Source organism: Hibiscus syriacus, unplaced genomic scaffold, assembly GCF_006381635.1.
Source record: "Hibiscus syriacus cultivar Baekdansim isolate YM2019G1 unplaced genomic scaffold, ASM638163v2 tig00111807_pilon, whole genome shotgun sequence".
Taxonomy (NCBI): Eukaryota; Viridiplantae; Streptophyta; class Magnoliopsida; order Malvales; family Malvaceae; genus Hibiscus; species Hibiscus syriacus.
Genome location: NW_024063185.1, coordinates 248,567 through 392,745, shown reverse-complemented (window position 1 = coordinate 392,745; position 144,179 = coordinate 248,567). Strand labels below are relative to the sequence as shown.

Here is a 144,179-nt window from a genome sequence, read left to right as displayed (position 1 = left end):
AAGTGAAAGGCGGCCAACTTGGGTTTCTTCAAAGATTTCTAGGTTTGATTTCTAGCGAACGACGGTCGATATCAAGTTGATAACAGTCGGGGTTTGGTCGGGACGGGTCGCCGGTTCGATTGATGGAAACCATGCACACTGACGACGGTCGGACGGCGGCGAATTGAAGCGGGAAATAAAATCAGCAAGGGGAAAGGGGCTAGGGATTTAGGGGGGAATTTGGGGATTTTGGTTCCTACCAATCGGGGGGAGAAATTTTAACTGGGTAATAAAAAATAGGCAAATTCAAGTCTAAGCCCTGAATTTTCTGTACTTTCTAAAATTATCCAAAAGTTTCAATAACCTATAATTTTACCCCTAAATTTGGGTGTGACAGTTTTTCCCTCAACAAGGTTAGGATCTTAGACCTTACTCAAGGATTTAGGATTAGGAGATGTATAAAAGTGATATTCCAAATGAATTAATTTATGATTTAATCTTAAACTATACTCGTTTTATTCACTTTGATTCTTATTTTCTTTTGTACCGCTTTGATACTTGAACTACCATTTCCTTTCAAGTTTATAATTAAAAAGAAAACTGTTAATAAGATCATGGCAAGTATGTTGTTATTAGACGACTATAATTCTTTTTAGATAACATAAGACGAAAGCAATAATTATTCCGTATTCAACATAAGATAAAACAAATCATACTAAAACGTTGCAGAAAACAATGGTGAGGCTAATTCTTGGATGTCGCAACTAGTGTTCTCGAGAAAAAGTCAACTAGTTCCAACGATTGAGGTTTTTCCTTTGAAAAGATTATGAAATGTTGGGAGTCGTCACCAATCATTTTTAAGGTGAGATTGGAACATCTAAAAATCGGGTAATTTTAATAAAATATTTTATTTTATCAAAAATACCAAATTTTATCTGTGAAAATAAGAAATCAGATTCAGGAGTTAATTACGCTTGGGAAATGATTAGCACCACCACAACGCCTAGAAATTGACACCTAGTTGATTACCCTATATTTAAAAATTGGAAAATTTGAGTTTTTATTTAATTTAAAAATCATTATGTATGCAAGGTTATGAAGAGGATGTCGGTTTACCAAGACCAATAACAACCACCCTCGGACATTTATGTGAAAGCTTTGTTATTGATTTCAATAGACAAACATTGCATCAATTTTAAAAACAAGATGCAATGCTTTTGAAAAAGAGAGGCTAATTTGTCACATGGATTAACAACAAAAAAGATAAAATTGTCATTAATGATCGAAATCGTGTTGTGTATGATATTTCTCGTGGTGATACAGTTATAAGCAAAGTTGACACTTTTGATAGCCATATCTATGTGAAGACTAAGTTATCTTATACATCCAAGCTTGAGCAAGGCTTGAATTTATTTGACAATCATTATTAAAGAATATTCCTTTAAGGAATTTCGTGGAAGAAGTGGATAATACGTTCTCAAAGTGAAGACTTTGTTCGATGTTATGAAGAACTTTTTTTTGGTTAAGTTTGTGTGTTTCATCAAATTTGAGATTTTGTTTCAAACATCTTTGTAACATTTTTAAAATTCATGTCAAGGTGAAGATTTTTGAATTTTGACCGAGTTTGATCTGACTCAAATTGATTGAGGATAGTAGGAAACCTAATTTGATTGAAAACATGAAGTTTATTCTATTTTATGTTGATTGGGGGTAAGAAATATAGTTTGAGAAGATTTCTTGTTATGCAAGTTTATTTTATAATCAAGTAACTATCTATATAAATAGATACTATAGATTAAGATTAGGTGAGAAATTACTTCTCTAAATTCTCTTGTATTTTTTTCATATTAATGAAAATTCTCCTCTTTTACCTATGAAATAATATATTAGTGTCTATTTTATTGTATAATCATTATGTTTGATTTTATCTTCTAACAATTTTCATTAACAACGTCTTCATGTCAAACCCTAAATTATGGGCAAATTCTTCCAACATTGTTTTTCCCTCAACAAGGTTAGGATCTTAGACCTTACTCAAGGGTTTAGGATTAGGAGATGTATAAAAAGTGATATTCCAGATGAATTAATTTATGATTTAATCTTAAACTATACTCATTTTATTCGCTTTGATTCTTATTTTCTTTTGTTCCGCTTTGATACTTGAACTACGGCAAAATCAACGAGATAATGCTCTCAATTTTTTTTCACGAAATAATGTTCCCGTCAGATTAATTGTTGAGATAGGGTGAACTCTACCCATGCAGATCGCCAGATGCTCCGGGCGACGTAGGTGTGTTGATGTCAAGGTCGCCATGCACGCCGTTCTGCATACGGGAGGTCGCCATGCACTCCCACTGCGGTGGTCTTTGGAAACCAACTCCCAGCAGAAATATGTTTGTTCTGCTCATTATTTTATTCTACCAGAGGGGCCAAGTTTGCTTTTAGGTAATCAATTAATCCTGGTACTTGTACAATTGTTCCATCCAGCCAATCAGCAAATCTGGAACCACATTGTCATGACAAATGTGCATATTCACAGTTATCACCCTGCGAAAGAAAACAAAAGAAATGTGAAAGAATCAACTATGCGAATTGAAATCTACCTAGAACGGGCATGCATGGCGACCTACATGTCGCTGGGAGTGCATGGCGACCTACCTAACGGTGTGCATGGCGACCTTAACATCAACACAACACCTACATCGCCCGGAGCACCTGGCGACCTACATGGGGACTGTAGAGATCACCCTATCTCAGTAATTAATCTGACGAGATCATTATTTTGTGAAAAAAAAATTGAGAGCATTATCTCATTGATTTTTCCCTTGAACTACCATTTCCTTTCAAGTTTATAATTAAAAAGAAAACTGTTAATAAGATCATGGCATGTATGTTGTTATTAGACGACAATAATTCTTTTTAGATAACATAACACGAAAGCAATAATTATTCCGTTTTCAACATAAAATAAAACAAATCATACTAAAACGTTGCAGAAAACAATGGTGAGGCTAATTCTTGGAGCAATCGGTGGGCTTAAACGACACGGTCTTCTTTTCAGTATCATATCCAACCAAGAAATTCATCTGAGCCAAGTTACCGTAGATTGCGAAATCCGGAATCGGAGCGAAAGTAAAGCAAGCAGTTGTTTCCGAGACCATGGCGAAGGTGTTCAATGCCTGCAATTTTACATCTGCCCCTATGAAATGAACTGTAATATCTGGCACTGCAAAATCAGTTGTAGCGTCGTAACATAAGTTCAGACCCTCGGGACCTTTAACCTTTGTCGCATTGATCATGCTAGACACCGATGATTCGAGTTGGGAGTAAAAATCGTCCGGTAAAAGTGTCATTGTTGTTCCGGAATCGATAATGATGTTTCCTTCATCTGTTCCGAAAGGCTTACTCGTGAAGTTTATTCTGTTGTTTCCGACACTGATTGCTTCAAGGGTAAGGAAGTAGAAAGTTGGAGGGTCAAGTTTTGTCAATGGAGTAGAAACAGTTCCGTTTCCGGAGACAATGGCATCCGAACCGAAGTTCATCTTGCTCGAATTTCCGGCATCGGTAAGAGGCAACAAGCAGTAGGAGAATTTTCCGGCAATGCTAGTTCCCAATTGGGAAATCAACGAAACTTCACCGCCTCCAAGGCCAATGATTCCCATGTCGTTCTCATCGAAAGTTCCACCGTTATGGTGTCCACATCCAATAACAACATTGGGAATGACAACACGAAGATCCGAGGTTGAACCAAGTGTGAGTGTATCAGCCGCAAGATCACCATCTGAGAAAGATCCATCACCATAAGAGACTGAATACTGGCAAGAATTGTTACTCGAACAAGACGATCCTTCAAGGTTTGCACATTGACTTGTGCTGCAAGAAATCGTTTTATATGTAGATGATGCAGTGGGGTCGAAAAGAGGGGCGTTTTGCTCGAAACACTGAGAACAAGGCTTGCATTGAGTCCAAATGAGATCACTCCCGGTATCAGCAATGGCAACAATATCAAACGCCGGAGTTCCGATCGATATATTCAGGAGGTATTCACCCGAATCTGCAATAACATTGGCTTGAGCTTCCAGTTTCGATGCAGTAGTCAGCTTCAGACGATGAACACGACCGAAGGAACGGCGCAAGGCATTGGTTACACGGTTATACGTGGTGTCTAAATGATTGTATAAGGGAGACTTTGGTGAATCACGGTGGATGAATTCAATGCTGAAACCACTGTTCTGAGCTTGAATAAGGCAAAGATTAGAGACACTAACAATGGCGAAAACAAAGGTGAAAATTGAAACAATGGCTGCCATTGTTTGGTGAATAAGGAGGAGAAGAAGAAGAGAGGAGTAATGGTTCGGTTGTTTAGAATTATGGTGAATTTATAGACGAACTGAGACAAAAACAAAGCTAAAATTCATTGAATTTAGTATAATTATACACTTAAAATTTGGATTATATATGAAAGTTTGATTTTAATTGAGAGCTATATATATGTGTTTTTTCTTTAATGAGAGCTATATATATCTGGAAGATTATATTATTTGGTAGGTCAAACGAAGACATAGGAAAAATCGCTTACAGAGGAGGAGAAAATCACAAGAAATGCCGGCTTTTGACAATTTTGAAGAAAAGATGGGACGAGAAAAGACATGAACAAAGAGCAAAAAAACAACCCAATAAAACAAAGGCAACATCCATTGTATGGTTTATATCTATGCATGACTTGAATCCCATGAACTGCAACAAAAGAAAATGAATCTCAAACGAAACTCGGAGCATGCCTAGGATACTTAAAATGTTGAACACATATGAACATAAACATTATATAACTGAAACTCCACAACTAAATTTATAAAGCCATACTGGGATATTACACGTGTCGTCACATAAATTAATACTCCCTCCGTCCTATAATTTGTGTCTTATTAACTATGCAGGTAGGTTTAAAGTAATCCCATAATTTGTGTCTTAATATAAGATAATATTGAATGTGTGTATGATATGAAACTTTATTTTAAATAATAAATAAAAAATTAAAGAATTGTCTATTGTTTTATCATTAGATTATGATTAGAGAAGACTTTAAGTTAAAGAATACTTGATAAATTGAAAATAAGATTTAGAAAATAGATAAAAATATGGTTAACTTTGATTCAAAATTATATAAATTAATAAGGGAGATGGAAGAGTGATAAAAAATTAGAACTTTTATAGAATTAAAAAATAAAAACCCTAATTATAAATATAGAAATTAAAAACCCCAATTATCAATATAAAATTTGGGAGCCTTTAGCGGTCTCTCAGGATAGTCCCCTAAGAGTCAGGCCTCTGAGCAAGCTAAAATATTAAAGGAAAGATTGCAAAAATATAAATCTTTAATGAAGAATGAACTTAAAATGATAGAGAAATTAGGGTAAGAGGAAATAAAGATGAATATGCGAGTTAATTAAATTAATCGAGTTGATCGGTCATATTTTATCATTCAATTTTAAAAAAAAACAATCTTTAGTCAAGTAAGATATATAAAATTCAATTCGAAATGAATTAATTTTTTTAACTGAACTGGGTTTTATTTACCATTATAATAGTCTATATCTCTACGCTAATTTCTCTTCTATGGTTCCAAACCCATGAAAAAGAAAAGGTACTATCTTCCTACACCATGAGTCATAGAACGATGAAGTAGAAAATGAGATACCTTTAAAAGCATCTTGTAAATTTAAAGAGCGGAGATTTAAATTTGATTCGATCAAAATTTATTCAATATTTGATTTTAACTGATTTCATTCGAATTTTAGCTCAACTTGAGAGATTAACGAGTCGAACAATGTATAACTCGACTCGATAAATTGCGAGTAGCTAGTTTATTTTTTTAGATATTAATTGCTTTATTTTTAGGATCAATTACGTATTGTTTAAAATTTTTTCTTTTTAAGAATGGTTGTAATATGTTAGTTTAGTTTATTTGTGGATTGTTACTTTAGAGTTTAGATTTTGGAATTATTATTTTTTGTTAATTTATTAAATTATGTTTATATTAAGCTTTATGAAGTATTATTAGATAATACATATATTAGGGGAAGAAAGGTAATTTTTTTTTTACAATCTTAACTAGTAATGAGTTTTTTAACGAACAAGAGTCGAGAAAATTTTATCAAACTTATCAAATATTGAGTCGAATAAAGTATAAGTCAAATAGTTTTCAAATTGAATCAAACTATTTAACTCGTGATCAACTCGCTCGATAAACATCTCTACTTGTAAGCCTACAGTAAGGGATTTGGTGCATGCCCACATGTATGAAGTTGTGACATCTACATCATGTGTGCCTACAAGGAAAACTTTCAAAATTAAGACCATTCAAACAGACATGCACCTACATTGAAAAGTATGACAATAGTTGTACAAAGAAATTCTAGGGCATGAAAAGTCAATAATCATATTATGCAGCTTTGCTACTTGGATGGGTGAGTGACTGTCAAATACAAGTTGTTGGAAATAGAAATAATGTGTAATACCTGAAATTTTGGCTAGTGACCAAATGTAAGTTTTGAAAGTTTAGCGACCAAAGTATAAACTTTGTAAAAGTTTAGGGACCAAAAATGTATTTTTTAAAAGTTCTATATTTTGGCCCATGAATAGTTTATTATGAAATTGATGTTTTCGTGAGAATCATAATTTTGATTCGGAATTTGTATTAAAAGCTATAAAACAATAAATTTCGATGAGAATTCAGATAATCAGATCGAATGAAATTCGAGAAATTTTGAAGGATGATAGAAAAAAGTTAGAAATATTATTTTCATAATTTAGATCGGTGAAATTTAACATGGATCAATGGAATTAAGGTTAATTTTCCATGTTAAGCCAAAATTGTGAAATTTGGTGACTAAATTGTAATTTTAGAAAATTGCAAGGGCAAAGGTGGAAAGCCAATTTTGTTTGTTCACCTTTGAATTTAGAATATTAAAATGGAAGATATTATGATGGCATTTGGAAATTATCATATTTCATTAAGGGTAAAATGATATTTTCACATTAAATGAATTTTAAATTCATTTATATTAGAAATAAGCCAAGTGTATTATGAGATAATTATAGAAAAATCAAGAATTTACTCTCTTCATCTTCCTCGAGCCGTGAACCACCATTGTTAGGTAAGAAAGCTTTTCAATTTTATTTATAAAACTCATATGATTGATTTTTGGATTCAGGTATTAGATAGAGAATTAATCTACTTGAAAATCTCTATCATTTGGTATAATTGATTCATGGAAAACATGCTTGGATGATGAATTTCATGATTAGGGTTCATGAAGAAAATATTGAATTATGATGAATTAAAGGTTGATTTTTATGTTATTGGTGTTGTAGATTAATTTCCAAGCTTATGTGATGATCAAAATCATCTAAAAATTGGGTATATGTTTTGACCATACCTAGGGTTATTTAAGATTGGTTGAATTTGGATTGAATTGATGATGGGATGATTGGAATTGTATGAAATTGATTCTAGGAGCTTGAATTCATGCTTGAAATTGAATGAAAACCTTGCCCTGTTGCTATATGTAGGTTTGGCCAAGATGAAATAAATAGAGGAAATATTCAAAAATTTCCTATGGTCTATATTTGATATTAGAATGATTCTACATGATTTGGAGATTGATTTGGATCAATTTAGAACTTTAAGAAAGTAGAAGGACCATTTTGTAAGTTTTGATAATTTTAGGGGTTGATATATAAATGTTCAATTATTGATGTACTATGTTGGAAATTATTATTTGAATGCTGAATTTTAAGTTAGAATGTTGATTTGGGGCCAAATTGGAAATTTGATAAAGTTTGGTGGCTAGTTCAAAAAGATTGGAAAGTTTGGTGTTTGAATGACAAGCTTGCAAATGTGAATGTATTAGATTGAATATATTATTTCAATGCTGGAAAATTTTAGTATTGGATTTGAATTGAGTAAAATGGTGAAGGATCATTTTGAATAGATTAGCAAAGTTGGTATGAATTCTAAAAGAATTCATAAATGGTGATTGAATTGTAAAGTTTGTGAAATTGAGTGGCTTGGTGATGAAAATGAATATATAAGGAATTGAAGTGTCATTTTGAAAATGTTGAAGTGCTATGGAATTAAGAAATGATATTTATATCAAACAAGTATCTAATATATTTTATGAATTTTTATTACTAGATTTTGATTATGTTAGTATAATACTAACATATACTTTTAATTTTGTGTTGTGTACAAGATGTTGTGTAGAATATGATAAATCTTGTGATCAAAGCGAATCGAAAGCGAAGGATAAAGTATGAGAATAAAAGTTATTGATGTTAAAGGTTCGATAGTGAAGCAAATAAGGTGAGTGCATTTTTATTTATTTAATTATAACTGATTGAGGAATACTTGTAATGATTCAACCGTGGAAGATTTTTAAAGAAAGGTTTGAATCAAATTATGGAATATTTCCATAATATTTGTTGAAATGTTTTACAATTTAATTTAGGGTATGAACTACCAAACATACTAATTTTCAATCAATGATAGCTAAATATATTACTTATTGGATATATTAGATATACAAATGATATGATTTTATCGTAAAGCTCATTGTATGTTGTATGGAGAGTTGTAGGTACAATTGACATGCCATGAGATGGAGTGAACATTGTTTACTGTTACAGATATTGTACATTTGTGTACATCACGTGTGGCACCTATGGTGTAATTTATATGGGCACTTCCGAGTGCGGGTTACTGTTACTGATATATAGGCACTTATGAGTGCATATTGCGCGCACTCGACTGACTCACATACCTTGCTTTCTCTTTAGATATAAATTGGGCTATGAATATGAAATGTGAAAGTACTTATTATGAGAACTGAATATGTGATCATATGGAAATGAAATATTATCGATTAGTGTGATTTAGCATTAGTTGTTATGATTTTATAAAAATGTGAGGTATTAGTTTTACAAGTTTACTGATGAGGAAATGACTTATTTAAGTCGATTTGAAAGTTCAAACTATTTATTTTGATAAATTATATTGTTTTGATTTATTAAGTTATTTTCATACTTTATATCATCTTGTTTTATTTATAATGTCTCATTATGTTATACTTAGAGTGTGATTCTTTTCATGCATAGGTAAAGAAAAGGATAAGCATACGGAGTGAGGAGTATTGCAAGTATCATTTTGAGTATTCAGATCTACCTCCAGTAATTAGTATGAGCATCCTCTGATGTCTCTTTTGACTTATTAGTGGCATGTATATTATGTGTTTTGGTTATACTGTTTAATTATCATAGATATAAACGGGTTTTTATAATATAAATTATACAGATTTAGTATAAATATTATTAGGTAAAAATATTATTTAGCATGAATAGTAGTTTATTAATTATATTTTAAATGTTATCGCAATAGATTTTAAATTAGATAATTTTTAGGCAGTGATGATTGGAGCAAAGAATTCTTCTCTGAAAATTAATTCAATTATATACTTGCCTCGACGAGATGTCCAAATAGATTAAGCATTTCCACTTTGTCTTCATAACAAACACCATTTGATTGCTAATACTTTTTTAACGATGACAATTAGATTTCATTAATAAACATAATAGAAGGAACTAAAATTAAAACGAACCTAAAGAGAAAATTAAGGACAATAATAAAAAAAACTCATACATAAAACAAAAATATCAAACCCAACGAAACCAAGAAAAATGAAACTTCTATTGAAAATGACGTCTAACATCAAAAGAACCAAGTAACCTTCATAAAAATCTGTCTCTATCGAATGAGACATTTTATGAATTAATAAAAGAGTGGTGAGTGGGACCAAATAATTTGACAGACTGCTTTGATACACAATTCTGATTGTATCGACAAACAACCGTATACTAAAGAGGGGATCTGACAATACGTGATACCAACAAACCAATAGAAAATAAATATTGTGAGGGTCTTTGTGCGAGCATTATCACGATTGCAGAAGTATGTGAAAAACATACTTAAAAAATATCAGGAATGTGTTACAAGAGAAGAGAAAAGTGTGTCACAATGATAGAGATTCTTATTTAAAACTGAAAAACTCAAGAAAAAAAGGAGCATAGTATAAAAAATAACAAGAAAAATAATAATCACTAGCGGTCCACAAACAATATTAAGATTGATGCTGCCATCGATTAAAAAAATAAAGTAAAAAGGAAGACGACATAAAAATATTGAGTGAAAAACCTAGGAACTGGGATAAATTACCATTTCATTGCTAATGCTAAAACCTGGAGATACAAATATTCAAATGTGCTATATTAACAACAATAAATTGAACCCCAAAGTGACATACTAGTATGGATAGTAAAAGGAAATGTTGTTCTTCTTAAAGATCTTAGATTCAAACAGGTGCGTCTGTAGGATGCGTGCGATATCAATTGGTTAATAAAATTTTGAATATATATTAATTTATAATCATCTCAAACTATTTAAAAGAAACAACAACAATAAACTATAATTGACATACAATTCATCTGATCAAGCCATAACCAATGCTTATTGTATTTCTCTATCAAGTTCTAAGTGGCTTCATTGGTAAAAGAAAATGATGTTCTTCTTAGAGATTTTGGGTTCAAATTGTTGTATTTGCATGGTATATATATATATATATATATATATATATATATATATATATATTAATATTATATGTTTTTATGATTAACTAAAAAATTTATTATTGAATAAGATTTCAGATTAAACCCATGATAAAAATATATTCTATTCAATATGTAAGAATTGAGTGTACTAAATTATATGGATTATGGGTAACGAGATCCATGAATATATAGGAGTATAATTTTAGATGGGTGAATATACCATAATCGGTTATTAAAAAGAAAAAAAGGAATATACCATAATCGGTTGAGTGCATATGCCTCTGTTAGATTTTGAAGTTGGGACAAGTTCAAGTCAAATAACACTGTAGCAGACAGCATAAATTCAGATTTTTTCTCCTCGCACTTTAATTGGGCATGAATTGTATTTAAAATAGGTTTAATATAAAACAATTGTCAAAGAATACATAAAATTAACTTTAGAAATTAACTTTAGGTGTTTAAAGTATCTTTCGTAAAAAATAAGTGTCTAACGTTTTTTCGATTACACTTTTAAGTATCTAACATTTTTGATGTTATATTTTTGTGTCTGGATTGTAATGGTCGTTAAATTTGACCATTAAGTGACACATGTTAAACATATAAAATTTTATTTTTTTAAAAAATACTTCAAATTAAATTTTATTTTTTTAAAACTCAATATTTTCTGAAATTATAAAAAAATCCCAAAATTTTGAAAATCCCTAATTTCAATCCTTAGCACCGTCGGCTGCCACCAACATCATGAATCAGCCAAATACCCAACATTTTTCGATTCGTCAACCACCCAACGTCTGAAATCCCTTGTTTTCGTGACCGATCAAACACTTAGTGGTTGTGTGAATACAAGATTTCATGGTATGATGAAAAGGGGTTCTCCATGATGTAGTCGTCGATTGGTCGCTGCAATTAGAGGTTGGAGCAAGGGTTTCAACCGTTGAGTGTTCAATCGGTCTCATGTCGTTGTAATTTCGACCAGTTGTCAGTGGTCGACGGTGACAAAAGGATTAAAATTAGGTTTTTAAGGAAGTTTGGGATTTTTTTTATAATTTCAAGAAAAATGAGCTTTTTTAAAAATAATTTTTTAAAGTGCTTTTTTAATAAAAATAAAATTTTTTAAATTATATAAAATTGAAATTTGTCACTTAATAACCGAATTTAACGATTAGTACAGTTCATACATTTAAAAATATAACGTCAGAAATATCAGACACCTAAAAGTGAAATAGAAAAGATGTTAGACGTCTGTTTTTAACGAAACAAATACTTTAAGCACCTAAAGTGAATATACTTTGATCACTTATTTTTACACTAAGCTTTTAAAACATTTTATATTTTAATATAGTGGTTATTTATATTATATAATCATTTATATTTTTCACTCATATTCATAATTATTTAAAAAAAAAGGTGAAGTATACAAATGTCCCTTAACTATAAGAATTTGCTTTGTTGAGTCTATTGACTATTAAATATTATAAAATGGTGCATTGCTTATAGGACGTTGCTTTGTTGAGTCTCCAACTATTAAAAGTTACAAAATGATTGCTCGACTATTCATATGGTCTAAATTTGTCATTTTCCGTTAAAAAAATTAACGACAATTCGAGCTTAACGTTAACGTGTTGACTGTGATATGATAAAATCTAATTTTATAATCTTAAACGACTATCATATCTCAATCAACGTTTTAATGTCTGGTTCAAACAACCGTCAATTTTTTTAAGGAAAAAGGAAGAGTTTGAAACATATGAATAGGCGAACAACAATTTTGTAACGTTTAATAGTTGAATGACTTAACAAAGCAATGTCTTATAGTCATAGAATCATTTTGTAACTTTTAATAATTAAGGAATTTAAAAAAGCAATATTCTAGAATCGGGGACACTTTGTATATTTTACCCATAAAAATTTCATGAATGTTTAATATTGTATTGTCTGTGCGTTTTTATAGAAAAATAATGATTTATTTCCTTCTTTTAATAACTCAATAAAACCCAAAACCTAATAGAAACTTTGGAAATTTTGCAATCCAAAACAGTAGTGGCTTAAAAAGTTAAAAGAGGGGCCCTTTAAGATCCAAACCATGAGGCAAACACTACAAAGATCTATCCTTTTTTTTTCCTTTTCCTTCCTTCTTCCTCTCGCTTGTTGCAGACAATCTCTTGATTCTTGATTCCTGCAGTACAGATGTTTACTTTGAACCTCATACCCCCCTCTCCCCTCACTTTCCCCAAATTCACTCATCAATTTTATCCCATCAAAAGGATCCAAAACTTTACTCACTCTCCTTTTTTTCTCAACAAATCCCCCAAAGTTTGCAACTTGAACAAAATCCATGGCTGCCCTTTGGGCAAGATCCAAGCTTTAAGCACCAAAACATCTCATTTCTGGAACATCCTTGTAAACCCATCTGGGAAACTAGGATCCAATGTCCCCAAAGCAGCTGCATCATCTGAACCGAATCCAGAAGGAGAAACTGAGTATGTTGAAGCATCAGTCAAGTCAAAGGCCAAAACTTTACGGCTCGCGCTTGTGTTCGGTTTTTGGTACTTTCAGAACATTGTCTTTAACATTTACAATAAGAAAGCACTGAATGTCTTCCCATTTCCTTGGCTGCTTGCTTCTTTTCAACTCTTTGCCGGTTCGATCTGGATGTTGGTTCTCTGGTCTTTAAAGTTACAACCTTGTCCCAAAATCACAAAGCCTTTCATTAACGCACTCCTCGGGCCGGCATTGTTTCACACAATTGGCCACATCTCGGCTTGTGTTTCGTTCTCCAAAGTTGCCGTTTCCTTCACTCATGTTATCAAATCATCTGAGCCTGTGTTTTCCGTTGTTTTCTCGTCGTTCCTCGGTGAGACATACCCTTTGAAAGTGTGGCTTTCAATTGTACCCATTGTTATGGGATGTTCTCTAGCCGCCATAACCGAGGTTTCCTTCAATTTTGAAGGCTTATGGGGCGCATTGGTTAGCAATGTGGGATTCGTGTTGAGAAACATTTATTCCAAAAGAAGCTTGCAGAACTTCAAAGAAGTGAATGGACTGAATCTTTATGGTTGGATCAGCATAATCTCTCTGTTTTATCTGTTCCCGGTGGCGGTTCTTGTTGAAGGGCCCCAATGGGTTCAAGGATATCAGAATGCAATCCAATCAGTGGGGAAAGCCTCAACTTTTTACACATGGGTTCTGATTTCTGGGATATTTTATCATTTGTACAATCAATCTTCTTATCAGGCACTTGATGAGATTAGCCCCTTGACATTCTCGGTTGGGAACACGATGAAGAGAGTTGTGGTTATAGTTTCGACGGTCTTGGTGTTTAGGAATCCGGTTCGGCCTTTGAATGCACTTGGTTCTGGGATTGCCATTCTGGGAACTTTCTTGTATTCTCAAGCAACAACTAAGCAGAAGAGCTCTGCCGTTGGTGAAGACAAAAGCTAAGGCTTTGGTAATCTCTTCAAAGTTGAAACTTTTTTGTTGCAGATATATCAACTTTTGGGGTTTTTTTTTTCATTACAGTATGCCTGTTGCAGACATATCAACTTTTGGTTTTTTTTATTACAGTATGCTTGTTGCAGATATATCGGTTGTCATAATCTGTTCTTACCAATCAATTGTATCCTGAAAGTATAATTAAGTCATAATAACGATCGCTAATCTTTTAAGGAACTGGTAATTTTGGATGGTTTGTTTAATCAATATATCATGATACTTTGTTTTTTTGCCCTAAAAGCAAGGCCATCGTCATGCTAACTCCACCAACCCTGTCAACAATGTAAATATGTGGCCGATTGGTACCTAACAGGGTTGTAATCTGGTTGAATTGAATTCGAGTATTGTTGAGTTGAGCTTGACACGGAAAATTTTAAAATAAAATTTAACCCGACTCGAAAATTTATTAGCTTAAAATTATCAAGTTCGACTTGAACTTGAAATAAAAGATTGAAGCTTGACTAGACTCGAAAGCTCACGAGTTTAAAATTTTCAAAGTACCACTTTAAATCAAAAACTGAAGTTTGAATCGAACTCGAACCTTAAGTACAATAAAGCATTATATTGTATTTTCTTAGAAAATACAATATAAATATTAATATTATTAATAATTTAATTTAAAAAACTAAATTTAATATATTATTTTCCTATGTAGCTCTCTAGTTTATCAAGTTGAATATCAAGTAGTTCGTTTCGAACACGTTAAGAATTCAAATCGAGTTCAAACTCGAGTCAAATTTATTCAATTTGAGTGTTGATCGAACTTTGAGCAAGCCAATCTCAAATAACTCAAAATTTGTCTCGTCTCATTTGGGACTACAATACCTAACATAAATAATTCGGAGTAGGGATGGACCGAGAGAATGATAATTTCAAGTTATATAAAATTTAATAAATTAATTTTTATAACATATAATTATGTGTTAGTCTCTGCATTACATATTAATTTTGTTTTTTGAATAAATTAATTGTATTTATATCTAAAGAAATAACAAGTCGCTACAAAGAAACAAATATCTTCACCAACAGAGTTAAAAATCGCTTATATATTCCTACTAATATTTTCGAGCAATCTTCTATTTGAGGGATGAAGGTAATAAGAGAATTGCCCCTCAAATGCCAAGCACTTCAGCTTTGACACATGAAGTGAGAACCAAATAGGAATATGCCGTTGATGTTAGAATCAGACCATAAATAAATATGAAAATTAACTAGGATCTAATCATGTCAAATCATCAAGAATAAAATACTAGAAGCGGAAGCGTACCTGAATTAATTGATAGGATGCAATCCTTGAATCTTTCTTTGGTTGTGATCTTCCAAGAAGATAGAGTTCCCTTGAGTATAAACTCTCTAAAGAGAATAATAGTAAATACGAGAATATCTATTTCTTGGGACCATAAACCCTTTATATAGTTGATTTAAGAATCAATTATTGTCTGTACTTATAACTCTGCCCCTCATCGAATTATAAATACAACTTTAATAGTATCTACACTTTTATTTCCATGACACTTTTAATACCTTATGACTTTATAACAAAATTGATCACTTGATTTACGTCATATTTTATGATAACAATATACATTATAAATATGTGCCCATAATTATGAACTTTAATCCAACAATATCCCATTTGGCAACATATGTTTCCTGATAAATGCATAATCTTATGAGCTCAAAACTTGTTATCATACAATAGGTATTCTATAACAATCTCGTCCATTAATTATATCCATATAGGATCAAAGTAGCCTTTGTCATATCTATTATGTCTAGACCCATCAATGGTCATGTATACAAACACAAACAAATGACATAGATCAATCATGGAGCGTAGCATGAAAATTACATGCAATGTAAACCGCACATGTCTATTTCTAACTGGTCCACTTTAAACATTGGTGAGATCAAATTTTACCAAAACCAAAGTATGGATTAACCAAAATAAACTTTATTTATGCAGAAAATAACTTTAAAATAAATGTCCTTAAACTAGAGTAATTGAAATTGTGTTTATAATAAACGAGCATGAAATACAAACTCCTACTAAAACCTAATATTCTTAAATGATATTACACCCACATGAGTTGTGTGCTTATGAAAAACCTTGGGTGACAGTTCCTTAGTAAGCACGCGGTTATGAGTTTGTACCAATATGCTCTGTAAACACATAATCACTCTGAATTTTCTATAACAACCAGAAACATGATGTTTATATTCTTAGACTTAAGGTGTTTCTGTTATATATGGAATAAAGGACTTCAACTTAGTTTTCACAAAATAACTCATGCGGTGTTTCTTATTAATCCATAATTAGTAGTTCATGTGACAATTTTGCATCCATATTCCAATAAATTAGAGTCCATAAACTTAATGATCTCTTAGTTACTAAACCTCTGATATGTGAGCATGTAACATTTTTGTTCTTAAATGTATTGTATGAATCAATTTAGTTGCTATCCAATAATACATACCCAAATTGCTTAAATATCTACTTAATATCCTAAAATCATATGCTATGTCTGAATGCGTATAAACTCGAATTACCCTAAACTCCTCATTTAATTTGAAGCATGAGGAACTTTTAATATTCCCTTAGTTTCAAAATCATCCTTACGGCACTGATTAAGATTAAACTTGTTTCCTTTAGCAATAAGGGTATTATTTGTTTTACTCCCACTGAATTTATCTCAAAACCAAACGAGATAATCTTTTGGTGAAATTTGTTGTATAATTTGCATATCATTAATTTCGTATCATCAGACACAATTTTCTAACTACACCATATAAAATATTTCACCAATGTTACCATTGAGAAACACAATTTTGAAATCCAACTTATGTAACTCAAAATCAAATATGAGAAACAAGTATCATAATTATCCTGAAAGCCTTTCAATGAAACCAAAGAGAAAGACTCTACAAAATTAATGCCTTGTTTATGAGTATAACTTTTAGATAAAATACGTTTCTTATGTCTGTCAACATCACCTTTTTCATCATTTTGGTTTTAAATATCCATTCTAAACCAATTAATTTTGCACCTTCAGGTATTGAGATAAGTTCTCAAACTTTATTTTCTTGTATAGAACTTATACTCTTCTTCCATGACATTAATCCACTTATGAGAGTCAGAACTTTTATGATATAATGAAAGTTGATTAGATTATCCTCCATCATTCCACTATCATCCTTATTTCTTGGAGAAATACAACATCGTAATCTAAATATTATTTCTCTCATCTCATGGGTCTTCTTAATGACACTTGCTATGAAGTTGTTGAGTTTGTTCTTCTGAAATGATTTCTCATCTTAAATGGAGAGTTGTTCAAAATAACCTTATTGAGATTCTAGATTCACTTCTTGATTAATGGTATGTATAAACACATGGATATCATCAAAAATGATAATGAGAATTGAGTTGCTTACATCCTCAAAAAAAACATGATAAATCTCATATTAAAAATATTTCTAATTATGAGATCATAAAACTTAAAATCCCTAAGTCATGTATAATAACCAAAGTAGTTGCTTATTGTTTTATAATTTAAGTTCTCCTCATATGTCCAACTTATTACAAAAGAGAACAACCCTTTATAATATATTATTGTCTCTTTTGAGTTGTACCCTTAATAACTATATTCTGGTTTTATTTTTGGCCTTATCTTTATATTCACTTTTCAAGTGAGTACTTTCAAACTTATTATGATTCAACCTTTCTTCCTCTTGCACATAATAAGAAAAAAACTTATTTAGAGTTTATCTCTCCATTTGAGATGATTAATTTTTATATAAAGGAATACTAAAATCACAAGAACAAGTAATTCTTCAGAAAAAACTTATTTAGAGTTTATCTCTCATTTGAGATGATTAATTTTTATATAAAGGAATACTGAAATCACAAGAACAAGTAATTCTTCAGAAAAACTTGATCTTAAGTGTCTTAAGTCTTGAAATATATCCATAATGTACTCTTTTACATTTCCTTTACCCTTATACTCTATCGACATCAAATAAGTGAAAAATGATGTTGTAGACACAAAATTTTGTCCCTTTATAATATATAGTATATTAAACATATATTATATATATTATATATTTTATTACTTATTTTGGGTTTAATTACATATTTCAGGCCTAGAAAATGAGTCCCAGTACACGTAAACCCAACTGCCCAACAATAGTGGATCTAAGCAGCCCCAACAGGTGACCCGGACCTGCGACCAAACCATACCCGAACCGACCCGCTGGAGCCCAAACCGGTCCACTTGCGCAATTCCTCAACCCGAACTGATGCTAGGGTTCTAGAAGATTTTTCCTTTGGCGCCGCTTGTCCCTCCGAGGACCCCTCGTTACTCACGCATCTCCCTCCGGTCATCTCGCTCAACACAACATCGTGGATTCATCAGCATCAACAACCAACAAATTTCAGTCCCTTTAGGAGTCAAAAACCCGAATAAATCGGGACTAAAAATAGTATCTTTTAGACTATAAATAAGATGCTTGTAATCAACAATTACACACACACAGTATATCATGATTACACTAGCAAATACGAGAAATCGAAGCAAACACTTGTAACCTTCCAAAGCAAAGAAATAAAAAGGTAATATTTCTTTTACCTTCGATTTGTTTGATTTTCACTTGCATGTGTGGCTTGGGGTGTTCTTAGTTCTTTTTTGATTGATTCGAAACGAGAGGCCAATGACAAAGAGGGGGAGGATTTTTCAAACTTTCGTTTGTAGATCTACTCTCCCCGAGGCTTGATCTCAAAAAACTACTTTGATTTTCGGAAGCTAGAGGGGAAGGGCTTGTAAAAAAAGCAAAACTTTTTTCTTTCATCGCCGATGACCAGCAGGGCCGGCGAGGCGACGCAGGGTGGCCGTTTTCTGGGTTCTTGAAGAAGCCGGCCGTGTTCATCCTTTGGGATGAATGAACCAGAGAAAATAACAAATGGGGGAGGGGGTCTCGGCTTGGAGAAGAGAGAAATGAAGAATTAAAAAAAATTAACTTATATATACGACCCGTGTGTCAATCCTCTCACGCAAAAGATCCACGTGTTTTCTTACTGAAAGAGGGAAAATTTGGTTTTAGTCCTCATGAGTTACAATTCACTTATTTTGATCCCAAAATCAATTTTAAACGTAAATTCCTATTAAATTTGGCCCCTTAATTTCGATTTTTTCTAATTTAACCCCTATTGTTAATTATTATTATTATATATTTTTTCATATCTATTTATATATATATATATATATAATCATTTTTTCATATTTTTAGTGTTTTTATTCTTCTTTTACTATTTATGTTTTGTTTTTTAAATCCTATATATATATATATATATATATATATATATATATATATATATATATATATATATATATATATATATATATATATATATTTGTTTTGTCTCTGACCAAAGTACCCCACTTTAGGTGAAGTGATGGGGGTAGTTTTAATATTTATTATGTATATTTGTTTTATTACTTATTTTGTTATATATATATATATTTTATTTATTTATTATTTATTTATTATCCTTATACTCTTTTGTCTTTATTCTTTCTTTCTTTTATTACTTTTTATTAGTATTTTTTAGCATTATTATTATTTTTCTATTCTACTTATTTTTATAAATTTTTACTTTTATTTTATTTATTTATTTATTTATTTTTTCTTTTATTTTTATTTTTATTCTTTATCTTCATCTTATTCTTTTTCTCCTTTATATTTGTTTTATGTATTTGTTTTTTTTCTTCTTATTGTGTATATATTATTATTATTTCATTTTATTTATTTTATTTATCTTATTCATTTTTTTTACTCTTTTTTATTTTCTTATCTCTTTTTATTTTCTTTACTTCATTGGTTTTTTTTACTTTCTTTGTTTTATTTATTTTCATTCTTTCCTATCTAACGCGTTTCTCGACTTTTTAAGGGTACACTTTCAATTCGATCAGAGGTAAGTAATTTGGGATCATATTTTACCTTTTAATTTAAACTTTTGATTTTCTTAATTTAAGACAATTGTAAATTATGGAGTACCGAAAGGGCAGTTCAAGGGTGCTAACCCTTCCTTGACTATAACGACTCCTGAATCCGACATATCTTTGGTAAAATGCATATCAGGTAAGAAATAAAAGTGTACGATCAACCCGTTTTATTCTTAAAATAAATGATCGGTGGCGACTACAAATCATTTTTCCGAAGTCAAACCCCAATTCCGAGCCTAATCGAAAGACGACTGCGACAGCTTGGCGACTCCGCTGGGGACAGGTAAGTGAGTCAGGCCAGAATTAATTTTTGGTTGTCTTTTTATGCGAAAATAGTAAATTTTAATTAATTTATTTGATTCCAATTATTTACATTTGATTATTTTTCAAATAAATAGTTGTATAGACATTTTTTCAATGATTTCAGATTTTTGAAAAGTTTCTATCTCTAGCTCTATACCCGAGCTCTGAACCCTTTTTAAGTAGAGGTGAAAGTGACACCTTCGTGAGAATTTATTCTCCGCACAGGCCTAGCAAGTAACCTTCAGGATTCATATACCTTATGTCTTCGTCTGAATTTATTCACTGCATAGGCATAAGGGAATGTGTGCTCTCGAATTTAACTTAGTTCACATAAGCTTGTAATGGTCTTAGGACTAAGGGTCTGATAATCCCAAGGGGAACTAGCAAGGAAAACTCAGGTACCCCCTTTTTAGAACCTAAACCGGGAGACTATTGGGAATTAGAGCCCACCCCAAAACCTCATTTTAAACCCTAGGTTGCTTTAATATTATTTCCTTTTTTATTTCCTATTCAAAGAATACGAACTAGAAATTTATGCAGTTATGATTGGCTCAAAATTAACATGTGGGATAGAGATCATGTCCGGGTAGGAATAATAAGTATGTGGGGTAGATATCATGTGGGGTAGGACTTTTATTTTCATGATTGTTTTCTTTACCTCACTAACTCTTTTCATTTTTGTTCTCTTTCATTTTATTTTCACAATTTGCATCATTTCAAAGAGGTATTGATCCACCAAAAACGTGTTCGTTAAACGTAAATAATCTACATTAATGGACAAAGGGGTTATAATACAAGAGATGAAAAGATCAGAAGTCCAGTTATGGTCAGAAAAGATTCAGAATTGACCCGATTTACATCAAGCACATCGAAAGGTAACGGGTTGGCAAAGGTTGTAGGGGCAAGATGAGAAAAGGTTATTGACCTGAAGAGTCTCTTCAAAGAAAACAAGATGGCGAAACCCTAGCTGAGCTGGAGGTAATTATGGAAAAATTCAAGAAACAAGAAGCAAGCTTCGGATAGTTCCCATCGATGGAGGGCTCAAATGGCGCTTTCGTTAGGAACATGCTCAGCAAAGAGTGAAAGCCAGAGATGCATTCATTCGAGACTTCTTGGGGCAAGTACAAAAACAACCCATCACTTGCATGGTTTAGCCAAAGAAGCCGGAGTGGTTTGAGAGGGTATTCAACTGGTGATAGACGAAGGTAGAAGACTAGTCAACCTATTTCGAGTCTTGAAGACTTAGTCAGAATATATTTTTAAAGTGTTTTTTATCTCTTAAGAAATAACACTTGTGTCCCCAATAAGGATTATTTATAATAATAGACACATTTTCGGATCAATGCCTTGAACATTGAATGCATCATGCACTCATGCATATTTCGCATTATTTTTCTCTTTTTTATTATTACATTCACATGTCTCCTAAAAAATGGGAACATTTTGATCCTATTCCTATAGGGAGCTTTACAAACAACCTTTTGACACCCATGTAGTGTCACCATATCCGATAGAACCCATGAAGCCCCCATACCCCAAGTGGTATGATGAGAATGCCCATTACGAATATCATGGTGATTTCCCAGGGCACACTATTGAGAACTGTTAAGCATTCAAGAGAATCATTAAGAATATGCGTAACCAAAACTGAATCGACTTCAATAACTTGGGGGCATCCAAGTGAGGAAGATCATTTCATCATTTAGGGCATTTTGTTTGAATTTGTTTTTTTTTTCATTTTTTCTTAAGTTTTTGTAAGGACATTTAAATAAATTTATGTTACTTTAAAGATGGCGAGCAATGAATCACATTTGCAAACTTGCAATTCTTTGATTATCAACTGAATTTAAAAAACTCTCTAAATGATTCAGAATTACAGATCTTTGACAAAGTAAAAAAACAAGGACTTTACCCTGAAAAGCCCGAACACCATACCTTTCTCTTACAAATAACCAATATAGCCTTCCCTCTTCATAAAGCTTGGTATTTAGATGTGCATAGGTGCATACAACATGGGGCGTCTTTTGTATATGACAATTACTATACTTTTTGTTTAAGAATTTCAGTGATGATCATGATCTTCACAGATAGAATAGTCGGGTAGGTAAATCTAGGTTAGGTCAGTTGCTTGGAAATTGAACTCTAAAGATGAGATTCCTTGACTTTCAACAACACCTAGACTATAACAGGTTCTTCTTGACAAACTTAAGAAATTGGATCCATATACCCAAATTATAATTATATATATACAATAAAGCTTGAGTTGTCCCTCTAGAGCAATTGGTTAGATGCCTCGGCTTTATGGATAAGATTCAGCTAGCCTGATAAAGGAGATTATAATATACAATAAAGCTTGAGTTGTCTCTCTAGAGCAATTGGTTAAATGCCCCGGCTTTATGGATAATATTCAGCTAGCATGATAAAGGTGATTATAATATTAAGCTGTCCCTCTAGAGCAATTGGTTAAACACCCCGATTTTATGGATCCAGCTAGCCAGACAATGGCAAATTAAATAAGAAGCTTCGGTAAAAATGGACTAAGGGAGTTAAGGAACACCTGTTATAGTCAATTTCACACGAGCATTCAAGAATTTTATTTTTAGACCGATATTTCTGTAATGCCTTTGTCAGAGGAGCCTACGAAGCTTGAACAAATGGAAGATTACGGAGGATCGAAATAAAAGGTCTAGTAATTGATCATGCTAGTTGCGTCATTTTGTCTACATCCAATTAAAATGACAAGCCAATAGGGGCATGTTGCAGTGTCTAAAAGAATAGACGAAAAATGACATTTTAGTGGCTGAAACCTTAGAAAATCGAAAGCCAACCTAAAACCGACTCATCAATTTTGGACATTTGTCAAAGAGCTATAGCTCTGAAAATGGTAAAGAGCTATTGATTCTGTTGATATTTTTTGAACTCATGTTTATGATTTGATTTGATTGCGACCCTAGATTGAGGAGCAATGTTTTACAAAAATTTTATATTCTCATATCTTTTTCCCTCCTAAAATAAGAGAAATGAGGAAAACATCTTCAAACAGGACAGTCTCAAATATGAAAGGTCTTTAAAGCCAAAGCTCGAGAAGAAAATGAGGCACGATCAATTTCAATACCAGATTGGCAGACAAAGCACGAGACTCATCCAAGAAATAAAACATAACTCATTCATGTTGCATGAATCTTAGACATACTTGAGAGCATCACAGCTATCATTTTAGCATACACGATTTTTGTAGATTTTAGAATCAAGTTTTGACTTCAGGATGAAGGATACTCGATTCAAAAGTTCCTTTAAAGAACGATAGTGATTGCTTAACTTAGCAGTGAGAATCTATCAACATGAAACATCGAAAGATTGACAGATCTCAAAATCAATTTCAGATAGGTTCGAGAACCAATTCAGAACAAATCCAGTTCAGCTCAACTCAACAATGAGTAGCAGGTTTCCATTTATTATTTTCAATCCAGATTTCAATTCCACAACGGAAGATATCCGGCTGTAAGAATTTATTAGTAGGCTTTCCCATAAAAGGGGAGTCATTCAAAGATCATCTCACCTAGTTCAGACCCGCTCAGGGGAACCACCTGAGAATTATGACTAGCTTAGACCTGTGAGGGGAAGCGATTTTTTTTATTTACAGTATAACTCGAGGCTAGAAGGGTTATCTGCGAACAAAAGACCTTCGAGTTCGATTACACTCAGCTCAAAGGCACATCATTTACAACATATCTTAAGTCGAGAAGGGTTATCTGCCAACCAAAGACCTTCGAGTTCGATTACACTCAACTCAAAGGCACATCATTTGTAGCATAACTCAAGGCTAGAAGGGTTATCTACCAACAAAAGACCTTCGAGTTCGATTACACTAAGCTCAAAGGCACATCATTTACATTATAGCTTAAGTCGATAAGGGCTATCTGCCAACCAAATACCTTTGATTTCAATTACACTCAGCTTAAAGGCACATCATTTGCAGCATAACTCAAGCCTAGAAGGGTTATCTACCAACAAAAGACCTTCGAGTTCAATTACACTCAGCTCAAAGGCGCATCATTTACAGCATAGCTCAAGGCAAGAAGAGTTATCTGCCAGCAAGAGACCTTTGAGTTCGATTACACTCATCTCAAAGGCATATTATGTACATCATAACTCAAGGCTAGAAAGGTTATCTGTCAACAAAGACCTTCGAGTTCGATTACACTCAGCTCAAAGGCACATCATTTGCAGCATAGCTTAAGTCAAGAAGGGTTATCTTCCAACCAAAGACCTTCAAGTTTGATTACATTCAGCTCAAATGCACATCATTTGCAGCATAACTCAAGGCTAGAAGGGTTATCTGCCAACCAAAGACCTTCGAGTTCGATTACACTCAGCTCAAAGGCACATCATTTGCAGCATAGCTTAAGTCGAGAAGGGTTATCTGCCAATCAAAGACATTCGAGTTCGATTACATTCAGCTCAAAGGCACTTCATTTGCAGCATAACTCAAGGCTATAAGGGTTATCTGCTAACAAAAGACCTTCGAGTTCGATTACACTCATCTCAAAGACGCATCATTTGCAGCATAGCTCAAGGAAAGAAGGGCTATCTGCCAACAAAAGGCCTTCGAGTTTGATTACACTCAGCTCAAAGGCACATCATTTACAGCATAACTCAAGGCAAAAAGGGTTATCTGCCAACCAAGACCTTCGAGTTTAATTACACTCAACTCAAAGGCACATCAGTTTTATAGCATAACTCAAGGCGATAAGGGTTATCTGTCATCAAAGACCTTCAATTTTGATTACATTCAACTCAGAGGCAAATCAAATTTACAGTATAGCTCAAGGCAAGAAGAGTTATCTCTCAATAAAATTGTCGACTTTGATTCCATTCAGCTCGATGACACATCAATCATACTACTTTCCGATTGCAGTCGAGAAGAAGACCTGGGTTAGCCGAGCCTTAGTGACAAGAAACCATTTTCAAGCAATATAGCTTAAGTCGAGAAAAGCTAGCTATCAATAGAAGCTGTCAAGTTCGATTCCATTCAGCTCGATGTCACATCAAGAAACTATTTTCCAGTACAATTTTTAAAACCAATGTCTTTAAACCGAGAAGAAGACCGATGTAGACTATAATTTAGCAACGAGAAGTTGCATCCCGATTCAAATCTTGAACTACGGCTTCAATTCCATATCATTTCAAGATGAACTCGACTTCGTGACGGAGGAGTCATCTGCAATTCGACAGGGAGTTATTCTTGATTGAAATATTGAAATTAATTTTCAACTCCACCGAACGAAAATTTGTGTCTTTTTATCTTTGTCCTATTTTTCGTTTCACGAAAAAGGATAAAGAGGGGCAGCTGTAGACATAATATTTCGTCCCTCCATAATATATAGTATATTAAACATATATTATATATTTTATTACATATTTTTTGTTTTATTATATATTTCAGGCCTAAAAAACGAGGCCTAGTATACGTAAACCCAACTGCCAAACAACAGTGGATCCAAGCATACCCAACATGTGACCCGGACCCGTGAACCGAACCATACCCGAACCGACCCGCTGGAGCCCGAACCAGTCCACTTGCGCAAGTCCTCAACCCGAACTGATGCTAGAGTTCCAAAAGTTTTTCCTTTTGGAACCGCTTGTCCTTCCGAGGAGCCCTCGCCACTCATGCATCTCCCTCCGGTCATCTCGCTCAGCACAACATCGTGGATTCATCAGCATCAACAACCAACAAATTTCAGTCCCTTTAAGAGTCAAAAACCCGAATAAATCAATACTAAAAATAGCCTCTTTTAGACTACAAATAAGATGTTTGTAATCAACACTTACACACACAGAGTATATCACGATTACACTAGCAAATACGAGAAATCGAAGCAAACACTTGTAACCTTCGAAAGCAAAGAAATAAAAAGGCAATATTTATTTTACCTTCGGTTTGTTTGATTTCACTTGCATGCGTGGCTTGGGGTGTTCTTAGTTCTTTTTTTATTGGTTCGAAACGAGAGGCCAATGACAAAGAAGGGAGGATTTTTCGAACTTTCGTTCGTAGATCTACTCTCCCCGAGGCTTGATATCAAAAAACTACTTTGATTTTCTGAAGCTAGAGGGGAAAGGCTTGTAAAAAATCAAAACTTTTTTCTTTTCGCCGTCGATGACCAACGGGGCCGGTGAGGTGGCGTAGGGTGGTTATTTTTAGGGTTCTTGAAGAACTCGTCCGTGTTCATCCTTTGGGATTAACGAGACAGAGAAAATAACAAATGGGGGAGGGGGTCTCGGCTTGGAGAAGAGAGAAATGAAATTTTTTTAAAAAAATTAACTTATATACGCGACCCGCCGACACGAGTGCGACCCGTATGTCGACATGCTCCACGCAAAGGATCCGCGTGTTTTCTTACTGAAAGAGGGCAAATTCGGCTTTAGTCCTCCTGAGTTACAATTCACTTATTTTGATCCTAAAATCGATTTTAAACGCGAATTCCTATTAAATTTAGCCCCTTAATTTTGATTTTCTTCTAATTTAACCCCTATTGTTAATTATTATTATATATTTTTTTCATATCCATTATATATATATATTTTGTATCATTTTTTTCATATTTTTTAGTGTTTTATTCTTCTTTTACTATTTATTTGTTTGTTTTTTAAATCTTATATTATATTATATATATATTACGTGGGACCTCTATTTTTGTTTTATCTCTAACCAAAGTCCCCCCACTTTCGGTGAAGTGATAGGGGTAGTTTTAATATTTATTATGAATATTTGTTTTATTACTTATTTTGTTTTATATATATTTTATATATATTTTAATTTTTTTATTATCCTTATACTCTTTTGTCTTTATTCTTTCTTTCTTTTATTACTTTTTATTAGTATTTTTAGCATTATTATTATTATTTTTCTATTCTACTTATTTTTATACATTTTTAATTTTATTTTATTTATTTATTTATTTCTTTTATTTTTATTTTTATTCTTTATCTTCATCTTATTCTTTTTCTCCTTTATATTTGTTTTATGTATTTATTTTTTTATTTTCTTCTAATTTTTATTTATTTATTGTGTATATATTATTATTATTTCATTTTATTTATTTTATTTATCTTATTCATTTTTTACTCTTTTTATTTTTTGTATCTCTTTTTATTTTCTTTACTTCATTGGGGTTATTTTTTTACTTTCTTTGTTTTATTTATTTTCATTCTTTCCTATCTAACGCGTTTCTCAAATTTTTAAGGGTACACTTTCAAATCGATCAGAGGTAAATAATTTGGGATCGTATTTTTACCATTTAATCTAAACTTTCGATTTTCTTAATTTAAGACAACTGGAAATTATGTAGTACCGAAAGGGCAGTTCAAGTTATTCTTAAAATAAATGATCGGTGGCGACTCCAAATCATTTTTCCTAAGTCGAAGCCCAATTCCGAGCCTAATCGAAAGACGGTCGTGAAAGATGTCATTTTAGCCTTAGTGGTTTTGGGGAAATATTTCTCAATTTCGTCAAGGAAACTATTGGCCTAAGTAATCTTTCAGATTATGTGCCCCTAAAGGCTTCTAAAATATTGTGTTTCATGACCATTAAACTTATGCAATTTGAACAAATTTTTACCTCTCAAAATCCAATTAAGGATGTTATCGCCCATGAGAGGTTGAAATTATTCTTTCCTTAGTGCAAAGTCTATGTTCATACAACCAAAACTTATGTAAGTGCATTTTTCTCATTCCTTGAGTTTTTTCTTAAGCATGAGAAGAAAATGTGTAATAGCAGATATTATGGTAGTAATAAATAAAAAATTAGCTGAACAAAACATAAATAAAATTGAAGCTCACCTCCTAAGTAAACAAATAAATTTAAAATTATGGCTAATTCTCATCTCAAGATTCCAAACAATACATTGATATCAGGTATTTGGATAGTAATATTAACAGTAAAAGGTACTCTTGTTGTAGTAATCAAACATTGACAATAAGCTATATCGAACGAAAGACTAATCTTTGGACTAATGTAATGCTCACATAAAATACCTTATAATTGTCACATGTTATTACCACATGTGTCGCTTGAAATTCGGCCAAATATTAACTTTCATTTGGGTCCATTAATAAATGCATGAATAACAAGAAACACATAATTATCTTGATATTCTAAATAAAATCAGTCTACACAAAAGAGGTCACTTTGGTGACATTGTGTTTCAACTAATCTATCAAATATCAGACCTAGCCACAATATGAATTAATTTGTTTCAGAATATATATTCTATTAACCAACAGTCAAAGCTGAAAAAAACTTGAATTGAATATATATACATATATTGCATTAAATTATAAATAAATACATATAATATTGTCAACCAATCAATTTCTCTTAATTTTATTTTTTAATTAAATTAAAAGATAACCAAAATAATAATAAATTTGAATACACTTAAACCTTATCTCAATATATCATATACTCCATTAATATTTTGTTTTTAGACAAAATATTCACCTTAAGTGATATCAGATGTGGTAATCAAAACACTGATAATAAGAACATGTCAGGTAAAAATCTTCCTTTGGGCCGATTTATTACTTATACATCAAACTAAAAATTATCACATGTTTATTACCAAATTTGTACATGAGATTATGTCATCTGTTAATCTTCCTTTGAGTTGGTCAATACTAGCATATCCTAAGCTACATGCACATAACCTTTCATATTTTGAAATAAAATATTTTTCATAATTGAGATCACTTTAATGACTTATTGTTTTAATTAAGTCATCTTAGAATTAGCATCCAAATTTATTATTTTCATAACAATCAAAGGTCAAAAAACTGAATTTTTTTTATTGCACTACATTATCCAAAATAACCCAAAATAAGGTTGCATAAATGGTGCTATCAAAAATAAAAATAAAAAATCAAGTCTTTAATTATTTCTGAAGAATTCCTTAAACATGCATTTAATTCATGACTTCATAAATCACCAAAAAAAATAGACTGAATTCAAAATAATCAAATATTTAATCAAATGTCAACAGTGCATAATAATTAATTATATATTTAATCAAGCTGAATCGAATAAATCAATATCAAATATATATTCTATAATTCATATTAGTCAAAAAACAATTTGAATGTTCTAATCACTGCATAGTTTCCGAAATAACCCATAATAAGGTAGTCTAAATGACGTTATTAGAAACCAAAAGCCTAAATCTTTGACTATCTCTCAAGAATTCCTTAACCATGGATTAAAAATTAAACTAAAATATGGTACAATAAACCAAAAGTGTATCGATAAACACTTGAAAAAATATTAGACTTCAAACATGCCCATAATTTACCCAAACTAATCTAAACATATCAAACCTTAAAACTTAATCCTTAATAAGCATAAATATGCAATATTCTGGAAAATTCAATACTTCATATGTTAGCATACGTTACAACAATAACAAATGCAAAGCCAATGAGACAATAACAAATGCAAAGCCAATGAGACAATAACCAATGGCGCATGATTATCGATTATATATAAAAATAAAACTAATTCTTACTAATGGGCTAGAGTCTTTCACGTAAATTATAGAAAATCATTGTTAAGAATTATAAATTCTTCTTTGTTGTGAATCCATACGAAATCCCAAAATTACTGCTTTCGAAAAAAAAAATCGTTTACACAAGTAGTCCAGTAACAATAAACAACAATATCACAACACCAATTACAAATGCTTTTATCCCCTTTTTAAAGTAAATGATTGTCGATTCTTAAAAAAAATTACAAATCGACAAAAAAAAAACAAACAAACTAATTCTTGCATGTTTAATCACATGGGAATAAAAAATTCACCAATACCATATGGGTTATCTCTACATAATCAAGCAAAGAATAATATAGGAATCGACATGATTAGCCAATATCATCGTATACTTAATCATGTGAAATCATCAAGAATAAATCATGATTTAATCATGTGAAATCATCAAGAATAAGATACTAGATGTGTAAGCGTACCTGAATTAATTGATAAGTTGAAATCTTTAAATCTTTCTTTGGTTGTGATCTTCCAATAAGATAGAGTTCCCTTGAGTATAAACTCTATGACCGGGATAAGATTAAATACGAGAATATCTATTTCTTGGGGACCATAACCCCTTTATATAGCTGATTTAAGAATCAATTATTGTTTGTACTTATAACTTTGCCCCTCATTGAATTATAAATACAACTTTAATAGTATCTACACTTTTATTTCAATGACACTTTTAATACCTTATGACTTTATAACATAATTGGTCACTTTTATGATAACAATATACATTATAAATATGTGTACATAATTATGGACTTTAATCCAACAATTGAACCTCTCATTATTCATCTTTATATTTGACCAGATTATTAATGTTGTTTTAATAGATTCAAACTCTTCATTTTTCCAACATGTAGTTAATGTTGTTTTAAATATAAATATATTTTATATTTATTTAAGATTAGTTAGATTCAAAATACAAGATTTAAATTTTATTATATATGTATATTTAGAAATGAAAAATAATATGTTCATATTTTCATTTCTTAAAATATTTATGATATTTTAATTTAATATTTCATTATTTTTTACAATTTCAAGTACAAACAATTTAATAGGTTGTTTATTATATATATTATAAATTAATATAAATTAAATTAAATTTATATGTGAGAGTGAAGTGGAGTTGCTTCAAGGAGACTAGTGGAGCATAGTTCTCTAAGCTATTGCAGAACCAAAAGATATCCACGGCTATATGAAAATAACCATGAGAACCAAATTTTTGTCTCGGAGATATTTGTGTGAGGTATGTCATCGTTTACACAAACGTCAGACAGTTCAAGGACATCACGTCTACTAGACAGCCAGTAAAGTAAATATATTTTCACAATGGAAGGTTCAAAGTGGGACACCTATCTATCCTATGTAAATATCGAACGTAGAATCTATCACCACATCGAATCATTAATGTTTGAAATCATTTCATTCATGTGGGGGATTGTTGGAAAATAATAAATTAATGCTCTTTATAATAAGTTGTGTCACTTGGTGAATAGACTTATTAATAATAAGTTATGTCACTTTGTGAATAGACTTACATTTTAGTTTAAAGTTGCATCCATTCAATTATACCTATTACTTTTCAACAAATTTATTCATTAAAAGGTCATAACCTTTTGATTAATTTCCTCTCCTCTATATATAGGCTAGATATGACACAAATCTTAGTGACATTTTTCACAACTCTGAATAGGAAATGACTTAGAAATTCCTTCCAGATTCGTTCTGTCCGATAATAGAGAAAGGCAGGATTGTGTTCAATTGATCACTTTGGTTGTGCTTACTATTGTGATCGTTTGTTGTTGTATACTGGGAGACCGACGTCTAACGTTACTCAAAGCACCGACGATAGGAAGAATTTGTCTTAAAGAAACTGTTAATACATGCCTCAACAAAATTCTCCTTTTATTTGTCTGAGTCTACTCATTCAATTTTATATCTACAAACGAGTAACCAATTTCATTTCTCTACTTTAATTCTTTATTTATTTTTCTTCATTCGATTTACATAACAATATTTGTTTATTATTATTATTTTATGTCTCGGATTAACATTTTATCTAACAAAAATGTGATATAAATGAATTTAAATAAATACGAAATTAAAAGATAAGTGCAATCGAATTGAGTTATTGAAATGGAATAAAATTTTGAATTTAGTGATACTTTTAAAAAATAGTTGAATATTTAAAATGGAACCACAAGAATAGTTAAGTACACAATTTATCCTTGTTTTTCTTATTGAACTGTTTAAAAAGTAAAATGTATCGAAAAATATTTTAGAGAACAATATAATTTAGGGTCAACCGAGCATCTAAGCCCTTTTATAAAATCTCTAAAGCGAATAAATCAACACAGTTTCTTCTCATGCAAATGGGGAGCCCAAATTTGAGGTGGAAGAGCGGCCAATTGTTTCATACATTTAGAACATATATGTATCAAACATAGTTGTTGAACACAAAACAAATTCTCATCCGAAATTAATAAGAATACAGTTCATTTAAAAAGACAATTCTAATTATATTATTTGAATTGAAGACTTCACTTCAACAGCCAATGCATAACTTACATAAGATATTGGAGGCTCAAAATCAATCATAAAGCTCAAACCGCAGCACTTGGAAGGCACAAAAATGACCCGAAAAGGAGAGAGAAAACCAAACCACTCATTCCTGAAGAAAAAAAAGCCATGACTTACAAAAAATATTATGGTAACCAAATAAGAAAACCCCAAAACTTGAAACTTGCTACTTTTCTGTTATGAATTAGGATGAGAAAATAGAAGAAATTAGAGATTTCAGATTTAGAAAGACATATATACAGAAAATGTTCTTCATTCATAAGATAACCCTTAAAGGATTGGTACAAATTATATATATACCGTACCAGCTATCATAACAAATCTAACAAAATAACCGTCCTAAGCTGACTCACCCTCCAAACTTCTCTCCTAAATTATAATAACCACTCAAGCCCATGTCTAGGCCCACCTGTAACTTATATTGGTTTAAGTCACAGTAAGCCCACTAACCTTCCCCAGCCTAAGTCTTCAACCCGTCTCTTACTCTTCATTTCATTTTTACTTCAATTCCCAATTCCTCAGATAGGAACTCAATCCCTAGCCCCCATGTCAATCCCTAAATTCCTTTGATCCTTCCCCAATTTCTGATGTTGCTTCCCAATTCTTCTCTTCATCATTTCCCCCAAATCAACACGATCAAACCCTAACTTTCCTATCATCATAACAATACCCTCTTCTCCAGACGATTCTTTTCCCCAAGGATCAAACTGAGGAAATTGTTGTCTCAATACAGTATAATCTTCCCAAGTTGCTTCTGTTGCTCCCATATTTGTCCACTGAATGAGCAGTTGAATGACTGCTCGATTCTGTCTTGTAATAACTCGCTGATCCAAAACGAGGGCTGGGTAAATCTTCAGTTGTCCATCCGACGCGACCTCTGGAGGATTGATCGAGATAAGTCCTTTTTTCCCGAATTTCTTCTAAAGTAAACTCACATGGAAAACTGGATGTATCTTCGAATTTGCTGGCAAATCAAGTTTATAAGCAACTTGACCAATTATGTCTTTTATCTTGTAGGGTCCAAAATAACGAGCAGCAAGCTTCAAGTTTCTTCTTAGGGCCAATGATGTTTGTCTGTATGGTTGGAGCTTCAGGTAAACTTCATCCCCAATTTGAAACTCCCTGTCTGTTCGATGTTTATCACTTATCTGCTTCATTCTGTTAGTAGCTTTAAGTAATTACTCTAGTAGTAATGAATTTAACTGCTCCCTGTTTTGCATGACATTATACACTGCCTCCACCCTAGAATCTGTAGTCCATGTCACATTAGGAGCTTTATACCCATATAAAGCTTCAAATGGTGTCATTTGTAGAGCAGAGTTATAATTAGTGTTGTACCACCATTCAGCCTAAGCTAACCATTTAGACCAAGTCTTCGGTTTAAAGAAACACATACACCTTAAATACTGTTCCAAACACTGATTCAACCTCTCTGTCTAGCCATCTGTCTCCGGATGATAGGCAGTACTAAATAATGTAGTTGAACCCAATTGCTTCATTAATTCCTGCCAAAACAGACTAGTAAAAGACTTGTCCCTATCAGAAATAGCCACCTTAGGAGGACCATGTAACTTGTAAACCTGTTCAAGATAAACTCTAGCAACTTCCACTACTGTACAGGGATGAGATAGTGGTATAAAATGAGCATATTTAGTGAATTTATCAATCACCACCAAAAATGCAATTATATTTTGTTGAAGATGGCAAACCCTCAATAAAGTCCATTGTAATCACTTCCCAAGCATTGTTTGGGACTGCAATAGGCTGTAACAACCCTGGCTTAGAAATATGTTCTATTTTAGTCCTTTGACACACATCACACTGCTGTATATGCTCTTGAATTTGCATTTTCATCATTGGCCAGAAAAAATATGACTTAATTTTCTGATAAGTAGCTTGAATACCTGAGTGACCTCCTTGTGGTGAGTCATGCAAAGCCACAATTATATTCTGCCTCAAATCCCCTTTTTTGCCCACATATATTCTATTTTTGAAATATAATACTCCTTTCAATAATTCCCAGTCCTGTAGCTCATCTGGCTTAATAACCATAATAGGAATTTTCTCTTGGGCTATAACATCTTCCTCATACTTTTTTCAATATCCTGTACCCAAGTAGGAGTTATAACAGTAACTCCTATTTGAATAAATTCACCAGAATCCAGTTGTTGTCTAGATAGTGCATCTGCAGCTTTGTTAGACTTACCCTTCCTATACTAAATAATATAATCCAACCCCAATAACTTTGTAAGTACCTTCTTCTGGATAGTTGTAATTAACTTCTGATCAAGTAAATGTTTTAAGGACTCATGGTCTGTTTTAATGACAAACGAACCACTCTCCAAATAATGCCTCCAATGAGAAATTGTCATCAAAATGGCCAAATACACCTTCTCATAAATTGAAAGATCTGCATGCTTAGGCCCCAAAGCTTTACTCAAATAGGCTATAGGTCTCCCTGCTTGAGAAAGAACAGCTCCAATCCCTTTAGAACTAGCTTCAGTTTCTAAAAAAAAATTCTGGTCAAAATTAGGCAAAGCCAACACTGAAGCATTACACATAACTTCCTTATGGCTTCTTCAGACCAAGAAAACCCATCCTTTTTCAACATATTAGTTAAGGGCTTACTCAGTTCTCCATATCCTCTTATGAATTTCCTGTAGTATCCAGTTAATCCCAAAAATCCTCTTAAAGCTTTCAGATTCTTAGGCAAAGGCCACTGTTGCATAGCTTTAACTTTGTTAGGATCTGTTGCCACTCCCTCAGCTGATATTAAGTGTCCTAAATATTCCACTTACTGTTGTCCAAAGAAGCACTTACTCTTTTTAGCATATAACCTGCTTTTCAACAAAACCTCCAACACAGTTCTTAGGTGTTGTTTATGCTCTGCCAAGCTAGGACTGTAAATCAATATATCATCAAAAAATACAAGAACAAACTTCCTTAAATATGCTCCATACAAATCATTCATTAAAGCTTGAAAAGTAGCTGGAGCATTAGTAAGACCAAAAGGCATTACTTTAAACTCATAGTTTCCTTGATGAGTCCTAAAAGTAGTTTTATGAATATCTTCCTCCTTAATTCTAATCTGCCAATATCCAGACCTCAAATCAATTTTTAAAAAGAAGACAACCTCATTCAACTCATCTAGCAAATCATCCACTATAGGAATCGGAATAGGAAACTTATTTTTAACTATAGCAGAATTAAGTGCCCTATAGTCCACACAAAATCTCTAAGTTCCATCTTTCTTTTTAATAAGTAAACATGGAGAAGCAAAAGGACTTTTACTCACCTGAATAATAGATGAGGACAACATTTCAGTAATCTGTGTTTCTCTACTTCAGTCTTATGATGATGAGCAAATCTATAAGCTCTAAGGTTTACTGGTTGTGTCCCCTGCTTAAGGACAATTGCATGATCATGTTTCCTACTAGGAGGCATTCCCTTTGGTTCTTCAAAAACCTCTTTAAACTCTTCCAGTAGTTATTGTAATGGTAAAGGAACTACATTGTCTTCCACTTCAGCACTTAGTAAATAAATCTCCCCACTTAATTCAGTGTCTTTTTCTGCTAACTTTTGTAATTTCTCACCCGAGATTGATATGATTAATGGCAGCTTTTGAGACCCCTTTATAACTATAGTTTCCCCATCTTTCTCAAAATTGATGGTTTTAGTTTTAAAATCAATCATTATAGGGCTAAATACTTCCATCCAATCTACCCCCAATATGATATCACTACCTCCCAGAGATAACACTCTGAAATCATGCTGGAAATCATAGCCCTGCATCTTCCAACTCACCTTGTTGCTTCTAGCCGTACTGAACAGTTTCTCCCCATTAGCTACTGTAATAACTAATGGCTAGGTATGAACCAAGTCAACCCCTTCCTTGGCCCATTGAGGAGTTACAAAACTATGAGTGTTGCCACTGTCAATTAGTACATTAATAGGTTTTCCCTTGATAAAACCTTGAATCCTCAAAGTAGTATATCTCATATTCCCTGTAATAGCATTGATAGACAATTCCAGGGCTTCTTTAGCTTGATATGGCACCTCTCTATTCTCTTCTTCTGTTAAATCCTGTTCAGTAGAATCTGTAGGTTCCTCTTCCTCCATACAATTCAGTTGTCTAACTTTGCACTGATGCCCTAAAAACAAATTTTTCTCCACATTTAAAACACAAATTGTTGGCTCTTCTATAATCCAACAGATTCTGTTTTGGGTTGGTATTATGAGGAACTGACTTAGGTAATAAACTCCTATTACCACTGTTCTGTTGACTGTTTGAAGGAGTATAAGAAAAAATTCTACTAGGAGATTTGTACTTCTTTCCTTCAATCTCATTAGCTAACCGATATAGTTTAGCTTGCCTATAAGCTTCAGATAGGTTCTTAGGCTCCAACACTTTCACCTTATGTTTTAATTCCTCCTTAAGACCACTAATGAAGCTAGAAACAAAATAATCCTCCCCTAAATACAGATGTTGTTGTAGCAAATAGGGTCTTAACTCCTCAAACTTTTCTTGTTACTCTTCTACATTACCCTTCTGCATTAACTTATTAAATTCTTCAATGATATCTGAATAGTTTCTGTCACAAAATCTATGACACAAATCAGCCTCAAATTCATGCCAAGTCACTCTATCAGCCTCAAATTCATGCCAAGTCACTCTATGCTTCTGTATAATATAACCATCAAACCAAGTCTCAGCCTTCCCCATCAAATACATTGCAGCCACATCCAGTTTTTGCTCCTCAGGAACTCCCACAAGATTAAAATATTTTTGACATTTTCGAACCCAACCTCTGGGATTACTGCCATCAAACATCTGTAAATCCAATTTAGGTTGAGGTAGCATAGGCCCAGAACTCCCAAACAAACCCTTATTGTCTACTTTAAACTCACTAGCACTGCCCATAATATTTTCTTCTTGCACTTTTGAATTAAAAGGTAGAGGACTAGAAAACTCCACAGGTTTAGCAGCTAATATCCCCAGTTCATTCGGTTTAAAAGTATACTTCTCATGCTCACTCAAAATCGTAACTAAACATGGTTTCTTACCTTTACCTTTGTTTTGCTTTTCAGCTGCTGATGGTTGAATCCTTGCTGACTGAGGTGAGTCTTTTTCCTTAGGCCCAGAACTCCCAACAAACCCTTATTGTCTACTTTAAACTCACTAGCACTGCCCATAATATTTTCTTCTTGCACTTTTGAATTAAAGGTAGAGGACTAGAAAACTCCACAGGTTTAGCAGCTAATATCCCCAGTTCATTCGGTTTAAAAGTATACTTCTCATGCACTCAAATCGTAACTAAACATGGTTTCTTACCTTTACCTTTGTTTTGCTTTTCAGCTGCTGATGGTTGAATCCTTGCTGACTGAGGTGAGTCTTTTTCCTCAGCTGCCTGATTGGCCAACTGTAGGATTCTCTGTAAATAGCCCCTGTTCTCAATCATCCCATCCTCCAAGGTTTGTATCCTTCCCTCCAGCTCTGCTTTATGCTCAACCCACCAAGATGGTAAGGTCTCTTCATTCACTTCTGTTGCTTGTTCCGTTACCTCAATGGTTTCCTTTTTTTGCATCTTTCTTGTCTTCCCCAGCGTGAAAAGAATAGATTTTTGGATCTCCAAACTTAGCTCTGATTACCAATTTGTTATGAATTAGGATGAGAAAATAGAAGAAATTAGAGATTTCAGATTTAGAAAGACTTAGATACAGAAAATGTTCTTCATTCATAAGATAACCCTTAAAGGATTGGTACAAATTATATATATACCGTACTAGCTGTCATAACAAATCTAACAAAATAACTGTCCTATGCTGACTCACCCTCCAAACTTCTCCAAAATTATAATAACCACTCAAGCCCACGTCTAGGTCCACCTGTAACTTATATTAGTTTAAGTCACAGTAAGCCCACTAACCTTCCCCAGCCAATATCTTCAACCCGTCTCTTACTCTTCATTTCATTTTTACTTCAATTCCTAATTCCTCATATAGGAACTCAATCCCTATCCCCCATGTCAATCCCTAAATTCCTTCGATCATTCCCCAATTTCTAATGTTGCTTCCCAATTCTTCCCTTCATCATTTCCCCCAAATCAACACGATCAAACCCTAACTTTCCTGCTATCATAATATTTTCGTTCTTTTCGAACTAAATTTTGTTTCTTTTTTATTCGGAGTCACTAGAGGTCGAGCTCAAACTCGAACTAGAACTCAAGTCATGAGATTTTGCCTTCTTACCTTCAAGGTTCAGACTTGATTTTTCAGATGCTTCTTCATATTCATTTTTTGGTTCACTAACAGCATTCTCCCTATTTTCTTGAATACCGGAGACTGCGTTACTAAATTCAATCTCTTTCGCCGAAACTGCATCATTTTGCTCTATCTCAGATGGTCCATTCCGTAAGTCTGAAGAGAGTTGGAAAGCAGTATGGATATCCTCCAGCGATTTTTCCTCGACAACAGTTAATTTTGGATGGGTATCTGCATGATCCTGCTGGTTCTTAATTATATTTGGAAGAATTACTTCCTCAATGTCGACTCCTTCATGAAGTTGCTTGAAAGTCGAATAGATATTTTCCATTGATCTTGCTTCAAGAACAGGAAGCTCAACATCAGTCTCGATCTTCATGACCTCGGACAACAGTGCAGATTCAGTATAGGCAACACGATCTCCCTTAGATAAATCAATTTTCTCGACATTAAAATCCCCAGCGGTATCAAATTCAAAGAGGATTCCTTCATCAATCTCTTTAATATTGTAATCCTCTTCACTGATATTTTCCCCAATGACAAAAGTGGCATATACTTCAGCTACATGATTAAAGTGCCCGGATACCTCTTGAGGGCTGCCCTCTCTTTCCATTTCATTTGGAACCGACGTTTCAAGTCTTCTTGATCTGATGGCACGCATGTTCAGGACTCTCGGATGGAGAAGAAGCGGACTCCAAAATCATGGAAGAGTAATGTGTTGAAATTTTGTCCTCAGATTCAGGAACTTTATGCACGTTAAGATCATTGTTGCCAATGTCTACTTCCTGTACAGACTCAATTGCAATTATACACGGTTTTTGTATCAGGGTTGCCATAGTTTGTTTCATGCATTGATTATAATTAGGGTATGTAAATACCATAAAAACTGATAGATCATGTGAAATACAGGGAATTAGTACTACGTTCTATCAAGCGCTAGAGGGAAATGATGATAAACGAAAGGAAGCAAACAAATTGAACTCCTGAAAAATTCAGATATCCAAGGAAAGTCAAATAAATAAAGCATTAGAAGGCTAAATGCCACACTATTTAACTCTACATGCTATAAGAACTTCATATTGGGTAAATCAATCGCTCAACCCGTGAATCTAATATCTGTAACTATATGATTACCATATATCCATGTTTAATTAGCCACATTCAACATGATTATTTGACTAAAAAATAAAAATAATATCACTGCTTTCAACTATTATTTCCTTTGCTGATACATTTACACAGCAAATGAATCGAATAGGAAAAAGAAGATAGAATGAAAAACCAAACAGGATGAATTATCATTTTACTCATACCAACTTCTGAACTCGCACAAAAAATTCACAATAGAACTTGATCTAATGAGATCAAAATAAGCATCTGGTACTTGATAAATGGAAGAAACAAATATACGAAAACAAAACATGCAAATAATAGATACGGTTACTCTTCAAGGAAATATGACAATTAATCCATAGAAGAAATTTAAACAAATATAAGAAATGCTTGCATTACTTACCTCCAGCTTAACATGTTCATCAATGAATGGTTCAAGAGAATTATCGAACCCCGACAGTTGATTTTCCAATTCTGGTAAAGGGAACTCTCTAGGAATCGTAGCTTGATAATTAGAGTTCAAAGAAATTCCCTCCAAATTTGTATCAGAGTCAAGACCACTATCAATCTTTGATTCTAAACATGTTGGTTCGAATTTATCTATTTCAGATTCATTCCTATTCACCTCCCTGAGGTTAGCCTCTGAAGGGCTAGTTTGTGAAACTTGAGTCATGGTGGCCATCAACATCAAGACTTGCATCAAAGTTCGACAAATGCATTTGATCGCATTCAGTCTGGATGATTTCCTCTTTGGGAAAACACCAGGCCATACTAAGTCATGCTCTGATGAACTTGACGAAAGAATTTAATCTCGCTCAAGCTGAGTGTCTTCCTTATCAATAGCATGCCTATCTCCTGGTTCGGCCTTTGAAGATTCACGGTTCCCTAGATGCTGTTGGTCATCTGGTGAAGAAACCATAATCTTATCATTCCTTGTTCAACAGCAAGAGTCATCTCTGCACCAAGGCAAAGTAAGTCCACTTGATTCTGGATCAAACCTTCTTTTTTATTCGGGACACCGTGCTCTGATCCCTCGTTAGAAGATGATGGCATAACATCCCTTAAAACTTATTCAACCACAGATTCAGGCACCATTGACACATTATAATTAGCAAAAGTGGTAGAAACCGATATTGAACCAGCATGTGTAACACCGGGCTCATTAATCCCTCGAAGATCCCTTGTTTTTTGTTCATTTTCCAGTAAATCCGAGAATGCTGCATGCATCTTTTGAAAACTAAAACAACCTGCTCAGTTGTTCAACATGCCCTTCAGGTTCCTTATCAGTAATCAACCAACATTGAGGATGCACCCATTTCAGATGTACCAGCTTGTCCATCGGAAGAGACAGATGAAAGCAAGGGGATCTTCTCAACTGATGGACTTGAATCATAAACAGCTCACTATGCTCATCAATCACCTTAGTTGTAAAATAGAAAATGAATTTCACTTGGATTGAGTTCCACATGAATCGTTGCTCCAGCTCAAAAAATTGATTATGTTTCCTTTTGATTTTCTCCACCTCCCAACTCAATCGCAACAACATCACAATGAACATCTATATTCTCAGGTTGGCCAAAATGAGGCATTGGTTCGATTTCAATTCCATTGAGCTCCAGATGAGCAGATGCCCCAGGTTCAGGAAAATTTGATTCTATTTCCAGCTGACTTTCTCCATCTCCCAAAGTGGTCTCAACCGCAGCATGGTGTAACATCTCTATTCTCAACTTGTTCAACATTCGCAGGCTTAATTCTCTAGACGACGATAGGCTCGCTTGTTCATCATGGGAAGAAGCTGAACTTCATTTACAATCAGTTCAGTTTCTTGAGAATATCTTGCCCACAGACTTGCTGTCTTCCTCATCCACAACTGAACTCACTATTCAGTATCAGGAACAGAACTCAACATCGACCACTAACTTCACTCAACTTCCTTGGAATGAGCAACTGACTCACTGATTCAGTATCAGGAACAGAACTCAACATCGACCTCACTAACTTCACTCAACTTCCTTGGAATGAGGAAGGGCTAGATCCTTTAGTCTCTGGGACACAAATACGGTTTCCACTTAAGCTATTTCCGAGTAACACCCCAAAAATGATGGTCCACTTGAAGCTTTCATGTCTCTTAAGAAAGCTCCTCTTTGGGAAACTGTTTCCCTTTGATTAAAACTAAACCTCTTGGAAACTATCTCCTTTAAGATCGGATTTTCCTCGCCTGAGTCATAAGGAAGATCAAAAGAGTTTCTTCTTGGTTGAAAAATAGTGGGAGCTGACACTGGCATGGAAGGTAACCCTAGGTCATCATAGGAATCATGAGGAAATTCAAACGGATTTTGTCTAGCTACGGAAATAGGGGTGATGTTGAAGGGAATATCAACATCTAAGCCTATTAGACTCATCTCAATCATCAATCCTATGCCTTTACGTGCCCTTCTCCTCGCAATAAGATTATGCAATTGTTAGTTTCTTTCGAGTTCTGAAGTCCCCAAATCCATGAGATTCTTCTTATCATCCTCTGTCCACTTAATTGCATATTTTCTTTCATCCTCTTTATCTCCCTTTTCTCCTTATCTTTCTGCCTCATCATCATCACTATATTCCTCCCCCTGGTTTTCTAACTCACCGGACTCCACACACTTTCATTATTATACTACCATGAGACTCTCTGAGGAGGCATCTGAATCGTCATCAGACAACGAGCCAATTGAGGAGCTTTTGAGCCCAAAAGTGGATGCAACTCATCAAACATCGGAATTATATCAGCCATTGAAGCATCAGGAGAACTCTCAGCACCATCAGAACCAGAATCAGCAATTCATCATCGTCATCAACCCATCACTGTCATTCTCATCATCCACAGGGCATTTCCAAGAGAAAACTGGGGAAGAATTGGATTCCTCACTCTTTGTTTATTGTGATCTTCTTTGAGTTTATGGTTCACTTCAAGATTCCTTTCTCTAGCCGCATCTACCAAAACATGATCATCATCTGACTCCTCCACCATACTCAAAAGCCCTTCACTCCCTAGAATCTTCTCCTTGATTCCCTTATTCTTCTCCATCAATGTATCATTCGATGATTCCTCAACCTCGTCAACTCCATCATGAATATCCCTAGAACTTAAATCATCATTCACCAGCAGCTTATACGAACTAAAATCATCTTTCTCTTCACCAACCTCATTATCCACCAAATTAACTTTCTCCTCAGCATTCTCGACTTTACCCCACATCTTCCCAACATGTCTTTCCACAACAAAATCATCATCACCAACATCTCTCTCCACAACAGTATGATCCTCTGTAGCCCCGGTTTTCAATTCTAAAACTTCATGGCTACCTTTCTCTTCATCGATTTCGTATGTGTGTGATCCAAAACTCAAAAGTGTGCCAAGTAAAACAGCAGCAGACCAAAACAGGGGATGCAGTAACCAAAGCAGAAACAACGAAGAAAGATGTATACAGAAGAATAAAAAAACAAATCAAACAACCAAAAATGGATGATTCCAAATCTATCTATATACATAGTTTAACTGTATCAACATGAATTACTAACACCAAGTTCCAATCTCTGAAGTCCCATACCTCCTATATATGAATGTATTCTTCTCAATTTTAACTGTTAAAGAAAAGAATCAATTAAAAACAAAACAAGCAATTGGATCCAAAAGGAAAAGCATACAAAACTTGTGTGAACTCACCTCGAAGGTAGAATTAAATGAAAAAATAGAGCAATCAGATGAAGATCAACCCAATAGTTGAAAACAACAACTAAGAGTTGAGTGTAAAACTGGGGAAAAAAGAATCAAAAGAAGAAAATTTTAAGCAAAGTTGAATCACATAAAATTTAAACTTTCAAGCAAAAAAAGACCCCAACAATACCTGGAAAATTCTAGAAACCCCGAGGCTTTTAAAACTGGGAAATCGAAACTCAATGGAATCTTGTAAATGGTTTAAATGCAAAGAATTCAATAATTAAAGAGGCAATCCAGTTCTTTATTTTTGCTTTTTTTTATTGACTCGGCAAAACAGCTATGAAGTCGTAAGGGAGGCTTTTTTTCTTTCTTTCTTTTCCTCTTTTGTTTATTCAATTGTTTTGCAGGGAATGAAAAGAAAATGGGGTGGCACAAAAAGAAGATCGAGAAAAAGAGACCGATTGAATACCCGAAGGAAGATAGTTCCTATCATAATGACAAATGAATTAAGGGTAAAGTATAGTAATGGTCACTGAACATTTCTGAAGCTTGAATTTAAGTCCCCTAACTTTTATTGTATATCCCTCAACATTTAGCAATATGGTGCGTTAAACCACCATGTGATGGCAGTTAATATAGTTTGTAGTATGAAAATAGGGTAATTATAATGGTGATTGAACTTTTCAGGCACTTGAATTTAGGTCCCCCAACTTTTAAAACTTACAAAACAATCCTCAATTTTATTCTAAACACCAAATTCCAAAGTAATTCAATTTCATTTTAAACACCAAATTCCAAAGTAATTCAATTACATTCTAAACCCCAAATTCTAAAATACTTTAATTTAAGGTTTAGAATATAATTGAATTATTTTAGAATTTAGGGTTTAAAATGAAATTGATATGTTTTGAAATTTTGAGCATGAATTTACTATTTAATAGTATTTACTTCAATATAAATTTGAGGTTTGTTTAACTATTTATATCAATTTTGAATAACAATATGCATTGATTAAACATCCCGAATAGCAAAATGGAAAAAATTTCATAAGAAAATGTAATATTGTTTCTATTATCATTTGCATCAATTTACATTCAAATGTTACCATATCTGGTATATGGTTTGACAACCAGCATATTGACTAAGCCACTATGCATATACAAAATGACCATATATCGTGTATATGGTTTTGGCAACCATACCATATTGACTAAGTCACTATGTCATTACAAAAAATGACACAAAAGATGACAGGTACATCTATCAACACAAAAAATGGCAGTTAACATCCATCAACATATTGAAGCTCTTGTCAACATCCATCTACATTTTTGGTTTGAAACTAGAAATTGATTCTTGTGAATCCTGCATCACTGTATTTTCAGAGGGAGAAGGTGATTGCAACATCCATCTAACATGATATGGAGTTGGTTGTTGTTGAGGTGTGGGATTTTTCCTCTGCAACCCTTTCAATCTTCTTCCTTTGATCAAATGTGATATAGACTTGGTTTCTATTGAGGTGGTGGGAAGTGCACTTGGGTGTTGCTGCAGAAGGCCTCCTAAACTGTAAATATCAATATGTGATAATTATTAGTTAAAGGAAATAATAGAGATTGTGGAGAATTAAATACTGACTGGTAATTTTGGTACTCTGGAAACAGTGAAAGGTGGAGCAGTTGAAGATAATGGAAACCCTGGAGGTGGACCAATTGAGGCTGCTGGATGTGTTGTTGCTGAAGGAAGTGGTGTGTTAAGCCTAGAATTACCTCTGACATTACCTCTACATGTCCTTATGTTGTGGCCTGCTTTACCATATTTCTTGCACTTAATTTCTAGGGTCCTTTGCCCCCTACTAGGACCACTTTGTTATTCATCAGCATCCTTTTTTCTTTGTTTTTTAGGCCTACCAGGTGGCCTCCTTTGAATTGGAGGAAGTATTGGCTCCATTGATGGGACTGGTTCCCACTGATTGACTCCTCGGAAAGGGTAGATAAAGTTAGAATACAACTGGATTTTAGTCGACCTATGGTAGCGATTGTCAACATAGTTCTCTAGTCTTTTTTGAATCAATAACATCACTGAGACAGCATGTGCACATGGGATCCCTGTTGAGAAACATAAATATCCAACACCATCAAACATCATGTACACAGTATGACCCTAACATAAATATCAAATACCATCAAAACATCCAATAAAAAGACATAAATTGTAAGAAACCAACTAAACAACAACTCAATTTTAGATCCATTTCAGTACAACAAGTAAATTCTAACATAACAACTAAACATCAAATAAACAGACATAATATCTAATAATATTGAATTCACAACAACTAAATAGAAAATAAATAACAAATAAATAGCAACTAAAATAATAACTAAACATCTAATAAACAGACATAATATCCAATAATATTGAATTCACAACAACTAAATAGCAACTAAATAACAAATAAACAGCAACTAAACATCCAATAAATAGACATAATATCCAATAATATTAAATTCACAGCAACTAAATAGCAAATAAATAACAAATAAACATCAACTAAAATAACAACTAAAACATCCAATAAACAGACATAATATCCAATAATATTGAATTGAATTCACAACAACTAAATAACAACTAAATAACAAATAAAATAGCAATTAAACATCCAATAAACAGACATAATATCCAATAATATTGAATTCACAGCAACTAAATAGCAAATAAATAACAAATAAATATCAACTAAAATATCAAATAAACAACAAATAAACAGCAAGTAATTAAAGTCTAAAAAGCATAAAGTAATACCTGCAAGACCCCATTTCCTACAAGAGCAATCTCTAACTTCTAGATCCATAACATGTTGGTCAAATGGAACAAATGCAACTTCATATCTTAGACCCTCAGCATGTGATGGCCAACACCTAACAGCTTGCCAATTAATGTGTCCACCTTCTTTTGAATTTTAGGACATAGTAAACCAGAAGACTTCTTGTTGAGTTAATCGATCGATGGAATCACCCAAAAGGGGGATTAATTGGCAATAAAAATATTGGTGGAAGCTTTTGCAGAAAATTGAAAGTAATTGCACAGCGATTTACAGTGGTTCGACTTTATCAACCAAAATCTATGTCCACTACCTTAGCTATCCACACTAAGGATTTTCCAACAAATTCACTAATTTGTTCTTTCTTTTGAGGCCAAAGAGATAACCTTACAACTCCCTCAAGAATATACCCCAAATCTTGAGAACACTCTTTTCTCAAAGAGAAGATTACAAATTTGCAAACTTACAAGAAAAAACCTCACTAGGAAAATATGTTTGCATAATTCTAGAACAAAGAAAGAACACTCAAGAATAAATACAATTGAGCACAATAAGTGTTCTTGAAAGCAAAATGAATATTGAATGAAAAATAGGCTTTAAAATGCTCAAACTTGAGGTTTGATGCTTTCTCTTTGATTCTCTCTTGATTCTAGTTGCTTGATGTTTCTTGTTATTGATCAATGGCTTCTAAGCTTGTTTAAATACACCTTAAAATGATTCTAAACATTGGGGATGATTAGTGGAATCAATAGAGCCGTTATTGTGTGAAAACAATTAATAAAACTGGTTGGAAGCATCAGTGCATCGATGCATGACCATAGTGCATCGGTGCATCGGTTTAAAATTCAAATATTTTTGTCCGTTGGAACACTTAGTGCATCGGTGCACCAAGTGTGCATCGATTCATAAAATGCATTCGATGTTTGAAAATAGCCTGAGTGCATCGGTGCATTGCTTGTGCATCGATGCATGAAATGCATTCGATGTTTTAATAAAACCCAAGTTCATCGATGCACAGAGAGTGCATCGATGCATGAAATGCATTTGATGTTCAATTTATTCAATGGTGCATCGATGCATGGATTGATGCATCGGTGCATGCCTTTGAAAAATTGATTTAAGGCTTGATTTTGGTTCAAAATACTTTGTGAAAATTGTTTCAAAAATAGTTTAAGTACAAATCACAATTTTACACATTTAGTAAGGATTAAAATTGATCTTGAAAGACTTGGAGTAATAATTTGATATCCGATTAATTAATTTGAATATACCTTAGAAAATCATTTGTAAAATCTTAAAATTCATTTAACTTAATTTGTTATATCGAAATATCAAAATGTTTTCAATAATCTCCCCCTTTTTGATATAACAAAACACTTGAGTAATTTTAAGATTTTCTTTGAAAAACTATTTTGAAAATCAAGTTTGAAATTACTCCCCCTTACTATAACATTTCTCCCCCTTTAAATCATTTTACACTTCTCCCCCTTTTTGTTAAATCAAAAAGACTCTAAAATAACTTTACACAAGGTTTTGAAAAACTTAGCCAATTTATATTTAGAAACTTAAAGATTAAGCTGTTAAGATCAAAGATCAAAAGAGAGATTAGCCATTAGTTTCATAATCAATATTCATTATAAAATGTGAAATGACATAATTGGTTATAATGCAACTAATAAGTAAATGATGCAAAAATTAAACGAAACCAAATAAGTTCAAACAACCAATGATTCAACTCCAAAAACAACAAAAATGTTTAATCAATCCAAGTTTTAAGTTTAATTCCAAATATAATCAAACTAAAATAAGTCTAATCATCCATAGAAGGATCGGGAGGCAGAGGAGGAAATCGGGCTTGCATCTCAAGAGAGAGAGCATCCATGCGTGCAAGCATCTCCCTTTGAAACTCCATCTGACGAGCTTCCAAAGTGTCTAAGCGTTGATTTACTGCTTCGTGAGTAGCAGTCAAGTGGGATTCGATGGAAGCATACCGTAAAAAAAATGTCTCCAAAAACGAACGAAAATATGAAGGCATTTGATCTTCTTGTGGAGATGGTTCCGGTGCAGGCTCATCATCGAGTACGTGATCATCGATGTCTTGAATAAGATGTTGAAATTCAGGATCATCGTCAGAAGCCGGAGCCGGAGGAGGAGGAGGAGCACGAGAAGAACTAGGAGCAGCTCGTGAGGAACTAGCTCCCGGAGTTTTGAAGATGAAAAGCACGAAGAAACCGATGATTTTTCGATGATTTTGAGCAAGAGGAGGATTTAGAGTGAGAGAGGGATGAACGGTGGGAGAGTTTTTAGTTTTAGGGTTTGAGAAAATAAGAAAATGAGGCATTTTAACCCAAAACCCGACGGATGCATTGATGCATGACCTTGTGCATCGATGCACATTCAAGGCGTGCATCGGTGAATCAACATGATAAATCGATGCACATTCAAAGGGATGCATCGATGCACTGTTAAGTGTACCGATGCATAAAGCACAGAAATGTCAAAAATCCGTTTTAAACACTTAAAATGCTAAATTAATTAGATTTAGTGGTATTGGCAAACCATATATTGAAGATTAATCATGATCAATCAATCAAATTAATCCTTTAAATTTCATTTAAACATAAAATTAATTTTCATCAAGCAGCATAAACTCCCCCTAACTAATAGCAAAGAATGCAATAAAAAATTATTATTATAAGCATTTTTCATGTATTCTTAAAAGTGCTAAAATTATTTTAAACACTAAGTGAAGATAGGTTGGTCAAACCTAATTCTCTCCTAAGTGTCCAAAATCTTTCCTTGTCTAAAGGTTTTGTAAAGATATCCGCTAATTAATGCAAAGTATCAACAAATTCTAGAACTACATCTTCCTTAGTGACATGGTTTTTAATGAAGTGATGTCTTGTTTCAATGTGCTTAGTTCTAGAGTGTTGGATGGAACTTTTAGTGAGACAAATAGCACTAGTATTGTCACACTTGATAGGAATAGTACCTACTTCAATTCCATAATCAAAAAGTTGTTGTTTCATCCATAAAACTTGTGCACAACAACTACCGGCTGAAATGTATTCCGCTTCAGTGGTAGATAATGCAACATAATTTTGTTTCTTTGAAAACCAAGAAATCAACATATTTCCAAGGAATTGGCAAGTACCGGCTGTGCTTTCCTATCTAATTTGCATCCTCCATAATCCGCATCAGAAAAGGCATGCAAGCTAAAGCTAGAGTCTCTAGGACACCAAAGTCCTAAACTAGGAGTGTCCTTAAGGTATCTAAAGATTCTCTTAACAACTAGTAAATGTGATTCCTTAGGGAATTATTAAAATCTAGCACATAAGAAAACACTAAACATAATGTCCGGTCTACTTGCAGTTAGATACAGTAAAGATCCAATCATTGACCTATATAATTTAACATCTACACATTTACCTTCTTCATCTAAGTCAAGCTTTGTTGAAGAGCTCATTAGAGTGTCATGAGGCTTGCCATTTTCCAGTCCAAATTTCTTGAGCATATCTTTGACGTACTTAGATTGATTGATGAAGATACCATCTTTTCTTTACTTGATTTGGAGTCCCAAGAAAAATGAGAGCTCCCCCATCATGCTCATTTCGAATTCGCTTTGCATTAGCTTAAAAAATTCTTGGCAAAGAACATCATTAGTAGAACCAAATATTATATCATCTACATAAATTTGAACTACTAATAAATATTTACCTTTATGTTTTAAAAATAATTTAGTGCCAACTTTCCCTTTTGAAAAACCTTTTTCAATTAAAAAGTTTGACAATCTTTCATACCAAGCTCTAGGAGCTTGTTTTAAACCATAAAGTGCTTTTGTCAATTTAAGAACATGATCCGGAAATTTTGAATCTTCAAAACCTGGAGGTTGTTCCACATAGACTTATTCCTTTATAAAACCATTTAAAAATGCACTTTTAACATCCATTTGATATAATTTAAATTCATGAAAACATGCAAATACTAACAACATTCTAATTGCTTCCATCCTAGCTACGGGAGCGTATATTTCATCATAGTCTATGCCCTCTTCTTGAGTATACCCTTAAGCAACAAGTCTAGCCTTGTTTCTCACTATATTACCACTCTCATCAAGCTTATTCCTATATACTCATCTAATACCTACAGTAGATTTATTACTAGGCCTTTTAACTAATGTCCATACTTTACTTCTCTCAAATTGATTTAACTCTTCTTGCATAGCCATAATCCAATGTTCATATTTTAATGCTTCTTTGATGTTCTTAGGCTCTATGCATGAAATAAATGCAACATAATTACAAATATTTCTAAGAGAAGATCGAGTAGTTACCCCTTTGGATGGATCACCTATAATTTCACCATCCTTGACATAGTTGTACTCTCTTGGGGTAAGAAACTTCCCTTTCTTCAATGGTTGGATTCTCTAAAGGATCATGAGATTCCTCATCTTTCGTTTCCTCCTTTGATGATGATGATTCTCCAACGTCATGTCTAACGTCATTTGCTTGTACAATACCTACATCATCATTAACACAAGAATCCTTCCTCGGAAGGGGATTATCATCGAAAACAACATGTATAGACTCTTCTACAAATAAAGTTCTTTTATTAAATACACGATAAGCTTTAGAATGTAAGGAATAACCCATAAAAATTCCTTCATCACTTTTAGCATCAAATTTGCCAAGATTTTCTTTACCGTTGTTTAAAACAAAACATTTACATCCAAAAGGATGAAAATAACTAATGTTAGGATTTTTATTTTTGAAAATTTCATATGGAGTTTTCTTTAAAAATGGCCTAATCATTACTCGATTAATAATATAACAAGCGGTATTTGTGGCTTCCGCTCAAAAATATTTTGGCAAATTATTTTCACAAATCATGGTTCTAGCCATTTCTTCTAAAGTTCGATTTTTCCTCTCAACAACTCCATTTTGTTGAGGGGTTCTAGGTGCTGAAAAATTGTGGCTAATACCATTAGAATTACAAAACTCATTAAATCCAAGATTTTCAAATTCAGTGCCATGATCACTTCTAACACTAGTGATAGAGTAACCTTTTTCGTTTTGGATTACTTTTGAAAATGTGATGAAATTTTCTAATGCTTCATCTTTAGTACTTAAGAATAGAACCCAAGTATATCTAGAATAGTCATCTATCAAGACAAATGCATATTGTTTTCCACCCAAGCTAGTAGTTATAGTTGGCCCAAAAAGATCTATATGGATAAATTGTAATACTCTACTAGTTGATACATCATTAATGGATTTAAAAGAAACTCGCTTTTGTTTTCCTTTAGCACAAGCATCACAGATTTTATCATTATCAAATTTTAGTTTAGGCAACCATCGAACTAAATCACCTTGAATTAGCCATTGCAAAACACTCATACTAGCATGTCCTAGTCTCCTATGCCATAACCAACTATCATGCTCATCCTTAGCAACTAGGCATAAATTAGTCACATTAATAAAATCTAAATGCACCATGTAAATGTTTCCTATCCTATGACCAACAAGCATAATCCGATTAGATGCAATGTCAATGACTTTACAACCATTAATTTCAAACATGACATTGAATCCCTTATCACATAATTGACTAATACTCAAAAGATTATGCTTTAAACCATTCACATATAACACATTTTTAATTTGTATGGAAGAGATATTACCTATAGTACCAATACCTTCAATGTGACCTTTTGAATTATCACCAAAAGTCACTTCTCCTCCATTTTTGATGTTAAACTCTATGAACCGGCTTTTGTCTCCGGTCATGTGTCTCGAGCATCCACTATCAAGGTACCATGAATTTGGATTTGTTTCCCGTGCCTTGTAGCAATGCTCCTTTTCCTACAAACATAGATTAATTTCTAATTTTTGGTACCCAAATTCTTTTGGGTCCATATTCATTAGTTTCTAAAATCCTTGTCCCCTTAGGTGTCCATTTATGAAGGATATTTTTATCTTTAGTAGTAATGAGTTCTTTAGGAACCCATATACTTCTAATGATTTTACCATTTGAAGTTCTTTGAGGACTTCTATGATTTTAGTTTCTAAAACTTTTCTTAACAAAGTAGGATTTTGAATTCTCACCCTTTTCAAAACTTTTTGTACCAACCTTATTAAAAGAAGTTTTAAGATCATCAATCTTCTTTTGATGATCATCATGAACTTTTGAAAGTAAGTTATGCAAATCAGTATTTTTCTTTTCAAAATCATTAATTTTGATTTGCAATTCTTTGATCTTACTTTCAAGCTCATTGTTGGTCTTGGATAAAAGACTATTTTCGTTTTTCAATTTTGAAATATCATTTTTTTATTTTGAAAATAGAGTCTTATAATCCGAAGCCAAATCAATATAATCCTCTAATAACTCGTCATAAGATAATTCATCCGAATCGAATGAGTTAGAGGTTACCTTAGAATCTTCCCCGGTAGCCATTAAGCACAAGTTTGCAACTTCTTGTTCCTCTTTATCGGAACCTTCTTCATCCCTCCATGTAGCTACATGAGCCTTGTGCTTCTTTTTGGATTGACCCTTTTTCTTCAATTGTGGGTAATCATATTTGACATGCCCCGGTTTTTTGCATTCATATCAAATGATCGAGTCTTTCTCCTTCGATTCAGTTTTGAAGCCTTCATGAGGTTTGAATTTTCTTCCTCGGTTGGGCATCATCAACTTTCTGAATCGTTTGGCAAATAATGCCATTTCCTCATCATCATCATCGTCACTCGAATCACTCTCATCTTTTGTGGATTTGAGAGCAACTCCAATGTTTTTCTTCTCCTTCTTCTCCTTTGGTGTCTCGTCAATCTTATCGAGGTCCACTTCATCTTCAAGTATCATTTCATGAGTGAGAAGGGAACCGATTAGTTCTTCAAGAGTTAAGGACGTTAGGTCCTTAGACTCGATGATTGTCGTCTTCTTTGATTACCATGATTTTGGAAGGGAGTATACTAACTTCCTCACAAGCTTTTCATTTGAAATGATCTCTCCATATGATTTAAGACCATTGACAATCGTTGAAAATCTATTCGTCATAGCTTTGATATCTTCATTTAGTTTCATCCTGAAATTTTCATAGCTATGCGTTAGAATACTAATTTTAGATTTATTTACCTCATCGGTACCTTCATGAGTGACTTGAAGTTTGTCGCATATTTCCTTGGTGGTTGTACAAGATGAAACTCTTCCGTATTCATCTGGTCCAAGAGCACAAAATATGATATGGATGGCTTTAAAGTTGAGCTGGAACATTCTTGTCTCTCCTTCACTCCACAATCTTGGATGAGAAAGAGGCTTGATGTATCCTTCTTCTACGGCATTCCATGCTCCCATGTCACTTGCTTGAATGAAGTACATCATCCTATTTTTCCAATAGGCATAGTTAGCTCCATTGAAGAAAGGAGGCTTATTGACGGGCATCGAATCGAGACCGGAGTCATAATTTGAAGCGGAGGTCATTGATGACTTGATAATCGATGTAACTCTTCCCGAATCGACTCAAGAGGCGATTAAACCTTCAAATGAGTAAGGCTCTAATACCAATTGTTGAGTTAATCGATCGATGGAATCGGCCAAGAGGGGGTGAATTGGTAATAAAAATTTTGGTGGAAGCTTTTGCAGAAAATTGAAAGTAATTGCACAGCGATTTATAGTGGTTCGACTTTATCAACCAAAGTCTACGTCCACAACCTTAGCTATCCACACTAAGGATTTTCCAACAAATTCACTAATTTGTTCTTTCTTTTGAGGCCAAAGAGATAACCTTACAACTCCCTCAAGAATATACCCCAATTCTTGAGAACACTCTTTTCTCAAAGAGAAGATTACAAATTTACAAACTTACAAGAAAAACCCTCACTAGGCAAATATGTTTGCATAATTCTAGAACAAAGAAAGAACACTCGAGAATAAATACAATTGAGCACAATAAGTGTTCTTGAAAGCAAAATGAATATTGAATGAAAAATAGGCTTTAAAATGCTCAAACTTGAGGTTTGATGCTTTCTCTTTGATTATCTCTTGATTCTAGTTGCTTGATGTTTCTTGTTATTAAACAATGGCTTCTAAGCTTGTTTAAATACACCTTCAAATGATTCTAAACGTTGGGGATGATTAGTGGAGTCAATAGAGCCGTTATTGTGTGAAAACAATTAATAAAACTAGTTGGGAGCGTCGGTGCATCGATGCATGACCATAGTGCATCGGTACATCAGTGTAAAATTCAAATATTTTGACCGTTGGAACACTTAGTGCATCGGTGCACCAAGTGTGCATCGATGCATAAAATGCATTCGATGTTTGAAAATAGCCTGAGTGCATCGGTGCATTGCTTGTGCATCGATGCATAAAATGCATTCGATGTTTTAATAAAACCCAAGTACACGATGCATAGAGAGTGCATCAATGCATGAAATGCATTCGATGTTCAATTTATTAAATGGTGCATCGATGCATGGATTAATGCATCGGTGCATGCCTTTGAAAAATTGATTTAAGGCTTGATTTTGGTTCAAAATACTTTGTTAAAATTGTTTCAAAAATAGTTTAAGTACAAATCACAATTTTACACATTTAGTAAGGATTAAAATTGATCTTGAAAGACTTGGAGTAATAATTTGATATCCAATTAATTAATTCGAATATACCTTAGAAAATCATTTGTAAAATCTTAAAATTCATTTAGCTTAATTTGTTATATCGAAATATCAAAATGTTTTCAACACTTCTGAATATCTTCTCCCTTTCTAGAAGTTCTATTCATCATCTTCGCACGAATAATCTCCATCATGGTCAAGATAGGCTTGTCTCTTGCCTCCAGAATCATCTTGTAATATAAAAGGGTCAAAATACATTAGTAAAATGAAAATAACATTGAATTTACAGTAAATAAATTTTGAAATTATATATACCTTATTGAAATATTCTGAAAAATTGTTTAATAAGAGGTCACATTTTGACCTTGTGGAAAAATGAGATTTAGACCACATGGCAGCATCCTTTGACTTTAACCAGTTATAAGCATCATCTGACATCCCTCTTATTTTTGACATGGCTCTATCAAAATCCCTCATAGTAGTTTCCCTTGCAGCTTTCCACAAAGAATCTTTCAATGCTTTTACTTTATAGCCCTCTACATTCTTAAAATTTGAGTATAAATGCCTAACACAAGTTCTATGTTCAGCATTAGGATACAACTTCAAAATTGAGTCAACAAGTCCCTGCCACATTTCAAAACTAGTACAACCAATAAATATCAAGAGCCATAAATAGAAAATAAACAAGTACAATCAATAAATAGCAAATAAATGATAAGAGCAACGTAAGGAGGAGTGGCAACAAGGGGAATTGGGGATGGTAGTTTGTTTGGCTAAGAAAGTTCATTCATGAGTGCCATTTGATATTTATGTTTTATATTTTTCACGTTATTGTTAGAGGGACATTATTGAGGCACTGATGATGATTTGTTTGGAGATATTGTTTGCCTCTACCTGCGAGCCAGATGCTTTGTAGGTTAATCTGATTTTCAGCTTTTTCATCATATGAAAATACATACGACACTGCTTGCATTGCAAGGCGTGACATATCAACCTCATTTTCTTTTAGAAATCAGTTTCAGCTGAGACTTGTGCAATATATTTTGTTGGAACAATGATGTAAACCTTCTTTTTATAGATGGTTTTGAATACAAAAAAATATGGCTTCTTCCTAAAAAAAGAAAATAAATGATAAACTTTTACCTTTTGTGTATCAGACATAAATATGACATGATGAGAGTTGAATATGTCCAAGTCTTCTCCCAATAATTACAGGAACCATTACCAAATATCACGATTTTCAGATTGCACAACTGCCACTGCTATGAGATAAATGCAATCATTTGCATCAATTCCCACAGCAGCTAATATGTAACCCTGGTAATAACCCTTCAGAAAACATCCATCAAGAGAAATGAAGGGTCTATAGTGATTCTTAAACCCTAGTTTGCAACCCTGCAAACACATGTACAACCTAACGAAGAGTCTGTTGTATAACTTGTATATTGTGGTTGTACCAGGATTTGAGTGTCTCATTTCTCCTAGGTATTCATATATGTTGCTATATTGTTCTGTAAAACAACCTAAGACCTTTTCTATAGCCAATTTTCTAGCCCTAGAACATTTTACTAAACACACATAAGTTCCATAAGCTTATCTAATATCTTACTGCAGTGAGACAATTGAATACGTGAGGTCAGTCTTAAATTTTACAAAAAAACGTTTTGGCATTCCACTTGGCAGATATCAACCTTTGATTTCTTATGCCTTTTTGAAAATTATGTTCATTATTAATTGTCTTAATCTACCATGTGTCATCATTAGGATCCTTAGGGTTCAACTTAGATGCCCATAATACCCAAGAACAACTCCCTTTACTACACACAACTTGCACTCTTCGGTTATCATTCTTCTTAAATGACATGCTAAACCTTACAACCCTTCCATACTGCCTAATTGCATCTCTTAAGATTTCTTTAGTAGCAAATATGAGGTTTTTCTTTGAACTAGAGCATGATATATCTTTCTCAGTATTAAACTCAGGAAATCTTTGTTTTTACTACTTTCAGTGCTATCATAAGAATAAGCACTATGCAATGACTCTACATCATTATCACTGTCATAAGAAACATAAACTAGTGCAGTATGATTAGGCATAAATCCTAGGTTCTCTTGTACACTACTAGTCACAAATATTATATCATCTTCTTCAACTATATCATACACATCATTTTCAATATCCACAATTCAGACATTTCATGCTTAGATGGCCAATAATCAGAACCTTCAGATTCTGATGTTTCATTATGAACAGTTTCTGACCAGTAGAAGTAAAATGAAAAAAAAACGTAAGTTAAACTAAAAAAGAAAATAAAACAATATGCATAATAGGACTAAGATGTGTAAAAGGAAAAGAAACATAAGTTCAATTCACAATGAGAATAAAAAAGTATGCATAGTATTTTATTCATGAAAAGTTCTAACACAATATGGACCACAACTAGGGGTGTGCAACCAAACATAGGAGGAGATCCACCATAGCTGAAAGTATTTTCTTGTATAACATTGTTTTTTCCATTACTCCTGATGTGCAAAACTTGATTTAAGGCGTGTTGATTTTTTTTTTAAATATTTTTAACCTGGTACAAATGTTACCTATTCTTCGATATTTGAACAAAGAGAATGAATATTAAGCCCTCTTTATGTCTATTCAGGGTAACAAGTTTTCATGATTCAAACTAGTAAACTCTAATATCATGTTCAGCTATATGATCAATCATCCCAAAAACACAAACTAGTTGGGTGATCAACTATATTAAGTTCTAACATGATATATACGGGGATTTTCACAGTCTAATATAAGCCTTTTTTCTCAAAAATAGCACATCCGCATCACGGGATCAAGCAACACCACCACGTATTTAGCAGACTTCATCGTACCATGAACTTGTCTAGAATAAAATTTATAGTTCAAACCTATACTAGCTTTGTTTGGATTTTTTTAAAGATGGTAAGCAGTTGGGGCTGAAATATACTCTTCGGTGTTGATATCCTGGCTTATATCCAAAAATTTGGATCGAATAATATCCGATATCTGATAATGCACACCCCTAACCACAACTCCCTAAAAGTTCTAACAACCAAACAACAAACATGAAAAAAAATGTTTCACATTTAAGTCCCAACAACCAATATTTATAGCATCCATGTTTACAATATTTTATTCAAACTCAGTACCCAATACACATGCAATACAATCTGAAAAAAAAATAAGAAATTAGAACTCAATATTCAATACCATCAAACGCCATTTACACATGTATACCCCACCTATAAATCCAAAATCATAAATGCCTAACACATGAACTTAAATCTATAAATTTTCAGAATAGTAACAATCAATTTTCACATGAACTTGGCATCATTTACACATGCATGCCCCACCATCATGAAAGAAATGATATCAAGGCATTTCAAGCTTTCAACTTAATCGATTCCCATGACTATTCCCCACCTTTAAAATTCTTTAATCATGACGTTTTCACTGGAGTTAATTCAAGTAAATATGTCAAAAAAAATTGTACCATATTTGTCACCCTGCAAAGATTAATAGATTTTAACCAGTTATCTCGTAAATTGCCCTATCAAATATTATATCATAATTGCTTACCAAACATTATTATTGATAATTTTATGTTTTAGTTAAGGAGCTCCCGCATGCTTATATTGATTAGAAAATAATGAGTTCACTCAGTCCTCCACTAGAGTGGCATTGAAGATTCTTTCGTACAAACAAAATATATTATAGGTGTTAGTCATGTACTGATTATGTGACTCCAACGCCAGAATGAAGAAGCTACAACAAATGAAATTAAATATCACACCTGGATTGGTGTCTGACCGATTAAGATAAGACCCAGTTCTTCTTATATTTCTTTGGCTCACTATGAATCCTTATTAGTAAAGGCTAAAGAATTTGTTGTGGGATGAAAACATTTTTTTAAACATGAAAAAGGGTAATAACATTATTTTATTTTTCAGGCAGGGCCTCTCATTTTGGATTTTAGCATGATGGTGGTCTCGATTGAGGGGGTCAACGTGTCTCCTAAAGCAAGGGAGAGTTGAGATCAGAACACAACCCACAATTGACGAATTTGACCAAACTTTGGGCATGGGAACCTTAGTGAAAATACTCCATACAAATTCTTATAAAAATAAATTTATTTTTAACTATTACACATGCATACTCCACCATTCAATCAAAAAAATCACTGAATACAACTCAATCAAAACATCAAAAAAATAAAATAAAAAAAATCACCGAATACAACTCAATCAAAACATCAGAAATATTTTTACTAAAAAATTTCATGTTAACCAAGATTTAAACTTAAATCTATAAATTTTCAAAATAAAAAATATTATACGGCATTTGTAATCTAAACATCAAAGAAACTTTGAAATACATCAAGAAGAAAAACTTATCGTTCACTATAGTTGAACAAGCCTTCGATCGACTCATTTTCTCCCTCTTTTTTAATCCACCAATAATCAATACTCTTAAAAATAATCCTAATCCGAAAAAACCCAAAATAAACCTAATATGTGATTTTTGGAAAAATAATTCATTGACTTATCGGTGATTTGAGTTTAAAACTCATTTATCTTTTCCCAAATGTTATACGGTGCCGTTTCAGTAATATTCTTTTAATTTTTTGGGTAAACTACACATTTCATCACTCAACTTTCTTATCTCTCCTATTTCAGTCACTCAAGTTTTAAAAGTTGAGGGACCTAAATTCAAGTGTCTGAAAAGTTCAGTGACCATTTATATAATTTACCCTAATTTTCATAGCTGCAAACGGTATCAAACTGCCATGTCATCTTCTTCTAACAGCGGTTTAACGAAGGGGACCATATTGCAAACGGATTAAATGTTGGGGGATTGTATTGCAAGTTTTAAAAGTTTGGGGACCTAAATGCAAGCTTCAAAAATGTTCAGTGACCATTACTATACTTTACCCATGAATTAATTGTAGATCGATTATAATGTAATATTTGTTTTAAATATTTTTAATTATTTGATAGTTGTTATAATTATTTATATTTGAGCTCGTTATTTCTAAAAATAATAACGATTCTTTTAATTAATCCGTGTGATAATTGAGTTTATTTAAATGTATAAATAAAAAATATTTATATAAAATGACTTAATATATAAATATAAAATGTTTTAAAAGGTTTAATGGACTGTTTTCACCTAAATTATAATGTTTCTAAATAGCGATTTAATTTGTTTAGAATCCCTGTTTTTCTATAATGATATTTAATTTGTTTAGAATCCCTGTTTTTCTAAAATTTAATTCATTAGTATTTTATCCTAAATGTTAATATTCTTTTAAGAAGAAGAAAAATTAATTAATCAAAGCACGTCATATAACACTTATCGCTTAAAAATATACTTGACTTTCATAGAAAATGATAAATGACACTCTCAAGTCATCAAGATTTTGAACATTAACTATTTTTTACTCTTATTTTCAACATTAAAATTAAAATAAATTCAATTTAATCACTTAACTTTGAATACTACATTAAACTTTTCAATCAGCTTACCGTTATTTCTTTAACTTTTTGGTGAAATGACATTTTGATTAATTTATGAACTACCACATAGGTATTAATTAATATTTTATTACTATTATTATTATCTATATTAATTTATTAATATTATTTTTTATTAATTACCTGGAAACGAAGAAATGAAGCTTTGGATGTTTGCGGGTGCAAGTGAATGATTCCTACTGCAAAAATCTGGAAAAAGAAATATGAAGACAAAACAAGCATGAGAGCATAAAGCCGTAAAGTAATGGATACACGCCTTTAAGTCTAATCCCTTATTTACTCCAACCTTTGTCATTTGCATCCAAGAAGACAAAGTACATCGACACCAAAATGCAACGAAACCAAGAGGTGATTAGGGAATGTCAAATGAGTGATGTTTTTGGGTTATAGGGAGGACGGAAGTTTCTATTTAATATTTGTATCAACACGGATGGTAATGCTAAATCCGTGGAGTTTCGGGTATATTTTGGTTAAATGAATATTTAGAATATTGAGACAAATTTGGTGAAAAAATTTTGGAGTCATCGACCTCCAACGACAATGGTCGGTAGTAGTCAAAATGGCAGCCAGTGTGGTGGTCAAAATCCGTGTTCATTTATGGTTTGGAGAGAAATAATAAAGAAGAAGAAGATAAAAGAAAATAGGAGAAGATGAGAAAAAAGTAGTTTTTTTTTCATTTAAAATAAAACGACTTGTACTAGTTTAAATTGCTTTTTTATATATAACCACTGTATCCGATCTATTGATAGACTAATTCGAATCGGATACTGTAGAGGCAAACGCAACCTTCCGAATCCAGTTTGCTCTATTCGCAATCGTCAAGATTCGAACCCCTATACTGTTGATTGAGAGAAAATTTTCAGGGAGAACTCAATCACAAATTTCTAAGAATAATCAATGACTCAATTTTTCTTTAAAATTCAAATCAATTTATTTTTTCCCTTCCAAGATTGTCAATCCAAAGAGATAGAGGCAAATTATGTTTTGTTTTCCCTTTGACTACGAAACGGTTTCTAAAACATTATGTTTCGCTATAAAACTCAAGTAATGTGAACTAAAGAGTATATGTAGTAACTGAATGGACCATGACTGAGGCCCATACCAGCAAACCAAAATACTGCTAAACTCAAAACCTCTAGTTAGCTGATAAATGCTTATAACAACAATCTGATCTATTAGATGCATTTTATATTGGGCTAATGGATTTTCTTGATGAAAAGGCCATTATCATCTTTTGGCTTCCTAAGACAATAGATTTTATTAAACCAAGTTATCGGCTGCTATTATAAAGTAACGTTTTTGTTACCTTCGATGTCTTGGCCTTATCATTCATAGTGAGTGCAAGTTGTTGAGTTGTGGTGTATGCTCTTAAGTTATCGGGGCCTCTTGTAAAGGTTCTTCGAATAGTTATTGGAGAGAAAAAAACTCCCCATGGGTACATTTATAAAGCTATGGATAGAGCTAAGGAGACTATTTCGAAGAGTTTTGCAATGAAGAATGAGCACTACAAACGAGCTTTTGAACATATCGATAGAAGATGGGATTGCCAACTTCATCGACCTTTGCATGCTGATGGTTATTTTTTAAACTCAGATCTTCATTATGATAATCCCGAGACATCAAGTGAAGAAGTTATGAAGGGTTTATTTGATTGCATTGTAAGGTTGAATTCAAATATTGAAATTCAAGACAAGATCATTGGAGAACTAGAGATATATCAAAATGCTCAAGGTCTTTTCGGCTTACCAATGACCATTAGACTAAGGAAGAAACAATCTCCAGGTATTAAATTTAAAAGTTATTGGAAGTTATAATATTATCTTATATTTAAAAGTTTTTGAATTCACTAGACACCAACTTAAATTTAAGTTTTTAAAGCTTATACGATGTTTGGCTTTTGTTTTAACAGCGGATTGGTGGTTTATATTTGGAGCATCGGCTCTCAATCTCCAAAAGGAATTCTTAGTCTCACTTGTAGTGCCACCAGTTGGAAGAGGAAATAGAGTGTTTTTCAAACTAGTAAGAAACTCTTTTTTGTATATTTTTTGTCACATGTCATAACATTTAGTGTTTAATTACTTAATAACATGTATAAAAATTTGCTTTTTACAGCTTCATACAAAAATAGAAACAAATTGACACAAAGTCGATTGAATGATTTCTCTTGGAGGATGTTGACAAAAGTAATGAGTGGTTACTTGGAAGAATAAAAGATGACACTGACAATGAAGATAATTTTGTGTTTGATGATGATGATTTGACATGGAGTCAAGCTAGTAGAGCTATTGGAGCACACGATCCAATCTATTTGACTGAAGCATCAAGGATTATAAATGAAAGTTCTGAATCTTCCTCCAAATTAGGCAAAGGAAAAGGTGTAGCTTCTAACTCTACTCCTAGATCAGCTCCCACTCCGACTTCGGCTTCGATGGATAATGATGATGAGATATTAGAGGATATTGGTGAAAATGAAGACTAAGATGGCAATGATGGAGATAGTTACGAGGATGATGATGATTTGGAGTGGTGATGTATTGATGTAGTTGTTTGCTACTTTGTTAAAGTGTCACAACTCAAAACATGTTTGTGTGTTGCTTGTTGTTAGTTGACAGTGCAATTATATTGAATATTTAGATTTTTTAAAGAACTATAATATTATTTATCATGTTATTTTGAGTACAAAATATAGTTTACACTTGACTTATATCATATAAAACAAATAGTGAGTCCTCACATAAAAAAAGCATGTTACGCCTAGGCTCCAAAGACCTTTTGTGCCTCAGTGCGCCTTACGCCCTTAAAATCCAATCATATAATATAAAGAGCTTTCTTGTTTTCTTTTTTTTTCATTTTGAACTCTTAGAATATCTTTGAATGGTAATTTTACTTTATTTTTACTATGGTTTTCTTTGCTGCCTGACTCCTATCCCTTCTAAATTCTTGTAACTAAAAGGGTTTATTGCAGGCTTTGTGAAGCTTGTTAAGCAGCAAGATTAGAAACGATGCTTTTGATGGGAAGATACTGATTGAGAAGTTGTCTAAACTTTACTTCTCATTTCCATTAGTGTTATATAATTATATTAACACTCTTGAGTCTTGACTACTGGAATCTAGTCAATTTTTATATTCATAACTGAAGAAGAGAATTTTTTTCTGTTTATCTTGTTTTTGTTTAGATAGGCATTTTCTATGTATAAACATGTAGATTTGATTGAGAATATATCGTGTATCTTTTCCCTCGTGAAGACCTTGCATATACTTTTTTATGATGTAAGCTGATGTGGCTTTTTTAGATTTATCATGTTGCGGTTCCCTTATTGCAGCCACATGTTTTTGTTATTTTCTTACTGTCTGGGAGTAGCTATGCATGAATTCAGTACTGCAATTTGCATGACTGCACAACCGTTCTGCTTAGAAAGTAGAAACTGTTGCATAAATTCATCCTAACTAGTTTTCTGTTATTGAAGCTATTGTTCTGGTTGGATTCTTAACATTTGTTTCTTTGTTTTTAATTTGTCTTCTTTCACTTGTATCACTTGCCTTTGTTCCTTGACACTTCACGAATTTTGTTCTATTTGTGAATCGTCTGTTTTTTGGGCAAATTTTTACATACCTGTGCTGTCTTTAGCTGTTTTACTTTGGACCTATGGCTGTTCATCTTAGATTGTCATCAATTGCTTCATCACTATTCTATTGTTTTCCTCTAGGCAGTAACTTTTAACTATTCAGACAGAATGGCTGATATGAAGTGGGTGCTCATGTTTAATTTTTCTCTTCAATGATCATCTTCATTGAAATTTAGGAGTGGTGTGGATTGCTTTCTTGTGTAGTACTGTTGAAATTAGTTTGGACATCATCTCCAACTAATCTTGGCTTGTTTGATGCATTTTTTTTAGTGCAGCCATTGATGGTAGAATGGGATAATTGATGAAAGAGTTTCAGTATCATTTTATTTTTCTTTTTTCATTCTAGGATTGTGTTAGATTCCTTTGTCTGTGGTTTCTTCAGTTTTAGTTCACAAGGTATTTATCATTTTTTTTGGGACATTTGGTACCATGATTTGGAGGTTTTACAATGTGAATAATCTTATTGGATTTTTTTCTTTTAATCTCCAAGTAAGCTTTGATTGTAAATTTAAGCCGTTTTCTGTTACTTGTGGGATATGAAGTATTACTTTATCAAATGCCAAACTCATATCATTTAAATTTAAAGTATAATAAATTTATGTAAATTTCAGCGGCTCTGATTTTCCTTTTCAGTGATCTAACCATCTTTGCACAGCTCTTAGATTGATTACTTTTGGAATTTCTTGGGGATATTGATGTTATTGGATGTTTATTTTGCTGAAGACCTGTTATTGACATTATTGTTGATTTTTGAATTACTTTGAGTCTGTTCAATTGATTTGTCTCCAACCAAATGTCTTATAATCATATATTTTGCATGCCCAACATATGGCCACGTATGTAGTAATGTAATCCTTTGAAGTGTGTGCTTCAAAACTCTTGAACAAATTTTTACTCTCAGGGGTAAGCAGTCTGAGTTCTGATAGTTCCTTGTTTGGTATAGATTAAAGCTATCGCATATGAACCTCTCTCAGCATAATTTTCTCTCTAAGTAGATAGCTTCAGTGAGAAGGAATAATTCTTGCATGAAAATTTGCAGCCACACCCCCTCCCCCCAAAAAAAACACCATCTCATTTTTGCTGAATATACCTTTTATTTCTTATATAGTGTTAGCATGAATTTTGTTAACATTGATTCAGATTTGTTCTCGATGGTGTATTACTCACCGGAAGAAGGCAAAACAAATTTTTGAAACATGAGATAAATTATTCAGCCCTTCCCAGAAAGACAGGCGGGTTTCTTTTCTCTATTTGGCTAATGACATATTGCAAAATAGCATGCGGAAAGGAGGTGAGTTTGTGAATGAATTCTGGAAAGTTCTTCCTGCAGCCCTCAAACATGTGTATGACAATGGTGATGAGAAAGGAAAGAAAGCAGTAACCAGACTGGTAACATATTATTCAACTTTGACTAGTTACTTCGTTGCATGTGTCAGATGGATTAGCTACTCGAGGTTTTGACTACTGGTCTGATGGTTTGATTAAATTTTTTTTCTTTAATGGTTGCTTTATCACTTTCGTAAGAAAAACTTTCGTTGCATTTATATGATAATGTTCAGGTTAACATATGGGAAGAGAGAAAAGTTTTTGGTTCTCGAGAAAGATAAAATACTCGGTAAGAATCTACCTCCTCCGTCTGTGAACAATGGAAAAAACTCGAATCCTATCAAGATAATGAAGAGGGATGCTCATGCAGTGAGAATATTAAGAATTTAATTATTCAATTCTCATCCTATCTTTCCACTTTATTCTAGCCATTTTGTTTGTATTATTTTATGGCTAGACATTTCTTTGGCTTATTTGTTTGTGATTTTTTGTTTCTTTTCCTGGTCATCTTACCTTCAGAAATTAGCTGTTGGAGGTCTTCCAGAAAAAATACTCACTGCATATCAATCCGTACTCGATGACAATTCAAATGAGGATACTGCTTTAAACAAATGCAGTGTTGCAGTACAAAACTTTATTACAATTAGGGAGGATGTTCGAAGTAGTTTAGCTCAAGGTATGAGTTCTGCTATGGGATTAAATGTTCTATGCTTACATTTTATTAAGATTTCATTTACCAATGACACAAGAAGAGTACACCATATTTCCCCTCTCTTTGTATGTACAGGTTTGTGTATTCCCGGATTAATACTATTACTGACATAGAGCTCTGCAGTTGTAATAAAGTATTTTCCAGTATATCCTTGTTGATACTTCACCATGGAAAAGAGAATGTTCAACCTGTAAAAATCTTGAATAAAATGAAAAGTAATTATGATTTACTATTCGATGTGTCAACTGTCAAATACTTTTATTTTAGATATATGAAAATAGAAATAAATTGATGAGTCTAAATAGTTACCTGACATTCTTAATCTTGGGCAGAGGTCTATATAGAAACTAGGTTGAGACAGGTTACTAAGGTTTCGAAAACCAATTTGGCTTTATTCCAGGCAGGTCTACTACGGAGGCGATTCATCTACTTCGACGGCTTATGGAGAAATATAGGGGAAAAAATAGAGATCTTCACATGGCGTTCATTGACCTTGAGAATGTGTACGATAGCGTACCGCGCGATACGATCTGGAAGACCTTGGAAACGAGACGGATCCCAACTGCTTATATCCGGGCGATTCGTGATATGTACTTTAGATCTACTACATACGTCAGGACTACAGTTGGCGACACCGAGGCATTCCCGGTGAAAATAGGACTCCACCAGGGGTCGGCTCTTAGCCCTTACATCTTCGCCTTGATTATGGATGACATCTATTGTGCGACTCCAGACGGTGTTCCATGGTGTATGCTTTTCGCTGACGACATTGTCCTAATTGCTGAAACAAAAAATGAACTGAATAGAAGACTTGCTACCTGGAAGACTGTTTTGGAAGAAAAATGTCTAAGGATCAATATTGAAAAGACAAAGTATTTATGTTCAAACTTCAGTGGGAACCAAAACGATGAAGATGTAAAAGTATGCATCGAAGGACACGTTCTCCCCTAAAAGGATTGTTTCAAGTACCTAGGGTCTATGATGCATAAAGATGGGGGTGTAGATGATGACGTTACACACCGTATAAAGGCGGGATGGCTAAAGTGGAGGGCTGCTACTGGGGTTTTGTGTGACAAGAAGATGTTTCTAAAACTCAAGGGAAAATTTTATAGAATGGCAATAAGACCAGCGCTGCTATATGGATCAAAATGTTGGGCAATCAAGAAGGATCACTTAAGGAGGATGGAGGCCGCAGAAATGAGAATGCTCCGATGGACATGTGGTAGGACTCTGTGGGACATGACACCAAACTCTGCTATTAGGATGTCCTTGGGGGAAGTGCATGTATCTGAAAAATTAAGGGAGGGAAGACTACGGTGGTTTGGGCATGTCCTTAGGCGACAACCGTCGGATGCGGTCAGGAGGGTAAAGTCAATTTCAGTCGACGGTGCCAGAAGTAGAAGACGACCAAAGAGGAAGTGGGTAGACTGCTTGAGATCTGATTTGAAGGATTTATCCCTTACCGAGGACATGACCTCTGATAGGAAAGTATGGAGACTTAAGACCAGGGTAGCCGAGTAGTATGGGTCAACAACCATAGGGTGTAGCATCTCTGTCTTCTTTTTAATTGTCTTTGTTGTAATTTCCATTGCCTTAGTTTAGGTTTTAATCCATTTTGACTTTATTCCTTCTCGTAGCTTGCTAGCGCTGACATGCGTGTATCTTTCTCATCATGTTTCCTCTTTTTAAATTAATCCAGGACTTACGTTTTCTGTTTATATGCAGATTTTTAGGCATAGTTTATTGCAGGGATTACTTCCCATTACAGGCGCGCATATGAATGACTGCATATGAAGACTGTTCAACTATGTATGTATTTATTTATTTATTTATACATGCATTGTATTTAATTTGTATTTTTTAATTTTCTGAATTGCCAGAGGTCTTCCACGGAAGCTGCTCTCAACCTGGTGTTGGGGGTTGCCTATTAACCTACCTCCCCTTATCCCATTGCATATGGGAATAGGGTTTTGTTGTTGTTGTTGTTGTTGTTGTGTTTGAACCAGATTCTAAGTTGTGAGTATATGTTTCTCTCAATTGAATTTATTTTTTTATTGATAAAATATTGCCTATTTATAGATTACAAAGAGAGTCTATTCTAGGAAATATACAAAATCAAAAAATCATGGTAAAATCCCTAAAAGTCAGCATCTATGAATTAGGGAATTAAATTTCTTAATTTTCAGTAATTTGTTCCAATTTATAGCCTACAACCTACACTCCCCCTTAAGCTGGTGAGTATATATTGTAGAGTCTCAGCTTGGATGTAATTTCATCAAATGTAACTCTTGGAAGGGCCTTGGTGAGAACATCAGCTTGCTGATCTTTAGTAGAGACAAATTTGAGTTTAGAAACTCCATTGTTCACCTTCTCAGAGATGAAGTGTCTATCTATCTCAACATGTTTAGTTCTTTCATGATGCACAGGGTTTTTGGCTATACAAAATGGTTGATTTGCTATCAGTTTGTAGCTCAAATTGTTTGGAATCACTGAGTCCCAATTCTGTTACGAGTCTTTGTAGCCATATTCCTTCATAGATTCCTAGTGCAATTGTCTTGTATTCTACCTCAACACTACTCTTGGCTACAAACGGTTACTTTTTGCTCCTCCAAGTTTCCTCACACAAATTAGCAATAACAACTTGTTGACCTTCCATATGTCAGTTCCTTGTCCATCTTGAATCAGTGAGAACTTTAACTGTTTTGTCTTCATTTTTCTTGAAAAATAAACCATGTACAGGAGTAAACTTGAGGTATCTCAAAATTTTATTCACTGCCTCAAGATGTTCTTCTCTAGGATCACACATGTGTTGGCTCACAATACTAACTAAGAAAGCTATATCAGGTCTTGTAAGAGACAAATAAATGAGTTTCCCAACCAACCTTTAATACTTCTCCTTGTTGACTGGACTGCCTGTCTCTTTCCTTCTTAGCATGAGGTTGGTTTCCATAGGAGTATCTGTTGGTTTGCACCTTAGCATCCCAGTTTCCGAGAGTAAATCAAGGATATATTTCCTTTGATTGATAACCAGACCAGCCTTTGTTCTAGCTACTTCTATCCCTAGGAAATATTTGAGATTGCCAAGATCCTTTGTTTCAAGTTTCTTATTTCATCATTTTCATTTTCAGTAATCATAATGTCATCAACATAAACAATTAAAATAGCTTTCTTACCACTTTGTATTACCTTTACGAACAAGGTATGGTCCTCTTGGCATTGTTTATAGACATTTTTTATAATGACTTTTGTAAATCTGTCAAACCATGCCCTTTGGGATTGCTTCAGACCGTAGAGAGATTTCTTCAACTTGCAAACCTTTTTATGATCATATTTTTCTTCCATTCTCGATGGAACTTGCATTTACACTGCTTCTTCAAGTATTCCATTTAGGAAGTCATTTTTTATATCGAATTGATGAAGTATCCAGTCCTCATTTACTGCTAATGATAGCAAGACCCTCACTGTTTTTCACTGTAAAAACCCATTTACCTCCTTTTATAAACACTTAGCTCCCTTTTTCACTGTAAAAACTGGGGCAAAAGTCTCTTGGTAGTTTATTAGGATTGTGTGAATCCCATAGCCACTAGTCTAGCTTTGTACCTTTCAATGCTTCCATCTGAGTTGTATTTCACTGTAAAAACCCATTTACATCCAACTGGTTTCTTTCCTTGTGGTAACTCTGTTAATATACATGTCTCATTGCTCTCTAATGCATTGATTTCCTCTTCAACAACCTTCTTCCACCTTGGATCTTCTAAAGCTTCCTCTATAGTTTTAGGAATAACAACTTTGTCAAGTTGGGCAGTTAATGCCCTAAATGAAGGCTTCAAGTTTCCATAGGCTACAAATCTTTGAACTGGGTGATTAGTAGACTTTCTCACACCCTTTCTTTGAGAAATAGATAGATCAACATTGTCAGAAAAAGGAATAGGAGCTTCAGTTTGTGATGATCCTTTACCTTGTGAATCTTCTGAGGCTATTAGACTTGAGTCTAGCATTTGGCATATTCCAGGTTGTATTGCAGCTCCTATGGATGGCCTTTACCTCCTTTTATAAACACTTAGCTCCCTTTTTTTCAAGTTGAATAGGTTCGTTCCTTTTGGTAGTTACTGGTGAGCTTGGAGGAGGTAAGAAAGACTGCTAGTCTAGGAAAAATGAGGGTTGCTATTATAGAAAAGTGGGCTATTGTTCTGGAAAAAATGAGGGATGTTGTTCTGGAAAAGAAGATTATTGTTCTAGAAAAAATGAGGTATGTTGTTCTAGAAAAGAGGGTTGCTATTCTATAAAACAAAATTGGACCATAAATAGGTGAAGGTTGTTAGTTTGAAGGTAATGATGCAGTAGGGTTAGCTGGTTAGGAAGATTGTTGGTCTAGAAAGAAATTTGTTGCTAGTCTAGTTTCAAAAAACTGAAATTATGTCGCATTCTACCCTTGAATGGCAGTTTTGGTAAAGTAAGGTTGATGTTCAAAGAAAGTGACATCCATGGAAACAAAGGTTTTTCTTGTGGTGGGATAGTAACACTTGTAACCCTTCTAGGTAGAAGAAACCCCAAGAAAATACACTTAAAAACTCGTTGATCTAACTTGGACCTAAAGGGATTAGGAATATGTACAAAAATAGTAACCCAAAGAAAATTATCAATAGTGTTTTAGAACATAGTATAATTATTAGGTTTATTAAGCGAAGTGTCAATTGGGAGGCTGATAGGTTGACGAAGAAGGGTATAGGATAATTGGTTTGTATCTTTTGTTCGGGTAACTTTTTGGTGTTCAGAGGGATGTGATTAAGATTGTAGTGGATCTGGTTGTAATAATTGGAGCTGTAAATGGTTTAAATTCTTTTTTAATAATAAAATTTGAGGCACTATTTTACTCCTTCCAATGTCCTTTGAGGTACCTTTGTAGCTTGATAGTTATGAAGGTGGTTTTTAATGAGGCCTCTCATTTTTATCAAAAACAAAAGTACACCCAAAGACATTAAAAGGAAGATTGGAAGAAAGAGGTTTGAAGTGGGAAAAAGTTCGAAGTAAGACATCTTTAGGGATCTAAAATTTATAGTTTTACTAGGCATCCTATTAATAAAATATATGTCAGTAAGAATAGCCTCTCCCTTGTAATGTTTTGAAACATTGGAGGAAAATAACAAGGATATAGCTACTCCTAAAAGGTGTCTATTCTTTCTCTCTGCTATCCCATTTTGTTGAGGAGAATCAACACAATAACTGATATGTATAATCTTTTTTTGTTAAAAGTATGGTCCTAAGGTTCTAGTGAAGTACTCACTCCCATTATCAGTTTGAGGGATTCGAATAGTTCTCCCAAATTAAGTTTCTATCATATTTTGAAACTTTTTAAAGATGTTTTCAGTTTTAGATTTTTCTCACATTATGAAGATCTAAATTGTTCTTGAATTATCATCTATAAAGGTGATAAACCATCTAGAACCATCTAAAGTTTTTAGTCTTGAAGAGCCCCAAATGTCACTTGAATAATAGGGCTGAGAGGATTTATGAGTGGAAGGATGATAAGAACCTTTTGTTTTTTTGTTTTTGCTAGATGACAAATGTCAGAAGTGAACAGCTTTGGATTTTTATTAATAAAAAGAGTAGGTAACATTTTTGCAAGGTAATGAAAATTTGGGTGACCTAACATAAAATGCCATAGAAAATTTCTTGAGAAGAATTTGGAACAATGGATAAATTTGAAGGTTGAGGAGAACAACTTGAATAAGCTTGTCATTTAGGAGGTAGTTTCCCTTGAAAAATGTAGAGTCCACCAGACAACCTAGCACTGCCAACCGTAGCCTGAAATTCATAGAAGTTTGAGGAAAAAGTTAGTAGTGCATTGTAAGTCATGAAATAATCTATGGACAGAGAGAATATTAGAAGCTAAATTAGGCACGCAATGCACATGGATAACTCAATATCCTGGTTAAGGGGAATTGAACCATTTTGACAACTGTAGTTTTGATGTCAAATAAATTCATTCTTCTTGATTAATAAATAAAGGAAATACGTAGTAAAGAGAAGTAAGGGTCGATCCTCAGGGACTTAGAAAATTCCCAATTTTCTGTTTGAATTGCTTAAACCATGTGATAAGTAGTAAAAAGGGGGTTTGGTAAAAAGGATTAAATAATAAAAAGTTATTTAAAGAAAAATAAAGAAAATAAAAATTGAAGGTTGAAAATGAATATGGTATACAGCTCAAGCCTTGCTTTGACTCAATTTCCTTCTAATCATCGAATTAGATTTTCTCTTCGGGATTCACGTCGGTTACTTTGTCTACAAGGGTAATCCTCGCGACTCTTCTTGTATACCGAATACCCAATGCAATCTTTGATTCTGGCTTCAAAAATTGATTTGAGCAACATCAATTGTCGTAGATCAATAACCATTTAAGTTCATGAAGACCAACTCGGATTTTTGTTTCAATAACTACTAATTCCGATCTCAATTCCCTCTTGTCAAGGCAATCTCGCCAAGTGTGTTCCCAGTAAGTCGAATGTGCTTTCAATAAGCCGATTCCTCCCACACATTTAATTGCAACAACATCTTGGCCAAAGTCAATATTTGATTTTGAAAACTGTTTTGATTTTGAAAAGAAGCGCAGAGATCGAGAGAGATATTCTGAAGTTATTCAAGTGCTTTTCAATTCTCACATTGGAATTGAGTCATCGCTTAGCTCTCGGCTTATGAGAAAATTAGCTAAGCATGACAAAAGTCATACTTAGCATGTTTAAAAATAAAACTTGAAATAAAATAAAAATGAAAACATGAAAAGAAAAGAAAAGAAAAGAAATAAGTTTATAAAACTAGAAATAAGAAGAATAGTAAATTCTGATAAAATGAAAACATGAAAAGAAAAGAAAAGAAAAGAAATAAGTTTATAAAACTAGAAATAAGAGATAGTAAATTCTGAGTTGTGTGTTTAGGCTTACTCCAAGGGTATTTATAGCCCTAAAAACCTAGAAAAAAACATAGAAATAAATAATCCTAAAGAATTTCCAAATGTTTCTAATTTCAAACTTTAATTTAAAAATAAATCTCCTAATATATCTTTGTTCGTCCATCTTCCAGAAGGCGCTGAATAGATCTTCTAGAAAACTACTGATGACTGGACCTTCTAAAAACTGCCACGTCAGACCGTGTCATGCCCAGAGTTGTGCCCATGTCTCCAACCGTGACCAAATAATAAAAATATAGAATACACCCTTTTTACCACTAATTCTAGAAAGTTAGATCCTCCACGAAAATAAAAATAAAACAACCAAATCACCAACAACGAATCCATAAGAACAAAGAATTAACGAGAAAATATTATCGATTTAGAACACTCATCAAATTCCCCCTCACTTATCTTATGCTTGTCCTCAAGTATGATATAATCAAATCAGCTTAAATTCATTTACCTTTCTTTGTCAAGTCTCACATTCGAGGAAGCAAGGTAGAGACCACAATAATCATCCAAGTTAAGTCATCAATCAATTGAACATCACCAATTGGAACAAGTTAAATACAATTGTAACATCTATTCATTCATCAATCTTAATGCCCATAACTCAATATCTTACCGGGATTCTCTCAAAGCACTCAATGTGTTGGAGTATGAAACCTCAATGTCAGAACTGACACGATATTACCATAGGTTCTGTAAGTAAATCAATCTCCACTACTAATAAGAACAAGATGCATAAATCAAAGGGTGTTTTATTGGTTGTAACGGGGCTTAGGTAAGGTGGGAAAAGGCTAAATATTTTCAAACTACTGTTGTATTTTTCGAACAAAGAAGAATTTTTTTCTCACATAACTTCATTTTTAACATATCAAAAATTTTCCTATTATGGAGCATGATCATACACTGATAATTGTTCACTTGTCCTAAAAGGGTTGTAACACCCTAACCCGTATCCAACCCGAATCGAGTCTGAGGTGTCACATTAACTTTTCAAACATTTACTTGTATAAATAATGAGTAATTTAAAACTTTTATAACATTAAATGACTAACTTACATCAATACATTTACTTATTGTAAAAACCGATCAGATGCATAATTCACTTATCATCTACATAAAACTTATTCAAAACATTTACAAAACTATTCAGAGCTTATACAATATATTTTTTGAATACATGCCAACTAGAACTTTATATACAAAAATACATATTATTCATTTCTTTTCTGATCTGACATTCGGTAAGGAGAACTGGCCTATCTTGCTCCACATTGCTCTTTACTCTTCTCGAAACCTACGTGTAAATCACTACATATAACACATATGTCCCGAAGGACCACTATGTCCCGAAGGACCACTAGTCCCGAAGGACCGCATAGACCCTCGACTCTTGGCATGCCAACTATACCTCTAGCTCTCAATGAATAAACATGGGCATTTTCACTTATATCATTTCACATATACACTTTCATACATGTTCATATAAGCTCATAGCTTCTTTCACATATACATATAGACATATAGCTTCTTTTCATGTAATTTATATCACTTTTCATATAATTCACATGTTCACATATCTCTTTTGATATTCTCATAGAATCACATAGCTCATATATACGTCACATTGCACATACTTCTCATAGACATATAAAAACATAGATCCTCATCACATAACTTATATTACATGTTCATATAATCATTTATATAATACCACATAACTTTATCACTTTCTCTGTCATTACATAAGTCATTATATTACTATTTATGATCATATAACTTATATCACAGAGCCACATCATCACATAAATCATATCACATAGAAAATAACATAACAATACATATTCACATACTAACGACTACCAACTATACTTATTTTCATGCATTCATAAAATCAGAACATGGAAATAGACTCATCGCAAGTCTAATTTCCATATAATCATATACTATAATCATATGCACTCACCTTAGCCTTGATTGCTTTGAATCAATCATAATCCTTCGATTGTTTCGGAACAAGTTTTCCTTCTATATCTATAGTAATAATTTATACTTATCAGTATACTAATTAACTATCACTTCTTAGGCTAAAATAAAGGCTAATTTCATCTCTTAATGAAGGTATGTATCGATTACACACCATGTATCGATGCATCCCTTGATGGGTGCATCGATGCACTATCTATGCATCGGTGCATAAATCTCATTCGATGTTTGTATTTTAAGCAGGTGCATTGATGCACTCCTTATGCATCGATGCACTAATTGCATTCGATGTTCATTTATTTGAGAGTACATCGATACACATTGAAGATGCATCGATGCACACAACCCAGAAATTCCATTTCAAGCATGAAATTCACTCTCTTTCATCTCAACTCTTCATCTTTCCCCTCCTTTAATATTCCTAACTTTCATACACATATTTACACTCATTCTTACTCAATAATCACTTCTTTAACCTCCAAATCATATCCTTTATATGGCATTCAAGAATCATACGCAAATATCAACATGTTCTAAATCTCATCCTAACACTTCATATTCCTTATTTAGATTGATGACAAGTCAAATCCAACTTCCAATTCTAATTATTAACTCTATAACAAAATTTCATTCAAAACTCACAATCTTTAATCTCTTCTAATTCCTTCATCTTTTGATTTTAAGATAACTTAAGCTTTCCTTAAGCTTAGTTCATCTAATAATCATAAACCCATCTTAAATTTAACAAGAAACTAACTAACCAGAAACTAACCTTTGTTTTGGGTTCTCACGCATGAAGGAAGAAGAAGAGAGAACTCTGGAAGCTTGTAGATTTCTCTTCTCTTCCACGTGGTTATATAACATTTCTTTAATTTAATTATTTCCCTTACAAAAGACCCTTTTGCCTTTCACTTCATCTAATAATTACTTACCTCTTCATGTAATATTTCCAAATAAATCATTGAACTATTTCATTCTTCTACTTTAGTCACCAAGTTCTAAATTTTACAATTTAGTCACTACCCATAGATTGGGATGTTACAAATCTCCCCTCCTTTAAGAAAATTCGTCCTCGAATTTTCATTGTACACATTGATAAGAACATATCTTCTAAGTTCTTATGTTTTTCCATTACTTGCTCTTTCATTCCTTTAGTCCTTCAATTACCTTTTTCCCTTATATATATTCATCCACTGTCATTTATCATATAATCAATAACCTCTATTCTCATCACTCTATATCATTAATCCATCTATTTCTTCATTATCCTCAAATTACCTTATAACAATACCAAACTTTAAATATTCTTCAAATGTGATTAACATATACTTTTATAATCAAACAATCTTCTCACATCTCCTTGCACATTTTTTTGTATTTCTACATGGAACTTATCAGCTACGCTTCTATATAACCTTTATCATACTTACCCCTTTAATTTTCTTTTTCATTTAATTTCCTTATCCCTTTACTCATTCACAAATCAAAACCTCCTTGTAACATGTATCATATCTTTTCTTCAGACTCTCATACTCTTTCATATCGCTTATACTTATCTGATTATCGATCTTTATCGCATCTTCGTAACTCTTATAATCCGTATGAATTGCCCAAAATTCTTGTTCTTATACAAATCATTATCTTCTTTTACATACTCAGAATACCTTACCAAATCCAAACCCACGTTATACTTTTTAACTCAATCTTATCTTTTCTGAATCTTATAACTCTATCACCTTTAATATTACAGCTAATTAATAACAACTATTCAATCTGGGGCACATGCCCTAATTAACCAATCATATACATCCGACCTTTCATCATTTCTTAATCCTTGTTTGTACTTCAATACACATGATCTTTTCATATTACTTTAATCATTTTTCTCATTTCTATCAAACTTATAATCGATACTTCTTATATAACCTTATCATATCTAATGCTGTAAACTCCATCCTTTTCTTTCCTTATTCCTTACTTTCTATAAATCAAAATATCCTTATAACATCGATCATGGTATTTCTTTCATACTCCCTTACTTTCCCTCAAACATAAGAATCATTATTCCTTCACTATCACATTCATATAATCAACACAATTTTCATCATGTAATCTTGTTAGCCAACGCTTACTATTTCTTCTAAAGTACCAACCCTTTTTATATTCACACTCTTGCTTATACACAATACTACCCCTTTGTTTCAAATCCATAACACTGATTTCATTCATCTTATAAACATATCACTAAAGCGCTTATTCTTGAACTCTTCTACAAATGATAACAACATCACTTGATCTTTTAACGCTCTTATGGTGACACTTGTTCACCATATTCTATCTTATCCACACAAACAAAATTATCTAAATCACTTTTTCCAGTTCAAACCAACGAATACCTTATATCACTATTCTGATATGATTTCAAATTTTTGAAATCATCATTTGAGCTTACGAGGCATTTCCTGATATGTCCGCTCTTCATCCTGCCTATCCAGGGTAGGTGAATTGCTATCACAATCAGGTTTACCTCTCACTTCATTCAAAATCATCATATTTCTATTATAACTTAATAGTCTAATTCTATTAACAATACCACATACTCCTTACATTATCAGATAAGAAATTTTCACTCTCTGTTGGAATATACAAAATTTTAAAACTCTTTTACCTCCGGTTTAAGCCTAGAATCGGCTAAACCTTAGCTCTGATACCATTAAATGTAACACCCCCAACCCGTTCGACATCCCCAACCCGTATTCGACCCGAATATGAGTCTGAGTGTCACATTGACTTTTCAAAAAATTTACTTGTATAAAATAATGAGTAATTTAAAACTTTTATAACATATAAATGACTAACTTACATCAAATACATTTACATTATTGTAAAAAACCGATCATAGCATGCATAATTCACTTATTCATCCATATAACTTATTCAAAACGTTTACAAAACTATTCAGAGCTTATACAATATATCTTTTGAATACATGTCAACTAGAACTTTATATACAAAATACAGATTATTCACTTCTTTTTGATCTGACATTCGGTAAGGAGAACTGGCCTATCTTGCTCCACATTGCTCTTTACACTTCTCGAAACCTATGTGTAAATCACTTACACGCTAAGTCTATGACTTAGTGAGGCAAATAAACATATAATGTAAACTATAACTTGTAATCATGCATAAACAATTACTGCTACCATAGCATACCCAAACATATATCTCTTCATCCATCAAATACATACATGCATATAATTATCTTCATTCCTATCATTATCATTTTATTATCATTCATATTTCTATTCTCTTGTTCATATGATTTATTATGTTCATATCATATTTCTTATAACATATACAATAATCACTAACACACAGATATACTGTCATATAATTCATATCCCAAAACATACACATCCCATACATTGTATTCAATATCATCTTTTATTAGCCCATGTACACATGTGAGAACTGTAGATATGTGAGTCTATTGAGGTTGTGTACTATGCTATCACCACAGCTCGTATAATTCCCACTAGGGGTGCATAGAATTTGTCCCGAATGACCACGTAGATGTCCCAAAGGACTACATATAACACATATGTCCCGAAAGACCACTATGTCCTGAAGGACCACTATGTCCCGAAGGACCACTATGTCCCGAAGGACCGCGTAGACCCTCGACTCTTGGCATGCCAACTATACCTCTAGCTCTAAATACACATAACATGGTCATTTTTACTTATATCATTTCACATATACATTTTCATATCACATGTTCATATAAGCTCATAGCTTCTTTCACATATACATATAGACATATAGCTTCTTTCATGTTATTTATAACACTTTTCATATAATTCACATGTTCACATATCTCTTTTCATATTCTCATAGAATCACATAGCTCATATATACGTCACATAGCACATACTTCTCACAGACATATAAAAACATAGATTCTCATCACATAACTTATATTACATGTTCATATAATCATTTATATCTATACCAAATAACTTATAGCACTTTCTCTTGTCATTACATAAGTTATTATTATATACATAGTTTATGATCATATAACTTATATCATAGAGTCACATCATCACATAAATCATATCACATAGAAAAATACATATTCACATACTACGGCTACAACCTATACTTATTTCATGCATTCATAAAATCATAACATGGAAATAGACTCATCACAGTCTAATTTCCATATAATCATACGCACTCACCTTAGCCTTGTTTGCTTTGAATCAATCCTAATCCTTCGATTGTTTCGGAACAAGCTTTCCTTCTATATCTACATAGTAATACATTGATACTTATCAATATACTAATTAACTATCACTTCTTAGGCTAAAAGAAAGGCTAATTTCATCTCTAATGAAGGTATGTATCGATGCACTACACCATGTATCGATGCATCCTTGACGGGTGCATCGATGCACTATCTATGCATCGGTGCATAAATCCCATTCGATGTTTTATTTTAAGCAGGTGCATCGATGCACTCCTTATGCATCGATGCACTAATTGCATTCGATTCATTTATTTGAGAGTGTATCGATACACATTGAAGATGCATCGATGTACACAACCCAGAAATTCCATTTCAAGCATGAAATTCACTCTTTTTCATCTCAACTCTTCATCTTTCCCTCCTTTAATATTCCTAACTTTCATACACATATTTACACTCATTCTTACTCAATAATCACTTCTTTAAACTCCAATCATATCCTTTATATGGCATTCAAGAATCATACGCAAATATCACATGTTCTAAATCTCATCCTAACACTTCTTATTCCTTATTTAGATTGATGACAAGTCAAATCCAACTTCCAATTCTAATTATTAGCTCTATAACAAAATTTCATTCAAAACTCACAATCTTTAATCTCTTCTAATTCCTTCATCTTTTGATTTTAATATAACTTAAGCTTTCCTTAAGCTTAGTTATCATCTAATAATCATAAACTCATCTTAAATTTAACAAGAAACTAACTAACCAGAAACTCACCTTTGATTTGGGTTCTCACGCATGAAGAAAAAAGAAGAGAAAGAGAACTCTGGAAGCTTGTAGATTTCTCTTTCCTTCCACGTGGTTAATATATAACCTTTCTTTAATTTAATTATTTCCCTTACAAAAGACCCTTTTGCCATTCACTTCATATAATAATTACTTACCTCTTCAGGTAATATTTCCAAATTAATCATTGAACTATTTCATTCTTCTACTTTAGTCACCAAGTTCTAAAATTTTATAATTTAGTCATTAACCCATAGATTGGGATATTACAAGGGTAGAAAAGAATGATAAAATAAAAAGGCTCAGATTTATAAATGTGGTTAAAACAAAGAATGGGAATAGGTTCAATAGTAATTAACTAGGGGAAAATGTATGGGTAGGCAATTTAGTGGGGGAAACGGAGTGGTTAATCCTAAGGTGCCCAAATCCTTTTTAAGCATCAAGTTCGTGTATAATCTTGACAGTATTTAAAATGCAAGTTCTAGAATACCAATGTCAAATTCAACACACTCAATCCAACAAAATGAGAGCGAAATTATATGCTCGTAAAGCTCAAATCTCACAAAATTGTTTTCATGCGTTGAGCTAAGCACATTTTATCCAACAAATCATGGAATATCACAATAAATCTAACTTGATCTATTCATGGTATTTGCTATCAAGAATGTCCTAACCTAATCAATTATGTGTTCCCAAACAAGAATGACATACCAAAAATATTCAACAAGACAAAGGAATTCAATGAAATTTTCCATAAATCCAATCAACACATACTAGCATCAAAACATAGAGATAATCAAAGGGTAATTCAACCTAGACTCTACTCCCCCTCTCTTAAAGTATTTTGCCCCAAAATGTAAAATTAAAGTGTAAGAGAATGAATAAAGTACTCCTCAGATTTACTGTCGGCCACGGCTATGGCCGCGGTGGGAGGTGAAGTGGGTTGTTCGGGTTAATGCCGTGAACTAGAAGCATAGTCAGGCGGTGTCGTCGATGGAAAATTGACATAGAAATCCTCTGTAAAAACTATAAAGTGGATGGTACATTAGTAATGGATGAATAGAAATAGGATCAAAATTTACCTCGGGAGTATGGTCAGAGGCCGCCGAATGCATTGAACATGATGGGAAATCCGACTAGCGCGGACGTGAGGTAGAAGAGGCCACGGTTGGCATGGATTGGAAATACAGTGATGGAGAGCGTAATAAATAGTGCTCGGTTCGAGGTGGAGAGAGACAGTGGTAGCGAACACCGAATGATACAACGCGAGCAAGGAGTTTGGTGCGTGGCCTCAGCCTCGCATTGGTGATGACGTCCACTGAGGACGATTGGTGATGCGGTGATTTTTTGTGCCTTGTACGAACTACCATTGATAGTAGCAGCCGAGTAAAAGCACGTCAGTGGCTGATTCAAAAAGGGAAGCGATCGACGCGGTAGAGACGAGGCTCGTTAGTTTAGAGTGTAGCCGGTGAAAGGTTTAACGGGGATGGAAGAATGTGGGGAAGATGAGTGAGTTTGGTTTGGATTTTTTTTGAACAGGGCACGTGGGGGTTTTTTAATTTGGGTGAAATTGGTGTTTAAAATTTAAAAAGGGAGTGATAAGGATAGAGGTGGGGCCCGTAATCAAAGAAAGAAAGAAAATGAGAGGTATGGTGAGCGGCAGATATGTTGGAGACTATGTGAAATTTTTTTAAGAGTTTGGCTAATGTGCACCGGCCAACTTTAAGGGGAATGCTAACGTGCACCATTTAATGAAATGGTGTGCATGGGCTGGAACAAAATTTTCCACTCTACTGTGCGATTTCTATTGCTTCTGGGTCTGATTTTTGCACTGTTCGAATATAATTTGCATGAACCTTCATCGATTAAGCTTGATTAAAAACATTTGGTTCCTCAACAATAACAAATAAAAATTAAATGAAACTTACTTAGTTGAAATAAAAAAAATAAGAATAAAAATGCAATGGAATTAAAAACAATGGGTTGTCTCCCACGAAGCGCTTTTGTTTAATGTCGTTAGCTCGATGACCTGACTTTAAACGACAAGTTCGAAGAGAAATACTTCATCCACTTCATACGCTTTTTCCAACTAAGAATTTCCTTATGAGAAATTCTACGATCGTATAATTCTTTTATTTTCTCCTTGTAGAATTTGGCATTCTCATAGTTTATTCTTCAGATATTTTTTAGCTTTGAAAGCTTATCCGAAATAACCGGTGAAGTAGCATTTTCTACTAAAAAGACACTCTCTAAGTTTTTCAGCATTTGTTTCAATTCTATCTCAGGTGCCTGCAAAATAGAAGGCAAAACTTTAGACTTAGAAAGAATCAATTTTAAATCGGCACAATCTGAAAATATTTTTTCAACTTTCTATTTTCCTCATCATGAACTTCTAACTCCCTATATAGATAAAAAAAATTAGTTTCTACAAACTCATTTCCAAAGGATCAATAATACAAACATAATTTATACTCTCCACTTTGTCAGGGTATCTCATTGTCTTATACACATCAAATTTAACAATCTCACCATCAAACTCCATGGTTAAAATTCTACTTTTTATGTCAATTTTTGTGTGTGCAGTACTTAGGAAATGATGCCCCAATAGAATATCGGAAGAAGTACTGGTACGATCATTCTCCATATCAATTGCATAAAAATCAGTAGGAAATATTAAATCGTTTACCTCCACCAGCACATTTTCCAAGAGTCCTTTCGGGTAAATGATAGATCTGTCAGCAAGCTGAATTGATATTTTTGTATCCTTCAAGGGTTCATTAGTAATCATATTGTAAATAGATAGAGGCATTACATTAATTGTGGCGCCAAGATCGCACATGGCTCGCTTTATCCCAACTTTACCAATTTTACATGGTATTGCGAATATACCTTGGTCTTTCGCAACTTTCGTTGGAAACAACTAAGACATGTTCTCCTAGATTTACCTTCTCATTCCCTGTAAGTTTCCTCTTTGTTGTACAAAGGTCCTTCAAAAACCAGGCATATCTTGGAACCTTTCGGATACCTCAAGGAGAGGTATATTGATTTCCACCTTCTAAAATATGTCTTGTATTTCCTTTTCCTTAGCTTTTTTATCTCTTTTTACTAACCTCGATGGAAAAGGTGGTGGCATGTCATAGGGAGATAGCGTTGGATCTGTTTGTACTTTGTCACTCTTCTTTTGGGATCCTGAGTCAACTGTCTTCTTTCCTTTTTGGATTGTTTCATCTTCTGGAACAGGTGGCGCAATCACTGTACCACTCCGAAGAGTGATGACACTGACATTCTCCCTTGGATTTACCTCTGTTTGAGAATGAAATTTACCTTGTGATTCCAGGCATCCCACAATCTGAGCCAGTTGGCTTATCTGCTTGTCTACCTCTTGTAAGTGGGCTTCAGTACGAATCTGGAACGTTTCCTGAGAAAGAGCGAATCTTTCAATAATTGGTTCTAAAGATGACTTATGCGGCTGTTTGGGGTGGTGGAGGTGGCCTTGGTTGATAAACTTAATTTGGCCTCGTGTTTTGAGCATAACTGAAATTTGGATGATCCCTTTATCCTGGGTTGTAAGTGTTGTTGTAAGGATTATAAGCCCTCTGGGGAGGTCTTGGAAATTTCCCTATTGCATTAACTTGAGTTGTTGTGTCATCTTGAATCAGTGGATAGTCGTCTGTTGGATGATCATGTAGTGCACATATTCCACATAATTTGTTGGGTTCTATCTTTCTTGCAACAAGAGAGTTGACTACTTCAGTTAATTTATCTATTTTACTTTCTAAAGAAGATGAAATTATCTCATTAACCCTTCGAGAAAGTTCATTAGTTGGGCGGAACTGTTGGGAATTTGCGGCCATTATAGAAATTAAATCCCTAGCCTCAGTAGGAGTCATGTTCACCAAAGCTCCTCCGCTAGCAGCATCGATCATGTTCATTTCCATGGGAGTTAATCCTTCATAAAAATATTAAAGGAGTGTTTGTTCGGTTAACTCATGTTGTGGGCAACTAGCACATAATTTTTTAAATCTCCCAATAATCATAGAGTGACTCCCCATCAAGTTGCTTGATTCCAAATATTCTTCTTCGTGACTCACTTGCTTTCGTCGCAGGGTAAAACCTGTCAAGAAAAAGGCGAGTCATTTGAGCCCATGTAGTAATAGAATTTGAGGGTAAATAAAATAACCACTCCTTAGTCGAATCGGATAAGAAAAAACGAAAAGCTTTCAGGTTTATTTGGCCCTCAGTTACTCTCTGTGGTCTCAAGCTGGAGCAGACCATGTGAAATTCCGTGAGATGTTTATGTAGATTCTCGTTTGGTAATCCCCGGAAGGTTGGGAGGAGATGAATAAGGCCATTTTTTAACTGGTATGGAGTTTTGCCTTGGGGAAAATCAATGCATAAAGGCTCTTGTTCAGTAGGTTTTGTGGCTAACTCTCTGATAGTAGGATCGGCCATCGGATTTGGTTCTGTATTAATGGATTCGCTTGAACTTGATTATGAATTCGATTCTAGATCTAATTGTTGTCTCCTTCTCTCCCGAAGCGTCTGTGCTTGAAGTTTCCTAGATCTGGCTTCGATTTCATGGTCGTACTCTACTAATTCTCCTAGGTTTGTCCTTGTCATAAATCAAAAGTAAACAAAAATTATTAATTTTGGCGAAGTCCTCGGCAACGGTGCCAATTTGACAACTATCGTTTTGATGTCAAATAAATTCTTTCTTCTCGATTAATAAATAAAGGAAATACGTAGAAAAGAGAAGTAAGGGTCGATCCTTAGGGACTTAGAATATTCCCAAATTTCTGTTTGAATTTCTTAAACCAAGCGATAAGTAGTAAAAAAGTGGTTTGGTAAAAAGAATTAAATAATAAAAAGTGATTTAAAGAAAAATAAAGAAAATAAAAATTGAAGGTTGAAAATGAATATGGTAAAAATAGCCTCAAGCCTCGCTTTGACTCAATTTTCTTCGAATCATCAAATTAAATTTTCTTTCAAGATTCACGTCGGTTACTTTGTCTACAAGGGAAATCCTCTTGACTCTTATTGTATACCTAATACCCAAAGCAATCTTTGATTCCGACTTCGAAAATTGATCTGATCAACATCAATTGTCGTAGATCAATAATCGTTTAAGTTCATGAAGACCGACTCAGATTATTGTTTCAATAACTGCTAATTTCAATCTCAATTCTCTCTTGGCAAGGCAATCTCGCTAAGTATGTTCCCAAGAAGTCAAATGTGCTTTCAATAAGTCGATCCTTCCTCCCACACATTTAATCGCAACAACATCTTGACCAAGTCAATATTTGATTTTGAAAACTGTTTTGATTTTGAAATAAGCGTAGATATTGAGAGAGATATTCTGAAGTTATGCAAGTGCTTTTCAATTCTCATGTTAGAATTAAGTCATCGCTTAGCTCTCGGCTTATGAGAAAATTAGCTAAGCATGAAAAAAGTCATGCATAGCATGTTGAAAAATAAAACTTAAAATAAAATAAAAAAGAAAAACTTGAAAAGAAAAGAAAAGAAATAAGTTTATAAAACTAGAAATAAAAAGAAGAGTAAATTCTGAGTTGTGTTTAGGTTTACCCCAAGACGGTATTTATAGCCTCTAAAAACCTAGAGATAAACATAGAAATAAAAATAATACTAAAGATAATTCTAAATGTTTTCTAATTTCAAACTTTAAAATTTAAAAATAAATCTCCTAATATATCTCTGCCCATCCACCTTCCAGAAGATGCTGACTAGATCTTCTAGAAAACTGTTGCTGACTAGACCTTCTAGAGACTTCCGCGTCAGACCGTGTCATGCCCAGAGTCGTGCACATGTCTCCAAACTTGGCCAAATAATAAAAAAATACAGAATGCGCCCTTTTACCACTAATTATGGAAAGTTAGATCTTGCATGAAAATAAACATAATACAACCAAATCAGTAACAATAAATCCATAAGATCAAAAAATTAACGAGAAAATATTATCGATTTAGAACACTCATCACATTTCCTTCAATGATGGATAAAGATACATCTGCAGTCTTGACATGAGATTGAGGCAATACTTTCTAAAATGTTTGGAATAATTGCAAGTCCCCAGTCATATAATCTGGTGCTCCAGAATCTGCAATCCATGGAGTATACTCGCTCTAATAAGATAAATGTGCAAAGGATAGACTACCTTCATGTGTTGTAGTAGCCATTGAAGAGTCATTTGGTGTTGTCATTTTTGTGATTAGTTTTGCCGGTTGTTGTTTACCATGGTTTTTGTGGTTTCCAATCTAGTGGTTTGCTATGATGTTTTCAGCAACTTTCTTTGAGATGGCTACTCCTTTTACAGTGATCATACCATGGCTTTCCTTTCTTCAATCGACTGTTGAAACTGGAATGTGTTAGAAGGGATAAACCATCATGAACTTGTGGGTCTGGAAGCATTATTTCAGAAAAAACTTCTCGAACGGAAGAGAGAGGTTTTGTACTCAGGATTCTCCCTTGAACCCCATCCAATTTTTTATTCAAATCATACAAAAATTGAAAGATTCTTTTTTGAGTTGTAAGTCTCTTGTAAAGAGCTGCATCATTAACACGATTCCAGTCATTAGTTTCAAATAAATCAATTTGTTGTCAATACCTTGTCATAGTCTTGAAGTAGTTTGTCACATCCATATCTTCTTGCCTTAGGTTTGTGATTTTACACTCAATACCAAATAGTTCAACCATGTTATCTGAACTTGAGTAAGTTTCTTGGCAGTAGTCCAAACTTCATATGCAGTTTAATAAAGAAGAAAGTTTTCCCCTATTCCAGGTGCCATTGAAGTAATCAACCAGGACATGACCATGTTGTTCTCACGCAACCACTTTTGATAGCCTACATCCGTTGTTGCTGGTTTGGAATTCCCTATTGAGATGTATATGAGCATTCCTCTTCCAGTGATGTAGAGCTTCACTGTCTGGGACCATTGAAGATAGTTATGGCCAGTCAATTTATGACAGGTTACAGGCGTACCAGATGCATCTGGAAGGACTTCTGAACTGTAACCAATATCAATCCCTGAATTTATTTTGGAGAAAGTTAAATTGGTCATATTCTAGGGTTTGGATCGTGTAACCTAAACTGATACCATGTAGAAACTAGGTGTTTGAACCAAATTCTCAGTTGTGAGTAATATGTTTTTCTCAATTGTATTTATTTTTTATTTATAAAAATATTGCTTATTTATAGATTACAAAGAGATTCTATTCTAGAAAAACATAGAAATCAGCAAATCATGGTAAAATCCTTAAAAGTCAGTAGCTATAAATTAGGGAATTAAATTTCCTAATTTTCAGTAATTTTTTCCAATTTACATCCTACAACCTACATTCTTGGTAGGATGAATTCCCAACTTTCATAGAGTTCAGCAATCATAAACCCTTCTGACAAGGGACCTATATCTTAAACTGATTTATTTTTGTATGGACACACATAAATGCATTCATATACATTGTGCCTTCATATTCAAGCAAGGACGCACCTTGCAGCCTCAACTCTGATAATACTTCACATTTTTGTCTTTTTGAGTCTATTTTGTAGTATTTTTCTTAGGTCCTAAATATTGGATCTCTAACATATACAATCAATCTAAAACCCTACTTGGAGCTTGCTAGTTACATGATTTATCATGTAGAAATTAGTATACTAAGCACACTTCACTGATCTAAATTGTTGCAATATAATTTTTTTGTGTTATCAAAAGTAAAATCCTACCAGCATTTAGTCGATTTTCTCTTTGAATTATATATATTCAATCTCACTGATTGTCTATTTTGTTTATATCCCTTTTGGAAAAAAGTTTGCCTTTTTTAAGTAGGAAACGCGGTTAAATCCCCTCAGGCTTTGAGCTGTGATACTTGGCCTGACTCTTAAAATATTTGCTATTAGTTGGCGGAACTCTTTCGGTTTTAAGATGTTTACTCCTAGTTTAATTTCTCTCACTGGTCATACTTGTTAGGAAATAATCGAGTACGAGTAATTTCTCTATAACCATATTAATGAGAATGCGAAATAAAAGCGGAAAAATAATACCCGAAATTGATAACGGAGTTCAGCCAATTGTGCTTACGTCTCCGGACTGCTGCAGATCTTTTACTAAGAGAGAAAATTTATAGGTGTTTACGAAACACTCACTACTCACAAGAAACTCTCTAGTATTTGGATAAAGAAATGATTTGGGATGATTTTAAAGCTAAATGAGCTAGGGTATTTATAGTTGAAGCTTAAGGACTAATCTTGTAAATACCCTAAAGTGTGCAGTGGCTAAAATATAATTAACCCAAAAAACATTTTAATTAAAAAATTAGAGACTGATTTTAATCTTTCTTCACACCTTGATCAATGTAGCAACATTTCTAGTCTTGTTATTCTAGCATGCCAACTGAAACTGAACACAACTTCAGTTTGTCTGTGGTCACTGTCTTTGTCAACATGTCTGCCGGATTTTGAGCTCCACTAATCTTTTCAAGTTTCAAAATTCCATCTTCTAGAAGAGACCGGATAAAATGATATCACAATTGTATATTCTTCGTTCTGGAATGAAAAGACAGATTTTTCGCTAGATGGATAGCACTTTGACTGTCGCAATACAAGACATTGTTTTCTTGTTTCTTGCCTAACTCTTCCAAGAAACTTTGGAACCAGACCATCTCCTTGCTGGCTTCCATAATAGCGACATATTATGCTTCAGTTGTGGAGAGAGCAACTATCTTCTATAGTTGAGAAACCCAACTCACTGCAGTTCCTCCTAGAGTATAGACATACCATGTAGTGCTTCTTATGATGTCGACATTTCCGGCTAAGTCAGCATCTACATAGTCTGTCAGTATCGTATCTCCACCTTTGAAACAAAGTGCTTTGTTTGTGCTACCCCGCAGATATCTGAGGATCCATTTGACTGCTTCCCAGTGTACCTTGCCCGGATTATTCATGTATCTGCTAACAGCTCCCACTGCATGAGCAATATCTGGTCTGGTACAAACCATGGCATACATCAGACTTCCAATTGCTGAGGCATACGGCACCTTCACCATGTGTGCATGTTCTTCCTCCGTCTTTGGTGACTGTTCTTTGGAGAGTCTAAAATGAACACCTAAAGGTGTACTTACTGGTTTAGCATCTTGCATGTTGAACCTAGAGAATACTTTGTTGATGTACTCAGCCTGTGATAACATCAAAGTCCCCGACTTTGTGTCTCTCTTGATCCACATCCCTAGAATCTGCTTTGCAGTGCCCAGATCTTTAATTGCAAACTGCTTTCGACAATTTTTGCTTCAAGTTTATAATCTCTTGCATGTCTGAACCTACAACAAGCATGTCATCAACATACAACAATAAAATAATGAAGTTGTTGTCAAACTTCTTGATGTAGCAACAATAATCTGCTTGACATCTGGTAAAACCACTGCTACCCATGAAGTTATCAAACTTCTTGTACCACTGTCTAGGAGCTTGTTTTAAACCATACAAGCTCTTCTTCAACCTGTATACCAGGTTTTTCTTGCCTGCCTCTATGAAGCCTTCTGGCTGCCTCATATAGATTTCTTCCTCCAAATCACCATGAAGGAAAGTTGTCTTCACATCTAACTGCTCAAGATGTAGATTCTCTGCATCTACAATTTTCAACACCAGTCTGATTATAGACAATTTTACGACTGGAGAGAAAATTTCATTGTAGTCAATACCTTTTTTGTGCTGAAAACCTTTGACAACCAATCTTGCTTTGTAGCGTTTGCTACCATCGTGCTCTTCTTTGATCCTATAAATCCACTTGTTATGGAGCGCCCTCTTGCCTGGTGGTAATTCAGCTAATTCCCACGTCTGATTTGACATAAGTGAGTCCATCTCATCTTTAATAGAAGAATCCCACTTGACTGAATCCTCTACCTGCATTGCTTCATCATAGCACTCTGGTTCACCATTGTCAGTCAGCAACAAGTAGTGCAAAGAAGGCGAATAACGCTGGGTTGGTTTAGGAATTCTGGAGGAGCGTCTTAGTTCTAGTGTTCCTGGTTCTTCTTGAACTGCTTCAGGACTGATTTGAACATCATTTCCAGAAATCTCCTCGAACTCAGCAAATTCCTTTTTTTCAGCTTCGTTTTGGAGCTACTTGTTTCTATGGTTGCCCTGTCTTTGTACATCACATTTTCATTAAAAATGACATCTCTGCTTCTGATGATCTTTCAATTTTCGTAATCCCAAAATCGATAATGGAACTCATCACCACCATAACCAACAAAGACACATTTGTTGGACTTAGTATCAAGTTTACTTCTTTCAGCAGAATCTATGTGTACATAAGAAATACAACCAAACACTCTTAAGTGTGAAAGGTTTATTTCTTTCTTGCTCCAAACTTCCTCTGGTATTCCACCATCCAAGGGAACTGAGGGCCCACGGTTGATCAGGTAAGCTGCAGTGTTGATGGCTTTAGGCCATAACAATTTGGACAATCCGGCATGTATCCTTATGCTTCTTGCACGTTCATTTAAAGTTCTGTTCATGCACTCTGCTACGCCATTCTACTGCAGTGTCATGGGAATTGTTGTCTCCATCTTGATCCCATTATTTGCGCATAAATCTCTGAATCTACTATTTTTGTATTCTTCTCCATTATCAGACCTCAACCGCTTGACTTTCAAACCAGTCTCATTTTCCACCATGGCCTTCCATTTTCTGAAGGTATCAATGACTTCTGATTTCTTCTTCAGAAAATAAACCCACACCTTTCTTGTAGAATCATCGATGAAGGTGACATAATATAGTGAGCCTGCAAGAGATGGAACTAGAGATGGTCCCCATATATCAGTATGAACCAACTCTAACTTTTCTGCCTTGGGTGTCTTGCCAATCTTTGCAAAAATGATTTTCTTTTGTTTTCCAAAGATGCAATCCTCACATAGTCCGACATCTACATTCTTTAGATTCCGTAGCTTCCCTTTTGATAAAAGTGTCTTCATCCCTTTCCCACTCATATGGCCAAGCCTTTGGTGCCATAGTTTTGATTTTCTATCAGCATCTGCTGCAGCAATGATATTCTCTAAGTTTGAGGTTACATAGAGAGTACCAGTCTTCTTACCACGAGCAATGATGAGTGCTCTTTTGGTAATCTTCCATTCACAGCCTGAGAATGTTGTACTATATCCTTCTCCATCAAGTTGTCCAACAGAAATCAAATTTCTTTTGAGACCTAGAATATGTCTCACACCTTTCAGCTTTCAGGTGGTATGGTTTGGCAACTTTAGTCGGATGTCTCCTTTTCCAACGATCTTCAATGTTTCATCATAAGCTAGATGAACCTTCCCAAAATCACCACTGACATTGTTCTCCATGATTTCTTGACATGGGGTGGAGTGGAAAGATGCCACTGAATCCAAGATCCATGATTCAATCGGACTGTTGAGCCTTAGAATCATGGCATCACCTATCTCCTCTGTCAGGTTGGCAGATTCTTGTGCGCCGGTATTTTTCTTCGATGCTCGGCAATCTCTTTTAAAGTGACCCTTCTTGCCGCAGTTATAACAGGTAAAATCTTTCTTTCCCGTTCTTGATTTTCCCCTTTTGGATTTGGATCTGCCAATATTTGAATTTTTTTTTGAAGTTCTCCCTCTGGACTTCGTGTGCAAGGCTGAGGAGGTTGATGCTTCACCCGATTCTCTCCGTCGAATTTCTTCACTCAGTACCAGATCCTGAACATCGTCGAATTTCAATTTACTATTTCTCGACGAGCTGCTAACTGCTGTAACAGTAGCATTCCAACTGTCTGGTAGAGATGATAAGAGAATTAAAGCTCGAACTTCATCATCGAATTCAATTTCCACGTAACTCAACTGGGTTGTGATTGTGTTGAGTTCATTTAGGTGTTGAGCCACTAATGCCCCTTCCGCCATCTGTAAATTGAATAATCGCCTCATCAAGTGAACTTTGATCGAGGTCGATGGCTTCTCATACATACTGGAGAGAGATGCCATAAGACCCGCCATGGTCTTTTCCTTTGCTATGTTGAAAGTAACATTTCGGGACAACGTCAGTCGGATGACTCTAAGGGCTTGTCTGTCGAGAAGAGCCCAGTCTTCATTCTTCATGCCCTCTGGTTGCTTTCTTGAGAGAGGTTGATATAGATTTTTCTGGTACAAAAAATCTTCAATATGCATCTTCCAAAAGCCAAAGTCCCCACCATCGAACTTTTCGATTTTCACCTTCCCTTCGTCTGCAGCCATCGCTCCCACTCGGATCTAGCTTCGTTTGGATCGTTTCTGAGAATTCTTGCGAACCACCGTGTATTAGAACACCTCCGTCGACAAATTCGTATCGACGACAAAATTTTTACTATTCACGAAATTCATTATTCCCGTGAATAGTAATGAATAGTAACCTCGTAAAAAATTGACAAAATTCACAACCAAAAGCTCTAATTACCAGTTGTTAGGAAATAGCCGAGTACTAGTAATTTTCCTATAACCAGATTAGTGAGAATACGAAATAAAAGCGGAAAAATAATACCTGAAATTGATAACGGAGTTCAGCCAATTGTGCTTACGTCTCCGGACTGTTGCAGATCTTTAACTAAGAGAGAAAATTTACAGGTGTTTACAAAACACTTACTACTCACAAGAAACTCTATAGTATTGGGAGAAAGAAATGATTTGGGATGATTTTGAAGCTAAATGAGCTAGGGTATTTATAGTTGAAGCTTAATGACTAATCTTGTAAATACTCTAAAATGTGCAGTGGCTAAAATTTAATTAACCCAAAAATATTTTAATTAAAAAATTCGATGCCCTTTGTTGAAAAAAGCATGCGCCGTGATTGTACTTTATCATTTGTGGGATTTTATTGCGCTTAGTGCTTGCATTTACCCTGATGGATTTTAGAACGGAACATCATTAGAATTGATCTTATGCAGTTGAGATAAGCTCTTTCAAGAGTCATGCAATTGCCTTTGTAAGGTTATTGACCTTTGATTTCGATGTGCACACGGTGGTTATTTATGGTTTCATTACTATCCAAATATAATGTATAATACTCTCTGATTGATCCAAAACAATCCATTGAATGCTTTCACGCACACACACGTGTCCTCTAAAATATGAATAAAGTTTTGCAAATATTTACTGGCATAAGATTTTAACACATTGAATCTGCAATGAAGGGTTGAATGAAATTTGGTAATTAACAATTGTTCTTTTGACATTTTGGTGCATTTCTGATTAATAGAGAGCATTTATTTGTGGTGTCCTCGATGCTATGCTTAGAAACATGAATTTGAAATTTGGATTTGGATTTGGATTTGGAATTGGATTTGGATTTGGATTTGGATTTGAATTTGAATTTGAATTTGAATTTGAATTTGAATTTGAATTTCAGTACCTATATAGATTATGGACATGAAATGCAGAAATTATGTACAACTAGTTTATGATTCAGTGTAGTTATGCATTTGAAAATTATAAGAACGTGAATTTCAGTTGACAAATATATATCCCAAATTCATCATTAGATAAGTCTTAACACATCCATGAATTTGAAAAAAAATCCTGAATGTTACATTTACATGTGTTTTATTTCACCAGTTATTCTATCTTTGAATTCCAAGTTCCAAACACAATCCTAATTGGTGTCTTAAATGTCTGTGGTATATTAAATGCCTGATCTAGATAGATCTTATATGTTGTATTATATTAAATGCTCATGATCTAGTTAGTTCTCCCATCTAATCAATTAATTCTTCCATTAAAAAGAGATGAAAGAGAACATATATTTGAACCTTTTCTTGCTTATGAATTTTGTCATAAAGGTTATGTTTTCAAAATAATTTAATGGGGGGTCTCTCGGTTGAGATTGTAAACCCCAGGGTAACTAGACTTCTATTTCATTAAAATATGTTTCTTGTAGTTTTGATCGTCTATGTGCATGTAACAATTCTAAGCATGTGCATTTGATTTTGGTTAGGGAATCAGAATGGACCTGCATTGCAGCCTGAGCTAGAGCAGCAAGAAAACGCAGTCCAGTAAGGCACTGAACTTGAAAATATTGAAATAACGGGGGAAGCCTTGGTTTTTACTCAAAGAAGCACTTCATGAACAAGTATGGTTTCATTGCCGTCTTGTGTTCAGTAGTCAATTACCATTTGGAATAGTTTGTCCTGGTTGAACACATTAGTTTAAAGTTTTCCCGGAATCAAAGCTGAAGCTTATTCGCAGTCAGCTGCAAGTAATGAATTTCTTGATTGATATTTTCCGGCTAATACATTTAATAAATTTGCAGATTGTCCGTTTAAATCCCTCCTTAGATTGACTTGTGCCCCAGTCACAATTGAGAAACATTTTCATAGTAATTTGGGAATAAAACTTCCTAGAAATTCATGGAGTTTGTGTCGAGGTGTTTTTCCTTAAAAATAACCAAGTCAATGGATAGAAATGCCCTCTTGAATAGAACATCCTAGATAATGTGAGATCTATCATCACTTAGGTTTCATATCACGTGTAGAGACGTTATTTCCATCACGGGGCTACATTTATAGGTAGGGAATCGGAACATTAGGCGTAATTTAGGGTAGAAATTTCAAATAGGGAAGTTTTATCACTCTTGTATGCTTCCTCTCATGAACCAAATCAATCACGTTATGATATTCTGTGTATCTTTTGGTAGACGTATTCTGCTGCTATTTGCAGATTTATAGACATTTGATCCAAAATCAATTGGTTATTCGGACTTGACTTGAGCATCAGGTACGAAGTGATTGCTTATTATAGGTACATGTTATCATTATACTGGTTTGTGCTTCTATTATTTGATTGTACTTTTCTTTGATATAGAACAACTTGAAAAAGATTGCTACTTTTCCCAGAAGTGAAACTATTGGTGTTTGTGCAGGTTGCTCGTGGTTATATTGAGAAATCAAGCAATTTAAGGAAGATACTAACTTTACCCCCTGGCCCTGGCCATCTCACCGCTATATCTACCGCAACAGTGGAGGCCGTGGCCGTGTGTGAACAGAACATTCCTTTAGCTCAGCCAACTGACACTCCGCTTCTGCAACCTATGATTTCATTTGCGCCTTTGAAAACAACTGAAGAAGATATCAAGAAAGCAGCTGCTGCTGCCGTTGCTGCTAAGCTTGCTGCTTCAACATCTTCTTCTCAGATGCTTACCTCGGTACTTTCGTCCCTTGTTGCTGAAGAAGCCGCTTCTCTTAATGGTAGCTTAAAGTATAGTGGGTCCGCATTGGGATTATCAGTGTTTCCTCCTGAAAAGTGCCTTAAACTTGAGAAACTGATCCCTGCGTCTGATGCAAGCAATTTGGACATGGGAATTGTGGCTTATTTTGGCACGCCACAGAAGCAACCAATCAATAGTGTGGCACTTGCACCATCGAATGGTATGAAACCAATGTCCCAAGGCAACCAGATTCAAACTCTCATGCCTTCTGCTCCTCCTACTTCCCCTCCACCTCAATCTCCTGCAATTCCAGCAGCAAGTCAATGCATGCAGTTGAGTGGTATGATGGTAGGGTTAATGACTTATGGTTACGGAGCAAACACGCTGCCACCTCCACCTCCTTTACCCCCACATATGAGGCCTTGCTTATCAGCGGGCACAGCCTCAGTCTCAGGCTCAGCAGCAACCAACCACTGGATCATCATCACTTAACCCATTAGCTGTGCTGACTAACATGGTTTAGCCAGATGTTCTAAAATGTTGCATGGGTGCATCAACTCCCATTTTAGTACACACTAGGACAGGACCTGTATGTTTATGTACCAAAGGCCATGGTCTCACACATTTAAGTGGGTGCACCAAGATCCTTGAAATAACTTTTTTTATGGTTCAAAACTGGTCCTACCACCAGGGAAATCTACAAAATAATGACTGTTTAGTCTGTAAATAACATAGAAAATACAGTATGTAGATTTTTGTTTTTCTCCAAATTTCAGTGTCGTGCCTTGTTTAAGAGATGCACGCTGTTGTCATTCGGATTTCATTTATTTTTTAATCTGAATATGGGACTGGTTTGCAAGTATGTCACTATTTAAAAATGTTAAAATAAATTAAATAAATACATAATACTTTCTTAATTTAGTTTGTTGATTTAAGAAATTTCATTGACAATAATTATTATTTTTTTAAATAAAACCTTAATCTATTTATTTTTTATTTGATATTTAAAATCTCTACTTCTTTAAAGAAAAGCTTTATTAAAATGATGCTAAATTCAAGTAATTGTGATATTATTCTTTTAGTTACATCATTTCCAAAATCTTTTAATATATAATTTAATAATTCATATTAATAAATTTAGGTAAAAGTTACCCAATTTATCGCTTTCTCCTTCGTGTTTTCGCATCAATTTAACTTTTAAAATTGCTCAATTGTATCATTTTTATATTCTACCCTTAACTTAAAATTTTAAATTCTAAATTCTAAACCCTAAACCATAATCTCATAATCTCGAAATCATAAACTCTAATCCCCAACTTAAGATTTATAATTTAAGATCTAAGTTAGGAACATAACAAAGAATGATACAATTAAACAACTTTGAAAGCTAAATTGATGCAAAAATACGACATGAACAAAGATAATAAATTAAGTCTACTACATGGATAAAAGTGAGGATTTAAAAATGTTAATAATCCATATTAGAAAAAATTGAAAAATATTAATTATATTCCTATCGAGTTAAGCAAACTAAACAACACATTTTATATGTTTGGCGAGTTTATCAAATTCTTTCATATCCACGAAAACCAATCACAACACCACAATTGTAACAGTGACGATGGCAATTTAGAACCAAAATTTAAAGCAACAAATTCCAAGAACAGAGATTATGGAGATTCTCAGGCATCCACATTGTCAGTACGGCCGTCGTTCTCTCCTCTAGATTCAGGTACGAACCATTTATTGATTCGAGTTCGAGCTAAAACCACCTGCAAATTTACAAATTTGATATTTAAATGAAAAATAAAAAAGATGGAACATTTTCATCGGAGATTTACCTGTCTATCCCAGTCGGTTTTGTAGGTGATAACGATGAGAACAACAGTTTGAAGCAATGTTCCTAGTAACATGCCAACCCAAACACCCTTCACAAACAAATTAAATATTAAGCAAGGCATGCACGGACACAAGATTTTATGCTAGGAGAGATGAACTTATAAACTGTTCGGTGGCGGAAAGAACGAGAATTTAAAATTTTCAGTCCATTCTGGGACGAGAGACAAAATATATGGCGGATTAGTAAATGATAGATTTGCACAGATTCAACCTTAACATGCATATCCAAAACGTATCCAAGCACAACACCAATGGGAATGCCGACTATATAATACGAGCCAATGTTAACCCATGCTACGGTGCTCTGCCATCCAGCTCCAACCGCAACCCCTGTCAATATACGTAGACGTGTACTCGGTTAGATGTAGTCTACAATGTCTTTACTTGTATCTTACACCGATATAAAGATATAACCTCTACGTCGACGGTGGGAATTTACCGGAGAGCACGGGTTGAACACTGTTTAGAAGAATGGAACATGCCAACAATGGAGATATATCAGCAACTGCTTCTGCTACTTCCTCACTGGTGGTGAAAATGTACGCTAAACGTCCTCGGAGGCACAAGAACACCACGAACAGCACGCAGCCGATGGCAAGCGATGTAAGAGTCGTCACTATGATCGAAAACTTGGCACCTTTGGCACTTCCTCTCCCAAGCTCATTTGACACCCTTACACTGCAATTTGTGCAACAAAACAATGTAAAAAAACATAGCTCATACTACTTATTTTCGTACGCTCAAAATCCAGACCAAAAAAAAACATGGCTCATAGCCCCTATCATATACTCGTATCGAACATTCAACTTCCGAATTGATATATATAATGTAAATTTTTCGAGGTTTAAGTTTATAATACCTTGCAGCAGCCAAGAAACCAAGTGACATCATCATTTCCCATCCATTAATGTTGAGGCTACAAAGGAGAAAGTATTTACATATTAATAGGATGAAAACAACAAAATGACTGAAACCTTGAATCCAATAGGGAAACATGAAAGACTTACCAAATGGCAAGAGCATCAATGGCGACCTGAGCATTTTTCAAGTTTCCGGTTAGAAGAACCAAGATCGTATTGTACCAGAGTTCGAGACTGACCATGAAAACAAAAAATTTGGATATGATTTTTCAAAATCCTCTTTAAGTACATGAACCGAATATAACAGATAGAAAAAAAGTACAAACATGCTTACACAGGCTCATATGAATGATGTTATCATATATGAACACAGGCTCATATGAATGATGTTATCATATATGAACCTAGTTCAAACTCGACCTAATCCATGGACACCTCTAATTCCAAACACATAACCATATCGAATATACGCATGTTCGAGTAAGCAATCTTTATCTACAAGTTCTGTCTAGGGACTCATAAAGGGACTGAAAAACCTTACCAAAGCATAACACCAGATGACAAGGACAGCTTTACTAAAGGGAAAAGATCCTTAAAAGCCAACATTGAGAAACCCTTCCAAGTCTCTTTGCACCCACCACAAGTAACAAACAAAATCTGCCCTATATTGGGTATCCAATAGGCCAAAACGGTGGAAAACAAAGCTCCGGCGAGCCCATACTTGAATTTCACGGTCAAAAGCCATGAAAGAAGGATATGAATCCCGACGGAGAAAGCGGCCAAGTATGCAATGATCATGTTCTTGCTCTGTGCTTGCAGGAACATTTGGCAGGTGAACGAGATGATGAAAGAGAAGACAATGAAGATGAACCAACGGCTAATGTAATCACACACATGTGCAATCTTTTCATCTTGGCCTAAAGCTATGAAAATCGGGGTGGTGAAGAGGAATAAAGGGAGAAGACAACATGCAGTCAAGAATAGAATCAGCCATGATCTTTGAAGGTATATCCCCAGCATATGGTATTGTTTTGCACCAAAAGCTTGACCACATAGTGTTTCCAATGCACTTGCCATCCCCAACTGCACAATCGAAATAAACTCGAAAATATCAACGATTCCGTGTATAGAGACGTATATCCATACTAGACACTGATCCGAGTCAAGGTAACATAGCTTGAAAGTAAAGAAGGGAATTCAGAGAAACAAAATCCAGAGCAGATCTGATACATGAAAACGTTTCTCCAAACACCACGGAGAAGTTCAACCCCATGGCTGGATTAAACTAAAAAGGGTTTATTATTGGTATTTGGTAATACTTTAGACGTTGAATGGAAATCAAAATAAACCTCTAGGCCATGGAACCAACAACTGATCATCGTAGGTTGATTTAAAAGTTAAGTCATGTAGCCCTTCAAAAACCAAGCCAGAAGATGTCTTCTTACTGAGATGATTGATGATGACCACAACTCATACAAGGTCCACAATATTCAAAATTTCTACTGGGAGCACGTACAGGAAGAACACTTCAATGGGCTACTTTTTACTTTGGGTAAATAATAAATGATGATACTTCCTCTGAAACCAGCCAAAAGAAGAGTCTGGCAGGAAAAACAAAAACAAACTAGCAGAGAAATCCTTGAACTATTTTTTCTAGAAACAGGAGCAAAAAAAAAAGCTGATGGTTGATACATGATCAAATACACCATTAAATCTCAGTTCATCGGTAAAAGAAACCCGAACAACAAAGGCCAGAACCCAGTTCTTAGTTAACCAAGTAAAAGTCAAAAGAGACGAAGAAAAGGAAGAGATTGGTGAAATAAGAACATACCAAAATACCATTGCCGAACCTTAGAAGGACAGTGACACAAAGGGAATAAGCAGCAAGCTCAGTAGGACCGATATGACCAACAAAACCTAGACTGATTACAGTTACACCAAAGGTCGAAAACCTGGTGAAGATTGCAGGGGCGGCCACAACCCACATCTTCTTTGACTCTGTCCATATCTTTTCTCTAAACGTCAGTTCTTCTCCTTCTGTCGTGTCGGCTCCGTTAAGCAGCTTCTGGTTGATATCACCTTCCATCGATGTTGATCAACCAGTTTAAAACTCACCCCAAAAGGCCAAAGCTCTCGAGCTGCTTTCTACGTTGTTCTATACCGATGAAAAACCAAAACAGCTAACAGACAAATGGTAAAGTGCATCCGTTATTGTAACAGAGGAAAACTTGATGACGGCACACGTGGAAGACAATCTTTCCTTAGCTTTCCATTTTTACTTGGTTACCTTAATTTACTCCATCATCACGTTATTATAGGATTTGATATCTTTATTGTTTCGATCATAATATTGTTTTTATTGATACATATATTTTAATTTTTTAAATATTTATATAAAATAAAAATGTCGTTGGCTTTATTTCAAGTAAAAGAATATTCAGCGTTTATATGTAAAAATGTGGGATTAATTGGTATTTTAATTAAATTGACATCAAAAGCCCCTAATTTTATATCTATTAATATATATGTTCTATTCTCTATTGGGTCGATGTCATTTAATTTAATAATGTCAATTTTTAGTCTAGGTTTTATATATAATTAAGATATTAAAATTTTATTATAACTTTTATATAATTATAAGAATTAGATTTATTGACCAATTAATCCTATTAGATGCTATAGAATTTCATTATATGATAACTTTTACAATACAGTTTATTCAATTAAAAAATGTACAATCAAGTTTATTCAATTAAAAAATGTAAGATTTAAACTTTATACCTTGTTTAAGGTTTTTTTAGACTTTGTTTAAGGTATCTAATACTATATATCACTGTACGAATGATATTAATTAATTGGTTAAATAAATAGTTGTTATTCCTAAAAGTCTCAGGTTCGAGTACCAACGACTGTAGCATGAGTGATTAAGTGTTCATTAACAAATAGATAAAAGTATTTAGAATAGATACTATTTTGTTATCATCTTAACTTAATAAAAAATATTACATCTCACTAGATCAATGGTTGGTGCAATTTATTATTTCACATGCCAACTTTAGGTGTCTATTTTGACTAAAAAGATAAGTTTAGATACTTCTTTTGACCAAAAAATACAATAGGTACTTAGATAAAAAAAATATATACTTTAGGTGCTTATTTGGAGTATAATATAAGCCTTTATTTTTTAACTTTGTGCAATTATTTTTTTAATATAAAAAGTGAAATGAGGATAAAATCAAAAGTTAGGTATTTATTTTGAAGAATAAAATTTAGATATTTAAATGTAGGAGTGACTATTTGATCTAGCCGATTAAAGTGAAAAAATTCTATTTAGTCAATTTTACTAATATTATTTTATCATTTAAAATTAAATCAAGTTTATAAAATTTAATCCGAGTTGAATTAAATTTATTTACTTGAGTTTATGTTCAAACTTAAATATAATTATTTATAATATTAGGGATTGATTGGTTCAAACGACTCTCGTTAGTCATGTACAGTATACATATATGTTTTAATATTATTTTTTTCATATGTATTAGTAAGATTTATAAATTTATCTAATAAATTAAATATCATCTAAAATTATATAATATGTGCATAATATTATTTTTTATAGAACAAATTTTGATGATAAAGTATTAATTAGAGTATTGAAGGAGTTGATGATAACAAATTAAAATTGACTCAAATAACTTAATTTAGTTTTATTCAAAAATAAAAAAAAATATTTAAGCATTTATTTTTTTAATAAAATTATTTTAATATTTTATGAATGGATTAACTTTTCTATAAAATAATTACTAAAGAGAAAATAACCTCAGTGACCAAAAAGGCCTTATAATATACGATTTTAACCAACTTTTTTTGGATTTGCCAAAATGACCAACTAAATCGCAATGTGATCGATAATTCGCAACGCGATCTCCGGTATCGCAAATCAGTTTTCAGATTCGCAACGCGATTCTGACTATCGCATTGCGATTTCCAAATTCGCGTTGCGATTTTCCGACTATCGCAATGCGAATATGTAAATCGCAATGCGAGTATGGTTATCGCAACGCGAATATGTAAATCGCAATATGATTATTACTATCTCAATGCGATTCTGACTATCGCAACGCAATTCTGACTGTCGCAATACGATTTTCAAAGCACCATTATTATCGCAACGCGTATTTTTTTCAAATTCCAAACACGAATATTAATATATCGGAACACTGAACCGTCCACAATATATCCCGTAATCGCAACTCATAACCTAAAACCCTAAATCACAACTCAGTCACATCTCCATCTCTCACTCTCTAAGGCGACATCCGTCCCCATCTCCGACGAAATCAGTCCCCATCTCCGGCGAAATCCATCTATCTCCATCTCTCAGAGCCACCCTCACAATCATTCACGGTCAGAAATTGAAAATCAACCAAATCAACCACCGAGGGTTAGTTTTTTTAATTATTTTTATTTTGAAAATTTTGCATTATTATTAGGTTTTTCATATTGAAATTGATGATAAGTTTACTGGTAATTTCAATAATAGATTAACCATTTCATTTAGATTACTTATTAAATTCATTCGATTGCTGCCAATACTGCTAAACTGTTTAGTCTTTAAACCCTGTGAATTTAGTATTTATCTTTGTTTTGTCTTTTGGTTGAAGTAATGCAATCCATTCAAGTTTCAATTTTAGTATTTGAAACCGAGAATCGCAACACGAAATGAAAATCACAACGACAAAATCGCAATGCGATTTTAGTTTCGCGTTGCGATTGTCATTTCACGTTGCGATTCTCGCGTTGCGATAGTCAAATTCGCGTTGCGATAATCAAATTCGCGTTGCGATAGTCATTTTCGTGTTGCGATAGTCATTTTCGTGTTGCGATTTTAAGTTTCAGAAACTATTCTTCTTCTGCAAATTGAAACTTGAATGAATTGCATTACTTCAACAAAAAAATAAAGACAAATACTAAATTCACAGTGTTACAAATTTAAGTTTGAAGAATAAACTACTACTCTTTATGTTTATTGTTGTTCTTGGTATATCTTCGCAATGTAGTTTTTGGTATATCTAACTTGGTATGTTTATTGTTTTTGTAGAACTTTTATTCGGCTCAATTGACCTTAAGAAATAAATTAAGCCTGGCCAAAACAATTGCGTCGAAGCTTTCACCTGCACAAAGAAAAATATTTGAGGATACTTGCTTCGGGCCATGGCTGAAAGTACAATATCCGGGTAGAGATGCTATGTTGACCCATCTGTTTCTTCAAACCATGACTAGTGATCTACCAGAGACTATACAACGTCGTGATGAAGAGATATGGTTTGATTTTCCACCGGCGTATACGTGTTTTGGGAGGGAGGAGTTTTGCTTAATCACCGGTCTACGCTTCAGACACGATGATGTAGGTCGGTACACTAGACGTATTACCCGCCTATCATGGTTATCCCGGGTTTTTCCTGAGCTGTCAATGGAGAAGCCGAATTTACACGTGGAAGACTTGACGAGATTATTGAATAAGAAATATGGTTTTACTCGGATGGATGACGTCGATGTTGTCCAAGTATGCCTTCTAATACTTTTGCATGCCGACTTTTTAGGCAGAGAGGCCGGACAACCTATTCCTAATGATCTAATTAAATTGGTAGAGGACCTAAATGCATGGAACCTGTTTCCGTGGGGTTCGTATCTATGGAAAGCTACATGGAATAAGTTGTCGTCTGCCTTTGATGATCGAAAACGTTTGCGTGGCGATAGTTCCAAATACACTTTGTCAGACTTTATTTGGGCCTTTAAGGTAAGAATTTTTATATAATGTTTCCAAAATTATAATTAATTATTATTTAACAATTACTAATGTTTGTTATTATATTGTTTTTAGATTTGGATATTTGAGGCCTTTCCCGCCATACAGACCTATGCATTAAAAACTGCTAATGATATTCCTAGGGCTATTTCCTGGAAGAGGAAACGGACCTTGCAACAATGGGAAGATTTACTACCGTATACGACAATAAATAATGTAAGTTAACACAAATACTACCATATGTTTATAAACAAGTTATTACTAGTACACGTTTAACTTTGTTTGAGCTTTTATATTGTTAGGAGTCCAACAATCCATTACAGAGGCTGACACCCACGGAAGCTAAGCTTGTCACTGATTGGTGGCAAGCTAGTAAGCGTTTTTTTATGGCACGGATGATGAGCAGCCTCCACTTCGAGAGCCATCACCTGATCGACCTGACTATACACCTCCACAACGAGAGCCATCACCTATTCTGTCACATCATCGAGCCTCTTCTCCACCATCACTTCATGATAGGCGACCGACAAAGAAGCCACGATATTTATCTCCCTGTTCTCCACCTCCACGGGATGAGTTAGGGGAGTTACATGATGAGGTCATTGTCTTGCGTGAGGAGGTCGGTATTTTACGCGATGACAATGGTGCATGGCGTGTTGAGGTGTCTACTTTACGTGGTGAGGTAGCCGCTCTACGTGAGATGGTAGCATCGTTGCAGAATGAGGTTCATACTCTACGCAACGAGGTAAGTTTAATATTTTTCATATTTAACTTGATGATAAATTTACTCGTAATTTCACTTAGATTAACCATTTCACTTAGATTAACCATTTCACTTAGATTGCTTAGTAAATTCATTCGGTTGATGTCAATACTGCTAAACTGTTTATTCTTTAACCCTGTGAAGTTAGTATTTGTTTTTTATTATCTTTTGGTTGAAGTAATGCAATCCATTCAAGTTTCAATTTGTAGAAGAAGAATAGTTTACTTTCGCAAAGCGGAAATGACTATCGCAACGCGAAAATGACTATCGCAACGCGAATTTGACTATCGCAACAAAAGAATCGCAATGCGAAATGAAAATCGCATTGCGATTCTCTCGTTGCGATAGTCATTTTTGCGTTGCGATAGTCATTCGTGTTGCGATTTTAAGTTTCAGATTCTATTCTTCTTCTGCAAATTGAAACTTGAATGAATTGCATTACTTCAACCAAAAGACAAAGACAAATACTAACTTCACAGTGTTGAAAATTTAAGTTTCAAGAATAAACTACTACTCTTTATGTTGTCATTGAACCTGCACTAAACCTATATGTTGTCCTTTTAAATGTTTATATAAGTGATTACTTCTAGAATGTTATCTGATGCATTTTGTGAACAATGATAGAATAATGACTTGGGTGAATACCGTGCAAGTTTGAAATATATTTGTCTTTGTTTTCACTGTTTAATATCATGTCTGTTTATTTACTAATTTATGTATTAATTTATTTTTAGCGACCCTCTAAGGTGGATGCTCTACGTCAGGTTTTTCTTGCAAGACGGAGTTTACGCATCAGACGGTGTGTACGTGCCATTAAGTCTCCGTTCACCCCAATAGTGCGAAGAATCCGTAAGAGGCCTCCCCTATCGTTCAAGAGGCCCCTATCATCTCTTAAGAGTCCCCTCCCACCGTTCAAGAGGCCACTATCATCGTTGAAGAGGTCCCTCCCAACATTCTAGAGCCCGAATCACACGGCATAATATATCGAATTATTGAGAAACCCCCTCACAAGCCGGACATGATGGATGATTGTTGGCTTTCGTATAAGTTACTAGCCAGTACCATTTCGGCAGATGAAGTGGAGAGGAAACAACTACCAGAAACAATTCTGGATAATACCCTTTGATCTAAGACCGCAGTTGATTTTTATCTACATGAGCGGAGCCAAGGGTGTTACGCTGATATATACAAACTCAACGATGATATGCATTTGTTGATTGAACGGTCTTGGTGGGGTGTGTTATTAGGGGTTGAAGACAATGGCTATTTGGATGGGGGGTAAGTCTTATATTTCTTCTTATATTTCATTTTGATTAATTTTTTTAAAAATTTATGTAATTCACTAATATATGTCTTTTTTTGTAAAACAACATATTGATGCATGAGTATCACGTCTTCTAATAGTAAGGGCTTTGAAGAAAAATAAAAATAAAAAAATACGCGATATACAATTATGCCGACGTCTTTTCACGTAGTTCACTTAAAGAATCAACAACAGGAATCATATGTGTTGGCTAATGGACAAGCTAAACTTTATCATGCATGGTGAGAGGTCGATAAGGTTAGTATTTATTTTTTTTAAATATTTTAAAGGTGTTCATAAATAAGTGCGCAATTTGAATTATTATTTATGATTGCAGGTGTTTATCCCTGTTTTGGAACGTACTCATTGGCTTCTCGTCGAGCTTCAGCTCCCATCCCTGAAGACAATAGTATATGACAGCATGATAAATTACATATCATTATCTGATTTGAGAGATATTATTAAGGGATGGAGCTCTCATTTGGCTAAATTCTTGAATGCGATTAATTATTGGACTTATTCTGGAAACAAGAAGCCAAAGAAGTTCAATGTTACAGTTATCAGAGATGAGACCGCGCCACAACAAACGCCGGAAGCCAGAGGGGATTGTGGTCCTCTCGTATGCATGTGCTTGGAGCGTTTGACGACAAGAAGTACACAATTTCTCCTCCCACCGATAGAGATAGAGGTGCAGTAGGCTTGTGGTTTCAGCATTTTATGGCTAGAGCGATATATTCGAGACGCTGCCTACCTGCATCCGCGTTATGAAAGTGTCCATAAACAATTTGTAAGTCAAATGCAAGTGTTGTTAAGTACCTAGAATTCAATAATAATTTGCTGTTTGTTGGTTTTAGATGTGCAGAAAGTGTTATTTGAGCAAATGTTTGGTTTCTGCAGGTTAATCTTGAAGTGAGCTAAGTGAAATTGATGTGCATAAACAACTGTCTGGGGTATACTTTTTTTATTGTAATTGATTCTTAAAAGTCTGACTTGTTTAATTGATGAGAAAAATAATATAATAAGAGTTGATTTGTTTAATTGATGTGTAAATAATTCTTATTTGTTTAATTGATGTGTAAATAATTCTTATTTGTGCTTGTTTAATTGATTAAAAGTTGATTATTTATGTGTAAATAATTCTTATTTGTGCTTGTTTAATTGATTGAAATGTAAAAGTTGATTTGTTTATTTCAATCTACATCATATTCGCGTTGCGATAGTCAATACACTTTGCGATTTTCTTGTTGCGATAGTCAAATTCCCGTTGCGATAATCAAATTCGCGTTGCGATAGTCATTTCGCATTGCGATTATCTCGTTGCGATAGTCAAATTCGTGATTTTGCAGGTTAAATTCGCGTTGCTATTGTCATATTCGTGTTACGATAGTCATTTTCGCGTTGCGATAGTCATTTTCGCATTGCAATAGTCATTTTCGCATTGCAATTATCCCATTGCGATAGTCATTTTCGCATTGCGATTATCCCGTTGCGATAGTCATTTTCGTATTGCGATTATCTCGTTGCGATATTCAAATTCACGTTGCGATAGTCATATTCGCGTTGCGATAGTCATATTCGCGTTGCGATAGTCAAATGAATATGTAATAAGTGATAACAACTGAACAAATCATAGCAATGTTCAAACTCAAGTTACTAATATACATGGGCCTAACTGAAAATGTTAAAAGTTTACACATAAAATACACATAATACAACGTTTGCATTTAAAAATCACCTAAGTTAATAGTCCCAAAAGGTGAAGACGGTTGTGATTGGGATTTTGATTTTGATTGCGATTTTGATTGCCTTTTGCTTGACACCATATGAGCTTTGGATTTTGATGATGATCCATATTTTGGTAGAGGAAAAGATGATTGTGATGGCACTGGTGATCCACATGTCAACCTTGTATGACCACTTTCCTTGCACCGACTACATGTCGATCTCTTCTTCTCTTCACACTTAGACGGTATACAATCGTGACTTTTTGGTCGGCCAGGTAGCCTTCTGTTCATGTCTGGTGGCAAAACTGTTTGTAAGTCATCTGGTATGTCCCACTCAGAAGTATGTGGAATAGGGTAGATAATTTCGGCATAAGTCTGTCGATATACTTCTGTAGTGTAGCAATCCATAGCATATGCGCTTGAATCATCTTGGTTTAGATGAAGATAAACTTTTATAACATGGCCACACGGATAACCAGATGTTTTTCATTTCATAAAACTATACGTCTTTGCATTTAGATCGACAAGCCCATTTAAGTTATTATCCAGTACTTCAAACAAAGTGTTTGAGCATGGTTCAACTCTCCATGACGTTGACTTCACAACACGTTTCGTTGTCTTTTTTTCAGTCCATGGTGTAACACGATGTTCCAATGTTCCTGTAAATTTAAATAAATAATACTTAGTAAAATATATAATAAGTTACGAATTTAAAGAAATAATACATGCATGATTTCTTTTCTTGTAGTACCACTGTTGAATAGAGGCTCGAAAAAACTCCATTAACATAGTAATGGGTAATTTCCGAGAATGACGACTTAGAGCGTTGATTGATTCTACACTATTAGACATCATGAAACCATATCTTTCTCTAAGTTGATGTACTCTTGACCATCTTTCAAACCCGACATCTTCTAGTGTTTGAGCACATTGAGGCAAAACACGTCTTAAACAATTTATATGCTTATTAAAATCCACTTCCCGATAAGCTTTTACAGCCTTCCAGTATGACCATTTGTGATTTTTTTATCCCAGCAAACCTTGATTTTAGATTTCTATACAAATGAACACCACAAAGTCCATGAAAAGCATCTGGGAAACACCTTCTAACAACGTTGTCAATTGAGTTTGCCCTATCGGATATGATTGTCAGATTACTAATAGGACCTATGCAATCCCTAAGATGCCCCATAAACCATGTTCATGAATCAGAGGTTTCAGATTTGCCAACCCCGTAAGCTATTGGCAGTATCCCATTGTTAGCATCCATGGCTACTGCTAATAAGTTTACTCCAAGGTATCGACCTTTTAACTGTGCTCCGTCAACTATAATAACTGGGCGCATGCAAGTAATAAACGAACAAATCTACAAAATCATATACACAAGAAATATAATCATTTAAATGTGAAATGCATGTAACTAACAAAAATGAGTCAACAAAATTATATTGATTTACTAACCGCAGCACCAATGGCGATAAACAGCAACTCAAAGTGTCCATCTCTATCTGTTTTGATATGAGTTACCGACTCAGGATTTTTCAGCTTTAAATTGTGACAATAAGCCGGCAGTTGGGCAAACGATGCTTCTGGCGACCCCCTCAACAATTCCAAGGCATAACATTTGGCTCTTCAAGCTTGAGAATATGAGATACTAATCTTGAACCGAGCATTCATGTCAGTCATAATTTCATGTCCCCGATATACTCTGCCATTCAAAAACATTAACTCAGCCAGAAAACCACCCAACACATTTTTGTTTGCCTGTCTATGGTGAGGAAAAACTTGGGTTCTTGAACATGTATGTTTATCAATAAAAGTCCTAACTTGAAACATTTCGCAATCTTTTATCCTCTTTGCAATCATACGCCACGTACAGTTTTTGTCAATCATACACCTTGTTTCGAAACGATCTTTGCTTGATTTGTTAACTTTTAGTTGATAGCCATCTTCCACACATTTCGTATACAAAGCTATCTTCAAGTCTTCCTTTGTATCAAAACAATCATCTTTCTTGATACGAATAATTTTTGTGTAACAATCAACTGCTATTTTTACCAACTCTTCTTCCGGTATCTGAAGTAATTCTGGCATATTCCAGTTATACTCCCGTGGCATTTTCTTCGGGGACTTTTCTTCGGGGATTTCTTCTTCTTTTTTTTCTTCTTCAGGGTTATATGAATTACAAAATGGATGTTCAACATGTTCATTCACAGTTGTAACTTCCTCCTCATTATCATCAACAACATCTTCCTCGGCAGCGGCTGTTTCATCATCAAAATTCGGGTATTGATCAATATCAAAATCATTACATGCAGGGTATGTTTCTTCTTCTGAAACATCATCAAAATCCGAGTATTGACCAATATCAAAGTCCGGGTATTGACCAAGATCAAATTTCGAATACCGACTAGTACTCATAATTTTTTCTGTTGGCTCATCGTCGTCTAACTGGTTAATACGAAAACCGGAATTTGGTGCTGAAAGTTGATTGAGATTTGGATTAGGGAAAGGTTGTGGGTTTTGAGATTGTGTTTGGTATTGGAAATGTGGTGAAACAAAATTTGCTTGGTGATTAAATTGTGGTGGAACCATTAAATTTTGAGCACCATAAACTGGGGTTGAAAAACTTAGTTGATTACTACCCGCTACTGACCCAACTTCACTACTTCTAGGTTCAACAACATACAATGTAACATCATCTTGCGAAACACTAATGTAAGCAATGAATCGTTCAACATCTTCATTGTCGGTTAACAAATAAACTTTACCTTTTCTCTGATAAGATAGCCTAAATCCACTTAAGGGCTCTAAATTCAATTTATTTGTAACACGTAACATTAGAGTTTCATAAGTTAACTTTTTTAATGACAGTTTTAGTTGAAGATTCATGGGTAAAGGCATATATTGTAAAACACCATGAACATTCTCCCATGACCCTCCAAAACACAAATTTATCCAAACATGATCAACATTAGATGATTTCATTATTGTAAATTAATTTACTAAACAAACGAGCTGTGAAACTAAAACATGTTGCCGGATGGGGAAGGATGTCGTTGGATATAAGAACGGATGTCGCCGGAGAGAGTGATAGATCTAGATGAAATGAGTTGCGATTTAGGGATTTAGGTTATGAATTGCTTGGAATTTGAAAAAAAATAGGCGTTGCGATAATAATAGCGCTTTGAAAATCGCGTTGCGATAGTCAGAATCGCATTGCGATAGTAATAATCGCATTGCGATTTACATATTCGCATTGCGATTTACATATTCGCGTTGCGATAGCCATACTCGCATTGCGATTTACATATTCGCATTGCGATAGTCGAAAAATCGCAACGCGAATTTAGAAAATCGCAATGCGATAGTCAGAATCGCGTTACGAATCTAGAAACTGATTTGCGATATCAGAGATCGCGTTGCAAATTATCGATCGCATTGCGATTTAGTTTGTCATTTTGACAAATCCAAAAAAAATTGGTTTAAAACTATTTAATTAAAGAATTACTTTTAAGTCATTCAGATTTTATAAACTTAAAGTTTATATACAAATTAAAATTGACTCAAATAACTTAATTTAGTTTTATTCAAAAATAAAAAAAAATATTTAAGCATTTAGTATTTTAATAAATTTTTTTAATATTTTATGAATGGATTAACTTTTCTATAAAATAATTACTAAATGATGTGACTTTACGCTGTGCAAGTTGACGCTAATGTGAAAGGAAAAGCTTTGTGCCTAGAGATTAATAAAGGCAGCTTACTTGAGCAATTAATTTCAATAATGTTTAAGAAAACGACAAACAAAATCAAATGAAAATAAACCAAAAAGTCAAAATTAAAAAGGTGGACAAAAAAAATTAGTATAAAATATAAAGGCTCTCTGTTCATAAAAATATATAAAGGCTCTTATAATTGAAAATTAATTTTAGGTCATTGCCTCGAGCACATCGACTGCTGTAGGTAATTAAATATTTATTGTCAAATATCTAATAATATTTAAAATATATAATATTTTATAATCATTTTAATTTAATAAAAAATATACATTTTAAAAAGTATTTTTTAAAATTTATACATGTTAATTATTGGATTTCAAAGGTTTTCTAGTTAAAATTATAATTATAATTTTTACTTATTTTCTTATTATTATGTTTCTTTTATATTCAATAAATTTGAACTAAAATATAACTATAATTGAGTTATGATTCATTTACTCAATGTAATCTTTTTAATTTTACGTAGATTTAGGATAATTGAATGAGTCAAAATAGAAAATTAAAATTAATTCCTTATTTTTCCGTTAATATCTTCTTATTTTTTACTATTAATTTAAGTTATCTATTTTTACTCATTCGATTGACCTAAATTTGTGTTAAAGTAAAAAAAATTACACTATATAATTAGATCATATCTCGTTATAATTAGTAAATTATTATAAATTTAAATTTTTAAAATTTTGGATGTCAATTGTACGAGCAGGTATGAGGGGTTATCCGTCACACCCTTTCCGCCAAAAATGTTCATCTCTATCCTCGTTTTGTAATCCGTTGAGGATACAAAATTCAAAATCATTGTCGCTACATGATTCATAAGACTAAATTTATCCCTGATCCATCATCCACGTGAGTCCTACGATTCATCTAATTCATTGTATACTCGTCTCATGTCTCACTTCTTATGATAAATCCATAAGTATCAATTAAATTAATATAAATATTTTTATAAAAAAATATGAAATACACGTGCTCCGTACTCTCATCACAAAATGTTATGAAACGAAACTAGAAAATTATCAATATAGTAACATAATAGATTACACCTAAAAAGTTATAAATGTAAGTAGTGTTTAAGTTAAAATCTTCTTCCTAATTTATCTCTAAAACTACTCAAGTTTTTTAGAAAATATGACTCCTATTTCATCTAGGTCTCTAATTCATGTGTATAAAAAGTCTATGTACCCTCTTATGTGAGATGCAATTATTCTTTGAATTAAAACAATTTCAGAATCAAAAACTCTGTTACCAGGGCCGAAAAACTCTGTTTCTACATGGTATCAGTCGCCGACATCGATCCCATACTTGCTACCGCCGCCGTTTGTCATCCCTCTCATCAGTAGTGTGCTTCCAGCACACTGTCATCCTCCCAATCGTGAATATTCGATCACACAGTTGTACCCATCACAACACCAAATCCCTTCTCTAAAGTCCTCCACGAAGAAAACCGTCGCTCTCTAATGCTTCCGCCATCCGTTGAAAGTTCTTCCTTGAATACATATTCCTCCGGTGACACCCATGTCAAGAAAGGTCGTCCTTGGTGCGATCACTACCGGAATCCTAGTCATGTCAAAGAAAGGGAGTTAGATGATGTACAACTCATCCTATTAGTAAATTTGATGCTTATGGGAAACTAATGTTTGGTCTTAAGACTTTCACAGCTCGGGTTGATTAGATTCGCATTCCAGAAACCATAGAGGAGGCATTAAAAAGTCCTGAGTGGAAAAAGGCAGTTGAAGAAGAAATTTCAGCTCTAGAAAACAACAAAATCTGGGTCATCGTTTATCTACCTAAAGACAAGAAACCAGTCGGCTGTAAATGGGTCTTTACTTTGAAATTAAAGATAGATGGAAAAATTGAGAGATATACGGCTAGACTTGTGGCAAAAGGGTTCACTCAGACTTATGGAGTTAACTATCATGAGACCTTTACTCCAGTTGCAAAACTCAACACTGTTCGAGTTCTATTATCCTTGGCGGTAAACAAGGATTGGATATTTCACCAACAAGACGTGAAAAATGCATTTCTCAATGGAAATCTTGAAGAAGAAGTCTATATGCAAGCTCCACCAGGAATTCATTCTGGAAATAACCGGGTATGTAAATTACTAAAATCCTTATATGGTCTAAAACAATCACCTCGAGCTTGGTTTGATAGATTCACGAATGTAATATTACAAGATAACTACAAACAGTGTCAATCCGATCACACGTTGTTTGTAAAAACTGATCTTGATAAGAAGAAGTCAATCTTGATTGTCTACGTTGATGATATCATCATCACAGGTGATGACTTAGTTGAAATCGAAAAGTTGAAGACTTTACTAGCAAAGGAATTTGAAACCAAAGATTTGAGAACTCTAAGATATTTCTTAGGCATGGAGGTAGCGAGATCACGAGAAGGAATTGTCATAAATCAAAGATAGTATATTCTAGACTTACTTTCTAAAACTGAAATGACTAATTGTAAGCCCTCGGAAACTTCTATAGAAGTTAACTTGAAATTGAGTAAAGATGGAAACCCGGTAAACAAGGAACATTATCAGATGTTAGTGGGTAAACTCATTTATCTATCTCTAACTAGACTTGACATTGATTTTCCTATTAGCATTGTGAGTCAATACATGAATAATCTGAGAGAAGAACATCTGGAGGTAGTCAATTGAATCTTAAGATATCTAAAGATGACACCAGGACATGGGTTGATTTTCAGAAAACATGAAGACATAACAGTTAAAATCTTCTCAGATTCAAGTTGGGCTGGAGAATTAACAGATAGAAGGTCAATCATCGGATATTGCTCATTTGTATTGGGAAACCTAGTAACATGGAGGAGCAAGAAACAATCAGTAGTCTTCAGGAGCAGTGCAGAAGTAGAATATAAGGCGATAGCACTCGGGATATGTGAAGGAATTTGGCTACAAAGACTCTTAACCGAACTAGAGATGTGCGAAAAGAACTATTTTGAACTTCAAAGTGACATCAAATCTGCGATAAGCATTGCAAAGAATCCGGTGCACCACGACATAACAAAACATGTGGAGATCGACAGACACTTTATTGCAGAAAAAGTAAATGGCGGAACTGTGAAACTAAACTATGTCTCTTCACACAACCAGCTAGTCGATGTATTGACCAAGGCACTTCTAAGGATTTCCTTTGATGAAATTACATCCAAGCTGGGTCTTCACAATATTTACTCCCCAACTTGAGGGGGAGTGTAAGTAGCGTTTAAGTTAAACTCTTCTTCCTAATTTATCTATAAGATTACTTCTTAATTTTTTAGAAAATATGACTCCTATTTCATCTAGGTCTCTAATTCATGTGTATAAAAAGCCTATGTACCCTCTTATGTGAGATGCTATTATTCTTTGAATAAAAATAATTTCATAATCAAAAACTCTGTTACTAGAGCCGAAAAACTCTGTTTCTACAATAAACGGTAAAACAAGTTATAAACAATAAATGTTATGAATATTTTTAACATTTTAGGTTGCGTCTAAAATGTTATCAGAGTTTAAACTGATGGGGTATTGGATTTTCCCACGATAAGAAAATAAGTTAAAAACTGAAAATGTTTTAAATATATATAAGAAATACAGTTGGGCCTAAAAATGTCATGGTTAACTAAGAAACAAGTTTATATATGAAATGTTAATATTTTTATTAATAAAATGCTTACGCAAAAAAATGTCATGGTTCACTAAGAAATATGTTGCGATCTGGAATGTTAATATTTTTATTAATAAAATGGATTGCGCGTAAGAATGTCACGGTTCACTAAGAAATAGGTTGTGATATGGAATGCTAATATTTTTATTAATAAAATGGGTTTCCCCCAATAATTTCATGGTTCACTAAGAAATATGTTGTGATCTAGAATGTTAATATTTTTATTAATAAAATAGGTTTCGCACAAGAATATTATGGTTCAATAAGAAAGTAAATTGTAATCTGGAATGTTAATTTTTCTATTATAAAAAATTGGAAAATATGAATAATTTTCTAAAAATATGAATACTTTTGAATTTAAAGAAAAACATGTAAAATGAGAAGGCTGCAAACTATCGATACTTTTCCAAAGTATCGTTACTTTTAAATTTGAAAGTTAAAATATCATTTCTCATGTTTTTTTTAAATTCAAAAGTATTGATATTTTTCAAAAGGTATCGATATTTTCAAATTTAAAGTAAAACATGGAAAATGAAAAGGCTGAAAAGTATCGATACTTTTAAATTCTAAAGTTAAAATACCATTTCTATGTTTTTTAATTCGAAAGTACGGATATTTTTTCAAAGTAGTGATACTTTCGAATTTAAAGAAAAAACATGAAAAATGAGCAGGCTGCAGAGTATCAATACTTTTCCACAAATATCAATACTTTCAAACTTTTTTTATAGATATTCATAATATTTTAAGCATTTAACTTATTTTGTTATGTTTGATAACGTAGTAGGTAACATGTTTTTTTAAATGACAACCGTTTAAGTTATAAGTATGAAATCGTTTATATGATGCAAAAGTAAGATAAAACATATTTCTCGTAATAATGTAGTAGGTAGGACATTTTTTTATGTCAATCATTTGAGTTATAAGTATAAAACTATTTATATTATGCAAAAGTAAGACAAAACATGTTTCTCGTGAAAACGTAGTAGGTGGCGTATTTTTTATGTTAACCGTTTAAGTTATAAGTATGAAACTATTTATATTATGCAAAAGTAAGACAAAATATTATTCACATGTAACATAGTAGGTACCGCATTTTTTATGTCAATTGTTTAAGTTATAAGTATTAAACCATTTATATTATACAAAAGTAAGATAAAACATGTGCTCATGATAAGACAAAACATGTGCTCATGATAACGTACTAGATAGCGCTTTTTTTTAATGTCAACCGTTTAAATTATAAGTATGAAATTGTTTATATTATGTACAAGTAATACAAAACATGTTTTTCATGATAACATAATAGGTAATTTATTTTTTATGCAAAAGTATCGATCAAAATAGATAAGTATTGATATTTTATATTTCAAACTGCTTTCTTAAATAATTTGTCTTGTGATTCACTCATAATAAATATCGATGCTTCTCCACAAAAATTAATACTTTAGAATAAAAAACATGAAAAATGAGAAGGCTGCAAAATCAAACTTTTCCACAAATACAATAACATAAGTATTTGTATAAATAAAAAAGTATCAAACCTCATAACATATGTATCGATATAAATAAAAAAAGTATTGAACCTCATAACATATGTATCGATATTTTAAATATCGATCATATTCATTAACTTATTCATTATTTAAAAGTATCGATCATCATCGCATAAATATCGATATTTTAAATTTTGATCTTTCTATCAACTTTTTCAATTTTTAAAAGTATTGATTATTACCGCATGAGTATCGATATTTTAAATTTTGATCTTATCTTCAACTTTTTTTTTATATTTAAAAGTACCTATAATAATATATTAAGTATATATATTTAAATTTTTGAACTTTTTTTTGCGTAACTTATTTTATTAACAAAAATATTTACATAACATATCGCAACTGATTTCTTAGTGAACCATGACATTCTTCGCATCAATCTATTTTATTAAAAAAATATTAACATTACATTATAGGTCACAACTTACTTTCTTAGTGAACCATAACATTATTGGACACAACCTATTTTATTAATAAAAATATTAACATTACATATCACAATCTGCTTCTTAGTGAACTATGAAATTATTGAACACAATTGTATTTCTTATTTATATTCATAATATTTTGAACTTTTAACTTATTTTTTTATTACAGGAAAATCCAAAGCTCCATCAGCTTAAACTCTGATAACATTTTAGGCGCAACCTATTTTTATTATTAAAAATATTAAGATTCCATATTACAACATGCTTTCTTAGTGAACCATGATATCCTTATGCGCAACCTATTTTATTAATAAAAATAGTAATATTACATATCGTAATATATTTCTTAGCTAATTATAATATTATTGGGCGCAATTGTATTTCTTATATATATTAATAACATTTTTAGCTTTTAACTTATTTTCTTATCGTGAGAAAATCCAATGTTCCGTCAGCTTAAACTTTGATAACATTAGGCGCAACTTAAAATATTAATAATATTCATAACATTTACTGTTTATAACTCATTTTCTTACCCTGTATAACATTTTAGTGCAATTGTTATGTCTCTCTGACTGATAACTTTTCTAATTCCAATTTATAACATTATAGATAATGCTTTTAACTTATAATCTTTTTTACCGATCACACCGTCTATTAAACTTATTTTAATCTCCTCACAACATAACCTTCCCCAAAACCTCAAGGCAAGCCAGCATTGAAAATCAAACAAATTAAATAATCTCCCATCAGTGCTTCTCTTTTGAAACTCAGTATTTTGTATTATTTTACTAATGTATTTTGGGAGCTCCTCATTATTTGTAAGCCTAGATTATTATTAAGTTTTTATATTACTTTATGAATGTCTAAATTTCAGAGATTTGCAAGCAATTTTAAAAGAAAATTTTGGGTCACTATTTCGGTAATCTTGTGTAACATTGTAATCCATGGAACTTTGAGTCTAACTGGATTAGGGCGTTACAAAAGTAGTACCCTACAAGGTTTAATAAATTATGCACCTCAGAGAAATTATTAGGTAGTTCCCACTCAAAGATTACTTTAATCTTTTTGGGGTTTACTCAGATACCATTGTCTATTACTACATTACCCAAAAATGCAACTTCAGTCAACCAGAATTCACACTTCCTAAACTTGGCATATAGTTGTCGCTCTCGAAATGTCTGCAAAACAATACAGAGATGTTGGTCATGCTCTTCTTGGGCCGAGAGTACATAAGGATTTCGTCGATGAAAATACCACGAACTGATCTAGATAGGGATAGAAGAAACGGTTCATCAAATCCATGAATGTTTTCGGGGCATTGGTGAGTCCGAACGACATTACGAGAAACTTATAATGACTATACCTTGTCCTAAGAGCGATATTAGCAATGTCGACATCCTTGAATTTTCAGTTGATAATACCCTGACCTCAGGTCTATTTTGGAAAACACATATGCTCTTTTAAGCTGGTCGAACAAATCATTTATCCTAGGGAGAGGGTAGCAGTTCTTGATAGTTAACTTATTCAACTTTCGATTCTCGATACACAAATTCATCGATCTATCTTTTTTCTTGACAAAAAAGACCAGCGCTCCCCAAGTTAAAATACTCGGTTGAATGAAACCATTTTTAAATAATTCCTAAATTTGTTTCTTTAACTCCTTCAACTCTATGGGTGTCATTCGATAGGGTGTAATAGACACCAAATATGAACTTGGCAAAACCTCTATGCTAAACTCGACCTCACGGTCCGATGGTAACCCTAATAAATCTTATAGAAATTCATCGGAGAACTCTCGTACGGTACAAATATCCTCCAATGTCGGAACAAAAGATAGAAATATTAGGCGCAACCTATTTTATTAATAAAAATAGTAATATTACATATCATAATCTTTTTCTTAGCTAATTATAATATTATTGGGCGCAATTGTATTTCTTATATATATTCATAACATTTTTATTTTTGAACTTATTTTCTTATCGTGAGAAAATCCAATGTTCCGTCAGCTTAAACTTTGATAACATTAGGCGCAACTTAAAATATTAATAATATTGATAACATTTAATGTTTATAACTCATTTTCTTACCCTGTATAACATTTTAGTGCAACTGTTATGTCTCTCTGACTGATAACTTTTCTAATTCCAATTTATAACATTATAGGTAATGCTTTTAACTTATAATCTTTTTAACCGATCACACCGTCTATTAATCTTATTTTAATCTCCTCACAACATAACCTTCCCCAAAACCTCAAGGCAAGCCAGCCTTGAAAATCAAACAAATTAAATAATCTCCCATCAGTGCTTCTCTTTTGAAACTCAGTATTTTGTATTATTTTACTAATGTATTTTGGGAGCTCCTCATTATTTGTAAGCCTAGATTATTATTAAGTTTTTATATTACTTTATGAATGTCTAAATTTCAGATATTTACAAGCAATTTTAAAAGAAAATTTTGGGTCACTATTTCGGTAATCATGTGTAACATTGTAATCCATGGAACTTTGGGTCTAACTGGATTAGGGCGTTAAAAAATAGTACCCTACAAGGTTTAATAATTATGCACCTCAGAGAAATTATTAGGTAGTTCCCACTCGAAGATTACTTTAATCTTTTGGGGTTTACTCAGATACCGTTGTCTATTACTACACTACCCAAAAATGCAACTTCGGTCAACCAGAATTAACACTTCCTAAACTTGGCATATAGTTGACGCTCTCGAAATGTCTGCAAAATAATACAAAGATGTTGGTCATGCTCTTCCTGGACCAAGAGTACATAAGGATTTCGTTGATGAAAACACTACGAACTGATCTAGATAGGGATAGAAGAAACAGTTCATCAAATCCATGAATATTTTCGGGGCATTGGTGAGTCCGAACGACATTACGAGAAAATTATAATGACTATACCTTGTCCTAAGAGCGATATTGGCAATGTCGACATCCTTGAATTTTCAGTTGATAATACCCTGACCTCAGGTCTATTTTGGAAAACACATATGCTCTTTTAAGTTGGTCGAACAAATCATTTATCCTAGGGAGAGGGTAGCAGTTCTTGATAGTTAACTTATTCAACTTTCGATTCTCGATACACAAATTCATCGATCTATCTTTTTTCTTGACAAAAAAGACCAGCGCTCCCCAAGGTGAAATGCTCGGTTGAATGAAACCATTTTTAAATAATTCCTAAATTTGTTTCTTTAACTCCTTCAACTCTATGGGTGTCATTCGATAGGGTGTAATAGACACCAAATATGAACTTGGCAAAACCTCTATGCTAAACTCGACCTCACGGTCCGATGGTAACCCTAATAAATCTTATAGAAATTCATCGGAGAACTCTCGTACGGTACAAATATCCTCCAGTGTCGGAACAAAAGATAGTAATATTAAGCGTAACCTATTTTATTAATAAAAATAGTAATATTACATATCGTAATCTATTTCTTAGCTAATTAATAGTTTCGATCGTAATTTTCAATCTTGGTTGAGATTCCAACAATGATAGCAGCATCCTATTTGCTTGTGTTTGCGTGCTAATATAATTATTTTTCTTTTCAGATTATGTCAATAATGGGAGAATGCAGAAACTTTTAGTGCAGATTTGAAGAAAAAAAAGGGAACCGGGTACTTTGATTATGAGGGTATCCGACTTGCAGGTACATGATATTACGTGTCGGATCATGGGCCAATTTTTTAGTACCCGAGCAGCCTAAGTACTTGGTATTTTAGGTATCTGGATTTGGACATCCCTACTCAGAAATAATAACCGATTTGGGTACAAAAAATACGGATACCCAAATTTAAATACTTCTACCCGGAACCAATAACCGACTGGTAAAAAAATATATCATTAATAATCTTGCATCTCATTAACAAAACACCGTCATATTATATTCACCTAAATAAGCATCGTAATGATATATACTAATATTTTTATTTTTAAAATTAAATTAAATTTCCGAGAAGCAATACCCCATACTCTGACAAGCAGTGGCAAGCGAGACGGTTAACTTCATTATTACAAATAATCTTCACTTAAGTTAAAACTAATTGTGTCACGTGATCTCCTTTTGTTTTAAATTTCTTTTAAGATGGTTGTATTAGGTATGAACTCGGATTTGTTAATGTGTTTTCAAAATCAAGTAATTTTAATTGGATTTTCCTTTTCGAAAATAGAGTTTTATATATGTCCAAAATTGGGAGGTTCAGTTTTCAAGTTCATTTTAAAAATTGTAAGGGTTCTGTTTTAATTTTCAAAGGTAATTAAAATATTTTATAATGAGATAAAATTATAAAATATTAAAATTTATTATATTATAATTACTTTTTATAAAATAAAAAAAATTAAAAATATAAAATTAAGATAATATCACAAAATAACTTTATAATCATGAGATTTTATTTTAAAAGTGTGAATTAACAAATTTTTTGGGTTAACATATTTATTTAAATGGTAGAAAAAATAATTTTTTTGAGTTAACACTTTTTTTCATAAATTGTAGAGTCCTAAATTTTTGGACCTCATGACATGTTATATGTCACATCTATACAAGAACGATCATGTATTATTTATAAAACGAGAATATTTTGTAGTTGATAGGGTTACAACAGATCAGAGTTTACATTAAAAAATTCCATTGGAAAAATAAAAAATATTAGAATTAAAACAAATTTTCTTACGTAACGAGGTTGAAAAAGGGAGTTTGTATAAGGGTTGAAAAAGATATATTTCTTTTATCTAAGATCATTGCTACAATATATCATGAAAGTCGTCTAAATTACTTGACGATTTTATCATACATTTTCCGGAAGACACCATTTAAATTACAGCATTGTTAGCTTACGAGCATATATGTATTTCGAGAAAAGAGATAAGTCTTTTATGTTTCTTCATAAAGATGCCAAATAATCCATGCAAATTTTTTATAATATTGGAAAGATCACTTTATTTAAGAAAGACTTATATAACAAATAAGTATCTAAAGTATATTATCTTTTTTATTTAAGTATTTGAAGTGTTTTTGGTAAAAGTAAGTACCTAAAGTTATTTTTTAGTCAAAATAGGTATATAAAATATTTGTTTGGTCAAAATTGGTACTTAAAGTATTTTTTTTCCATCTAAGTACCTAAAGTAATCTTTGATTAATGTCACGTGTCAACTTTTTTAGAACTTGGATGAAAATATTTGAATAGTTTAGGTACTTGTTTTGATATAAAATATTTTAGGCATCTATTTTGACTAAATTATAATAATTTTATATATTTATTTTAATCAAAATAGTATTTTATATATTTAAATAAAAAAATATTTTAAGTAATTATTTATGATATAAGCCTTTAAGAAAATAAATCAAAATGATCATATAAAAAATGTATTTTCCCAAAATAATATCTCAATGATTTTGTAGATGAGTAAAATAAGAGATGAATAAAATAAGAGAGTAAAATTCATACCTCTTACGTCTACTTTAATGTGAGAATCATGTGGAACACATACCTCCTACGTATACTTTAATGTGAGAATCATGTGGTTCGAGAAAAATAACAACAGCCTAAGAATCATGTTTGGCAGGCGTTTTTATCCAAAAATCAACCAAATATTATAATATTACCTGTCAAACACAATTATTTTAAATTTTACAAATCTAGAACCCTTTCTAATAAGACGCATTACGTGAAATGCGTATTTGCTTAGGTGGACCAAATGCTCGTTTCCTGAAATGCGTCTTCCAAGGAAAATGTTGACATAACATCACGTGGGAAGACACGTTTCAAGGGGTGTACCTTCTAGGATCCACATCAAATTCCCTAAAAGTATTTTAAAAAAATATGTTTTAAAAAATTGAAAAATAAAACTATAGGGATTAACATTGTAATTTAATACATATTAGCTCCATGAATTAAAGAGCTTAATGGAGTTAGTTTATATAAGCATATTGGAATGTTAATGAAGTTACTTTATATAGACATATTAGAATGTTTATGTTATATTTCTTGATAATTTGGGATAAAAGTTAAGAGGTATATTCCTTAACATTTTTTTTATCTCTATATCTAATGAATCTACTTATACACTGTTGTTAAATTACATTAGGTTAATATTTATTATTAAGGTTTATATTAATTAAGATGATATATTTTTTATATGTTAATATATTTAAATACTTATTTTTTAATTATGAGTTCAAAAAATTTATGTAACATAAATTAAAAAAATTTTATCGACATATAAATGTATTATTTATTGAATATGATTAATTAGATCTATAATTTAAGTTGAATCTAATATAAAAATATGAAAAAAAAATATTACTTTGTGCCATGAACATTAAGATGTGAGGTTTATATAGAAATTTGTCAAGAAATATAATAAAAAAGTATTAGACACTAAATTAACTTTTAAAGCTAATATATATCAATTAAAAAATAGTCCGTAATCTTTTCAGCACAATAAGTAGATGCTTATGTTGAAAGTTTTAACAATATAAACCTTAATAATAAATATTTATTATTAAGGTTTATACTAAATTAACTTTTGAAGCTGATATATATCAATTAAAAAGTAATTTGTAATCTTTTCAGCTCCAGCAGACTCGCAAATTCCTTCGGGATCTCCCCTTTAAAATTGTTGAAGCTTATATACCTAATCAATTTTCCGGTTAGTAGGAAGTAACAATCTTGATTATCATAACGTGAAAAAAAATACTTCCAGGTGCTGCTTACAGATGTGTTGGACTCTTAAGCTCGCCAATTTCATAAAGAAGAACATCTTGTAGCTTATTTCATCTCAAATTACTACATCAAAAACATATAATTAAATAAATTACATGAAATTTATTCATTATCTCATAATCTATATTTAAAATATAATAAAATATAATATTTTAAGGCGTTTGAGCCACCCAAATATACATTATTTTATATTTTATCTTATATGAGTATATCGTTTCTCTTTGATATATATCAACTTCAAAAGTTAATTTAGTATAAATCTTAATAATAAATATTAACCTAATGTAATTATTTAAATATATTAACATATAAAAAATATATAATCTTAATTAATATAAATCTTAAAAATAAATATTAACATAATGTAATTTAACAGTAGTGTATAAATAGATTAATTAGATATATAGATAAAAAAGTTAAGGAATACACCTTTTAGCTTTGATCTCACATTGCCAAGAAACATAATATAAATATTTCAATATGCATATATAAAATAATCATATTAAGCTCTTCAATTCATGAAACTAATATATATTAAATTATGATGTTAGTCTCTATAATTTTATTTTTAATTTTTTAAAATATATATTTTTTAAAAATATTTTTAAGAAATCTCATGTGGACCTTGAAATAAGTATTTTTTAAAACGCATATTCTCACATTGTATCATATCAATATTTTTCATGAAAAATACGTTTTAGGAACGCGCCTTTGATCAACCTAAATTAAGGTGCGTTTCATATCACATGTCTTATCCTAAAAGATGTTAAATTAATAAAATTTTATGGATAGATAATATTATAATATTTATATATATATATATATATATATATTTTTGTGGTGAAAAGAAATCAGTGTACTTTTGATAGCTTTTCAGTGTGATCTCATTTTATATCTGAAAAAGCTCAATCAGTGATTTGTTATGAATTCTTTTTTATTTTATTTCTATCAAGATTTCGTATTTATACTTGGGCTAAACTATTAAAATGATTACTTTTGTTTCATAAATATTCCCTTTCGCTCACCAAATTAAAAACAAGTTATGTTTTTGACATTTATGTTATTTATTTATAACTTTTTTTTATCTTAAGACGTTAAATATTATCAATTAGATGTTGCAACATGTTAATAAAAGTGATTAATTCAACCCTTAAAATTTAGATAAAATATCAATTTAACTGATGAATCCGATGTCGATCAACATCGATTATTATTACCGTTGACTGTTGGATCCTAAAAATTTTAATTCATTCATTTTTATCTCTTAAGTGTGAATCAAATATATTTGTTTCATAAAAAAATCACCGAACTTCATAAGTATATCATAAAACTCTCTAACTTCTTTTAAACAACAAAAGATAGCTTTAAGCCAATTAAAGAATATGTACGAATATAATTGGATTGGACCTTCTTCAATTTTTTTTCTTCATGAAATTATTATAAAAGTTTCGCAATCTGATCCATTGCCACAATATTTTCATGAAATTATTTGAAAAGTTTCGATCAAACCTGAACTTGCCTTCTTATTATTTACAGAATTATGCCTCTATTATTGCAATATAGTTTCCAGATACCGACGAGATATGACCATATTTATAGCACGAATGCTTTCGTGGGGCCGGATGAATGATGATGCATTTCCCAAACATGTAACATTGCCTGGATTGTCTCAGAAAATACGGGTTAATATACGGTTAATATACGGCATTACTGGATACATTAAAAGATATTTAACAAATTCGGTTTAGCGCTACCGGAAATGTTGAGTTATAATAATGTAGTAGGTCTAAATAATGAAGAAATATTAAAAAATTTGGCAACCGACAAACTTAACTTGTCGGTTTGTGTCGATCCAAATTAAAAATGTATCGATCCGTATCAATATAACAGGTAAAAATATAATAAAATCGGTCACGAAAAGACAATACCGTTAAAGCCCTACCAGATATATTAAAAGTGTCGATATTTTAAAACACTAAATCGACACTTTGTGAATTTAAAAGAGAATCAGTTTTAGCGTCTATAAAGTGTCGATATTTATAAAAATGTATCGATTCACAACGATATAATAGGTGAAAATATGATAAAATCAGTATCAAAATGATAAAACCGGTATCAAAATGATAAAACCGGTAAAGCGCTACCGGATATATTGAAAGTGTCGATACTTTAATAAGTACGTGTAATAAATTATCGATAATTTCAAATAAATACGTAATTATCCTTTCGAATGTATCAACACCTGACATAAAAGTATCGACACTTTGGTAGTTGTGTCGATTAAATATAAATAACATATCCGATGAAAATATAAAGGACATAGCTAAATATCCTCTAAAAATAGATAGAACGGACGAGTTTTTGAAATCGAAGTGTAATTGTTACTGCATTTCAGAAGGCGTTTCTAAAGCGAAGTTTGTTTGTTGTTGCTGCAGTCGAATCGAAAAGTATGTTGTCGAAACCCTAGTTTTTTATTATTACAGTAATCGCAAATATGATTTTTTATGTTGTTTGGGGTTTTGGAGTAAAGAAGCATTTGTGACCGATTACAGATAGAAAGTGATATTCAAGGTAAAATATAAATGTCGATACTTTTATTAAATATTATTGGTAGAAAATGATATTATAGGTTGTATAAATATGCCGACACATTTTGTAGTGGCAATTCAAATTCTTTTGAAGAAAACCGTTTTACCACAAGAGTGGTTATCTATATTTGTATATTGAATAAAGTGTATGTAACAAGTATTTGATTTGATTTGCGTAAACTGATATATGAAGAAAAAATGGAGTCAATGGGTGGAAAAATTGTTGGTAGCGCAGATGAATTTGAAATTGAGGCCGAGACTCGAAAGCAACCAAAGGGTGGATATATGTACTTCTATTAAGTATCAATGTCTTTTTGTTATTATTGTTGAAATGATAATTGGATTAAAGTGTATAAGAACTTTAAATTGATTACAAATTTTAAATGTTGACAGTATGGCCGAATGCAAAAGTATGAAGGAAGATGGCACACAGAGCGGTTCAGTATGTAAAATGAAATTGACATTGAGTATTATTTAGTGTTAATGTATTGATTAAGAAACGTTTATGCTTAATATTAGGTGACAAAAGATGTGAGGTCCAAATGGAATTCGATGAGTGATGCTGAAAAGGAACCTTACATCACACAGTCAAGGAATGATAGTAAAGAATACAAAGAACGGAGGAAATCACATGAAAATAAGGTATTCATTAAACTTGTAAATATGTTGATACAAAATATATAAGAACTATAACATTATATATTGTTAAAAAAATGTAGGAAGTGTCGACAATGTGCAGCATTAAAAGGGTGAATTCATTAATTAAACACCTTAAGGAGAAGAGTCAGTTGAATGTGCTGGGAGAAATAGGTTTTGGATCATTGGTAGGAGTAAGGGATCGACCTATTCGGAGGGAATTATGTTGATCCTTGATGGCGCAATTTGATGTCAAACAATGTATTACTAAGTATGGTGATTTTTCATTTCCTATCAGGATCCCATGTGCTGTAGCCGTATTGGGGGTAGAAAATGAAGGCAAAAGTGTTGTAGAAGTCTGTAAGAGTAAGAACTGGAAATCACTTGCCTCCAAATATGGTTTGGAGCAGAAGATGACATATGCTGAACTTGAAGAGGAAATAAAAAGTGGATCTTACGCGGGGGGGGGGGGGGGGGATGAGCTGAAGGCCAGAGTTCTATTGTACCTTGTCGATATCTTTCTTTGTCCAACGGGTGATACGTCAACGAACAAGGACTATATGAAGCTCATTTGCAATGAAGGCTTGAAGGGTGAATTCAATTGGGCTGAATATGTCCATTCGAGATTTATTGAATCAATAATCACCTTTAAAAAGGGCAGCCATAGATACCTCAAAGAGTGCATAGCAATCTTAGAGGTAAATGACTTGAAGAACTTTTTTATGTTTTTATATAAAATGATATTATAGTTATTATATAAAATTATAAATTTTATTATAAATGCAGGTTGCACTGTTCGATTTTTGGTCGGGCTGTGAGACAATATCGGCTTATGAAAGAACCGGAGTGGCACGTATCTGTGTATGGGGGAAGGAGGAGGTGGTTAGAGTGATGGCGAAGTTGAAGTTGGATAGACCGAGGAAGCACGAAAGGGTAATAAATGTAATTAAATAATATTAAGAATATAATCAATGTCTTAATATTATAATTTAATTTTGAAGGTTATTGGCAAGAAGGTAGAGGAGGCAGAGGAGAAGAAAGAAGAGATGGTTGTATTGGGGGATGACGGTGAGGGAAAACAGAGTAACTTCGACATTTTGATGTCTGAATTGGATGATATCAAAAAAATCCAATTTTATATCATGCAAAGACAATCAAGAGTCGAAGAGAAACTTGAGAGAGTCGAAGATACACTTGAGAGGCATAAGGGGGAAATGGAAGGAAAAATAGATGGAGTGGTGAAAGAAGTAGATGTGTTGAGGGGTGAAGTTGTGAAAGAAGTTGAGGTGTTAAGGGGTGATCTTAAGATGGTGACAGGTGAAAAATTTGATGGAGTGGTGAAGGAGGTTGTAACATCCTCAATACCGGGTTAGTGACTAAATTGGAAAGTTTCAGATTTTGGTGATTAAAATAGAATGAATGAATAGTATAAATATTTATATGTAAATGATTGTGTAGGATTGAATTGAAAGGAAGAAGGAATAGAAGGGCAAAAGAGCCATTTGCAAGGAAAATTAATTAAAGAAGGGATAAGGATATATATGAGTACAAGTGGAATGAAAAGAAGAGAACACCAAAGCCTTCCAGAGTTATCTTCTTCTTCTTTCTTCCTTGTACGTGTGAACCAAAGCAAAGGTAAGATTTCTTATTATTGAGTTTCTTGTTAAATTTAATATTGGGTTTTGATTATTAGATGATAACTAAGCTTAAGGAAAGCTTAAGTTATCTTAACATCAAAGGATGATTGAGTTAGGAGAGATTTAAGATTTGAAGTTCTTAAATGAAATCTTGGAATAGAGTTCATAACTAGAATTGAAAGTTAAATTTGACTTGTCATCAATCTAGTTAAGATATATGAAGTATTAAAAGTGGAATTCAAACATGTTGGATTATTGATGTAATTCTTGAATTTCATATGAAGGATAGGATTTGAAGGTTAAAGATGAAATAAATGAGTATAAATTGGTTTAAGGATGTGTACTAGAGTTAAGAGTGAAAGAGGCGATTAAACATGAAGGATTTAATCCAAAATGAATGGATTTTCGGGTTCAAAAAGAGGTTATGGGCAGAGTGCACCGATAAACATTCATGGTGCATCGATGCATCAAGGTTAAAACCCATAAATTGTATGAATGTGCATCGATGCATTGGTAGTGCATCGATGCACTCTTTTAAAATAAAAACATCGAATGCAATTGGTACATCGATGCATAAGGAGTGCATCGATGTATCCCAGCAATAATACTACATCGAATACCTTTTATGCACCGATGCATCAGTAGTGCATCGATGCATACCTTCATTAAAAGATGAAATTGACTTTTCTCTTAGTCTAAAGAGTGAATCATAAGAGAATATTAGTTATAATACTGATATAGATCCATGTGTGATTATATAGATACTAAAAGTAAGCTTATTCCGGAACGATCAAAGGATTAGAATCGAATCAAAGCAAAGCTAAAGTGAGTGCATACTATATGTATATTATAATGGAATAAAACTTGTGATAAGTCTAATCCCTATGTTGATTTTTATAATACAGTAGTTGTGAACATGCATACATGATAATTATTGTGATACATGCATAAGATATATATATGTTCATGTGATATGATATGTGATATGACCTGTGATATGAGAACATGATATGAAGTGATATGAGATACATGATCACAAGATAAATGATATGAGTACATGAACATATGAAATATAAGAATAATGCCTATAGTATACGATATGAGAATTATAGGTGTAATTGGCATGCCAAGAGTCGAGGGTATAATAGTCCTTCGGGACGTAGTCCTTCGGGATGTAGGAGTCCTACGGGACGAATACTGAACTAAGGTTCGGTGCCCCATGAGGGAATAGATACGAGCTGTGGTGACAGCATTAGTGCACAACCTTAATGCACTCACATACCTCTAATCTCAATAATATACATGGGCTATGCAATTGAAATACCGATTTACAGTGAAAGTGATACAAGAAGGTAAGTTTCGTATGTGCATTATATGTTATCGTGCGATAGATACATACATATTGAAATGTCATGATCCAATTGTAAGTATGAACATTCATAAGTTTATTGTTGCATATTCATTTATTGCCTCACTAAGTCTATGACTTAGCGTGTAAGTGATTTACACGTAGGTACCAAGAATCAGGAAAAATGGAAATAGAAGTAGCACGGACAGCAATACTACTAAGAGATCAGATCAGAAGTAATTGACAAAGTATGTACTTGGTTATGTATAGAGTGTTGGCATATAATAAGTGTTAATTACGAATACTCTGATCGATTTTGTATTTTATGGTCTTATGTAAATTAAAGTATTTCGTTTTAATAAAAGTTTTAAAAATTCCTGGGATTTTCTATAAGAGTCAAGGTTTTGAAAAGTCAATGTGACACCTCAGACTTATATTCGGGTCGGATATGTGTTAAGGGTGTTACATTTAATGGTATCAGAGCTACGGTTTAGTCGATTCTTGGCATAAACCGAAGTCTAGAGTATCTTATAAGGTATACATGCCAACAAAATAGTGAAAACTTCTGATCTGATGGAATAGTAAGTATGTTGTTTTGCTAATAGAACTATATGGTTGTATTTTTATAGATGTCCAGACAAAGTAGATCTAGAAATGAAGCGGGATACGATAGACTCGCTGAAAACAGTAATTCACCTGCCCTGGCCAGGCAGAGTGAAGAACAAACATCCTCTGGAATGCCTGTCAATGATCAAGATATATTTTTTAGAATGTTAGACGCGGTATTGACGCGTTTCCAACCTCCTGTTACTTCAACTCCAAAAATGAATGTTACGAAAGAGTTGAAGGGATTAGGAGCTCCAGAGTTTATAGGGGAAGCCAATGAAGGTCCTGTTACTGCGGACCTTTGGCTTAATGACATGAAAGTCATGCTTACGGGACTTCATTGTTCCGATGCTGAGAAGCTGGATGGAGTAATTTCCTTGTTGAGAGGACAAGCAAGGATCTGGTGGACCAATGTTACATTGAGGATATCTAATGCCCAAGTAATTTGGTCATTATTTTTAGAAGAATTCAAGCATAAGTACATTGGAGATCAATTTGTTCGTCAAATGAAGCAAGAGTTCATAAATTTGAAGCAATGGAATCACACTGTATATGGGTACGAGTGTGAATTCAATAAATTGAGCCGCTTTGCTGCCGAGCTAGTTCCTACTGAAAAGGATGCTTGTGAGTGGTTTGTAGAGGGTTTACGTCCTCGGTTAAAGAAAATATTGATTGTCTTGAATTTATCATCATTTCAAGAAGTAGTTAACCGTGCCAAGGCTCTGGAAAGAGCTCAGAACGAGAGGTTTGAAAATTCAAGAGCTCAGACAGTCAAAAGAACGAGTGTTTTTTCGAGTTCTGCACCATCAAAAAGGGACAAAGATGCTGGTTTTTGACCCCAGGTTAGATCAGAATCAGTGGCATCCTCCGCTAGAGGATCAAATCAAATGAGAGGTAGACAAACTCAGTCAGTGGAATCTGGAGCTGGGAGAACTAATCAGAGTCAAGCCAGACAATGCCCGCATTGTGGAAAGAATCATTTAGGGGTATGTCGAATGATTTCTGTAGTCTGCTTTAGATGTGGAGACGCCGGACATTTCGTTCGAGATTGTCCAATGTCAACCAGTGAATCTATACAACCAGAGAGGTCTGTTTCTGTAGCCCAGAGGGGAAGAGGTAGAGGCAGAGGAAGAAGTCAGTCAGAGTCCTCTGCTCAACAAGAGATACACTCCACTGCTCGAGTGTACAACCTCAAGACCAATGAGGATTGTGATGACCCAGATATTATAACAGGCACCTTTCTATTGTTTGACAAAGGTGTTATTGTATTGATTTATCTGGGATCTACATATTCATATATTACTAGTACGTTAGTAAGAGAATTGAACATTCCTTTAGAAACTACTAATAATGAAGTAATAGTGACGAATCCACTAGGGCACAGTGCTTAGGTAAATATGGTGAGTCGAGGGTGTCCCATATGGATTCAGGGAATTGAATTTCCTGCTAATCTGATGGAATTACCTTTTGACAAATTTGAAGTGATACTGGGAATGGATTGGTTATATCGTTATTACGCTGATGTCGATTGTAGATTGAAAAGAGTGACATTGAGAAGTTCTGAAGGAATAAAAGTTATTGTATTTAGTGAAAGATGGAATCCATTAGCAAGTGTGATTTCAGTGATGACTGCAAAGAAGTTATTACTACAGGGATGTCAAGGGTTTATTGCTAATGTACTGGATGTTAGAACCAAGGAGAAAGGGATTGAAGAGATTCCTATAGTCAGATAGTTTCTCGATGTATTTCCTGCAGAGTTGCCAGGTTTACCTCCTGACAGAGAGGTAGAATTTCAGATTGAGATAATATCAGGAACAATGTCCATTGCAATGGCACCATACAGAATGGCTCCAAAGAAATTACAAGAATTAAAGATTCAATTAAAGGAGTTATTGGACAAAGGGTTTATTAGACCAAGTGTATCACCTTGGGGAGCTCCAGTTCTATTTGTTAAGAAGAAAGATGGATCAATGCGTCTTTGTATCGATTACAGACAACTCAATAAAGTGACCATCAAGAACAAGTATCCATTTCCCTGAATCGATGATTTATTTGATCAATTAAAGGAAGCTTCAGTGTTCTCAAAAATTGATCTACGTTCGGGTTATCATCAATTAAAGATTCAAGAAAAAGACATTTCGAAAACGGCGTTTAGAACAAGATATGGTCATTATGAATTTATCGTGATGCCATTTGGAGTTACGAATGCACCAGCTGCTTTTATGGATTTAATGAACAGAATTTTCCAACCGTATTTGGATCAGTTTGCTGTGGTGTTTATTGATGATATTTTAATATATTCAAAGTCAGAAGAAGAGCATAGTTCACACTTACAGATTGTTTTACAGATTTTACGAGACAAGAAGTTTTATGCTAAATTCTCTAAATGTGAATTTTGGTTGAATGAAGTGACATTCCTTGGACATGTAATTTCTACATAAGGAGTTCGAGTGGATCCCCAAAAGATTAAAGCTATTCTAGAGTGGAAAGTTCCAAAGAATGTATCGGAAGTTAGAAGTTTTCTGGGGTTAGCTGGTTATTACCGAAGGTTTGTTAAAAACTTTTCGATTATAGCATTACCCATGACTAAACTGTTGAAAAATGAAGTAAAATTTGTTTGGACTCAAGAATGTCAAGAGAGTTTTGAAAAGTTAAAGAAGATTCTTACAGAAGCTCCAGTGTTAGTTCAACCCGAGTCTGGAAAGAACTTTATAGTGTATAGTGATGCATCTCATAGTGGTTTGGGGTACGTATTAATGCAAGAAGGCAAAGTGGTAGCCTATGCTTCGAGACAACTAAAACCGCATGAGAAAAATTATCCAACACACGACCTAGAGATGGAAGCAGTAGTGTTTTCTTTAAAGATCTGGCGTCACTACTTGTATGGTGAAAAGTGCTACTTGTATACGGATCATAAGAGCTTAAAATACTTGATGACTCAGAAAGAGTTGAATTTAAGACAAAGAAGATGGGTGGAATTTCTCAAGGATTATGATGTGGTGATTGATTTCCATCCTGGAAAGGCAAATGTGGTAGCTGATGCCTTGAGTCGAAAGACATTTGCAGCTTTGCGAACTCTTGATGCTAGATTATCGTTAAGAGAAGATGGTGCAATTTGTGCAGAATTGACAGTCAAGCCCATTTGGTTAAATCAAATTAAAGAATTGCAAGTTAAAGATGAAAAGTGTTTAAAGAGGATACAACAGATAAAGAATGGAGAGGGTATGGATTATGAGATTAAGTCTGATGAGAACTTGTATTATCAAGAAAGATTAGTAATTCCGGATGATGATGAATTAAAGAATGATTTATTAATGGAAGCTCATTGTAGTCCATTGACAATGCATCCGGGAGGGAACAAAATGTATATGGATCTTAAGAGTCGATATTGGTGGCCGGGAATGAAGAAAGACATTTCAAAATTTGTATCAAAGTGTTTGATTTGTCAACAAGTCAAAGCTGAACATCAAGTTCCGTCAGGATTGTTACAACCAATTTTAATTCCCCAATGGAAATGGGAAAACATAACGATGGATTTTGTGACGGGTTTGCCTTTAACTCTGAACAAAAAGGATTCAATCTGGGTAATCGTGGATAGATTGACTAAGTCAGCCCATTTTATTCCAGTACGAACTGATTTCTCCATGGATAGGTATGCTGAATTGTATATTAGAGAGAATATACGGTTGCATGGTGTACCTATTTCCATAGTTTCTGATTGGGATCCTAGATTCACATCACAGTTTTGGAAGTCATTACATAGAGCATTGGGAACTCCGTTAAACTTCAGTACAACGTTTCATCCTCAAACCGATGGTCAATCCGAGCGAACTATTCAAATTCTAGAGGATATGCTAAGAGCTTGTGTTATTGAATACAAAGGATCGTGGGAAAGGTATTTACCACTTGCTGAATTTACATACAACAATAGTTATAAGTCAAGCATCAAAATAGCTCCCTATGAAGCTCTATACAGAAGAAGATATCATACGCCCTTGAACTGGTATGAACTTAAGGATCGAGAAGTTATTGGTCCTGAGTTGATTCAGAATACAGAAGAGAAAGTTCAAGTAATTCAAAATAATCTGAAAGCTGCAGCTGATAGACAGAAATCGTATGTTGATTTAAAAAGGAAAGAAATTGAATTTCAAGTCGGAGATAAAGTATTCTTGAAAGTTTCTCCGTGGAAGAAATATTGAGGTTTGGACGTAAAGGAAAGTTGAGTCCTCGGTTCATTGGACCTTATGAGATTACTAAGAGGGTAGGATCAGTAGCATATCAATTATTTTTACCACCTAAAATGGAAAAGATACACAATGTTTTTCATGTCTCAATGCTTAGGAAATATAGATCTGATCCATCTCACATTGTGACTCCTGAAGAAATTGAAGTCCGACCGTATTTAACTTATGAGAAAGAACATGTTCAAATATTAGCTCACGAAGTTAAACAATTAAGGAACAAGATTATTCCATAGGTTAAGGTCTTGTAGAGGAATCACAAAGTAGAGGAAGCAACATGGGAACGTGAAGAGGACATGAGGATTAAGTACCCCTACCTCTTTGCATAATGAAAATTTGAGGATGAATTTTCTTAAGGGGGTGAGAGTTGTAACATCCTCAATACCGGGTTAGTAACTAAATTGGAAAGTTTCAGATTTTGGTGATTAAAATAGAATGAATGAATAGTATAAAGATTTATATGTAAATGATTGTGTAGGATTGAATTGAAAGGAAGAAGGAATGGAAGGGCAAAAGATCCATTTGCAAGGAAAATTAATTAAAGAAGGGATAAGGATATATATGAGTACAAGTGGAATGAAAAGAAGAGAACAACAAAGCCTTCCAGAGTTATCTTCTTCATCATTCTTCTTTGTACGTGTGAACCAAAGCAAAGGTAAGATTTCTGATTATTGAGTTTCTTGTTAAATTTAATATTGGGTTTTGATTATTAGATGATAACTAAGCTTAAGGAAAACTTAAGTTATCTTAACATCAAAGGATGATTGAGTTAGGAGAGATTTAAGATTTGAAGTTCTTATATGAAATCTTGGAATAGAGTTTATAACTAGAATTGAAAGTTAAATTTGACTTGTCATCAATCTAGTTAAGATATATGAAGTGTTAAAAGTGGAATTCAAACATGTTGGATTATTGATGTAATTCTTGAATTTCATATGAAGGATAGGATTTGAAGGTTAAAGATGAAATAAATGAGTATAAATTGGTTTAAGGATGTGTACTAGAGTTAAGAGTGAAAGAGGGGATTAAACATGAAGGATTTAATCCAAAATGAATGGATTTTCGAGTTTAAAAAAAGGTTCTGGGCAGAGTGCACCGATGCACATTCATGGTGCATCGATGCATCAAGGTTAAAACCCAGAAATTGTATGAATGTGCATCGATGCATTGGTAGTGCATCGATGCACTCTTTTAAAATAAAAACATCGAATGCAATTGGTGCATCGATGCATAAGGAGTGCATCGATGCATCCCAGCAATAATACTACATCGAATACCTTTTATGCACCGATGCATCAGTAGTGCATCGATGCATACCTTCATTAAAAGATGAAATTGACTTTTCTCTTAGTCTAAAGAGTGAATCATTAGAGTATATTAGTTATAATACTGATATAGATCCATGTGCGATATGTAGATACTAAAAGTAAGCTTATTCCATAACGATCAAAGGATTAGAATTGAATCAAAGCAAAGCTAAGGTGAGTGCATACTATATGTATATTATAATGGAATAAGACTTGTGATAAGTCTAATCCCTGTGTTGATTTTTATAATACAGTAGTTGTGAACATGCATACATGATAATTATTGTGATACATGCATAAGATATATATATGTTCATGTGATATGATATGTGATATGACCTGTGATATAAGAACATGATATGAAGTGATATGAGATACATGATCACAAGAGAAATGATATGAGTACATGAACATATATATAAGAATAATGCCCATAGTATACGATATGAGAATTATAGGTGTAATTGGCATGCCAAGAGTCGAGGGTATAATAGTCCTTCGGGACGTAGTCCTTCGGGACGTAGTCCTTCGGGACGTAGTCCTTCGGGATGTAGGAGTCCTACGGGACGAATACTGAACAAAGGTTCGGTGCCCCATGAGGGAATAAATATGAGCTGTGGTGACAACATTAGTGCACAACCTCAATGCACTCACATATCTCTAATCTCAATAATATACATGGGCTAAGCAATTGAAATACCGATTTACAGTGAAAGTGATACAAGAAGGTAAGTTTCGTATGTGTATTATATGTTATCGTGCGATAGATACATACATATTGAAATGTCATGATCCAATTGTAAGTATGAACATTCATAAGTTTATTGTTGCATATTCATTTATTGCCTCGCTAAGTCTATGACTTAGCGTGTAAGTGATTTACACGTAGGTACCAAGAATCAGGAAAAGTGGAAATAGAAGTAGCACGGACAGCAATACTACTAAGAGATCATATTAGAAGTAATTGACAAAGTATGTACTTGGTTATGTATAGAGTGTTGGCATGTAATAAGTGTTAATTACGAATACTCTGATCGATTTTGTATTTTATGGTCTTATGTAAATTAAAGTATTTTGTTTTAATGAAAGTTTAAAAATTCCCGGGATTTTCTATAAGAGTCAAGGTTTTGAAAAGTCAATGTGACACCTCAGACTTGTATTCGGGTCGGATATGAGTTAAGGGTGTTACAGAGGTTGTGGAATTGAGGAGTGAACTTACGGGGGTGAAGGGGGTGGTTGATCAATTATGGGATGAGGGAGATCAATTGAAGGGTGAAATAAAAGAGATGAAGAGCTATGTAGAGCAAAAATATGATGAACTGAAAAAATATAAAGAAGAAAAGAGGGAGGAGGAAGAAAAAATGGAAGAAATGAGGAGGAAGGAAGTCGATGTCATTTATACACCGGAGAGTGTTATAGCAGTAGATTTGGATTCAGAATGTCCTGTACCCCAGAAGAAGAAGCAGTAGGTAAGTTGAATAAAAGAAAACTTAATTTGATCTTTATCATATTGTTGTGACAAAAATTTGTATGCAAAATTGTAGGTTGAAAAAACGGATATTCCAAGCGGAATTGATGACATCGAAGCTGCAATTTGTGATTATTTATGGAATAGTGAGTTAGAATCTGGGTAAGTGAAATATATTGCTTTGTGAGTGATATTTAAATATTTCATGACAACATATTAATCCTAATGATTCATACATATATTCTGTAATCTCAATGGGAAATCAATTCGCTAGTGTATACGACGTTGCAACGTTGAAGCCTACGTAATGGGTTGGCGGTGTGGTAAGTAGAAAGTAGAAAATGTTAAAACTTATTGAATATGTTCTGATTGTGTAATTAGTTTCGTTATGTTATTGATTTGCTCGCCTGGACAGTATGCTACGATTCTTAAAAGTCACTCCGGAGGATTGGCTACCTTCCATACCTCTTAGCGGTGAGTTAAATTAATAAATGTTGAAAAGTAGTGTTATAGACAGTAAATTAATAATGTTTGTTGCGTAATTGCAGCAACAGGCGTTGGATGCCAACAAAAAAGAAAGTGTTGAGAGTATTGCTACCTTTTTGGGTTCCATATTGGATAACTATGTGAAATGCACCGACTGTGAGAAGGTAAGACACCATACCAATTGCAAATGATATTTTCGGATATAGAATGTTGAATTTTGTCAAATTAGGTGTGAAATTTGTTGTAGATCATGATCACAATAAACTGCCATAATTCAGATTGGTATCTGTTGGTGTTGGATATAGTAGATCGTGTTGCAACAATATATGATAGTATGTTTACATCTGAAGCAGATAAACAGAAAGTGAAGGATGTTAAGAGATTGATATGTATATATGTATGAAAGGACATTATGTAAATTATAATGCATACTTTTTTTGGATCATAACTTCTTTTTTTTAATGCATATTAAATATTAGATTTTTATAATAAGAAACGCATTTGGGTTGAATACTGTGGATCTCTAGGAAAGTTCCCCTTGAAAAATTTCAAATTTGTGGAGCATAAGAAGAATAAGCAATTGAATGGGTATGAGATGTTATCATAAATAGAAAGCTTAATTTATGCAGGATTCATAATTGACATGTGTGGTTTTTAAATTTTGTAACAAATATGATTGTGACATGTATGTGATGATGTGGATGGAATCGATCGGTTCTACAGGGGCAACTGGTGATTTTGTAAGTGGAATTAAAAATTCGTTTGTGGTAAAATTGTTAAAAGTCATAGATTGAATGTTATGGTTTACAATACTTAACGTTCTGACAATTTGAATATAGGTTGTTGGAGAGTGTGATCGATCACGAATATTAAACGATCTCGTAAGCCACAATCAAAATCAACGAAGACAGGAGATAACAAAAGCTTCCATGAGACACTACAATAACAAAAGGATGCAATGATGTAAATGTAGGGTTAATTTTTTATAAGATTTATAATTTTGTATGTAAATGTAATTATGTATGAGATCAGAAAAGTTAGCAGTAGGTTGTTGTACATTTTCTTATACACATTAAGAGTCATGTTCATACATACGATATATGGAGATTGTTGTAAAAGGTAAATTGACAATGTAGTTAGTAAAAATAGACTTTTTACTAAAAAATTAATAAACACTGATTTGTTTCCAATATTTTGTCCAGTATGATTCCCAAACATTAAGTTTCCAAAAAATAAGTCAGCATATGTGTAATGTAATAGGTAAAATTTATCGATCCCAGAAACATATGCATCCATAAGTATAATGTAATAGGTAAATTTACAATGTAACCGATATAAAAATACTGTTTTATGAGAGAATAGGTCTACAACATGTATCGACACTTGTTTAATTTTGTGTCGATACTTTTGGTCCAGAATGGATGCCAAAAAGGGTGAACGCATAAAGTGTCGATACATTTTCAAAAAGTGTCGATCCTAGAAACATATGCATCCATAAGTATAATGTAATAGGTAAATTTACAGTGTAACCGGTATAAATATACCAGTTTTATGAGAGAATAGGTCTAAAACATGTATCGATACTTGTTTAATTTTGTGTCGATACTTTTAAATTTAAAAGTTGAAAAGATTCTCGTATCTTGCGTTTTATAGAATGCGAGGAGCCATTAACCTCGCTTCAGGGGCGGTACGAGGATGACTATAAATAGGGCCCAACCCCAGTCGAAATTCTCACATCATTCTTCAAAAAAATCTTTATCTCACATATTTTATATATGATATTATTATGGCATGATTAGTGAGGGTTGATCGTAGACATGTATGCGATGGAGACCGGAGACACACATATTCATTTTCCTTGTGGGGAGGCGACCATTACCATTGAAGATGTCGCATTTCATCATGGGTTGTCTGTTGACGAAAATCCTATTACTGGTATTGCCCATGGGCACTAGAGTGGCTTGTGTGCGGAACTGCTAGGAATTACTTCCACAAGTGAAGATATGGATGGAGGGAGATCTACATTAAATTTTTGGATGACAATTTTTCGGAGATACCTGCTGATGCTACTCCATAAATTAAACAAGTAATTTTTGAAATATATGTTTACTTATTTTAATTTATTTATTTATAATATTAAAATTTTAGTTTAGTTTATGTTATTGTAATTTTTTACGATAAATTTTTAATTTATTCGTACCATTTTTATTTTGCAACAATTTGTTCGTGCTTATATTTTACAGGTTATTGGGGGGATCTTGATGCCTGATAAATCCCGAAACAAAGTGCATCTGATGTGGTTGTACCATCTACTGATTTTGTGGGACACTAAAAATATGAGTTAGGGATCGACAGTGTTGGCCTTTTTATTCCGAGAGCTATGTAAAGTTATCGATCCAGACAAACAAGTAATTGGAGGATGTTTAATGTTGTTACAATCATTGGCTTGGTTTCGAATGTCTTTTTTACAGTCGATTCCTACTGAGCATACCCTATTTGAATTTCTACTACTTCAAAGGTAATTAAAAATAAGCTACGCTTATATATTTAAATTACTATATGTTTTTTTAGTTTTAGTAATAATTATATTTTTTTATATGAGTAATAAGTGGACTGTCACACTAACTCACACCCACCTACCAAGAACTCTATGTGATTTTAGATTGTCGATCGATAAGATGAAAGATGAGGTAATCGATTTTATAATTTTTTGTAAATTAAATATCAATTTTTTATTCGAGTTTATGTAACTTAGTTTAAAAATATTTGTGTAGTTCGTGTGGACGTCGTATAGTGACAATGCTATTAGATAATGTACTTCGATTGAAATAGGTCTCAGTTTGCATGTTTTGATATCAGTGGTCCCATTGATAGTCTATGAGATCGTCGAGTAGTATCCTAATGATCGCGTGCTGCGACAATTTAACCATGTCCAAACGATTCCGCCACCAAACTTGGATGCCTTGCATCTCCTAAAGCGACAGGGGAAGGATGTTAATTAGGAGATTCATCATGCGGATTGGGTGTTGCAGTGGATGATGAGATTACATACGCATTCGTTTTTGAACCCATCTTCAGCTGCAATGTTTCAAATGATTACATGCTGTGGTATGAACAAAATGGGAAGCCACACATACTGAACGAGGATGAGCGAGCACGAGAAATTTATAAGCCTCCCTAAACCGTCCGTTAACGTAACATGGTGCTAGAGGAGAATAAAGTCAGAGTAGACGAAAAATTACTCCAGCCTCATCATCGGGAATGGCACAAGCACCTGTAGAGCATCATATACCACTGAAGGCACATACATTCACCCACTCGACTCAAATAACATTTCAGCATATGGTGCCTCTGACGGAATGTTTTTTTGACGATGTATTTCGTTCATGTCCGACAGTTGTTGTCCCTTCCCATTGTCTTCCTCCACCAGTTAACAAATATTATCTGTCACCTATGTGTGCATTTGTTCAACCATTGGCAATAAACTTCGATTCCGACAATGTTGAGTAGACGCCGCCAGAGAGTATGTTCTACACCGGTCTTGGTCCTAGTGCTAATGGTGGTATTGGATATGCAGATGAGGGTGATGGTGAGGGTGATGGTGGTGGTGGTGATGGTGATGATGTTGATAAATATAAATTGATTCATATGAATCCTCGTCAAACTTGTCGTCCACGACAGTGCGATACGGGTGGACTATGCTTCATTAGTTGTTTAAATTTTTAATTTTTTTAGTTAATCGAACTCTATTTTCTTTTTGTAAAACTAATATTCAAATATAATGTTCTATTTTTTTTAGATTTGTTAAAAAATAATAATTAAGTTTAAGATATTAATTTGTTTAAGTTATCCTTGAACAATATGATAATTAGTTGTTTGGTTTGATGCATAAATAACTTAGAAATAATCATATTTACTAAAATTTATTTTAATACTAATTTAAAAACACAATAAAAAATGCATGAGTTGTTTAAAGCTCTTTCTCCCAAAGTTCACAGGCATAACATAACATAACAAACCTGACTCTTTGTCCTCATGGTCTTGTGATAATCGAGTTACTTATGCATTACTTGGTGATCATGTTCATCCTCAAATGTTACATACAGCTTGATGTTCATACCACCAACATATGTGTAAGCGTTAAACATCTTTCGAAGGTCGCTTGCATTTGATAAGGTCAACTAGTAATATGCTTCAAGGCCAGACTTATCAACGAGAACTTTAGATTGAAACGAAGACATCTGTCGTGTTATAGATTTTTAAGCTATGTTGAAATCAAATCGTATAACTCATCTTTCTTAATGTTGGTATTGAAGGAAGCGTAGAAATAAGTTTCGGAATGAAACACAATATTAGAAAAATAAGACATTAATATTTGTTTTACGAAGGTCAACCCAAAAATATCTTTAAAAATATTTATAAAACATCAATAATCATTCATCATGACTTAAACAAATATCACAATTCCAGTTACAAAAATAATGGAGTCTTCCAAATAGTACAAATACATCCACTGAGTTTAAAAATAAAATAGAGTTATGACTCGATTATACAAAAGGTCCATATAAAATACATTCCATCTAACATACTTAAGATATACTCTGATACGACTGATCTGGAATGTACTAGTATGATAGGCTCCTCGTTGATCCCCTACTGACCTGCGCACGGAAACACATTCCATACATTGAGTTCAAAAGCTCAATGCTACAAAAATAACTATGCAATACTACATGCATTCATTATAGGAACATGCCAGTGTGTAAGGTCATAAACATGCAAAGTATATAGATAAACATGAGGTAGGCCGAGTAATGTGGTCAGAGGGATTTTACGTGCTTCTCGGATAACATACCAGCCTACTTGGAATGTGATAACTTCGGGGTAAGAACCAAAATTTTACGTGTATCGAAACTTAGAGCCCTAAGTCTAACTTGGATACTCGATAGGTCAGGGTAAGAACCGAAATTTTACTTGCATTGGAAGCTCATATCCCAAACATATTCAAGTATATGGTACGATATGAAATTTTACATGCATCGGATATGTACTGGTACGATCCAGAATTTTACATGCATCGGATATGTACTGGTACGATCCAGAATTTTACATGCATTAGATGCGTACCAAGTTAGACAATATCCAAATATTTCACGAACAAAGGACGATCGTCATAATGCTAGAGTAACTCGGGTGTCCTAACCGTTTCCCGAACGTTATACAAAGGTTGTCACATTAATTTACTTGGTTTATAAGTGTGCAATTAGTTATTTTAATTGTTCTCACTTGTTTTCGGATACAAAAGGCTTGTACGACCTTGGAACACCCAAACCAAGCGAACCAAATTGCCTAAAAATAATCGATGGTATCGATAATGTGCTTGCAGTATCAATATTGACCCTTGAGTATCGATACTCACCCTGATTATCGATACCAAAAATAGCTTCAATGTTTTCAAAAATACCTCGGTATCAATAATCTTATGGGGAGTATCGATACTTTACCCTTGGTATCGATACTCCCATGAGTATCGGTACCAAATTTATATTTTAGAATCCTAAACTTGTCACCGCTATCAATACCCCTTGTTGTAGTATCGATACTCCTTTCATAATTTGCCTTTGTTTTAGCCTTTCAAGAAGAACAATATCATTATTGTTCTTTCAGTACCGATACTGACAACCCAAAGTGCCCTATTTTGGGCACAAAATTACACCCAAAACTCTCCAATTCACTCCCTTAAGACTAATAAAGCTTAGTAAAGTCTTATTTGAGGTCTTAGAGGTCAAAAGGTACCATCTTTCATGCTTACAAA

The 144,179-nt window shown here is 33.5% G+C and overlaps 4 protein-coding genes and 3 long non-coding RNA genes across 8 annotated transcripts in view; 4 read left to right on the top strand and 3 right to left on the bottom strand.

Annotated features, from left to right (window-relative positions):
- Window positions 1-2,953: 2,953 nt before the first annotated feature.
- Window positions 2,954-4,289, bottom strand: LOC120171010 (aspartic proteinase CDR1-like). Its single transcript, XM_039178830.1, has one exon. It carries the CDS (start codon window positions 4,287-4,289, stop codon window positions 2,991-2,993), a length of 1,299 nt encoding a protein of 432 aa, XP_039034761.1. The 3' UTR covers window positions 2,954-2,990.
- Window positions 4,290-12,775: 8,486 nt separating this feature from the next.
- On the top strand, window positions 12,776-14,097 carry LOC120170998 (xylulose 5-phosphate/phosphate translocator, chloroplastic-like). The gene has a single exon (XM_039178821.1). The coding sequence runs from the start codon at window positions 12,829-12,831 to the stop codon at window positions 14,080-14,082; it is 1,254 nt and encodes a 417-aa protein (XP_039034752.1). The 5' UTR covers window positions 12,776-12,828; the 3' UTR covers window positions 14,083-14,097.
- Window positions 14,098-51,778: 37,681 nt separating this feature from the next.
- LOC120170996 lies at window positions 51,779-68,820 on the bottom strand. The gene is made up of 3 exons (XR_005520836.1): window positions 68,556-68,820; window positions 64,545-64,548; window positions 51,779-51,791 (listed from the first exon to the last, which is right to left on the bottom strand). It is a non-coding gene; the product is annotated as an uncharacterized LOC120170996 (long non-coding RNA).
- On the top strand, window positions 64,994-66,342 carry LOC120170997. Of its 2 annotated transcripts, XR_005520838.1 has the most exons (4): window positions 64,994-65,209; window positions 65,447-65,695; window positions 65,866-65,921; window positions 66,152-66,340. It is a non-coding gene; the product is annotated as an uncharacterized LOC120170997 (long non-coding RNA). The 2 variants fall into 2 exon arrangements; XR_005520837.1 differs by lacking the exon at window positions 64,994-65,209 and having other exon boundaries at window positions 65,226-65,695; window positions 66,152-66,342.
- A 25,487-nt stretch (window positions 68,821-94,307) lies between the features above and the next one.
- LOC120171001 lies at window positions 94,308-96,147 on the top strand. The gene is made up of 2 exons (XM_039178823.1): window positions 94,308-94,565; window positions 95,229-96,147. The coding sequence occupies exon 2, from the start codon at window positions 95,397-95,399 to the stop codon at window positions 96,003-96,005; it is 609 nt and encodes a 202-aa protein (XP_039034754.1). The 5' UTR covers window positions 94,308-94,565; window positions 95,229-95,396; the 3' UTR covers window positions 96,006-96,147.
- An 857-nt stretch (window positions 96,148-97,004) lies between these two features.
- On the bottom strand, window positions 97,005-100,396 carry LOC120171004 (protein DETOXIFICATION 21-like). The gene is made up of 8 exons (XM_039178824.1): window positions 100,104-100,396; window positions 98,814-99,355; window positions 98,420-98,506; window positions 98,272-98,328; window positions 97,852-98,090; window positions 97,624-97,742; window positions 97,355-97,441; window positions 97,005-97,285 (listed from the first exon to the last, which is right to left on the bottom strand). Exons 1-8 carry the CDS (start codon window positions 100,356-100,358, stop codon window positions 97,196-97,198), a joined length of 1,476 nt encoding a protein of 491 aa, XP_039034755.1. The 5' UTR covers window positions 100,359-100,396; the 3' UTR covers window positions 97,005-97,195.
- Window positions 100,397-136,632: 36,236 nt separating this feature from the next.
- LOC120171000 overlaps window positions 136,633-144,179 on the top strand; it is a 24,557-nt gene continuing 17,010 nt past the window's right edge. Inside the window, exons 1-3 of the long non-coding RNA XR_005520839.1 lie at window positions 136,633-136,645; window positions 137,025-137,029; window positions 137,320-137,330. This is a non-coding gene — a long non-coding RNA (uncharacterized LOC120171000). The remainder of the gene's footprint in view (window positions 136,646-137,024; window positions 137,030-137,319; window positions 137,331-144,179) is intronic.

What these genes read in the sequence shown, in the direction of transcription:
- LOC120171010 (XM_039178830.1), bottom strand. Translation starts at nt 4,289, where the DNA reads ATGGCAGCCATTGTTTCAATTTTCACCTTTGTTTTCGCCATTGTTAGT.
- LOC120170998 (XM_039178821.1), top strand. Translation starts at nt 12,829, where the DNA reads ATGTTTACTTTGAACCTCATACCCCCCTCTCCCCTCACTTTCCCCAAA.
- LOC120171001 (XM_039178823.1), top strand. Translation starts at nt 95,397, where the DNA reads ATGATTTCATTTGCGCCTTTGAAAACAACTGAAGAAGATATCAAGAAA.
- LOC120171004 (XM_039178824.1), bottom strand. Translation starts at nt 100,358, where the DNA reads ATGGAAGGTGATATCAACCAGAAGCTGCTTAACGGAGCCGACACGACA. An exon ending in ATTGATGCTCTTGCCATTTG is followed by an intron (nt 98,329 to 98,419) that starts GTAAGTCTTTCA and finishes TCTCCTTTGTAG; the next exon opens with CCTCAACATTAATGGATGGG. An exon ending in TGTTCAACCCGTGCTCTCCG is followed by an intron (nt 97,743 to 97,851) that starts GTAAATTCCCAC and finishes GTATATTGACAG; the next exon opens with GGGTTGCGGTTGGAGCTGGA.